The 144,179-nt window shown below is 39.7% G+C and overlaps 4 protein-coding genes across 8 annotated transcripts; all 4 read right to left on the bottom strand.

Moving 5' to 3' along the window:
- Positions 1-39,369: 39,369 nt before the first annotated feature.
- LOC146678268 (uncharacterized) lies at positions 39,370-40,230 on the bottom strand. Its single transcript, XM_085413200.1, has one exon. The coding sequence runs from the start codon at positions 40,228-40,230 to the stop codon at positions 39,370-39,372; it is 861 nt and encodes a 286-aa protein (XP_085269326.1).
- A 7,119-nt stretch (positions 40,231-47,349) lies between these two features.
- Positions 47,350-69,626, bottom strand: cyld (cylindromatosis (turban tumor syndrome)). Of its 3 annotated transcripts, XM_085426239.1 has the most exons (17): positions 69,274-69,626; positions 67,630-68,172; positions 65,469-65,780; positions 63,606-63,711; positions 62,844-62,945; positions 60,665-60,781; positions 57,067-57,455; positions 56,434-56,599; positions 56,193-56,334; positions 55,329-55,451; positions 55,001-55,092; positions 53,925-53,991; positions 51,253-51,385; positions 50,674-50,782; positions 50,327-50,445; positions 49,771-49,987; positions 47,350-49,336 (listed from the first exon to the last, which is right to left on the bottom strand). In XM_085426239.1, the coding sequence occupies exons 2-17, from the start codon at positions 68,119-68,121 to the stop codon at positions 49,152-49,154; spliced, it is 2,871 nt and encodes a 956-aa protein (XP_085282365.1). In that variant the 5' UTR covers positions 68,122-68,172; positions 69,274-69,626; the 3' UTR covers positions 47,350-49,151. The 3 variants fall into 3 exon arrangements, with proteins under 3 accessions (XP_085282365.1, XP_085282443.1, XP_085282522.1); XM_085426317.1 differs by lacking the exon at positions 60,665-60,781; XM_085426396.1 differs by lacking the exons at positions 60,665-60,781; positions 62,844-62,945.
- A 3,361-nt stretch (positions 69,627-72,987) lies between these two features.
- On the bottom strand, positions 72,988-79,311 carry nod2 (nucleotide-binding oligomerization domain containing 2). Of its 3 annotated transcripts, none has more exons than XM_085425952.1 (12): positions 78,910-79,311; positions 78,053-78,612; positions 77,703-77,756; positions 77,441-77,567; positions 75,412-77,185; positions 75,179-75,262; positions 75,012-75,095; positions 74,849-74,932; positions 74,691-74,774; positions 74,470-74,553; positions 74,273-74,356; positions 72,988-74,045 (listed from the first exon to the last, which is right to left on the bottom strand). In XM_085425952.1, exons 2-12 carry the CDS (start codon positions 78,536-78,538, stop codon positions 73,973-73,975), a joined length of 3,018 nt encoding a protein of 1,005 aa, XP_085282078.1. In that variant the 5' UTR covers positions 78,539-78,612; positions 78,910-79,311; the 3' UTR covers positions 72,988-73,972. The 3 variants fall into 3 exon arrangements, with proteins under 3 accessions (XP_085282078.1, XP_085282165.1, XP_085282248.1); XM_085426039.1 differs by having other exon boundaries at positions 78,914-79,311; XM_085426122.1 differs by lacking the exon at positions 77,703-77,756 and having other exon boundaries at positions 78,910-79,310.
- Positions 79,312-89,176: 9,865 nt separating this feature from the next.
- nkd1 (NKD inhibitor of WNT signaling pathway 1) lies at positions 89,177-122,421 on the bottom strand. Its single transcript, XM_085425835.1, has 10 exons — positions 122,170-122,421; positions 122,021-122,053; positions 121,652-121,791; positions 102,857-102,914; positions 98,347-98,450; positions 98,126-98,221; positions 96,349-96,496; positions 95,413-95,494; positions 94,835-94,962; positions 89,177-93,466 (listed from the first exon to the last, which is right to left on the bottom strand). The coding sequence occupies exons 1-10, from the start codon at positions 122,192-122,194 to the stop codon at positions 92,934-92,936; spliced, it is 1,347 nt and encodes a 448-aa protein (XP_085281961.1). The 5' UTR covers positions 122,195-122,421; the 3' UTR covers positions 89,177-92,933.
- Positions 122,422-144,179: the final 21,758 nt, after the last annotated feature.

Below are 144,179 nucleotides of genomic sequence, written 5' to 3'. Positions count from 1 at the left end.
ACAGTGGATGAGTTTGATGTTACTTGCCGTCTTTACTTGTTGGCGAGGAGTTATTCCCCCAAAGGAGTTAAAAGCCATACTGTTTCTCATAGCTCATTTCTGTGGATTTGTATTGTCTTTCTATTGTCTCAGTGTGGCTGCAGAGTTGTGACCCCAGAGGGAATTGTCTGTCAGCATAAAATAAAAGCAAGGCCTGCGACCGAGGACTCCATTTCTCCGGGCTAATTGTCACAGACAATGCACACTGCAGAAAAAAAGGGTATGAAGGATAAACCTGGCGGATGTTTAGATTTTCTTATCACAGTGATCTTCCACTGAGCAAAATCAGGCTACAGCTGAAGAGATGCTTATAAGCAGAAAGTCAAAAAAAAACTGTGAGGGAAATGCAGTTATTAAAAGGAGCTCTGTAAATATTTGAGAGGACTTTAATGTAGCGAATAGAAAAACACTCAACAGACAGAGCGCTGTTCTTAGGCGGGGATGTGAGACAGACCAAACAGGAAGTCCCTCAAAAATGTATGCTGGAGTTTTTAATCAGTCAAAGATGGCTTTCTCATCAAGGGTTGATTGCAACGGAACAGTTTTGGTTCATAATGTTTTTTCCTTTGAAAGATCACAGGCTCTGATATCATCAAAGAAAAATTCTAATAATGTAATTTGGCTGATAACATGATAGAGAAAACTGATCTCTTGATTGTTGTAATTGCAGTCCTCCACAACCACAGCGTTATCACTGCCATGTGATGAGCCTGATTCCCAAGTAAGCACCTATTACTTAATAATGCTGTCTAATGTACACCACAAAGTGCTGCTTTAAAAGACATTCAACGTCAGTAATTTACTAGGAGTTGTTCCGGGCCCTCCCATTTCTCACGTTGTACATTTGTTAGCCATTTTAAACCACCTTAACCTACACTGTAACTCTATCCCAGCAAGAACTTTTTCATTAGCATCTCCTTTTTTCTCCCTCTCTTCAAGGTCATCTGTAATGTGGAATCCATAAACTTCTCAATGAAGAAAGTTATTTGAATTCTTATTTTTTAATGGTGGGGCTTAAAAATTCCCATTTCAGACCTGTAGTTTTAAAATGAACCCCCAGTGTGTATGTCAGCAGATGAAATTTCTGAGGAAAATTGCTCTCATGCCATTCTCGTCTCCTCTCCTTTTCTCTGTCTCTTTCTGTCACACACTTACTCTATCCACACACATACTCCTTTTTTAATCAGGATTTACTTCAGATTTGGTAAATTTGGCTTTATGCTATTTTATATGTGCTTGTATCTCTGGCATCTTACAAAAAGCTATTTTTCATGAGCTCAAAAATCATTTTGACACAAAAAATTGTTTATTTAATTTTTTCATATGTGAATTGTTTTTTAATTGTGTTTCATTCAATACTTCAAACTGTATGTGAAACTTCTGTGGTAATTGCAGAGCATTAGTGTAATCACATTATATTTTTGTTTTACTATACTAAATGCAGTTACAATTATGTCATTACTTGGGTTACAATGATTCTTCATTATGTGCACCACAGCTAACAGGAAAGCCCCTTTTCCATTAATACCTGCTCGGATTGACTCAGCAGGGTTTGCCACAGTGTTCAGGGTTTTGCGTTAGGTCATAGTACCTGGCACCAAGTACGTTTTTAGTACCTGCTCTCTCAAGCAATCCAAGCAGGTACTAAAATGTGATGTCATCAGACTGCATCCCACCGATTGGCTGGTCAGTAGCGTCACTTGATGAGTCATGGAAGCGCCTCGTCAACGCCGTGAACGAGTGTGACGAAAAGCCAACAACTTTTGAGGAGTGGAGAATTGGAAATTAATGTTAGTTTTATTGTACTAAAGGACAAGAATGTGATTTTTTTTTAAAAACTGCAAATTGCACCTAGGTCAGAAACACCTGCATCATGTTGTTAACTTTGCAAACATCTTCATAAATAGGATCCTAACACAAGGCTAGCACAAGGCCTAACACAAGAAATGGAGGCAATTAGTATTGTTGCCTCCATTTCTACATGTTTCTACAGTAAACCCATTGTAGTGATCACTTTCAAGATCACTTTTCTTTGTGATATTGGTTTTGAGTCCAAATATGTATATGTATAAACATTTTACTCACAGACTGCTTCAAAGGGAGCTTTTGATAAAGGGCCACATATATGTGCACTTAATAATAGTACACTTGGAGATAACTTCCTGATCTCAAAATAAGTTTTGTCCTTTGAGTAGAACTGAAGTAATGATGGATTCCATTTGCTTCAGAAGTTGGATGTTGGAGTTGGGAGTCATAAAAATCCCAACTTGAGCACATTTCAGGAGTACAGTCAGAAAAGCAAAGGAAAACATGATTTGTTTCACTCCTTAGCAAGGTAGAGCCTTTCATCGATCACTAGCAATAAGCACAATGTACAGCATTTGATTGCACTTAAAAACACAGCTGCAGTACAGTCATGGATAGAGCCTGCTCAGTGCTCTGTATTAAATAGATAGATAGATGGATAGATGGATACTTTATTAATCCCACAAGGGATTGGTGTTACAGCAGCATGAGAAAGAATAAAAATAGTACATTCTACAATAAACAACAAAGTTGAAATAAAAGTGCCAGAGGCGCCTGCTAAGGGTCTTATACTATGAGATAGTACAGGAATTTATGTGTATACAATACACACAGTGATAAAAACAAAAGTAAAAATGAGGTACACTATAAATCTAATAAAAACTGCTGCATGAAGGTATAATACAAGAATATGTTTGGGATCTTATGCCTGACAGGTGTGTTCACCTGTCACAGTATAAAGAGTTATTACACACCTTGATAGAACACAATAGGAATGATTTCCTGAAGCGATCTTTATGGCAGCAAGGTTGAATCAGTCTGAGGGAGAAGAAGCTCTGCTGCCTCAGAAGTGTAGACTGGAGCTGGTGCGATGGTTATCCATGATGGAGAGCAGTTTGTTCAGTGACCTCCCGTTCCTCACTGACTCAAATGCCTCCAAATTCTGACCAATGATGTTTTCAACCTTGCTGATTAGTTTGTAGATCCTGTTGGCATCTCTGACACTAATGCTTCCCCCCACCAGCAGACGGCAACAAAACAGATGGCATTCGATACCACAGACTGGTAAAAAATCTCCAACATCTTGCTGCACAGTAAAGGATGTGAGCTTCTTTAGGAAGTAGAGTCTGCTCATCCTTTTCTTGTACACAACATCGCTGTCAATTAGGTAAATGCCCAAGTGCCTGTAGCTGTCCAATTGCACAATGGTAATAGTGCAATTGGACTTGAGGGGCATCGAAGTTAAATAAGTGTTTTACTGTTGCTCCATTTTCGGTGACAACATCCCACATGAAAATACATTTATACTTGCAAAGTTTGCGGTGTGTCCAGCGTTAGGAACTTTATTTTTATTAGTTTACAAGCCCCCTTTCTTTACTTAGAGCTCGTGATGCTATTATGTATCTTGTGTTACATTGGGAATTGGAATATTCAAGGTTGTATAATAAATCATAAGCATTATAGCCAAAGGTCCTCCAACTATACAACCATTTGTGCTATGTGTTCCAACTGACAGGCAGTATTTCGACTTACAGAAGCTAACACAGTCTATGAAGGTGGAGTATAAGCATAGTCTGAGGGACTTTGGGAAAAGACAGCACAAACTCAGAACATCCAAGAGACTGCAATTCAAGTTTCAATCTACTTTGAAGTTTCAATCATCCTTCACTGTTGTTTTCACGTGTTGGTCAATATGGTCAGATTGAAACCTTAAAATATATGGCTCTGCTTAAATTACACGTCTACCTTCATAGAGGTAAACATGTGTAAAGGTCTAGTTTCTGGATTATCTAGTTACTGACGCCTACAGATGGGAATCCAGCCCACTTTTTATATGCACTTATTTCAACTGCTCTTTGAGGCCTCTTAAAAATGTAACAAACAGGTTTGCTAGATTTTTTTTTTTTTTTACAAATTATTTCTTTAAAGTCATATAAGTCGAATAATATAAGAAAACTGCACTGTTTCTTTTTTTTTTTTTTTTTTTTTGAGCATAAACACAAATTTATTCACTTTCTCTCGTATGCTAGAAGTGCAACTTTGTTGGGACAACAAAGAGGCAGTTAGAAAAAAGCTCAGGACATATTATGAGAAGAATGTTTGACCTTATCATTTTTTTTTTTTTTTTTTTTTTTTTTTTTTTGGCCTGTCCCGTTTGGCTCTTTTGCCATCAGAATTGTTGTCTAAAGGCAAAGAAAGATGCCCAACGGATTTACTTTACCAAACTGACCATCCCAGCCTTGCCGTAATGGTCCATTTGATTCACCTTTTATTGTTTATTTTATTTTCACTTACTGAATACGGGACAGACTTGACTGGGGGAAAGAAGGGGAGAAAGAAAGAGGGAAAGAGAAACAGCTGAGAAGAGGGACGGGGGAAAACTGCACTGTTTCAAGGTGTCTTATGTCGCTCCTGGTAGTTACCTTGGTTAAAGAAAAGTGTGTGTGTGTGTGTGTGTGTGTGTGTGTGTGTGTGTGTGTGTGTGTGTGTGTGTGTGTGTGTGTGTGTGTGTGTGTGTGTGTGTGTGTGTGTCTCCCTCTATCGCTCTCTCATTGTCCCTTCCTGACAGTGACGGTAATGCGTGAGTAGGTGAGCCACCCTCGGGGCTCTGTACATCCATGTCTGACTCAATATAAATCAGCACTTGTCATCACAGACTCATATCACACACTCTGATCCCACATCCCCTCTACAGATTCCTCCTTGTTGTTCGATACCATCCAAGATGCCAGTGGCCAGAGTATTAAACCTGTCCAGTCTTACCGGCAGTGTCTCCCTCTCTGTGTCGCTGTGTTTTCTCCCTCCTAGACCTGAAGCTGCTCCCGCATGGTGAAGTTAAACAGATGTGACTGCATTAGATTCAGCCCGGACAGCAGCACACCTCTGCTGCCCTGAATGCATTCTATAATTATCCACCACACCTTGTATCAGGAAGTCAGCTCATGTCAAAAGTGCAAGTGAAAGCTGGGGTCACTGTCAGGAAAATAAGTCTGATAGTGACAAAGGGCCAAAGCAGCTGCACGGGAGTGAAATAAGATTTAGATAGTGATGCTGAAAACATGTAGTCTGATGGCAGCAGTGACTTCTTTGTTGCATTTTCAGATATTGAATGTTTACTATTTACTGTAAATGTACCTGAGGCAATATTTCTTGTTTGTGTTACCTGCTAGCACTGGATTAAACTTGCTATTTAATTGAAAGGTGATCTTCAAACATGAAACACTAACACTAACTAACAAGATACATGGTTATTTAGTAACATGATTACTAAATAACAACGCTCCAGCAAGCTAGCCTTCCATGAGCCTGCAATTGATTGCTTTGGATTAAATGTTAATGTTATCTTGCCAAAATCCTCATAATGACAATACTTACCAAAATAATTTTGGTTTACATAGCATGCTTCATGAAGGATAAAATTAATGCTGAGCTATTTAACTCAAAACAGCAAACATCATCTGTGTGAAGATACATTAAAAAAATTCCAGAAACACATTTTTCTCTGAAGAAGATATACAACTTTATGGAAATCCATCTGATGATTTTTGAAGCTGTTTGTTATGAAAATCAAAATGATACTGCAATATGTGGTAGTGATTAGAAACACGCTGGTGGAAAGCATTCCTGGGACAGTTGAAAAACCTAGGACATGCATTAATGGACTCTAAAGAATGAATTGATTTGAATACAGTTAATTTCACAATAAAGACCCAATGCATTCAGTAACTTATTGGTTGTTGTATGAGAGATGAGTGCTGCAAATATAAACATCATCAAAAATTAGAATTCATTTGATGCCTCCAACATTATTGATGGAGGAGGAGCAGCTGCCTTGGCCCGAATTCATCCAGCCACTCTGACTGTAGCCACTGATTGATTTTTAAGTTAGGAGGAGGCAATCAGTAAATACTACCCAATCAGAGGCCAAGAACATTGAAAAGATTAGACAATTTGAGGTAATCAATGAAAATATTCTCTGATTTGTAGGCGCTCAATGACCAGCATAAATCAGGCATCATAGCACGCAACTTAGTTTGCAATAAAACAAAGGCCAGCGACAGGCAAACTATAAGAGATGAGTTAAAGGTCTGGGGGAGGAAGTGCCGACTAGCGTGGTAATGAGACGGAATTACAGGCCACATATTCAGGCCTGCTTCTCTTGCAGAAGCTGTCAACAACTAATGGAGTGCAGCAAGTGCTGATATCCGTTATCCTGCTTCCTGTCCACATATTTACCCACTTATTTATCGCCACTGATGCAATGTCATCATTTTTAATGTTAGAGACGCTACACTCCCAACAAAAACAGAGTCCTCCTGAGAGGACCCAATATGAGTACTGACAGGACATCGCCCTCACTAAGTCAATATTATTTTACTTTTGAAAAGCAACTTAAACTCTGTAACTGCACCTTCATAAATAAAGAGTAATACCACATAAAACTGGATGACTTGAATTAAGTGTCACAGAACCAACAGGTCTTATAATGATTGTCATCTGCAGAACACATAAAAACATAAAGACACTGACTCCAATTTGATTTTATCCATAGGGTACTCTGGTTCTCATCTTCATAGTGCATGTTTAGGATAGGGGAGAGTCACACTGTCTTGGCAGGGAGTTGAAACCCACACGCTCCGCCTTAATGGACCAACTAGACAGATGATTCTGACAGCGACCTGCACAAGTGGTTTTGATTCTATCATCCACTATGCGGTTTATCAGAAGAATTACCTAAAGTGCCTCTTATTTTATCATCCACAATGTCAACAAGATGCCATTCTTTTAATTTATACTCACCCCAAAGAATCATACAATCATACATCACACAGCGGCCTCTGAAAAATCACTGTTAAGAGCCTAGGCCAGGTACAAAGTCATTAACCTACGCCATGGATTGAGAGCAAGGTCATTATAGAACACTCCTTTAACATTTGTCTGAGAGCTTCTTTTGTTACTTGACCACTCCTTTATAACACTATCTACACAGACAGAAGCATGCATCAATAAACTCATTTCCTCCTCCTCTGGGTAACTACAAAAGGTCTGGGGATGTTTTTTCAACTATGTAACTATATTCAAGAATAACCTGCAATTATACCAGAGTTTCCTTACCTGATGTGCATTATGTTTCTGCCACATCAAACCTATTTTCTCACTGTCTTCAGGAATTATTAACTGATTAAAAGCATGTGATTTGAGATACAGAAAATAGAATACTCTCCCTGGCGTAGAAGCACTTACTAGATAAAGGTAATCAGGTTTACCTTTACGTAATCAGATTTAGCAGCATTTTTCTGTAAGGTGTTACAGTACACTTGAGGTAAGACCAACACGTGATATCTTATGAGGATCTCTTTGTAGCCTTTTGGAGACCAGAAATTATTTATAGGCTCTAATGTAAGATGGAAATGTTAGCACTGGTCACTTACTAGATTTCTAGTCATAGAAGCAATCTAACACAGAATTACTTTGTAGACCAAAGACCATCATTAACCTATTATGCTTTGTAGAGTTACAAATCACAAGAGGAGATTCACTAGTTAAGTCTAGAACCAGTCCCACATATTTCCACTGAAAGAAGAGTAATCCATAAAATAGTGGGATTTGAAATCAGAACCAATGACGCAAGGGTGCTATAGACAGTGATGCACATAGCTGGTACGTAGGTACGCATGGGCGACAAAAATTAGGAATGCATAGTGACACTTGTGTTACCAAGCACCTTTGCGTACTTGACCATCTCATTTCACCTTACACGTGTGGTTTATCACCATCTAAATATCCAAAAAACAACAAGCATTAGGCAGCTACTTTGGTGTTTCGACACCAGCTAAGAAACGCCAACCGGAGCCAGAGCCGAAGAAAATACTTTTCGCGGAAAACTGGGTCCAAGATGTGCCATGGCTTTAAGCTAACAATGAGCACACTGAAACGTGGTGCAAGATTCATTCCCATTCACATCTAGCAGACAAATCAGGTGCATTTTTAAAGGCTCAAAGAATTTGAACCATCCTTTATTTGACAAACATGAAAAGAGCAGGGAGCACATGAATGTGGTGCAAGTCACTGCTAATAAACAAGATAGCCGAGAAGAAATTACGAGTCGCTCATGTAACAGATAGCAAGACAAGCAATATTCATATTCTGAGGATATTCCTTTATTGAAGTGGCTAGGAGTAAATGTTGGGATCATGTAGAGTATCGCTCACACCATCTTTGGGGAGTTACGAAACAAATTCCAGCCTGCTGAATTTTGGGGGCTATTTTTTGATTGATCTGAGGACATCACAAAAACCGAGCAGGAAATTGTTTGCATTTCTTGGACTGATTGAACAGACATAACAGACTGTTATGCAGGCATAACGGACGGACTTGTGAGACTTTTTCAGGACACAAGCTTGGATGACTGGACAACAAAGTTGGTCGCTGTGTGCACAGACGGGCTGCTGTCAACGTGGGTATGTACAACGGCATTGTGCCAAAACTCAGACAACTTGCTGCAGTTGGAGACTCCCTTGTGCACATTCTGTGCACGGCACACACACTGAAGAATTGCCTAAAATCAGCTGATCGCAACTTTACTAACTGTGAGACATTTAGCAGTTTTATCTGCAAAAAGGTGGAGCAAAAAAATGCTGCACTGAAGAAGCCGTGTGAAGAAAACCCGTTGTGAAACTGGTGAGTTTCATAATTTCAGGTGGTCTGCATGGAGGCAAAAAACACTGTTAAAAATATAAAGACTATCGCCAGCCATTAAAATGCAACTGGCTATGAGAGATAACAGTGACTTGTAGCATATGTGCACATAGCGTTTTCAATGCTTTCTTTCAAACATGGTTGACATTGGCACCATTTTAAAGACAACATCCATTAGGTTCTAGAAGGAAAATCTGATCAATGGGGAATGTAAGGATGAACTCATGGTGACCATTGGACAGTTTTCCCTTCTGCTTGATAGTGAAGGTCACTATAGGGCATACACTGTTTCTAATGCTGATGTTGACAGAGATAAGACAAACTTACTCAGGGGGTTAATCGAAGAGTTTGAAATTAGATATGACTCCCTCAAGTCATGTGATCATTTCTTAGTATTTGATCCTTCAACATGACCTCAGGAAATGCAAGTCCTCCACAGTTCTGGAAACACAACAGTTTGCAGGATTCTCAAGAAATATGAGGTCACTTTGCAACTTGACAAAGACACCACGGTAACAGAATGAATGCAATTAAAGCAGGCAGGAAAATGCCTGAGAGCCTCTTCTGTGTATGACTTGGTCCAGATAGTAAATACAAGTAACCCCAGTGCTTACTCCAACATCAACAAGGTGGTTAATCTGTCTCTTACACTGCCTTTAAGCATTGAAGCTTGTGAGAGCTCATCTCAACTTGATAAAAACCAAGTACAGATCTCGTCTGACACATGCTCATCTCTCTGCCGTGATGCACATTCATCTGTCAAAGCAGACGGCAGAGACATTTAACCCAAAGCCAGCTGTTGACATGTGGCTGGAAACAGCCAACCAAGTACAGGGTGCATCTGCAGCATCTTCATCATCTACCATGCAGGAATCTGAAGCAGAGGACAGTGAGGGAAACTGCACTTATTAAGACAACGCTATGTATTGGGTTAGTACCAAACATCTGGTACTCACCTGATATAGATCACAGCTATTGCGAAAAATAAAATCACTGACTATTTGTAGATGTATTTCACAGATTCTGTTGCACGAATAATGTTCCAGTTTCTGTTCCACAATTGTTTTTATCTAAAAACCTGCAAAAATGCGAGGTGGTTCTCAAAATGCACTAAAGCAGAACTGCCAAACACTGGCAGTGTTCTGTGAAAAAGAACTAAAATACTAATACTCTTAAGGATATTGTATAGTTATACTTTACCATATGAGTGTGTAGCACACATGTTTGAAAACCATTTCAGTTCTCCTCTGTGTATACAGTATAAATTAGAATGGCGACATTTAGCTCAGTTTAATTCTTTAAAGTAATTATAAGACATTAGTTTCCATGGTCAGCAAATATATTGTGCAAGAAAAAATTGGGGTTATATAGTGCAGATGGACAGAAGACACCACAACATGTGTTTTAATCATGTGTGCAAAGGCATATGTTGGTACAGTACTGACTCCCCTGACTTTGCTTACCCTTGGAAAGCTTTCTGTGCCCTATGATCCAACATCTGAAGAGCTGATAAAAACCCTTCAGTTGCCTCAAAGCAGCTGCGAGGCTTAACATTGTCAAAAAGGGGTTTTTATTTCCCTACCGTTTTGACCTCCTGTGTATATTTTATTGAGCTGTTCTCATCCCACAGCGGTGCACGAAAATGTATTTCAAAGCTCATTAACACAGGACAGGCATGCGTCGAACATGTAGCATCCCTTTTCAGAGACACTTGTGAAAGAGTGTGAGGACCATGGTGAGGGGCTCAGAAATCGTTGTTTTTGATATTCAGTGAGCTTTTCATCTTTTTTTTTCTGCTGCAACACCACATGAGAGGATTAGGAAAGTTAATGAATTATCCTCACAGGGGCAAGACAGTGTGTGTAAGCTGCACTATCCCACGTTTCATAACATGGAGCTGTTTGAATTTATTGAACTGAGGGCTGAATTTTCCCACACTGATCTGTCCCAATTCATTATACACAGTCACTTTTCTCTATAAGCAGGATGACAGTATGAAAAAGTATCTTTATAAATCAGAGACATTGTTAAACCTAACCAGGGTTGTCCGTAGTGCATTGCTCACAGTACTATTCTACAAGAAGCTAGGTATGTATCTACAACAATTTCTGTGATCAAATCAAGTGTGTGTCTGTGTGTGTGCTTACTGGATCCCTTTGGGCAGCTAATGCTGGAGATTATATGCTCCCAAACTTTTAAGTGAAAACAGTCCACAAAGCTGAAATATCTCTTTAAGATGTCGCCTTTTGCCATTGGCGTCTGTTTGCTCAACTCCCAGAGGCAGCCCAGTATCAAATGCACCAGCACAAATGATAATAACACAGCAAGACCTTTCTATTTTTCCAAATTAGGTTGAACCCCAGATCGGTGCCCTCGAGGCTCGCACAAACGCTCTAATTCTTCCCTGAAGAGTTTTCTCTTCAGTTTTCTATCATATAAAGCAAATATCAAAAATGTGATTTGAATCTTGGAAAAAATTAAAGTTGAAGGGTGCCAGAAGGTGGACCAGTGTAGTGCAGTGGGTGACAGCACACCCTCTCGCTTGAGCTCTCTTTTACAGGCATTGATTGAGTCTGTTTAGCTCACTGTCAGCTGGCTACTACAACGTCTTAGATACTGTGCCCAGAGTCACTGAACGACTGACCAAACTGCCCCAGGGGTTAATTGAAGTCTCTCAAGTGACGCAAGTGGTCTCACTTTAATGGCTCAGCCCATAAAATACTGAATCTCAGAACAATGAGACAAAAATATTTCCTCTCATGGGCTTTTTTTTTCTTATCGTTTCCCTTCTTGACAAGGGAACTCGGATGTGACTGTGCCTAAAAGCACTTAACTTCTGGAACATCTTGGACAGGGTTAGTCTACTAATAAATCTCTCTCTGATTCCTGCAACTTTGTTATTTATTATATTTATTGTAGGTTATATATTTAAGTAGATTCTGCTAAGCACCAACTGCTTGTAAGACCTGGTAGCACGTGTAAATCATAGCCCGTCTTGATCAAGACTCTTTTTATACATATAGCCAAGTGTTTGGCTATTTGAGTATGCACCTGGTTTGAGGTGGTTTTCACTGTTACTGTTTTTCATTAATGAATAACAGGTGCACTGCCATCACAGTGAGAGACTATGTAATTATTGACCTAATGGGGAGTTGCATTTCTTTCTTTCTTTTGTTCTCTTTCCAATTTGAGGATTTCTCGTTTGGTCATCTTCTTGTTTGTTTCATGTGTCTTTCCTCTATGCTTAACTATATTCGGTCCCTTCACTCCCCAGCCAGTCGCAGCAAACAGCTGCCCTTCACAGTGCCTGGTATTGCCAAAGGTCTCATCCTGTTAAAAGACTTCTTCCTTCCAACAGCGGGCAAGTGCATATTTATAAGGGATTGTTGGTCTTCGCTCTCTCTAATATTTCAAGGTCTTTTTCTCGCAAAATAAAGTGAATGTCACTGTTACCTGATACTATATAAGTAAAAATGATTTATGAATTAAACTGATGTACATGGAATAGAGTTGGTCAAGGCTTCTTCTGTTTTGGTTCTGAGTTACCATTTATGTTTTCAGAGTTGTCATATAGTCCTACTTACTCATTATTTCCCCACCGCTGATATCTGGTTACAAAAACCCCCCCAACAATAATTGGCATACAAAATTATCCATAGTGTTAACAAGCTAAAATAAGCTAGTTAAGTTACTTAAGTTAACTTGATTTTATATTTCTTTTGTGAAACTTTTAATGAGACACTGAAGACGTGTTCAACGCTCTAAATAAATAGCTGTCAATATTTGACTGTTGTGGAAGGAAGTCTCAGTTTCTCACACCTCTAACAATCATTAATGGCTGCAGATTACATTGGAAAACTGGTCAGTGATGCTTTAATGTAGGTGGAACACACACAATGCAATATAGCTCTTCAAGTAGTTCTAACCAAAGTTAATGACCATTTTACTCCTTTATTCATTGGCACAAATATGAAGCTAGTATGGATCTTCAGATGTAACTCTTAAAAGATATTATAAAAAACTACAATCAAGGTGCCCATGAGCAGGGCACTGATACTGCAGCAGTGGAACTCTCTTTAAAGATTACAACTACTGTGCAACTACAAGCTGCAAAAGGGCACAGAAATAATGCGATATGTTACAGGAATACAACATCAGCCCCATCAGTGTGACCAGTTAAGAACATGCCCAGAAAAAGTGGAAGGCAAATACTGTTCTATAATGATGCCTGCTTTGCATTGTCGACACATTTTACAGCTACTCCACATCTATCAGTCGAGTGATTCCTCTACTTTGAATCGGAGGTATCTCCAAATGAAATCTTTAAACATCTAAAATCTTTAAAAACTAATTTACCTAATGCATTACAATTCCTGATTAAAAGCTTTGTCTGCAGTTATATTGCAGTGATTTCCAGGTTCCATGATGCTCTCTGCAACTTCCTTCTGTCTGCATCTCTGTGTTTATGTGTCACTTTTTGGATGTTTACTCAACCTAAAATGGTGAGTCATTATATAAGAATGTATATGCAAGTGCGTGTGTGTGTGTGGGTGTTGAAGAAAACAAGATGGTGAGAGATGATGTTATTGGCCAACGTTCAAAATGCCGGCCTTGCATCTCTCTCATTTGTTGGAAGATAATCTTGCCATTGATTTGTAAAAATGCTTTAAAATAAAATGAGTGTGTCTCATCCCACTTAATCACGAAAGCATATTGATCAGGTTTCTAATGAAGGATCATTTAGATAGGGTGGAGAAGAATAGGCTGGCATATCATATTATGTCAAGGAGTAATAGGATGTCTTTATCTGAAGATTCCCGGATATCAGTAAAAGCAAGCCTTCCATATCATCATAATGGAAACCTGCATCACTTTCTCATCTTCTATTGTTCTCTGCTTAAAGGGATATTTCTAATATAATATAGTGTAACTACTGATATTTCCTATTTTCTCTAGAATGATGCGAGACAATAGCAAAGTGACCTTTTCAAATTCAGTATCAGTTAACTCTCACTTTAAATGTTGCATTACTAAGTAAAACTAGAAGTCTCTCATCATGAAGTAACAGCATGCACAAAGTGGCCACTTTATTTAGTACACTCTGCTAATACCAGGTTGGACTTTCTGTTGTCTTCAGAACCACATTAATTATTTGTGGCCAAGATTAAATAAGCTGCATGAAACATTTCTCGTGGATTTTGTTCAATTATGATATTAGACCATGTTGATATGATTCTGTGAAAGGTGGTCATCATCTGTCCCAAAGGTGGATGATGATCTGGTGACAGTGGAGGCCATATGAGAATAGTGAACTCATTGTCATGTTCAAGAAACCTGTTTGAAGTGATGTGGAGCTTTGTAGTATGCCTGCTGGAAGCAGCCATCAGAAGACAAATACACTGTGGCCACGAAGAGATGAATATGGTCATCTACAGCACTCAGGTAGGCTGAGGCATTTAAACCATGTTTAAGTGGTACTACGCTCCGTAGTACCACTTAAACATGTGTGCCAAAATATTCCCTATACACCACCACCAGCAGGAGCCTGAAATGCTGGGAAAACGCAGGATGGATTCATGCTTTCACCTTGTTTATGCCAGATTCTGACTCTACCATCTGGCAGCAACAGCGTAAATCAAGATGTACTATACGAGATCACAATGTTTCCAATCTTTTGTTGTCCAGTTTTGGTGAGCCTGTGCAAATTAATTCCTCAATTTCTTGTGGTCTTCTGCTGCCCATCTGCTTATGAGTTTCACATATTCTGTGGTCAGAGATGCTCTTCTGCATACCTTGGTAACATTGATTATCAAGTTGCTGTCGCTTTCCTGTAAGCTCAAAGCAGTGGCGTGTCCAGCGGGGGGGCACAGGCCACCCCCCCAACCAGACTGGCCACCCCAGGTGCCACCCCAAAGGCAAAACAATAAAATTCAATCAAATATCAAATGTCCGATTATGTTTTCACGGTGAAGCTCAGATATCCGAGTGTAAGTGAATGCAGCATCGGCTTCTGCGCTATGTGCATCATGTTAGCAAAGGTAGGAGAGCCAAGCACGGAAGACGGCACTGCAGGAAACAATTTTTCGGTGAAAGAAAATGAGGACAGAATAAATGTCCCGGTAAGTAATATTAAGTTTGTTGAGTTTAGTAAACTTCGGTGAAATTAGAATACCAAAGAAAAAATAACACTTAAAGAATTATTGCAGCCGTTGAATATATCAGACAGTAGGCTACTGAGGGCAGCTAACATAAGAGTTATGAGTTATAAGATATAATCTAAGTCGTAACATTGCTGTATGGAGCTGCAGATTTGGTTGCAGGTTAACATAGCTGGACTGGCCATCCGGCATACCGAGCATATGCCCGGTGACTTATTTTTTTATTTATTTTTTGTAATGGCATGAACAATGAGAGGTGGTGGATTGGCCAGATGCAGGTCGATGTGTAAAAATAACTCCGTTGTTTGGTGGTGGCTATGGCGGGGCTTCCACAGAGGCCAGCAGGTGGATGAGGGAAGGGGAGGCAGGAGGAGAGCCCCGAGGCGGCCACCAGTCCGAGTGTCAGGTGAACTGAACTTCAGGTAAGAAGTTATGACCTGCAGTCTATCTGGGTCAGATATAAACCAAGTTTAGGTGGAGTTTATTTTCATTGTGCTGACTTTTTACCCTCAGTTGCAATAACTCGTACTGCGTTCTAGCCAGCTTGACGGAGTTTATATACAGCTGGGTGGGTGCTATGATGTTACTGATAGTGAACTTTATTTTATTCATAAAGTTAGTTAGTAGAGTTGCCAACGGCTCCTTAAAAAAATGGGATGGTCCCTCATTCAGAGAAAATATTACACGTTTCGTATTGAGCTGAGAAGAGACGCAGTTTGTCCCGGACTTTCACTATAATGAAAAAAAGACACAAAGCTGGATTTATTCTGTCCTTACGCTGCACAGCTGGCTCTTCTTCTCTCATTCTCTCCCCCTGCCTCTCCTGTTGCTACTTCAATCATGAAACTGATCAATGATCAGCTTTTCTCTCTTGTTTATTTATCGCCCACTTTGCGCCAGAAAGAGGAAACCAGCAGATGTTGCGCTAAACAACAGCAGCACGTTTAAGCTTGATCAGCTGTTGTTAGAATTTATTTAATATTAATTTCTAGTATCAGCTGATGTTTGCTGGAGCCACAGCTGTAAAGCTGCTGGTCATGATATCGGTTTGGATGTGTGATGAGAGGGAAACATGAAGATGAAACCAGGAGATGTCCTTACTGAATCATCAGAGCTGAACAGATGATGGAGAAACAGGTTTTAGGTGACATGAATGAGTTGAAGGGAAGTTATGAACTGTTTCTGAGAGATAAATAACACCAGGATCCTTTTTCTACGTAGCTGACAGCTGGTAACTGTGCAGGGGTGGATCTAGGAAAGTGTTGCCAGGGGGCCAGGTAGGGCATTAACAGGGAAAGGTGGGGCACAAAGAAATACTTTTCTTTCTTATTCTCATTTAAAATATCTAGCTTTTATTAAATAATTATCTAAATCTTACAACCAAAGTTTTTATCTGACGTAAAATGTATAGAAATCATACATATACCAACAAGACATCACTGTCACAACAGCATTTGTTTTCATTCAAAGGCTTTATGGCTTTAATACCTGGTGGGCCGGTCTGTAGTCAAAATGCCCGATTTTCTGTCCCAGTCCAGCCCTGCAGGTTAATACTGGCAGTGTCACCATGCCAGCTGACTGTATTTCATCATCAGCCAGTGTTGTTCTTGATCAATATTACCAAAGTTTACCATAAGGCAGCATAGAAAGTATTTACTTGCTTTCAGGTTTTATTCAAATGTTAGTCTTTTCAGTTGTTTCCCCACTTTTTTCCTGTTTCAAAATCAAACACCAGTTTGTGAGAAGATTATCTTCTTTTTTTAACAGGCAGATAAAGTTTTACATTGGAACTGGCTAATTTGTCAATTGTTTGTTACAAATGTTTGTATTTTAATATTCAAAAATGTTTTTGCCCAAAACATATGTGCACTATATGTCAGTAAAAATACTATGCAAATATTGCTGTCCTTGAATGCTTAGTAAACATTGACAAAGCACTGATTGTATCTCTTGTACTTTATCAACGCAGTATCTAAAAACTTTGCACCGTAGTGGTTAAAATCTCATTCTAATAAGAGTTAAAAGTGCATTCGGTTATTAGGTTTACAGGATTATTGAATTATGGTTAACGGTTGGTAGAATTTTTTTACATCTGCCACCCTTCTCCAAATCTGTGCCCCTACCTGGCTCCACCAACAAAAATTTTCTAGACACGCCACTGGCTCAAAGCAGTCTGGTCATTCTCCTCTCACCTCTGGCATCAACAAGGCTTTTTCACCCAGAGAGCTGCAGCTAATTTTCTCTTTTTAGACCACACAGTATTGTAATTGGCCTTTTGAACAAATGAAAGGCAATATATGTATACAAATTCCCAGACTACTCATACTGCTTAGAAGTAAGTGGCGACTGGGCTAAATACCATTGGATATGGGTCCAGTGATCAAACCTAGCCTTCGATTTGCACAGGGCGTCTTTAGTTCCTGTGTGTGAAATTATATCTTTCTCAGAAATATTGAACAAAGACTAGACTGACTCTATTGGACTACCCTGTACACTGAAAATGTTTTTATGCTAATTTATGTTAAATGGGGTCTCAGCGCAATACAATTTAACTTTAAAGTCTCACGGACGCTTAGCTGAAATAATTAACTGGAATAATCTGAGTTTGGAGGGCAAGTAAGCACTGATATCTGTTATGTGCGCACTGCCACGCAGAACCTCACAACTCCCACCGGGGACTCCTTAAAGGGGATGCGCTTGTTCTGAAACAAAGTTTAGACAGTTGTTACATGATAAATCAACATCTGCTTGAGTGCCAGCATCAATGTAATGGGATTATCAATGTTATTCACCTGTCAGTGATTTTAAGTAGTGACTATCTGTGCTCCCAGAAGTAATTCTCATAGGTCTCTTGCAGCCACTCCTCCTACATCACCTGATATTTCCAGCCCCTCTTCTTACCTGATTCAATTCTCCTCATTAGCCAAAGCAGTGAATATGTTCTCAAACTCATTCTATTACTTTCTTTCCTCTTTTTATTTGTGTTTTTATATGTTTTTTGCACAAATAGAAAAATACTTAAAGGCATATCATGCAGTGATATTAACCTAAAGCTCCTTATATCTAATATATCAATAGTGAGGTGGTCAAGGAACATGGGCCAGTGCTAAACTTTGCCCGCTGCACGCTGGGAGGTGAACTTCCAACTTTGCAGCCAGATTTATCCACTGAGCTACTCAAAGCCATTAACAGTGATGTGCTTATGCCATGAAGTAGAGTTCTTGGCAACAGGGTGACCATTACAGAGTAAACTTAGTGAGTGCCTCTAACAAAAGAGGGTTATGGACTCTCCTTCTTTTCTGTTTGTTTCTGTGGGCCTCTCACGTGTCCTTGTATCCCCAGACTTAGCACTCTTATGCAAAGTTTAAATCTGTAATGCACTTCCCATAAAAGGCCGAAAGTGCCCAATCACACCTAATGGCGGTGTGTTAAAACACAGTGTACATAGCCTCCAGGGCTCCATATACTACCCAGAGTGCATTGACCACAGTGACTACATGCAGAAGGGCACTGTGTTGTGATCAAAGACACGGTGGGGCTAGTGGGGATGGAGGACGAGAATCGGCTCTCATTATGGCTGCGGAACATCCATTTGAGCATTTTTAATATGTGTATCCTATTAGGCAGTTTAAGTGCTTTTTGATAATTGTGCTTTGTACTTTTACAGCACTTCAGTCTATTCCCAGTTCAATTTCCTCTTTTATCGGACGTTTGAAATATTGATCTCTGACAGATAAAAGCAAACACCATAATCTCACTCGGGTGAGCTGGTGAGTGAGTGAGCGTGCGGTGCTAGGGGAATGCACCGGGGGCCGGTCGTCCTGCCAACCTCTGTCTGTTTTATTACCTTTATTCGTCAACAGAATTTGCTTACTGCTCTGGGATGTTTATGTAAAGCCCCTGCAATCTGATAGGTGGTTGATATGACCATCTCTCCTAGTGACCCCCCCAGTCCCCCACTCCACCCCCATTCTGTCTACCAGACCACCCGTCTCTTTCCCTTCCATCAACCCCCCCATGACATTTTGCAGAATGCAGCACAGGGGCTCCCGAGGTGCTTCTGATGATTGCCGCTGCTTAAACTGCTGTCAGCGCTGTCAGGATAACAGTGATTTATCTCCATAGCACTTTATGGAAGTTAGTGTTTTCTGTTAACCTGAGCACTGAAATGCTGCTTGGTGCTGGCTTGCAGTCACATTAACCTGAATCAATCACGTCTTGATTTTTCCATAAAAGAAAAACCCTCTGTAAATAACACTCGAGCTATTGGCGCACTGAATACACTAAGCTCAATAGCAGCCCTGCTGAGCTCTGGTTGATGCACAGATATCGTTACCTGTTTCCAATATCCTCGTGCCAACGCAGGGATTTGATGCTTTGACTTGCGTGTATAATTTCTTCAAAAGGGGCAACACTTAATACCGCTACTGTCAAGAGATGCACTAAACCAATGGTAAGAATGATGGAGAGAAAAAAAAGTTTCCTATAAAAATCCTGGGATGGTGAAACAATAATGCACATTGTGTATGAAGCAGTATGTTCTTTGGTCTGACTTAAAATCTGTTCGGTTTCAGATGGCAGGTCTGTCTTGAGATAATAGAAAGACTTGTTTTGATGTTTAAAGCATTGCTAATCTCCTAAAGCTTTAGGCTACTCATCCCACTGCATATTTGCAGGGTTGTCAGTTTGAGTGTGGATGCAAGAGGATGGTCCTCTGAGGAAATGAATATTTTTTTTCAGTTTTTCCTTTTTAGCTTTGCAGACACTATTTGAGATTTACTGCAAACATTTGACCACCAGCCTGGTGTATTGACTGCATTTGACAAGCGTAATCCTTTTCTTCTTTCCAGTCACTTCCATTCTGCAATCAATCAGAGCATCAATGCCCTGTAGACTGCTATGAAGTGCAGAGTGTTCGATCATGAGCCAGGCACCTTGTGGACTTTCGCTATAATATAGTGATTGATTCATCTTCAAAGATATCTTAAGTGGTTGGCTGGGCACGGTATATAATGCCTTTTGTTGACTGCAGCCCTTTCTTTTTACCCAGCTTGCAATCCTTTAAAACAGCAACACAAGCACACACATCAAAACTTAACCCGAGACAAATACACGGTATCACTTTTGATGTGATTCATTCCCGCTCACCCCTTGAATTTCTCTTGTGGGACAGAACTTTGATTTGAAAAATGCTAAAGTGTTGAGTAGTGTACAAAAAGAAGATGCTCTTTCAGTCTCTTCGGATCTTTACTCTGACTTTCCTGTTTGAAAATTGCAAATTTGAACCTGAATCACAAATAGAAAACGGTTTGGATTAATCTTGCAGTAACCCTGTACTTTAAAGGAAAGTTGCAGCAGACCTATACTTTGACCAAACACACAATAAGGCCAAATAATAGACTTTTAAGTTTCAGTAGAGGCCAGACCAGACCCATAGGTCTGCAATACCTTTATGTTCAGTCAGATGTTTGAATTAGAGTGTGTTCAGGTTTGATTGACCTATTTGGGCTGTGATACTCTTGATCATCTCTGTGAGCTGAAGTTTAATGCTACAGCCGTGTTACCAGAAACCAAAGAGCTGCTTGTGAGTGGAGCGAAAAGCAAGGATGGGTCGTGTGGTTTCTTGCCAAGTTACAAATCTGCCTTTTTATTATATCAACAGGATCAGCACCTTCAAAATCTTGTCCCAGAGAAAATGAAGATAGCATTTAACTCAGACAATGCACTTGTTCTCTTACCGACCAACATGTTCATGTTGGTCTGGAAGAGGTGTGTGTATGTGTGTGTGTGTGTGTGTGTGTGTGTGTGTGTGTTGGGGTGGTGGTGGTGGTGGGGGAATAGAAGGAGATGTGGGTGGGAGCATTGCAGAAGTAAGGAAGTGTAGTAATTACAGCAGAGGCAGTGTCAGTGACCTCTAGATTGCACTATCTTGTCTCCTTTGTGCCTGCCTTTGCAGCCCGCCTCATTGAGTGAAATTGTATCTTTTCACTTTGGCTCTCTTAAAAATGTGCATGGTATTGGGAGCCAGTGAGGCGTGATTTTTTTTTTTTTAATGCCTTTTCTCCACCTCCCCTGCACCCCTCCCTCCAGCCTCCCTCAGCTGCCCCTCTCCTCCATCCCCACTGTCTTACTGGGAGGTATTTCATGAACAGCTGGGTCCCGGGAGAGGAGAGGTTAGTCAAAGAGGCGCACTGTGTATAATTCAATGATTATCAGGTGTGTGTATGTGTGCGTGTGTTTATATATGTGCGTGTGTGTGGCCCTCCCCCTTCTATTGGCAGGTGTCAGGTGACAGGCAGGCCATGTCACTGGCTGTCAGCTGGCTTTCTATTGGAGCAGTCACACTGTTCACAACATTACCATAAGCTGATGAGCAAGGCTTGGGCCGTCTCACGCTCTAAGCTGCAGCTCTGATGTCACATAGGAGAACCGGACAATGTCAGTGCTAAAACACCTAAATCTTAACAGCCTTCTTTTGTTATGATTTTTTAACTCATTTTGGGTTTTGATTAGTCTTAACCAGCATTTCTACTGCATGAAAAGTAAATGAACTTGAATTTTTGTTGTATGAAAATCTAAAAATTGGTTTTTTGAAAAGCCTGATTGTGATGGTTCCAAGCTTAGCAATACTTTTATGTAGAGTTTCTTTAGCTGCAAACTCTTATCTGTGGCAATACAGTTATAGGAAACAAAAAACGCTTTTTACTGCTACATTATCTGTTTTATTTGTTTGTATTTTAACAGACCACAGTAAGAATTTGGTCAGGGCAACTGCACATAAATGATCTGATTAGCGTTGCTTAGTCGTAAGTTATCTCTAACAGATAGTTATCTCATTAACAATACATTTCTAAGATCTTAACATGCATTTCTCACTGTTATGTTATCATATTTTTAAAAAGATTCTTTATGTTTTTAAATGCTTCTGACAATCTCTGTTCCATATTTTAAAGCACCCTGATCTACTCATGTTGTTTTTAGAGGAAATTAATTTTATTTGATCATATTTACAGTGTGCATGTAAGTAATCTACACTAAAAAATAAAAAAACTGTTTTTTGGCTAGCACATATTAACCTCTAGAATCTGCTACCTGAATTATGATAATCTTCGACAAATACTAACCAAGACCTCCTATTACTAAATTCAAATAAACTATTTGATTGGTTTAGATGTGAATTCAAAGTTTGTCTCACATTTCTTTCACCTTTTTAGCATGGTAATTGCTATTCTCCTCCTCAGCGGGGACCTGTTTGAGATGGAAGGGACATGTGAACTTCGTTCGATTCCTAGCTGTTGTTCCCGGCTGTCCTGTCAACATGGCGGGCCATGGGGAGCACAGTAGAGCTGGCATCAACACTTGCAGGACTTTTTAAAATCCAGCTTCTTTGATTTGTTATCACAGGTTATGTTTGCGAGTTCTTAGCAGTGCACTAAAATAAAAGTAAATTTACAATCCTAAACGTGCAATATATTTGAACAGAAATTGGAATCCACATTCAACTGAGTTTTATTATGCATCGTGAATAGCGTTAGTAGCCTGATTGGCACACCAGCACCTGCAATGACAGTTTTTTAGACGTCACGCTTTTATAAAAAAAACCTAAACAGCGGTATTTTTTTGCTTACAAAAAAGTAGATTTTTGAAATAAACAGTAGCTTTATTTCTAAAAGACCATCAGACACTTTTGAAGCTAAAGAGCACATAAAAACGGAATTTGTTAAAGTTTTAAAGGGTCCACGGAAAGTGGCAGCCCTGATCTGATCAATAGCATTAGCTGGGACAAAATACATAAAAAGGGAATCAATGCTAATAAAGTGAGCTCAGCCTCACAAGAAAGCCTCTGCCATTTCCATTCACCTCCAGATTGGTTGTCTTCTTTGTCTACTTCTGTGTGAGACATGGCTGACTATATGTGACACACAGTCCAGGTCAGGGATTGCATCTATTTACACTAAGGCCATCAGTCCAGTCTTATGTAAAAACATGAATATCAGGACATCAACTGATATTATAGTAATGCATACATGTTTCCTCAAAATGGTATTCCAAGTGCATGCAGTTAGACTTTCAATGGTAAAAGTGATGCTGAGATATGAACTTATTTGCTGTTAGGCAGCTTCGTTTTTGATTGGCTACGGAATGATACTATTGAAAAATCCAAATATTGTTTTTTAAGACATTGGTTAAAAAAATATTGAGCAAGAAGCTGGTAGGGGATTGGCATTTAAAACTTTTTATTAGTAGTAGTAAATCTGTTTTTACAAACAAACTTTACTATGGCAGCAATCCATGTAATATGTTTTTTAAACTGACCTGGTCAGAATGAACAGGTTCTTTGTTGGTCCAAGCTCTGACCTTTCAACCACCTTTTATGAAAATTGTGAAGGTAGGTTTTGCATAATCTGACAGAGAGGCATTTGTTACCACAATCTGGTGGAAGTAATGATTATTAACCTTCAGTTTCTAGCAAAGCAAGTTGTAATTCAAAATTGGAAAGAAGCAGTAAAACTAAAAAGAAAAATTCATTTCCACACATGATGCTTAACATAACACAGCAAATACTAAGTTTTGTCAGATAAACTTGATAAGTTTAGTGTGTAATAAACATTTTTCCATACCCTGAATTAAGTTGAATTTCATCTATGTAACAAGAAATCATCAAATGTGATATCTCAGGGTACTTGACACAGGTAAGTCAAGGCCTTGCAATATTATAGAGACCCAATCATTCACTTTGAGCAAGAATTTGACAACAGTGCAAAAGGAAAAAAAAACTTCTCACCAGTTAGAATCTTTACCTAGTCTTGCACAGTGTTTAGAGAAAAGTCTATAAATAAATGCAATGTCCAGTAATGAATTATATTCCATCTGCTTGTAATGGGGTTTTAAATGTGAAACACCAGGACGCCACACTACATACCTTAGCTAACCTCCTCACTGTATGAGAGTCTCCCTCTCTTGAGTCTCAAGCACCTGTTAAACTGTGAGAACACTCGACTGCATGACTGCGTTCTCAAAAAGAATCATAGTCCGTCAGCAAAAGCACAAAGTCTTTATCTACAGAAAAATAATTTTATCAATAAATTCAACACAGACTTATAATATTAATGTGAAAATTCATGCCCTCCCTCCTATTAAAGAAAATGCTGTGTTTAATCATGTATAGGTGGGCTATTAACAGCAAATTTATGAAATCTAGTTTTTTTTTTTTAAATGTTAGTCATATGGTAGTCTGTTATGAAGAAATGTAGAACTAACCTATATACCTTTCCTTTGAAAAAATGCTTATCTTTTCAGTGTTCCCTGAAATATTAAAGGACTTATGTAATCTTCTGTATCTGCTTCACCCATGTATAATACAGGATCTGCACACAGAGGTCAAGTTACCCAAGGCTTGTTTGATTTAATCTTCATTCATGGAATTAATGTTCATAGAATTTGAATGAACTCTCTTTTTTTATCGCACTGAAACTTGTGACTTTGTTTAACTTGACATCGAAATCATGTTAAAAGCCACAAACATACAAACACGCCTTAGTGTGTGAACCTTGTTCGGTTTTGGTGAATTAAGATGATATTTTTAATCTAATTACTTGAATCCAGTGCATATGGTGTTTAAGGGAAATTCTAAAAATATATATTTTAATCAAATTATTGAACAATCTAAATATACTCTATCTTTCAAAGCAATTGTATGTGCATGAAAAAAAGAAAACATTTGGGGGGGGGGGTGTTGTGGACTAGTGTGATGTTTTACACATAAAAGGAGGTGGATTTACAAACTTTCTGCGTATCCAACATGCTTTTGACCAGAATAGGATATTTTCCAGCACAGTCTGGAAGCACAATTTCCAAAGAAAGAGAAAAGAGAACTGGTTAAACTTTTGTTGCTTAATGTGTGTGCACATGTGTGTAATTTAAACACACAAACACATTGGTTCTGGAGCACTCTCTGATCACTGTGATCTGGAGCACAGCGCCCCACAGTGGCTCAGTCTGGGACAGGTGTCCTCTCTCGCAGCTCCCAACTGTATGTGTGTCCGCTTCAAGGTGGACAGCACATTTACATAAAGGTGCAACCACTTTGCGCCTGTGATAATCAACACTGTTTATCGTTTGATCAGCTATGATTGATGCTCTGTTAATACAAATTTAAGTTAGCGTATTTTCCCTGCCAAGGGACCCATGAAGAGGTTCAATTACAGAGCAATCTCATTAATTCGAGAGCTTGTTACTGAGAGAGGACAGCAGGCTTTTTTAAATTCTGGAATGCAGATGTGTAAGGGACATAATTAGTAGATAAGAGTCCTAATTGGATCCTGCTGTGTGGCTGCAGAGGGTGTAGCCCTTGCAATGTTTTACAAGTTCCACGGTGTGGAAGTACACTTTTTTTTTTTTAATAACATGCTCACACACATGCGCCATCCGTCACATAAAGTGGGAAGGAGGCCCTTGTATTGTTAACAAATGATTATTGCTGAAGACAAACTTTGTCTATCAGTTGTGTAACATTAAAGGCACTTAAACAGATATAAGTACATGGATAAAATTTGTATTTGGAATTATAATTTGATATCGCTACACATAATTTATCCCAAATCCTTTGATATACCTGAGTTTGATAAAGTAGCAGTCCAGTACACTTTCAATTAAAAGAGCATTTTCCTTTTTTCTTTTGGGTTGACAAAAGCGCAGAGGGAAGGCATCAGACAGTTGTGTGCGCCTCCTTCTGAGCACAGTTGTAATGTTTTATGACAGAGGTTCTTTTTCTCAGCCTTGTCTCCCAGGCCGTGTAAAACGTCACTGATGTGGAGAGCTAAGCAAGTCCGCAGGGCCCCTTCAGAGGCATATCAAAACACCAACCACCCTCCAGTCCAGCACATAGAGGCCGACTTGATTACCCTTGTTAGCTGGCCGTGTTATTTAAGCATGCTTTTCTCCCAGTGGGAGGGGGACCTACAGAAGACTGTACTGATCAATGTGTGGGTCTCCCATGCACACATCCCCTCTGTGTTAGGAGCCCGATCTGTGCCGGGCAAGCACATAAGTGGCACAGCAGGACTGGGAGGCAGGACCAGGGTGGAGGAGGTGCCAGATGGGTGTGGGAAGGGGGAGGGTGGTGGTGCAACCCGGTACTGGCTGGCAGAGTTCCCCCAGCTGTGCCCATTTGAGGGGAAAAGCAGCCCAGAGGAAGCTCCATTAGTTCCTGGGCCAGCCCAGGGCCTGAGTGCCTGATAGGAGTGGCAGCAGAGCAGAAACGCGCTCTCCCTCTTCTCCAGCCTCAGTGACCCTCCACTCTCAATTACTTCTCTAAGAAAGGAGCCTACAGACAATGAACACATCCTCTGGAGCACTGATTTATGCTTCATTCACAGAAGTTTTTTTTCTTGTTCAGTGTGAAAATTGAGAAGAGGTGTCCAAGAGCTGTACCTTAGTCTGGCTTATTATGTGGCAAAGGCCTTCTCAGCATTTACTGCACCTTTCTTTTCTTTTCTTTTTTTTTTGAATAGTGTCAGGCTTGTACTTTTTCAGCGATAAAATACTTGGACCAATCAGTCAACGAAATCTCCACCATGCATCATGTCTACAAGACAAGGACAAGTCTGAGTGAAAGGCTCAGTTTTCTATAGCCCAACAACCGTTTAATGATCAGATCCAGTCTCTATAGAAATGTATTAACTGTGAAGCCACTTTATCATACTGTTTTGTCTGAAGATTTGACTTGCTGGAGTACAAAAGTGGTCTGGCACACTTTTATAGAAAAGGATTGTGTTAACATCAAAGTCAGACATGCTCTAAGGCACTCCTCCCCACCCCAAGTGATTCATTCACATCAGTGTTTCTTTAGCCAAAAAGAAGCAGAAATGTCTGTATTCTGAAAGATGACACATTCACTACTCATTTTCTCCCTTCTTGGAACAAGTGAGGACGAAAAACACCAGAAAGGACCAGTCAGGAGCCTAAACGTCAGCTGCTTAATGACCCATATCTCTGTTAATTTCAAACCGTTTATTTCTTACACCCTGGTTGCTATAGGCCGGCCACTTTCCTCATTAAAAAAGGACAAGGTCACAAATTTGTGTCAGCTCTGTGATTTCTGTGAAGTTAACAACTCTTATCTCCTGCTAATCTATTCACCCCGATAGACAGTGTTGCAGAATTTCTGCATGAGACACAAACAACTGAGAAACACATGTTCTTCACGGTAAATTCGAATTTTTGACTCGATCTCTTTTAGTCCGAAGCTGATTTATTTCTGTTGTTTTAGGAGGAACACGTTAAAAGTCTGCAAGCTACCAACGGAAACAGATTAATTGTTTCAGTGTTTTACACATGTTTGTTCATTATGTCCTCGTGATAAGCATCTCGGTTTTCAAGGGTCAGGTTTTTTAACCTCTGTTCTTTTGTTTCTTTAAAGGAAAAACGCTTTAGCCATCTCTCCTATTTTCTTGTTTTTATTTGTCTCCCTTTTTTTGTAGTTGATACCACCTAGTTTGGTTTTGTGTCTGTGTGTCTCCATGTTAACTCTGTTTGTGTGTGTTTGTTTATGTGTCTCGTAAGTCTTGGCCAAGTAATCTTGGCCTGGTTGCCTGCTGTGCTGCCTGTCTTTCTTGCTTCCATTGACATTCAGACTGAGCAGCTGTGCCTCTTCATGTTTTTCAATTAGACATCACTTCAAACCAGCCTGTTTGGAATTTAAAAGGCTCCCTTTCCTTGTTTAAACACCCTGGAAACACTGGACATGAAAAACAAATCCAATTGTAGGGACTTTTTTTCTGGAAAAAATATACATCTATATGAGGAATTTTTTGTGTGTGTTGCCTGTGATGGGCAAAACTTTGACCTTTAATTAAGAGTGAATATGATTACTGCTGTGAAGGTACTCTTTAGTGATGGGGGATAAGAAGTGCAGATTATCAGAGGAAGGTTTGACTCACCTCAACAGGTGTTCCCTCTAGGTGCTGGGGAAAAAAAGGCAAAGGCCACAGTAGTGGGACTAAATAACCCAAAAGGTTTGCATTTTTCCAATCACAACAGAGGTGTCATTTATGTCCCCGTCACGAAGCGTGACCTGGACCCAGACTGAGCCCTGAGGAGACACGCTATTGATCTGCACAGCCAAGAAAGCCAGCTGCCATTAAAGCCATGACAGTGGAACTGTACGGCATCGATCGGCAGCGCCGGGGCCCCACCATATTATTTATAGAGGAGAGCTCCATCCACTACTCTCTTATGTCTGATAATTGATGGCAAGTGGGGCCTTGCTTCCTACCCTGACCCCGACAAACTGAAAGTCAGATGGATTACATCTAACACAATTATGATTGATATTATCAGATTACGCCACGCACGGCAAGGCATGCTGGGTGAGCAGAACTGGGGCATGCACTGTTAGAGGATGTCTGGCTTTATTCCTCCTGTGGGAAAAATGGTGAGCCTGTGGTGAAGGTGCGTGTGTGAATGTAACTGAGTCAGCGCATGCAGAGGTCCCGGTGAGGCTAGCGATCCTAGAATATCCAGTACCGTCTTATCTAAGAATCAGATATAAAACACACATGTTGCAGCCTGTGTGTACTCGTGCATATTAGAGCTTCCACCTGGTTTGAGATGACAATTACAACTCTCCTACAGGTAGTGTGAAACTATCCTTGCAGTTGACTCAAGTTAATTAATACATTTTCCAAAGTTGAAGTTGCCACATTGCCTCATTGATTTATTTCCGCCACTTTCATAAGACTCCCCAAGCAGAATGATTGGATTGAGATCTTCACATTTTCTTCCACCTCAGTTCATTAACATTGTTTTATGGTTTTGTGGGTTTCCCTTTCTTTTTTCTTTTAAAGGATTTCCTTTGTCTTGGTAGATGTATTTAAATAATCAGCGTAGAATTTTCCTAAAAAATAATTTTTAAATGATTTCCCGTGAATAAATTCTACTGCGAAAACATTAGCGTGAAAAGGAGTCAGTGTTAAAAAATCAGTTTTGAAGCAGTTTTTGCTTGTAGATCCAAAATTTGACATTTGATTTTGTATGTTTTTATCTACAGTGTGAGAAAGCTTCTCCATGCTCACTCACTTGGTTATGAAACCGCTATTGTAGATGAGGCTGGCTGAAAGTGGTATATTCACAGAGCTACAGGAGCATGCAGCACAGACTCTTCCTGTCCCATCAATGACCAGCATACTGCTCTCAATCCATTTCTTTATGTAGTATTATTATGAGGTTTACTTGCATTTTTTCCCCCTCTAATCCAATTATTCTGAATGACTATAATGTGATTCAGACATTGTTTATTATTCAATTACAGGACATATCTCTCTCTCAAACATGCAACGCTTGCTTGTAAAGCCCCTCTTTATAACTAAGAAGTTTCTGCATTCTTTGGAGTTCATCGTGATGGGGAATTGAATTAACATGACAGAAGGAGTAGATCCTTATGAGACTTAAATTCTAACGACAAGTCTGTTAAAATTCATTTTCCACTCTGATTAGATTTAGTGTGATCATCACGACTTCACAGACATGTCCGTTCTTCATTCATATTTGAGGGAAGAAAAACATAAATCTCCCAAATTGGTTCCAGTCTCTTCTTGTTAAAATGATGGAGATTTATAGCTCGACTGTACAAGGTCTAAGCCGTTTGCCTCTCCCTGCCAACATCAGCTTCATAAATACACCAACAAAAATGTCTTGAATGGTCACAGCAATTGCCCCAGATTAAATTAAATGTACATCTTTCTCCTGTTAGATTTGTATGCCCAATTAGTAAGAAAAACTAAGATTCTGACTAGATACTGATGGTGGTTTTATGGCACAGTAGTGCACAGACTACATGTCTGCATAGTGCTTTAGAATGAGATACATAATGACTTCCAGTAGGTGCTGGTCTCCCATTTTATATATAGTACTACTTTAAGTAGCTGTGATAGATTTTAGGGTTGGAACTGGAGAGTGTTCGCATTTAAGGTATTCAAAAGTGAGCATCCTTTCCTGATGGGAAACTGTAGTACAGTAAATAAAATGTATATTTGAAAATCGTTATGTACATGTGACTTACAGTCTGTGATGTGTGCACAGCACAGTGAGCTGTAAGATCCCTGTAACAGTGAGATGAAGTGAAGGAGGGGACCAGGAACAGACTGGTTGGCTGACTCTCCTGTCTCTCTGGCCAAGTGCATTTTAACACCTGGAGTCCTGGCAAGGTCCTCTCCAAGCACTACACTAGGAGTTATTAAGAGCCCCCAAAAAAGGTGATTCAACTGATGTGGGTGGGGGGTATTGAGTGTCAACCAAACAAAAAAAACAAAAGAATTCCCATTCAAAAGATGGTGTAGCATTACACTCCTGCTAATCTTTATCAGCCCAATTTAATGGTTTGTGATATTTGATTTCATTTTTTACTTCAGCAAAGAGAGGAGGTACTATATGTATGGTGAACATATGGCACATATTAGATTACTCATATATTGTTTTGTTTCTGCAGTATCCTCTTTCTCATCCACTGGCTTCATGCAGCATATGTTCTCTGCCATTACTCATATCACAGAATCTATTGAAGTTTATCTGGTATCTGATACCAGCAGTATGTTATATGTTCATAAACGGCCGCTAAGCTCCAGGTAACTTTTTTTATCCCCCTCAAAAAATTAACTGTAAACTTGTGGCAAACATGGCTCCAAATGCATTTACCTGTTGTGAAAACCTGTTTTTTTTTAGCAACACTAGCCTCCAATTATTCAGGGTATTAATCATGCAAAACAGCAAATTGCATCACGTGAAGTTGTCATTTTGTTCTTAAAGATTTTTCCTTTTCTTATTGTTTACATTTTTTCGAAACTACCATAATTTCTGCACGCTTTTTTAATTAGCCCTAATTTCAAGGCACATCTGAGGCAGATAGTCATTCTGCAGGTATTTGCTCATAAACCAAAGTGAACCAAACTAGGTTTTGACCTGAAAATGAAATCTCACTGCAATCACAGTTTTACTAAACAGAAAAAATTAAACCTTCCAGATGGTTCTAGAAAAATGATTGAATCAAAAATTATAGCACAATAAAGTGTTTTTTGTTTGTTTTTTCAATTTCAAAGTGTCTGGTTTTGGATTATTCCTTAGGAACAGAAAATCTATGCCGAAGCCAAATTATGACACTCCAAAAGCAAGCAGTAACTGCAGAAAAATCATTGTAAGCATAGATCACGTCTATGGGTATAGTGATTTTTGCAGACAACACAGGTGCAAATTTAAATGTTTTGATAAATGATCACAGATAAATTCTTTTAAATACATTTTTGCAAACAATAAATATAAAAACAAAATAATAATGTTGCGAGATCAAGCCTATTTTCTTTCTGCTTGTACGGTGTGTCCTTCTAAATGAATCATCAATTGTCTCCTGTCTCTGTCATCATCTAAATTGTATTATAAAGTCAAAATGCAGCACAATACATCTTCAGCGCAGCTATTGTGGCAAGTAATTGAACATATCAGTTCACAGAAGCTAATAAGAGCTAGCTTTGTAATGTAGGAATTGTACATTGACAAACGGATTGCATTTACTTCTTTCTGCTGTGCTTATTATCAGTAAGTTGTAATATAAATATGCAAATCTGCTGCTTGAACTTTACAATCCTCAGTTGAGGCTATTCATCTCCTTTAAAGTGTTCATTTACATGTGGAGAGCCCCCATGCATCAAGCCGTGTCATTTTGAAAGCAAATATTAATCAATTTTGCATTGTGGATTGCCCCGGAGCGGTGTGTAATACATGCAGTGTCTCAGCTGGGATGGATGCACGCAAACGGCTCCCCATTCAAACTTCTGATAACTGTGAAGTGCAGGCAGCACCATTAAGTGCTATCACTAAGCTTTATCATATGAGGTGCACACATGCTCCACCATTCCCAACTCTGGACCTTTTTAAAATAGCTTTGTTTACAGATAAAACAACCTTGAATATAATGCTAATTTCCTTTATCCCATCTAGATACACCCAAACGCAGCTACTGTATTCAGGCTGTATTTCTTTGACAGACGTTTCCTTGCGTGCTTTGGACATGCAAGACAAAAATACCATATAAGTTGTCTAATGGATAATTATTTAAAAAAAAAATTAAAGCCAGATGGCTTGTTGTCTCGTTGGCTTACTGGTGATGGCACATGTGTTAACTGACACTGAATCTTCCATATTGTTCAGTTGATAATACCTAGTGAGCCACCTACGATAATCTTTCAGGCTGAAGTTTGTCTGAGTCATGCAAACTGCTGTATTTCAGCTGACGCGGTCTGTTAATGTTGATACCCTTCAGAACTTGTTAAGCTCATTCCACTGTTCAGCAGCATGACTATTCAGTTTCACAGGAAGCTACAGCAGTTTCACTTTAGTGTAATGGATTGGAATAATACTGTGATTTCCTGTACTCAGACTCATGGCCCATGTAATTTGGTTGTCGGCATCATGATGTTGTACTAATGAGCTCTCAGTGTTGTGTCATGTTTTCATATGGCACTCCTTATATTGTCTGCTGGTGATGGTGAGAGTCTTTGGCCTTGTTACAGAGCTTTATAAGCCATGATGGATTCATGTCATGTTTATCCATCTGCTCACATGCCCAGAGCTCCTCTCTTCACGGCTGCCTTAGCAGGAAAATATGAGTCTGTTTGGGGTCTTTCTGTTGTCTAAAAACTTGTAAAATGTGGTTATATTCAGTTAGTCATGTTTTCCAGGCAAATTATTTCAAATGTTTTTGGTGATTTGTTTTTTCTAGCAACAATATGAGAATGTGGTCTTGAATGAAATATATCAGCTATCGATAAGAGAGCCATGAAGTGTAGTAGATGCATTCCATAGTCCTCAAATATCAGTCACACTTTAGCTCATAACTAAAAACCTGAGAGTAGCATGTTATGATCCAATGGTTTTCCTTGAAAGTTCTAAAAACACTGTACAGTGATATGGGGAAGAAATAAAGCTTGCAAAGTAATCTACTGTACAGTAATGTATCTGTGCAAAATCTGTGAAAGTCATCACAGTTGCATGGCACCTTTGACCAGTGCAGTACAATCAGATTTTCTAGCTTTGTTGAGGAGCTTTGTTCTAGCATCACTGTCATCATACTGAGTAATACCACATTTGGCAAGGCCGCTGGCGTTTTGCAGGCCGTGTAACCAACCTTACCAGGCAATCTGACAGGCTGAAACAACAGTCCTGATAAAGCCAAGCTAGCAACTAAGTAAAAACTCAGCATACAGCAAATACAGCAGCCTGCCCCCATTTCCCTAAGGGCTGCCTCCTACTCAATAGCGTCAGACACGGCAGACAAACGATGATAAAGTGATCCTCTCATGACTTTGACAGGCCCGACAGACAGCGGCAGGTTTGGCTCACGCAATAACGCCAGTCAGCCAGACTCAAAGAAGAGCAATGAGACACGCGTTTCATCTGCAGCTGAGCAGTCAAAGCGAACACCTACCCTCACAGCCAGGTCCCTAATTATTGCAAACCACTTACTACTAAATAAAGAATATTGCTGCTGTCAGAACAGTCTCACAGTCTTTAATTTAGTTTTTAGAATTTCTAGATGACAAAAAATCTCTTTTGTCAGGAACAGGAGGGTTATTTTTAATACAGTATACAAACATATTAGTTTGTTGATTCTATTCACACTAAATCTTGGAAAAATATATTAATGTTATGAGAATGAATGTGTTTATTGGCCCAAGTGTGAGATGTGTAAACACAAAGCATGGTAAATAGTTTTAGTTTCCTATTGCTCTGAAACTATTTCTCTATGCGGTGACCTGTAATGACAGAAACAATGCAAGTAAACACAAAAACATTGTTTTTTGCTGTCATTTCCTAAGAATCAGAGGAAGTTTTCTGGTTTCTAAATCTAAATTTGTGGTCATAAGTGCGTGGTTATAAGCACAAGTCTTAAACCTGATGAAGGTAGTTAAACTGGCTGCAACAGAAGACTCTCATAATTGCACAGCAATGTCTTTGAACCTACCCACCATAATTCTGATATAACAAAAATGCATCTCAAACGTCTGTATCTGTAGCACAAACTTGTACTCCTCCACTGATCACTATACATGATTACACAACTTCCAGACTAGGTGCACGAGGGCACCTATCAGCCACATCTATGGTACCAATGACAGCGGCACAATGGCTTGATGACATTAAAACGCATCTAAAAGTGAACTACAAGTAAATGAATGAACAGTATTTTTTTTACTGTTTACATATACCAGTTTAGTCAAATGCCTTGCTTGATCTTCCAGGTAATTTAAAGCACCAGGAAGGACCATAATTGCTTTAAAGAAGCAACAAGGCCACAAGGAGAATGGTTGAGCCAAAGGTCAAGCATGTAATATCAAGGAGATCGCACAACTGTCTCCACTGCACAATAGCTTCCAGGAAAAGACACCATGTAGCCATTTCAGCATAAGACATTCATTTCTCTGTTAATTATAGTCATATTGCTGTATTGAAGTCCAGTGTTCTTTAACATATTCTTTGTTTTGAGTCCTTTTTGTCTCAGGTAATGGAATGTCAGCTCAGTGTGATTCCCGTGTGCTGCAGAGTGTTGATCAAAGTGACCTCTGCACCCCTCTGCTCCTGCAAATCAATACACGCAGTCAACAGGAGCTGACAGAAGCAGGCGCAACATATAATAAATGACAATTCACCAACACAATGGCAAGAGCATATCTGACAACTGCTGCTCATGGCAGTCATTTTCATGTGATGCCAAGCTGTTATGTTCAAAGTGGGATTCATTTGCCAGGACTGTCTCACACAGATGCTGATATTACAAGGCTGACTTGTAAGCACCTCATCCCCCAGTCATATGTTCCCGCTGAAGCTGTCCCAGCCAAGTGCTGACAGAGGCAGCGGTATTACAGTTGTATCTTTTTATTGTTGTTGTCTTTCAAAGGGAGCTTATATTGAAAGCAATTTTCCTCTTAAGGGAGCAAATTGTTCACAGAAAATTGTAACTGCCATTGCTTGGAGATGATTGGCTGCATCTTTTGGTGTTGGCAGCCAGGAATGGAAGGATTTCATATGCGGGATTGGAGAGGAAGAAAAAAAAAAGGAGCAGCGCATATTAAGATGTGTTGTGAAAAATGAGTGTGAATTTTCACACACTCCGGATGATGGAAAAGGCTGCTGTTTTTTTGTCAGGTGGAGGGGAAACAGAAATCTGTGTGTATTTTGTTCTTGTGCAAAGAGGTAGAGGCAATGTGTTGTGGTGATGGGAGGTGCAGTTATCATAAACTACTCTGTGAACCTATCAGAAAAACTGTCCATTTCCCTTCATGTTTTGTAGCTTTGTAGGGATCAAGAGGATTTGTTTTTGCTGGCAGTTTTCCCAACACCTGAACCAGAAGGAAAGGGACATCTGGGTTGTGTTGTGGACTAGGAAGCTAAAACGTATGTCAAATGACTGCTTCTAAAACAATGAGAGGGACCAGCAAGGCTCCCTGTTCCCAGACAAAATCTTTGTAAACTGCACATATTTAAATTATGACTGGCTTATAAACATACAGAGCATATGGTTTAGCCATCCTTTTTTTCATAAGCACATAAGAAATTGAAGAATATTTTGACAGTTCTGCCTGCATTGATCTTAAAGTCTTGCACGCTGCCTTTAGGAAATGCTCACATTTTAAAGCTTAGCTTTTAATCGAAATTTAAAATGTAAGCATATATATTCACAGATAAGGTTTCACATCATGAGGGTAGAGGTTCGCTAAGCTAAAAACAAACCATAGCAAAAAAGCTGCCCTATCCATGGTTAGGGTTGGGGAGGGACCTGCAAATCTGGCAAACCACAAATATTTTTTGGCAAGAGTACAAAATAGTAAAACACAAATATGGTTAAAAACAATGACAGGCTAAGACATTTCAGGGAAAATATCTCACATGCATTCAATGGAATAAACCACAAGATATCTGAATCATGGAGAAAGCTGATCTGTATTGCATTAAAAAGCCTATCCAGATCCATTCATTCAGTAGAACTGTTTAGAAATTATAATCAGACTAACGGTACAAAGTGTTGTTACAACAGCCACTAGGGCGGAGTTAGCTAGTCATCAGCGCCAGCTTCTGTAGATATCGCTAAAGTCCAACATATAGATTTCAAAATTCTTTTTCAATCTGATGACAACTTTCAAGATTTGGAATATTTTGAACTACCAACATTACAAATTGCACCTTTAATACTTCTCTACACACCTGTGTACAGGACTTAACTCGCAGTGCCAGCTCTCCTGCAGACTTGCTCCCCTTAACTTTTCCCCTTGCATGCCAAATTACGCCTTCTATGCCAAGGGGATTGATTGGGGAACAAAGCCAGACAGTAAATTCACTGCTAGAATTAGAGACTTCTCTTTGCTGTATGGTTAAATAAAATTTACTTTTATTGCAAATTCATTTATTTATTTTGGTACTTTGTCTTTAATATTCAATAATGTGTAGTTCTTCTGATTTCTACCATAGTAATAAAAAAAAAAAAGAGCTTTATATAGCTCCGCAGCTTGATACCAAGCATGAATTCTAAAATAGTTTTACTTTTGGTTACTGCCAGTGGTGATGACCATCAAATGAATGCGTCAGCTGTTGCTTGTTGTATGCTGTTAAAATGCAAAGGGATCACATGGCTGTCCTCGTGTTTTCATTTAACTGTGAAAACACAGAAAGGCCTTAATAATGATGTGGTTTTCAGCCTCCCTAAGACAAGATGTGAAGTACAAATCAAATATGCATGTTTAAAAAAAAAAAGCAAATGCCATTCTAAAAGACAGCTGTGTATTTTATTTCTGTTTTCAGTATGTGTTGCAACAATGATGAACCATTGCATCTGGCCGAAATTATTGGTTAACCATGTAACCAGCCCAATCTGACCTAAAAACTGATGAAACCATGTACAATGTTTAAACCACAGTAACTGATGCTTAAGATCTTCCAAGATAGACAAGAAAACAAAAATTCTTAGCAGTCATAAGAACATCATTCAGCTGAACTGAACATTCAAATTCTCAGACTATAAAAGTATGATCCATCTATTCTTTGACTATCCCATTCAAGTTTGAAAAAGGGCTGGAGCCTAGCTGTCATGGATTGGGGGGAGCACACCGTCACCAGTCTGTCAGAGGACTATTACAGAGGGACAGAAAACCATTCATGCTCATATTCACACCTTGGGTCAATTTAGAATCACTGATTAACCTAACATACAAGTCGCTGGCAGGAAGCCAGGGTACAGAGAGAGAAGCTTTACAGGCGCAGGAAGAACATACAAGCTCTACACAGAAAGGCCTCAGCTGGTCACTGGATTCAAACCCAGGACCTTGCTGTGAGGCAACAGAGGCGACATGTTAAGAGTTCATTTGCAACAAAAAAAGTGTGACTTCCTTTAAAGCCATACTTCAATCTATTGCTGTCTGTCTATTCTCCAGTAAACTGCCCCTCGACATACCACATCCTCCCTCCTCCACCATCACCAACAGGTCGTTGCAGCTGCTGCTAATTACCCACATACTGACATTTCTCTAACTATAGACATAATGAATTATGAAAGTGACAGAGCCAGACCAAACTCACTCAGCAAACATCATGCCACACCTTCCACCAAACCTGTTTGCTTTGGGCGAGCTTGCCTCATCCATTAGTTGTTATTGTTTTTTCTAAACATGACATTGATTCAATTTACCACCAATCAATTTCAAATTGTTCTGACATTTCAGATATGACCTTAAAGCCAGGCAGTCCAAGAACTATGAGTAGGATTAAACTTTTGTTAATGAGGTGATTTCTCTTCACACGGGGCCGTGTGACACGATAGAACAGGAGTGGTCAGTAAAAATTAGATCAATTATTGTGAACGAAACCGCTTTAACTTGATTACCTTTGCACTCGCTAATTTGTGTAATTAATAACCTCCCCTCAGCTGCAGAGAGCAGTTTATTAATAACAATCTATATCTGTGCTCCTTAATGAAATGGCAGGGGCCAGGCCATCCGTTCTGCAGGTAATGTCATAATCAATGGTGCCCAACGCACATGTTAATTACCGTAGTTATTAATTGTTACAGTTGGACTTGAATGCTACATGCTGTCAGCCCCTTTGTCCTGCTATGTATAGCAATCAGTGGATTGAAAATGGCAAATCTAATTAGCCATTCAGCAAGCAGGCTGGGAATCCAAATGAGACGGTATCAGCCCTGACAGCTGGCAGCCGAGGCGCCGTTCACACTGGGCCGTGAACAAAACCGGCATTATCCACTGCCCCGGGAACAACAGGAAAAGGCATGTATCGCAAACTAATAAATACATTCACAGCAGCAGCCTGCCATATCACACAATGGTCTAATGAAATGCTTGCTTGATGCCTTTGTTTGGGTACAAGGAGTGTTTATGCGTTTATCTGTACAGAGTGCACCTCGTCCATCCTGCAGGCACCAGAGAGTCATTTTTAAGGAGGAGAGGGATTCTGTACAAACTTCTGGAAACCATTTTATGTAACTGATAAAAAAAAATTTATTAAACCGATGATTCAAAATCCTTTATTAAGATGAAAAGAGTAAAAAAATAAAGTTGAAGTTTTACTTCAATATGAATTGCAGTCCTGTGTATTTATAATAAAGATCAGCATTTATATAAATAAAGATGATATTATAATAATATAACCCACGTCTAATCCATGAAGCTGCTCCATTCATAGTGAGGTTTTGTATGTTTCATAAACCCTGTCAAGAGCTCATAAGAAGTTTTCCTACAAAGACAATAATGTCTGGATGGTCTCCAGCCCCTTTGCAACCCTTGGATAAGCATGATGGATGGATGGATGGATGGATGGACCTTCAGATTATCATTTGTCTCTTTAAATAATTAGTGTGAATGCTTATCAGCATTCACAGTATTGTTCTTTCAATCTTTATTATTCCATTTTATATATTCCGTACGTTTTTCGGCATCTATCTCCTTCAACACAGTTCAACTTAGAAAACCCATTCAAACACCATTAGATTCCTCTTCTTTAGGACATTACTGCTTGTATTTTTCTCATTTTTAACATTTATATTTTTTAAATTATTCAACTTTATTCAACAAAAATTTTCAAAGGGAGGATCTTCAAATTCTCATTCACCTTACTCGTCTTTCAACTCTAACTACTTCCACATACATTCACATAGAGACACCATTAAAACTTTAAAACGAAGCCAAGACATTGAACTATTCAGCTTGTATTTATCTATTTATCGTTTTATTTTAATGAAGTTTACTTTAAGTGTTCAGATTTGTACTCATTTTTATTTGACTACATTAAAGTAATCAAATAAAGACAGTTTTGATAGAGCTCCTGATGTCAGATGGTAGGTTGGGCTTGCCAGAGGTCGTGCGTTTTCTCAAGTCTATTTTCTGTGAGACAAGTTCTAAAGGATCTTCTCGATGGCACAGCGGATGTTGGTCAGAAACACTTCATTTCCCTTCTTGTTGAAGTGAATTCCATCCTGTCCGAATAGGGTTTCGTCATAATATCTCAGGGAGGGATGTTCAATGATGAAGCCTCCAAAGGAATGAACTGCCTTTCTCATGATTGAGTTTACAGTTTTTTCGCCCATGTCCATCATGTACTTTGGATTTCTGTACCTCCACATTTGGCGTTCGTTGATGCAGGAATATAGGATTGTCATGGAGGGGATCCTTGCATGCAGTTCAGTCAAGTCTTTAGTCATTGCAGAGGAAAGTTCCTGGGCGGATACGAGTCCCAAGTCGTTCCCGCCTGCATGAATGACCAAAATATCAGGTGGACTCTTTCTGAACATCAACTCTGCATCAAAACAAAGAAGGACGCCATCCCAGCGCATCCCTGTTTTTCCAAACCAATGAACATTGGCATCAAGTCCAAAGTTTTCTCCAAACTCGTGGCGTGCTGCCCATTCTCCCCGCTTTATGTAACTTGAGCCGATGATCCATATGTTAGGTACCCTCTTCTGTGTCTTGCTCATTTCAGTGTGACTGCAGGGTCTCTCTTTAGAGAAACGCCGTTGCTTCTTTGCTGTGGAGAAGCTTCTTTTGTCATCAAGTCGATCCTCAACTTCAGATCGCTTTCTTTTTGATGCAAGTTTGTTGCTAGTTAAAGCAGATTGATCAACCAATGATAGTTTCATCACACTGGGTGGACTTTGCACTCCAGTGGAGAAACTGCTCCGTACTTGGCTTGTAGACACTGGCTGTTGGGTTGGATCATCTTTTAGGCTCAAAGCCTTCATCATTCTAATGATGGTCTTCATCGAAGATGAAGAGTATTTCTTTGATAACCCAAGCATGATATCACAGCAATGACTTCAGGGACTTTTAAAAACCTTTTGTCAAGACGTGTGAGAATTGCAACTATAAGCTCCGAACTGAAAAACAACAATGAAAAGAGTTGAGGTTACAACCTCTATTTAAGGGGTTTTGAAGGTCTGTCATGTGGAGTTCCTTTGATGTCATCTGCACCTCTATGATGTCACAGAGTAGACCCGCTTTTTGTATGCTATTTCCTTTATCACCATCAGAGATGGGCAGTAACGCGTTACAAGTAACGCGTTACTGTAATCCGATTACTTTTTTCAAGTAACGAGTAAAGTAAGGGATTACTATTGCAAAAATGGTAATTAGATTACCGTTACTTTCCCGTAGGAACGCTGCGTTACTACATTACTAAAACCGTGATTTTTTTAAGAGAATGTCTCATGACAGTGACGTAAGCAAGTGCGACGTTCGTGACAACAGCTGTGTGCAGATCAACAATGGATAATATATCGAGTGCAGGAGAGAGTATGAGCGTGCAGCGTTTAAAGCGTGGAAGTACTGACCTTACTTTGAGTTTGATTCCATAAAAAGTGACAAAAACATTCGTGTCCGTTGTGCGTGGGAAGAAAACTTCTTTTTACAGCAAAAAAACCCCCCTAAACTTCCAAGCAAGCACCAAGTGCGCAACGACGTAATGGGAAACTCACAGAGAAACTCGCGGATTCCTCCACTGACCGCCGCGGCACACCTGCACCAGGGTAAACCTCCGCCTGCCCCACTCCTGCTTTACAGGTGAAAATAGAGCAACAGGACCGCTAGTCTTTCATTTTATTTATTTTCTGCTGTGTTTTACTTTCATCTATTTGAAAGAGTGAGTGTAAACACAAAAATTTTTTTTTAAAAAAATTATGTGCTGGAATGTGCAGAAAATAGGTTTAAATATTAAACAAAATTCTTCCAGTCAGAGAATGTTGCATATAATTAAATTTTTGCTTGATGCATAAAGTTAAAAGATTAAAACTAATAAAACAAGTTTTAAAAAGGGACCTTTCCATTTGATTACATTTTGTATGATGGATTATGTAGAAAAAGTAGAATTGGGCTGAAAGATCTATCGCTTTATCACCTATTCAGGTTGTAAATCGTGTTTTTAAAAAGTAACTAAGTAATTAATTACTTTTAAAAATAAGTAATCAGTAAAGTAACTGGATTACTTTTTGGGGGAGGTAATCAGTAATTAGTTACTGATTACTTTTTTCAAGTAACTTGACCAACACTGATCACCATTCAACTTAGAAAAACCATTCAAGCACCATTAGATTCCTCTTCTTTTGGAGATGTGTGCTTGTATTTTTCTCATTTTTGGCTGTTATGTTTTTTTTAAATTATTCAACTGTATTCAACAAAAATTTTCCATGTAATTTAAAGGGAGGATCTTCAAATTCTCATTCAACTTACTCCTCTTTCAACTCTAACTACTTCCACATATGTTGACCTAGAGACACCATTCAAAAACTTTAAAACGAAGTCAAGACATTGAACTTTTCAGCTTGTATTTATCTTTTCAATATCTTTTATACTTTTTCTTCAGTTCCAGTTTAAGTTTCATCCTTTTTTTTTCAGCCGTTTCAGAGTTTATAATGGGTGTGTATGGGACGGAATGTTGCCGCTAGAGTGAGACAGCTCAACTGCTAGAGTGAGAGGAGGGGGTGAATTTATCTTAAAATATTTTCTTAAAACTGCTGCTGTGTCCGCAGCGTTTGCTCTACAGGTCTGATTTTACCCTCAAAACGTAGCCATCGCTGTCCTCTTTCATCTAATGTGTTTATTATTATAATAGGTGTTATGGTTCTTTCATAAATGTCACCAATGCACAGCCTCCTCCTTCCAACTCTTCCATAGACTCTAATGTTAAAATGGCTCAGAAAGTTCGTTTGAAAATCAGAAGTACAGGCTGTCTTTCCACTGTCACCACGCCAATATAATAAAGTCCACAGGCATGAAAACTGAGAATTCGATAGACTAGACATTGCTGCCACGCACGGTGAAAGAATTTTGTCAATACGACTTGTACTTTTCATTTGGGAACAATTTGTTTCGGCCTGACTTTTCTGTTCATTTTAAGCAGCAAAAGTGAGGTGCATGTCTGTGTGCGTGTATATGGAGCCATTGGGTGCAGTCACTATAGCAACCAGGCTCACACCTGCCTGCTTAACGAGCTCTCTCTCACTCTGCCAAGATTCATCTTAAACACTTCTCTTTCAACTGCTGCTGTGTCCACAGTGTTTGCTCTACAGCCATCATTTTACCCTCAAAACGTCGCCATCGTTGTTCTCTTTCCAACACCGTCTCTTTAAAAGCTCAGGGATGTAAACTTTTTAAACTGTGTGGATCCAAGTGGAGGGATCACATTTTAGTCATTCAGTGATTCAAAGAGTATGAACTTTTAATATTCATTCAGATGTTTTCTGACTAAATTTTCTTTTCTCATTACTTAGGTTTTTCTAATTTACATTTAAAACATTTTCAGCTATTTTCCAACTTCTTCTGTGTGAACATCAGCTTTCAAAAGTTCTGCACTTTGGTTTTCAGGTGAAAATTTCTGTATCTTTCATCTTATTCAAAATGTATAACTTAAAATTCAGCAATTAATTCATTTCAGTGCATACATTCAGATTCAAGCATTCACACTGCAGTTTCTTCAGAAAATGCACTTTCTAGTTTTACCTAATTGTTGCTATGGTTGTGAGAGGAAAGGGTTAATAAGAGTACAAAAGGAAGCAGGATGTGGTTTACTGACACAAACCATAATGTGGATTGTGACATAAAAAAAACCTTAATATTCCCATTTTTACACAAAGTGGATGACAACACGTAGTTCACAATGAAGCAGTATGCCTTGTGTGTGTCTGGTGTCAGTCTCCATATGCACTGCGCTTGGATAATTAAGGGTTAATTCATATGAAATCATGGCCAGTAACTAAATGCTATCACGTGGGTCAAGGTTAACATTAAGAACAGCAAACAGTAGGCAGAGCTGATAGCAAAAAGGTCACAGGTTTCAATTTCCACAATGTGCAACCTGCAGAGACGATGGGGAAAGAGCATGCACGCGTGTGCTCTCTGAAAACCGTGCATCTTCAACTTTGCATGAGTCAAAAACAGTGTTTTTAGCATTTTAATAGACTAATCCCATTTTAAAGTTTGTCTTTTTTATTGATAAGAATATCACAAAAAATTGAGCATTATTAAGGATTGTTTGTTTTCTCCAAAAATAAAGGTTACTGCAAAATGCTCCACTGCCATCACCAGGTGTTATTACTGTGACTGTTGTCCAGTACTTAGTGTCTCATTTTTTCATACTGGCACTTGACATGTTGTCATGTATTATATTATATTAGCATTACAAGTAAATCTACTAGTGAAATGAATTCATTTCACTCTTTTGCAAGCAGGCGTACACATATAGTGTGCACGCATTCATTGTTTGCACATACACACACACACACACACACACATATCCATATTTAAAGCAGGCAGCAGCTTGTGTCTCCATCAAGAGAGCACCTGTAAATAATGCAGTGTTAAAGGTGGCAGCCAGGAGCGAATTACAGGGTGAACAGGTGGAAGGATCCCCACCCCCACAACCTCCACCTACACACCCTTCTATGCACCAACTCCACCAAACACAAAGCCATGCCAAGTCTCACTCTCAGCTTCACCAGCCGTATTCTTAACACCACACGTGCTTCGCTATAGTGTGGTGGGCCCAGGGGGGCCGCCGGCCTTTCCTCTCGCCATACTCAAAGCAGTGATGGGCAATAAAAACACTTCACATCTTAAGTGAAAGATACGACTTTAAATATTTTACACACATTCTGCATATGCAATTTATCCACACCTGGCTCTTAGGACCAACAACATCTGGTAGCTGTTGCTTTAGAGGCAATTAATTCTTCATCCAAGCGACCAGGTCCTTTCTGAAAATGAGAGAGAACAACTTACGTGTTACTTAGATGAGAATAAATGTTAAGATTACAATACAGAACACAACAGCAGTTTAGAAGAAGCAATGATACATGTTTTACTGGAAAGACATCAAAAGGTGAAATGGAGTATTTGGCTATAAGTGTAGTTTTATCTTTTTACAAAAGACAACTATCGTGGCCAATGTGCTGTATGTAAGAATGTCGTTGCTGATTCAAAAAGTGATTAATGAAAATGTTAATTCCACATTTCTTTATACCACAAGTGGCATTTTAAAGAAATGGTGGTGTTTTTTTAAAGAATGTTGTTTGATGAAACATGGAAGGCTGCAATCGATGCTTTAAAAAAAAAAAAAAAAGACAGAAATGCTAATTTTGTGTCCTGACAACAATCAAGCCAGAGGGACTTGTATCTCTCAGCTGATGAATTGACTTGATAGATCTACTAAATGTCTGAGTGTAATTTTAGAGAGGCACGTGTCCACGGAAAAGAAAAAACAATCTGGGTAATGGTGAAAAATAATTGTCTTTGGACGCCTGAAGAAAAGTTTGGGGGGAAAAAAAACTAAAGAAAAGATTTTAAGATAACTTAAAGTGACTGAGTAACTGCTGAGTTAATACTTCTGGCAATAAACATTTAGGTTGATTACACTACTTTGACTTCATCAGAAACTGACCTTTGAAGACACTAAATAAAACCGGTTACCGTGATGGAGTTAAAACAACACTGAAGTGGTATATTGAGTTAGGACTGATTGGCTTAAAACCATTCATGCTCCACTCTTTTTCATCTTTAGTGCCGGAAATCACTGCTTTCCTGTTGTCTGAATGGCCGCAAACATTTACCTTCCTTCTGCACTGATAGGATTCTTTTGTTTATAGCTGTTTTTTCCCATGGGAATGAAAGTAGATTCGAACTTCAATGCTAAGTGAGAACTCTTCTGCATTTCTGTGCACCATATAACAACAGGGGACACCAGATTACCTTATGAGATGGTGTTTAAGATGCCCATGCTGCCACCAAGGCCTGTGTCCATGGCGTGGATGTGAGAACCACAGCAATGAAATCTTGGCAAGGTTATAAAAGAACAAAACAGTCCTCTGTCAGTGAGAAAGAACAGGCTAGTGAGACATTTCTAATCCAGCACCAAAATAAGAGTTTCTGTTTTGAGAGAATTTTAAAGTTTAAGGTCAAGTGAGTAAAGAATGACTTGTGGTTTATGGAAATTGTTGAAACTCTCCACAGGATGGGGCAAGTCCTAATTTAGCTCTTTCCTAACCCTTCTATTTGTTTGGGTTTGACTGCTGTTTTTCGGTGAATCAAAAGTTTAAGACCAAAGCAGGTGAGGTTAAACTACTGTAATCCTGTTTGCTGTTAGTTTGTGTGGAGGGTGGGGTTAAGGTGTTAGATGGACACTGGTTCTACTGACTGTTTATCATAAACACAGCCTAGCCCAGAGAGGTCCATCTGCTTTGATTTTATTTAGTGATTCCCCCCAGGGGCCCTGAGCTGGAGAGAGAATAACAATACTTGAGCCCATCTGTTCCCGTAGAACCAGCCCCGGCTAAATTACCACACGCTACGAGCGGCTGGCATATGCTGTGGCATAAAGCTACAAGAGGGCATTGTGCGCCAGCTGTTCTGTTGACAAATACTTATCTGGCACTTCTGAAGTCAGCTTGCTAAGCTGGTTTCAAGTTTGACTAAAAACTAAACAGGGTAAGGTGTGGAACAGGCCTCCCGTCCGGGGTGGAGATGCATGTATAATGCATGCTGCTTTATCCAGGCATATCATTTTGTCAGAGGTCGTCTGGGGAATTGGGTCACCGATGTAGACTTAAGCTGAGCATATTAGGGCAGCTAGAAGACTGCAACCAACCGAGTGTTCAAAACAGACTATAACTAATCTTTCACATTCTCCCGTAACAATAACAGGCAGGCTGTAATCATACTGTTGTTAAATGTTTATATGTCAGTGGATGATGGTAGTAATCCTGTCAGTAAAGAAACTGATCTTTCTATGCGGGGTTAATACACACTTTAAACAGTCATGAATACACCAAGGGATCTGTGGGGATTCATACCTATATGCCTTTAAAATAAATAAATGCAAAAATAAAAATTAATTAAAAGTAATAACACTGAACAAGAAAATAGATACTGACATTCATGTTTGTTAATGGCAGATGAGATGCAAGCTACAGGTACTAAAATCAGTCTTTGTGCATTTGCACTACACTAGCCTGACATAAGTGAGTTTTCATCTGATTCAGAAAGTAGTATCACATCTGTGCCATGGAATGATAGCTGTCAGTTTAAACCTAGCACCATGATTTCCTACCCAGCCCAAAAAAGCCTGGGCATGATAAAGTCTATAATGAAGCCAGCTAGCTGCATCTGAGTTGCTTTATATACACTTTAATTTAAATTAAAAAAAATGTTTAGCATGAAAATTAATTTTAAAAATATCTATTTCTTCCCAAATTATTAGGCAAACATAAAATAAAAAGTATATATCATGCTATAACTTGCCATGTGCTTCAGCATCACTGCTGCAAATGAAGACCAAAAAACGCATTAGCCTCATTTATTCTTGTTAATGTAGTTTGACACATTTAAAAAAATAAATAAATAAAGATCTACTTATTCATGTGCCAAGTTAAAAACCCTTAGTGACTACATGGCTGAAATACCAACCGGAAAACTTGCAAATTCGCTCCAACACCACACAGCATCTGCAGAAAAATTCCTACACTGGCACAAAATACACAAGACTTGACATTTCACCCTTCAAAATGGGCTTTATTTTTAACATTTACAGGAACATCACTGACATAAATTTTCCACCTGTTACATATGTCTACACTGTACAGATGAAAGAGGAAAAAAAAAATAATCTCAATCCTAATCTCTGCTCTGAGACTTCTCTCATAGAGAACAAGGCTCCAATCAGTGATAAGCTCCAGCAGTGCAGAAAAAGTTTGCACAGGTGTCAGAATACCTGCAACAGTGGAAACGACCACAGACCAAAATGGAAGTTGTCAGGTGGGAGGTACTTTAAAATTTGTCCTTATATGGTCACCTAATAATCACAACCTAATCCATGATTATTAAGGTGTGATTAAGTGTGTGTGTGTGTGTGTGTGTGTGTGTGTGTGTGTGTGTGTGTGTGTGTGTGTGTGTGTGTGTGTGTGTGTATATATATATATATATATATATATACACACATATATACACACACACACTAAAAAAAACAATCACTTTGTATTTAGATTGGTAAGCTTTTGGTTTTTGGGAATACAATGGAATCAAGGATCATCTTTTTATTTATTTTTTTCTTTACATACATTGATGCGTCAAGGTTACCAGCCTTGTGCCTCTTCATTTCCCATCATCTGTTAACTGTTCCATGTGTCACTATGAACATTCAGTAGTAGCTGCTGTTGACAAAAACTTACTTCATATAGAGTAAGAGGACAAGGAGTACCCAAAACGTACACTTTCATGAACCCTGTTTCTTTTTCTTAGAAAGGGAGAATAGTTTGTAATATGTTTAAAGTACAATAAATAATAATATTTTGATCACAACTGTTTTGTTATCTTGTGCCTGGATGGAAATATTGCAAGTTATACTTTCATTAAAGGCAGCGAGAGTCAATACCTGCTTCACCTAAATCATAGGATATCCAATGCGCCACGATGGGCAGAGAAAAGGTTTTGTAAACATAAAACATAATTTAGTTTTACTCATCAACACAATGAGTGACAGACTTAAAAACACTGCATGTGAAATTCTTCACATCACACACACTTACCTTAAAGAAAACAGTCAGACTTTTCCAGTATTTCACCTCATTGACCCTATGAATGCATGGAGTGCTCCACCAATCAGCTTTACAACAGCAGCCATTGTACAAGCCCCCCTCCATGAATGTATCTGGCATCTACACTGCATTAGCAATGCAGACCATTCTTTACAACGAGAGCAGAGGAGCAAATTTGTATTCTGTAACACAAAACCGATGTCTCCCGACCGACAAATTAGCACTCACTGTGACTTCAAATGGGGAGGAAAATAAAATAAAAAAACAAAACCTAAATGTTTCCTGATAGGTTCGCTTGGGGATGATGTAAAAGGTGCAGCATTAGTTATGCAAGTATGCAGTAAAACGTGAGACTTTTACAATGGCTACATCTGTTTCTGCAAAACATACTGTAAAGACACTTACACAGTTTGATGGGAAATTATGCAAACCTGTTCACAAAGAGCAAAGAGTCTGGTTTTGATGCAGCTGCACAGTAGGTTGACATCTATACTGTTGATGTTACTACCAAGACTATGCTACTTAGGTATTTTACACAGAAGCGTACAGGTTGGATGAGGATTTGCACACTGCATTACTTCCTTAATGTGCGTTATGGAAAGCGCCCAACATTTTCAGTGATTAAGAATAGCAAGACTCCTCTTTTCTTAAGGTAAATGAGGTGAGCAAGGTCTTCCCACTAGTTCATTGTGTTTTTGTTGCACATGTTTTGTCAGTCACTACAACGCAACATGCCCTCCCGCCCATTATCTCTTTCCTCCCTCAACAGGGAGTGATTCCTCATAATGCCTACATTTGCTTCATCATCCACTACCAATGCTCAGCTGTGAGACACAGGGAAGCTACATAGGACTACATGAAGAACACAACACTTCAACTAATGCACAGTGCAAATAGGCTTCTCCCCCTTTCTTCCATCTCTCCAGCCTCCAGAACCAAACAGGCATTGAGGAGAGTAAGAGGGGAAAGGATTAATTCTGGACAGTGCCCCTACTGGCAGGCAGCTGTTCTTCTTTTAGTTTAATTTTTGGTCTTCCTGGAACTTTTCTGCCTTGGGGAGGTGGAGTGACTAAGGAGCAGGAGGGTAGGGGTCTTGGGAGAGGGTTCTACTTGTACAGGCTCATCGTCGGGCTCTGGTACATGCACATATAAGCATCACACAGGAGGCGTCGGGCCTGGCCCTGGATGCTTTTGGGATCAAGGGTGTGCAGCTCCTCTGGGGTCATTTTCAGGTAGGCTTCCACTTCCGGACAGGGAGAAACTTGCGGGATGTTGAAACCATTCTGCCCTCCTGAAAAATCGCAAGCGAGGTCATTAGAGACAGCAGAATGGACACAACAAAGCTAGGTCATGACTAAAATACCTCTTCAATTTTAATTAAATGCAATCACTATTAGTTGATTTTTTACAACGACGTCCTTTAAAAAAAAAAAGGTGAAACTATAAAGCTGTTATCAAGTTACCAGTGAACAGTAGCACAATCTCATAAGAAAGCAACAAAAATGCTACATAGCAGCTTATGCACTAGAGGGTAATTAAATATTTCTTGGCATCTTAACAAACAATTGTTTGCTTATTTGTATAAATAGTTTTTAACTTATTGTGGGTCGTAGTTTTGACATTAAACAAAGAAGATGTTTTGTTTTTTTTTGTTGTTTTTTTTTTAAATGGTAGTAACTTCAGTCAAAATTTACAAAAACGACATCAACAGGCCATCACACGCACCATCACGGTCGGCCATGCTGTCGAAGAAGAGCCAGGCTGAATCTGCGCTGCCATACTTGACGAAGGCCACGTAGTGACTGGTTTCGATGCACAGCACGGCGAACAGCTCCATCCTCTGGCGGGGAAAACTGCCCTGACGGCCTGTACTTTCTTGTAGCTCCTTGGGAATGGACAGTTTGCCGTGTCGATGGGCTTTTCTCCTCGGATGGAGGTGAACCTAAATCAGTACAAGCACATATGTCCCGCGTCATACACCATTTGTTACACTGGCCTTTTAGTGACAAACAAAAGATGTTAAACATGTTATTAGAAATATTCCACAGTTATTTAAGAAATATATAAAGGAGATTAGAGGAAACAAAAGTCTTCCAGGAATCCTACTGCCATACAAATTATTTGAAAAAAAAAAAAAATAAATACAAAGAGTTTGTTAAACTTAACACTGAACCACTAGGATTTCTTTGGATTTGGCGCCACCAAATGGCTGATTCTGGCATAGACTTTAAAACTTGTTTCTGGTTGAAGTAATGCTGCAACAACGCCTTGAGTTATTTACCTGTGTATTGCACTTTTCACAGAACTGTTTAATCTTGCCAGCAGTGATGTCCCCGTCCTCATAACAGTCTCGGCACTCGTAGAGAGCCAGGCCTCCGCAGATACGACATTCCCTTGGAGCTGGATAAGAAAACACAAACCTTTGGTATAGTGTGTTGGCAGTGATAAAGTTAAATTCTTCAAAAAATTGAAAGCAGACTGGAAAGCAAGAAAAATTGGTTCCTTTATCTCAGCTGAGCTGAAGTGACAACTGAGTGGAAATTCAATACCAAATGCCACATACAGCTTTGAATCACCACTGACCAGCACATTACAGACCTAGACTGGACATAAATATTAGCTACTCACTGTCTTCAAGAAGATCTGTGATGTCCAGTTCCAAGGAGGGGAAAATTTTGTTGAACATTTTGAAGTCTTTGCCAAAGCGGGGCATTTGGATAATTAGGCAGGAAGGAGCCTAACAGAGAAAGAGAACCCATAGGTGGTCGTCTATAAATGTCCAAGTCATAAAATAGGAACTGAGACTATCGTGCTACAGACGAATAAGAGGAAGTCTTTCCAACAACAGGAAAGAAAAAGAGGATATTAAATACATAATATACGGTATAAACTGTGTAATCGTTAATATCTGGAAATATATGTCTTATTTTAAAGGAAAGGTGCAACTTCTATAGCACATGCTGGAGTAAAACTGAAAAACGTTTCTGGTCAAGTAGATTAAACACTCCAAAAACATTTATAAATAAGTACATGCCAATGTAATATTTCAGTTACAACCTCTTAATTCAAACTCTTTTTTTTCTTTGAATGTTTAAAAAAAAAAAAAAAAATTAATTAGTATATAAAATGTTTTTAGACTTGCAAAAAAAAGTTTTCAAACAGTCAATGCACTATAATATCAAACTTTTGAAAATAATTCAAATAAACCTCTGCAAACTTTAGGTCGCTGTTGATGAAAGACCATTCCAGGAGCTGCTGGATGGTGGGAACTCCGACCTTGTCCTTCTTATCCATGAAGATCTGGTAAAAATAACAGTCTTGGACCTTTTGACCTGCTGACCTAGAAAACAACAGCAAAGTCTTTGTTCAATGATCTTCCTTCCTCAAGGGAAAAACTAATTGTGTACAGGTCTTGGAAGCTCTTCATGAACTGTGCGCTTTTTCCTAAAAAATGATACAGCAAAGAGCAATTTTTACTTATACAAGCTGAAAAATACCAGTACCAATATTTGTAACAATTTATAAAAGAAGTAAAAATAGTCTCAGAATTTGTGAAATATGAGCGGGAGGTGAAAGATCAACATAAACAGAAAATTTTAACATGTTTTTAAAATCAGGCTGTTTGACATTTAACAGCTCAAAATTTAACATTTGTTTCACTATATCTGCATGTCTCTGACAGACTGTAAAATCAGATTAAAGATTGTCAGTAGCATTCATTCCAAGTTCGGCAACTTGTAATGACACAGCTTAACAATTCATGTACAGCAAAACAACAGTCATAAATGATGACATCCAACTCTTTAAGTCATATAGTCTGCTCATCGGAATTTCAAAGATTTGTAAATAAAACCGCAACATTAGCTTTCAGTCTGTCAAACAAAATTCCCACAGTCCAACCACTTTGCCCATGTTGTAACCCATAAAGGTTCCAGTGTCAAGAACTGTGGTATAAATTTACATATTACAGATTTAGACACATGGTTTAGTGCTGTTGTGACTATATTTCCACTGTCTGGTAATGCACTGATAATCAGGGGGAAGTTCTTTATGGCACATCATAACCCTAACCTTTAATATTATTTTTGTGTGAAAAGTACTGAATTTTTTTTATTACCATCCCTAACTAATTCTTTACGAAAAGCAAAGTAATAACATGTTTTAGCAATTAAAGACTGTTTAGATGGAGGGATGGTGCTTTCTGGATGTTTTTTGTTTAAGAAATGTCATTTAAATGACTTTGAGCATAGCATGGTTGTGGGTGCCAGACAGCCTGGTCATAGTATTTCAGAAACTATGGCTCTATTGGGATTTACCCACACAACAACGTCTAGAATTTACAGAGAATTCTTTGGAAAAAAAAAAGAAAATATTCAGTGAAAATCAGTTCTCTGGATAACAATACCTCACTGCCAGGTCTCTCTTGGAAATGAGATTTTTAATCTCAATGAGATTTTTTACCTGGTTAAATAAAGGACTAATAACTTATGTCAGAGGTCAGATGAAACTGCTTCAAGTAGGGATGCACCGATACCGATACTGGTATCGGGGCCGATACTGTAAAATGTGTGTGTACTCATACTCGTAAAAGTTAACCGATACCATGAACCGATACTAACTTATTTCATTAATCAGAGGGTGGCTTGTCATTTTTGTTGTAGTTTTTTTAGATTGGCCACTAGGGGGACATCCCGCGCTAAACAGGCACAGGGTTAGACGAGTCAGACTGGCAGCACCAGATAAAAAAAGAGAAACTGGAGGCTGCTGTAGCTAGGCTAAACAAAATGTCAGTGTGGACCAGAACAGCCAACTTTAACTCAGGTTTTGGAAAAGCGATGAAAAATGTCAAGAGAAAATCCACGGGCAGTTAAAATAACAGAGGCTCATTTTATCGCTCTGGATGACCAGCCAATGCCAGTCGTGGAAAACATAGGATTCTTCTCAGCATACTCAAGCTGCGATATGAAATTCCCAGCCGCCCACACATCAGGGAGATAATGGTGCCAAAACTTTCTAAAGAGGTAAAGACAAGCAGTGTGTGCGCGATGTCAGTCCTTGGTTTAACGGCAAAGTGGACTGATGATCCAGATGGGGAGTTCGTTCGTCAATGCCAAATACTTTCGTTATTTTGTTTGTTTGTTTACAATATGGAAACTCTGCAACAATTGAAAAGTTTATTTTATTCTCAAACCTAATTTGTATTTATTTTATTCCAAACAGAAGTGTTTATTTATTATTCCGAAAGCTCGAGACAGTGCCGGTTTGAAAAAATTGGTATTGTTGCATCCCTAGCTTCAAGCTAATAGCAAGGACCCAGTAACTCAAATAACCACTTGTTTAAACCAGTGTATGCAGAAGAGCGTACCTTGGTAGCCTAGAGTTCTAGACAACACTAGAGGTAACACTTTTGTCACGAAGAATGGGAAACCAATGCTGCTATCCACAAAGGTTCATCAAAACTGGGTAATAGAATATTACTGATAAGTTTTGTTTTTTTTAAGTTTACAAGATTCACATGGATGTCTAGCTGACAAAAAATGCATGAAGATTGTTGATATCATGTCAAAACAAGTCAACATCTTGGAAGAATTTTTCAAAATGTATATAGTATATTAACCAAGTACTATCAAGGTGTATCTAATGAAGTGGCCAGTGAGCATACATTCTCTCCATGGCTTAATCAGTTTTCTTCTTGGTGTTTGAGACAGTCACTTTTGGAGTAGTAAAATATTTTAATTTTACAAAACCTATCAGTTTGGGTATTTTCTGTTGGTATTTGTTTTTTTTTAATCTTGAAAAAAAAAAGTAAATTACATAAACCTGTATTTCCTTGGAATTTACAGATTTTCACATTTAGTTGTAAGTTACTTGGCCTTTACCTTAGCTTGAGCAACGGATCCACCCTCAGTATGTGATGGAAAAGGATATTGAGGAACTCCTCAGGATCTGCAATGCAAAATTAACTGAAATGAGTTTTGAGGCAATATTTCTGCACAAATGCCACCATAAACTGTTCAAACTATGAGTGTACGTATATATAGTATATTAATGATTTGGTATGTAAGTGTCTTCTTTTTTTATAGCATTTATTTTGAAATTTGTCACATAAAATCTACATCCTTAGCCAGACACAAAAGCAATACTAGTAGAATGGACACTCTTTCGAGGATGCCAATGTTCACATTTTGGACAGAGAGGACCGATGGTTTGAAAGAGGAGTGAAAGAAGCCATCTATGTCCACTGTGAGCGACCATCTTTGAACAGAGGCGGTGGTTTACGACACCAACTCTCTGCCATCTATAATCCAGTTTTGAGTTCTCTCCCCAGACGCCTTAACGCCCACTCACATCCTGGGCCATCTGACCTCAGGAATTTGCATGATAAGGTGGGGCCAGGTTTCACAATGAGCTCACCCAAAACCCTGGCTGATTGGGACCCACACCCATTTTTACACCTTGGCTCAGGCGATTAGAGGATCGTCAGGGGGGTCCTTTTGTCCCTCTGTGGGGGGGATACTCCCACTAGGTTTAAATCTGGGACTCCCCACCATTTGACCTTAGAACTGAAGAAGCTTCTCGGATGAGATTTGAAACGCCTTCAAACAATTTAAAGAAGTCCAGACACTTTTCTTTACAAGCTCCTTTGACTACTAGTAGAATACTAATAATTGAGACAACTTCCAATATCAATTTCCAAACCCATGATAATGAGCACAAGGTAAGTCAAAGGAGCTTGCAAAGAAAAGCGTCTGGACTTCTTTAAGTTGCTTGAAGACGTTTCACCTCTCATCCGAGAAGCTTCTTCAGAACTGAAGAAGCTTCTCGGATGAGAGGTGAAACGTCTTCAAGTCCAGACGCTTTTCTTTGCAAGCTCCTTTGACTACGATGACCTGGATGACTGAGAACCTTCACAGACATGAGCACAAGGTAAAAAAAAAAAAAAAAAGTCTCATACCTTTTTCTTCAGATGTAAATCCAGAAGCAGCTTCTACTTTCTCCAAGATCCTTCTTAGCTTCATAACTTTAGTGGCACAAACATATCCATGTCTAGAAAACAAAGTGGTCTAAATACTCCAATACAGTTTAGCAAATACAACTACAGTTTAGCTTTTCAGAAGCAGTTTGCTTCACATCTAAATTCAGGTTTTGATGGATGGAATAAAAACGTCTTCTTTTATTTAAATGTATGAGCTCTAATTTAAAATTGTTCAGCACTGTTCCAACACAGACTTACAATACTGCAAGAGTTAAATACATGGATCTGAGTATCTTTTAAGACTTACATGCGAAGAGGGTTGACTATCTCTGTACGCAGCAGCTCTTGAGTCTCTCTGTAATATTCTACATCAGTCTTTGATCGTGGCCTCAGCAGAACCGTGTCCAGTACAGAACTGAAGGAAAACAAACTGCAAAGGACCACCAAAGGAATTAAAATGAATGTTGCCTGTTAGCTAATTGCCATACAATGGTTGTCTTTGTTTACTAAAAAAAACAGACCCAAAAGTATCACAGTTGGAAATATAACTAGCTTGATGGCTGTTTATCCGCAAACAAGAAGATATTTTCTGATAGTAAGATGTTCAGATGTTTCATTTAAATTTTAATCTAAACCTGGAACAAAAAGAAAAATAAAACAAAAAAACTGAAAAAATAATTCACTAAAAGCTACTGGTCAAATATCCATTTTCAACATTTGTATTAAATCATGGATACCTAGTTGTAAAACTTCATATGATGCACATAACACAATTTGTTCACTTACATTAGTGTCCATTTTGTTAATTAAGCATCACATGTGAATCTTGGACCTTCCTTACTGTCTACAGCCCTCAGACTGAATTTAATAACCACAACAATAGTTCAAGCACTATTACAGGAATTTCTACTATTCTGGATTGACTGCTTCACCTAAAATGACTGTTGACAGAAACTGCTATATAACTATCTCCCAGTCAGCTCACAGCTGGAGCTCATCCTGGTCAAAGCTTTAAAATAAAATAAAAAATCTATTAAGTTACTGCTTTAAGGCAAAGGCTGGTGAGGCTCTGTGCAGTCAATCGATAATTAAAGTGCACATAGGGCAATAAAACAAATTTCATATACTGTAGATAAAAAAGTATTTACCCTTACACCTAAAGAGTACTGACCAGAAGAGGGTTGAATCCAGGTAGCAGGAGTTGTAGTGACCCTGAATGCCTTTCTTCTTTCCCACCATGACATCCAGGCCATCATTTTCTGTGCGTGGAGGTGTGTTCTCATGTACCACCTCACTCAGGTAACCCCCAAATGCTGCAGAAAATACACATAGTACAAGTGTAAGCACAAATTTTGTGAGACCATTAGTTAAACTAATCATTTTAATTATTGATATACCTCCAAATGACTCACCAATGGAGTTGCAGCGCTCTATGGGATTGGAGGAATGGTGAAGAGACGGGAAACGGGAATCGGGCCGGCAGCACTTCAGCTTCACAAACAGGGCTTTTTTGGGGGGACAGGTGAAATAACGTGTGCCTTTGAATGTGCCATCAGTGCAACCAGGGCACTCTTCTTCCTGGAATTACAAGGTCATGTGATTAAATTGTTGCAAGGTCCTACAAACATGTACTCTAAAAAAGTAACATTTTCTTTAACTCCAAACGTCTGGGAACCAAGGACTGCCTGATCGTGTACTTCTTGACAATAATGTGGCTGTTCAGTATCTGATATACTGAATTTCATATACCTAGTCTATATAGAAGTCAGTTAGTATGTGTTAACCATATGCATACTGTCTGTCTACCAATATATTATTTACCAAGGCAGTGTTTGTTCAAATTGTTTGCAATGATAGCACAATATATTTACACTATGCGCAAAATGGCAATAATATGAGTTGAGCTCAGGTTCACGACAGACAGGAAATGCAATAATAATGGGGGAAGGGTAGGACAAAAACATCAACATATACTGCATAATACTGGCAAGACAAGCAGTATCTCTAATTCCTGTCCCTAATTTTACATCTTTGTGTCGTCTCACCAGCTCCAGACCAGCCAGAGGCTCCAGTAGGCCAGGAGGCAGACCCACCCAACGGATGACACCACACAGAGGAGGGTTCTCTTTCACCTCTACCAGAGACCCCACCTCCAAACCTGGTTGTCCTCGAGGTGGTGTTGAAGGCCGTGGCGAGGGAGGAGCAGCAGAAGAAGGGGACTCTGATTGCTCTCCCATCACTGACTGAACAGAGAGTGACAGGGGTCCATGGCTCATGCTGTCAATAGGCCCAGGCTTACGATTGAGACTGAAGGGCAGCGAGTGAAATTTGTTGTCGCTGGACAATGAGCCAGAGGGTGGGGCCCTGGATGGTGGAGAGGACTGGTTGAAGTCAGGGGGTGTGTCAGTAAGTGACTTGGCGGGGTCCTCCCCAACTGCATGAGAGAAAACAAAACCCAAAAGTTAATATGTTTTTTAAAAATATATTCTGTAGGCTGTGTGTAGGGCAGAGACTGTAGAGCGGTCTTTAGGGAGGAAAACTATAAATGCTTGTTTTATTCCATTTTTACCACATGCAGCAGATCAGCAGATGGTTTCAGATGGTGATGAATTACTACATGGTAAACACCATTTTTACAGCATCTTTGGGCATTTTCACACAAGTGACGCCAAAGCTATCACACATCAGTGATACATCAGTAGCACGTGGAAACAGTAGAGATCAACCATTAAGAGTCTTTTCATGACCGAACTGATTTTTACTGTTATTTACTGATCAAACTCTAAGAAATTTGTAGTAAAAATGCAGTAAATGGCATCTTTTTCTGAAAATGTAGGTTCAGGGAACTTTGAGACACATGAGTGCCAAAGTAGTGCCATCTATTCATTTATTTTGCTGACAATCTGTAAAAAGAAAATAATAGAAGTAATTCTCAAATATTGGACCCATTGATCAAGCTGAAGAAAACATGAAAATGAACAACAAAAGCTTAAATGGACCAGATATTTGTTATTTAAATGAGAAGAAAATACCAAAATAAGAGGCATCTGTGAAAGGGTATACTGTTGAGTAGATACTGGCAAGCAGAAATAATTATCTGTGTCTTTTAGACAATTGTAAAAAAACAATTGTCCATTGCTGAGCAATATTCTATATGGTGTGAAAATGCCCTCAGCTGTGGTATGAGGTTAAGTAATTGGATCTCATTCAATCAATTTACTGGCAGAATCAAGTTACAGATTTTCCATATGTCACAGTGAGTCAGCTTTATTTGATAATATTGAAAAAAAAAATCAAGTTGTGAACAAATATTTCATGAAATGAAGTACACAAGGAAATACTGTACCATTAATTCAAACCATGTGTTTGTGAAATGGGACTTTTCAGATGAATTCCCTATGTTCAGGACAGTTCAGTCACTATGTAATATCTGATGCAAGCTGGAGATTCTGGTAAAGCCACCGCAATTTACATCTGCATTTCCACTGCTGTAAATATAATGTTTCATGCAAATCCTTGAACAGTGAATGACTTGAATGACTGAAAAGCTGAAAAGTGGAACTTTACACACCATCTTTTTACAGAAGTGGGAAGTTACTGAATTTATTCCCCACTACCCTTTACAATGTTCAATATACACAGCCCTGTTAGAGGACTTTGACATTTGTTTTCTTGAAATTCAATATGGAAAACTGAGTAATATAAAGAGCATAACATAATAGAAGGCCACTTAGGTTTTAGCCATTTTAGTTATAAAAATTTAGTTCAGTATTTATTATCTATGGATTTTATTGCTTTTGCCACCTAGGGTGCCCGCTGCACAACAACCTCAAACAATCTCTAATAACGTGACTTCATAAACCAATCTCACAGTTTCATTGCCCCTCTCTGAATGTTTTTAACAAATTGTTATCCTCTAAATTGTAACATTTGTTTCTCTGTAATAAACAGACACCATTGCACTGTGGTAACATAGCTTATCCAGAGAGAATAAACAACAAATACATGTTTATTCATTGTGCCTCTCTGAATTTTAAATGTACCAGTGATTAAAAAAAAAGTGCGATATAACCAGTGCTGACTGAATTGTCATGACAGAATGCAACTTCAAGCTTGTCCATCTCCAAATGAACTCTTCCTGTACTGAAAGAACCACAGAAATGTGTAACCTTGTCTGCTGACTTTGATACAAATGAGAGCACCAGTGCATAAAAGGCCCAAAATATGCAGGAGGAAGATGAAAATGATTACACATTCACAGGATGAGTAAGCAGTTGTGAAAATGGCACATCAGCTATTTGTGACTGTCCTAATTTCAAACAGCATGTGAAATTACCTGAACTAAATGCATTACTGAAATAACACAGAAGGTTTTCAAATATTATTTTGCCATGACACGGCAACATCACAAACAGCTATAGACAGCAAATTCTGCTTATGATTAGTCCAAATTTGCCATGATATTTAGGCACATTATCACCTTTTCCTGCATGTCTTTTAATCTTATTTATATTTTCTTTTACTTTGTGATTCTGTCACTGGATCCAAGGACAATAAATATTCTTAAAAAATTTATTCACAACTGCTAGTGATGATTGGTGATGAAACGAGCAGTGGAAGAAGAACAAAAACAATCAACTTGTTTTCCTACACCATGAGAAACACATAAACAAGACAACAATCTGACAAAAATTAGCCAAGTCTGACTCCACAAACCTAATCTTTTACTAATGCTTTTGCTGGCAAATGTGCTGAACCACCATCAGTAGCAAAAAACAAAAATATCAGAAAGGTAAGGAGTCATTTGCAGCACAAAGCATCAATAAAAGCCTTTAGAAACACCAAATAGCTCATGCAGGTAGAATACCACAAAGAAACACTGAAATTGTGAACCGGGACAAGACTACTGGAAAAGTCCTTACAGCAAGCTACTGCAGCAAACTACTTGATAGTATTGCTCTGTATAAATAGTGTTTACTTAAATCTGGTTGCAATTACTTTTTGTTACCAGAACCTTGGGAAGGGGGGGAAACCTCACAGTTATCCTTCTTTTGCAAAATCAATCACATAACATTTTTTTTGCCCCAAAATTTATGACTCGGAACTCAAAGACACTTGAACAAATCCACTCTGGAACTGTTTTCCTTTCGTTTACATTTTTAGTTTTTCTTGGATAGCTGCAGATAACCAGGACAGAGCGGGGAAATTACATGCAGCACAGGCTCTGGCCAGCAATACATTGGAGCAAATTGTGGCAACTGTTGTTTTGATTAGGCACCGTATGAATAAAATGCAATTGAATTAAATCAATAAATCAAATGAGTATCCAGTGCTCAAGGCTTACGGTACCTCGAGGTATTCATTTAGCAGCTTTGAAACGTCGTTCATCAAATTCTACAACATTCTCTTTATATTACCCGTACTTCACGGCATACATTTGATGGACCCGTTTATTTATGGCAACTCACAGTACCAGAGTGTGAATGTCTTTTACTATAGAGGGAATGTGGGAATGGAAACCCTTATTTTGCAACTGTAAATGTATTAAAGCTCTGCAGTACCTCAGATTAATATGTAGTTTGTAAACAGTAGCTTGCCTTTAAGATGGTGACATCTCATGAGTACTTTTTTTTCCCCTTTTACCTTCATCAATGTACCATGTGCTTTTGGATTTGGGCTGGGCTGGGGGATCAAGAGAGCTGCCATTTAAAGTATAGTAAAACTCAGACTTGCTTCTACTGCCACACTGATGACCTAATCCTGTAAATACAGCAAGTACATGAAAAGAGAAAGTACAGAGAGATAAGCATAATGTGCACGTGTGCACACTGTACCAGTGTATGTGCTTTAACTTCTCTCACCATGTTTCAACACTGAACAAAGGAAACAGGCATCTACAACTCTAAGGAAAAGATCAATCATGAACGGCAACAAAAAGTTGAAGAGCAGGGTGAGAGGCACTGCATTCACATCAAGTCAACTTAAGCAATCTGTATTATTTTCTTTTATGTGGGACTTCCCGACAAAACAAAGGTATCATCCCTGATTTTACTCATCTAAAAATATTATAAGCTTCAACAATAATTATCTGCAACAAATAAAAGACAGCCATAACTGGCTTATATAGTGTATGAAAAGTGGAAATGTGTAGGATATTTTTGGCTTTACAACCTGGCAAATTTGATGGAATGCCCCTTTAAAGTAAACCCACTGTGATATTCCCATAGAATAAAAGTAAAACCTCATCCATTGGCTTGTGAACTCCTGTTTAAGATGAGCATTGTTAGGATTTTGGGGTTTTGAAACCAGATGTCATGAGCAATGACATCTGGTCTATCTAAGATCTTTTCTGACATATTTACACTATGGATGTTCCTCAAAAGACTTTGTGTCTAGAAGACTAAAATCCTTCAACATTTAAGACTGAGACTTTCTTTGCATCAAAATACTGTAGAGCAGCTCTGGTAAACACACCTGTCATCTGTTTACTTTCTTCCTTACTCATTTAAAGCTTTCATTTACAGACAGAGCAAGTCCTACAAAGACAGCGTGTTAATGATCAAAAAGCTGTTAAGACCACAGTCACCAAGAACAGCATTTATAACACACTAAACCATAATGGATTGAAATCTTGAAACGCCTTCAAGGTCCTAATGCTCAAGAGGGCATATCTACAAGGCTGTATGGCTTTCTAAATGTGATCTAAATGATTCAGAACAAAGTGCCATGGTCAGATGAAACCAAAATTGAGCCCTTTTTGATTGGAGGAATAGTAAGACCCACAGAACAACATCCCCACAGTCAAGCGCAGGGTTAGAAACATTATATTTTGGGACTGTTTTGACAGAACAGTGAGTACAGGACAACTTCACAGTATTGAGGGGCCATGTTTTGTAAAATCTAGGACGAGAATCTCCTTCCCAAAAAAAGAACACTGAAGATGGGTTGTTGATGGATCTTCTAGAATGACAATCACCAAATTATACTGTATTCTAAAGAAGAAGCACATTAAAGTCATTGAGTTTTCTAGTCAGTTTCCAGGCCTTAGTCCCAATAGAAAAACTGTGGAGGAAGCTGAAGCTTTGAGTTGCCAAGCAGCACCCTAGAAACCTAAGGTATTTAGAGAGTTTCTGTAAAGAGGAGTGAGCCAAAATCCCTCCTAAGATGTATACAAACCTAGTGGCCAACTACACTAAACAACTTACTGCTGTCCTTGCCAGGAATGGTTTCTCTATCAAGTATGGTCATGTTTGCTTGGCAATTAAATACTAAAATGAAACCCCCAAACAATTTGAAACCGTTCAATTCTTTGTAAGTAAGGAAACTTAAAAACTCAGCATGGGATGAAATAATTATTTCCACCACTGTTTCCCTAATTTCCCTAATTTACTACAGTTAAGCTCAGGGTTTCAACTACTTTAAACATTAATTTTAAGGCAGCATTTTCAATTCTTATGAGCGCTATTGACCACTAATATGGTCATCTCAGGCAAAAAGTGCTGGCTATGAGCAAGTCACTCCCACCTGTTGTTCAAAACTTCTCTTTGGAAAAGACAGCCAGTCAAAAGAACGACAGATTAAAGGGAGGAGAAGCTAAAAGCATTTTTTCAGTGGATGAACAGAAGAGTTGCATGATGACTCAGATAAGATTTTAAAAAAGGATTATTTCACATTTACATTTTAGACCAGACAGCTACTCTAAGAGAGTCCAAGAATAAAAATACAAAGCTGGAAATAACCATAAGTCCTCTTTAAGATTTATCAGCACATCAAGCTGTGGTTATGTATGTAGGTAGCTGTGCATCATAACTTAGTGCACTACCTTTGCTCTTTGGTTTGCTTTGGCTAGAGGACGACTTGTCACTGGCCGGGCCTCTGGGGGCAAAACTGTGCTTTTGGAGCCTTTGGTCCTGCATGGAATATTCTGTGAATTCCAAAAATACATCCATATTAGAGGAAATTCACATTAATGACCAGTGCAATTTGTTAACTGCATAAACAGTTAACTAGAGCATCTAACTGCTGCTTAAGGCATTCTAATTAGCTGCAAGTTATCTTGCCCCTCACTTGTCCCGCAAGCTGTAAGTAACATTTTCACTGTCAAGTATCAAAACAAGAGGAATTGGGAACCAATAAATAACACGTTTGGTTTAGGGAGACAATTTAAAGTAGTTCTACTTTGAGATAACACATATCTCCATGGTCAGATACTGCTAAATGAATGGTTTTAAAGAAAGGTGGCAAATTTGCAAATTCTTCAATGTCAATTAGTCTTGAATAGTCACCTGACTATTCAAACTTGAATACAACTTTGAACAGTCAGACAGCAGCACAGATAAGCAAATCAATATTCCACTGTGGGGAACAAAGAGCCAGAGTATCTCACTTGACTTTCAAAAACAAGTGAGCCATCAACACAAAAGGCTCTCTGTTCCCGCTGCAAGCAAAACACAAACTCAGAATGCTAGGAAGCAGCTTAGTGCTGGTCCAAGTGAGGCACAGCTGAATGTTATCAGGAAAAGAAATGCTAATGCTAGACAGTACAAACACAGTAAAAACCAGGAACAAATACTACATAACTCACCTGGCATTACGTCACAGATGGGGACAAGTCGAGTGTGTTCCAAACTGGCAAAATTACACAGCAGCTTTCCATCAAACACACCATCCCAGTCCCCGATAGGATTGTCCTGAAAGAGTTGGAGACATGACAACCTTGTAACCCTCTTAGATGCTCCTCAGCACTGGAACACTGATTAAAGTGGTGCCACACGTGGTACTTCTCCTCGTATTTTTTTGATGTTCAGCAAGGTCTGCTATATCCCACTCTATCTAAAGATTTTGTTTAAACTCGATCCTCTGTGTTATGATAAACCATAAACCATGCTCATCTCATCTTTTTCCACATTAACCATATCTTCCACCTTAGGTCCTCCTCCACCTGAAAGCTCCACTGTCTCTGCAAGTACAACCACGGTATTCTTCTTCTTCTCTAGTTTGGAATCCAGTAATATGCTTCAGAGGGATAGCCTAAGATAAGCTTGAAGCCAGTGCCACTAGCTAGAGAAGGCAGGGCGAGGCTGGACGCAGAGTGAGGCAGAGCAGTGGGCTCTCCTCAGCTGCCTGCTGGCCCTTTGCCATGCTGTTGGGTCATACAGCACTAAGTCTTTACCTCACTCCCCGCGTGACTGTCTTGCCTTTGTGTGGGAGGCTCAGATGCACCGAGTGGGCTGCTGCTGCTGCAGCTGCTGGTGGTGCTGATAACGATCAGCAGTCAAATGCCTTAGTTATGTATTTCAATCTCTCTATCACTACAATACCACTCCCGCCTGACAACAGTAGTCATAGATACCAGCTACTACAATCCAAGGCAACAAGACGCGTTCCTACGCAGTAACTGTCAGAGAAAAGAAAATAATAAACACAGGCAAGTTGTACAGCAAACATGAGTTAACTGTGATAATTACATGGAATTGCATGCAAATTCCACATGAAATTGTTTATGGATAAAAATGATGACAAATGGTAGAACATTTAAAACATTTAAAAAACATAAAGCATGAAAACTGCAGCAGAGTAGGACATTTTTTTCCTTTTCTTTTTTTATATTTTCACACCAAGTCCTAAAGTAAGAATTCCATCATGAGAGAGGATGTCTAAACTGGTAATTTTATCTGAGCCAGCAGTTTAAATCACTCAGTTTTACAGACTTCTTACTGACAGAGACTTTACCCATAGTCTGTATCAAAATAGCAATACTGACACATTTCTTTATAATAGTTGACTGAATGTGTAAAAAAAAAAAACAAAAAAACAATGAGACACTTGAAACTGCACTGATTTTTCTTAAGACAAATTTGGAGGTATTTTAATTGGCTATTATTCAGTGGTTTACTGCAACATCCACTTGAGACTGAATTGAAATGTGTTTGACATAGCTGGCAGACGTAGTGCAACCACAGATAATAGATGGTCTGAATGTCAGCAAACATGAATGAACTGTATTCAAAGGAAATACACTATATTTTGAAATCATCATTTTCTTTCTTCTTCTAAAGCTCAAAGACAAAATATATATATATATTTGTTTTTTTACTAAAATTGCTCAGTCTGTAGAAAAGGTTGTACAATAGCACATACGCATACTATACAACACATATTATTAGGCACTAAGGCATCTCAACTTACTATTACCTGACTGATAACAGTGGGCTTCCAGATTTAGCGTTATTATTTACTTCTTAAAAGAAAAAGAGAATGTTTTTCTGTATGATCTTAGAATATTATGTTGAATGTTTAGCATTTTCCCCAGACTGGAAGGTGAACAAACTGATCCTTTATTCTAACCAGCAGTTCAGAGCACTAAAAAATTTTATTGCTTGTTTCTGCATCTGTCCAGGTGTACATTTATGAATAGATTAACCCATTTAAAGGGAACCATTCTTACCATGTCAACTCCTACATAGTACCCCAAGCTCTCATTGCCGGGTAGCAGGTCACAAAAAATGATGGTGCCTCTCTCTGGTCCCTCCCTGGTCTGCACCAGGACCCTTGAGTTGATCTCCAGTGGAGGAAAGTCTTGATCCTCTTCCACCAGACCGATATTGTCTACCTCCAGCTCACCCAAAGGTTCGTCATCATCATCCTCCCACAGTTCAAGCTTGTCCAAGGCTACAAACACACCACATTCATCCTCACAGCGGAAAAGCTGGCGACCCTGGTAGGTACCTTCCGTGAAGCCTTGACCCCGACCTTCCTCCTGGGATGGGAAAATAGAGGAAAGACAATGAGTCAAATTTAGAGAGCAAGTCAAAACAGGAGCAACAGAGATGAGCAACTTATTCTTCTAATTAGGAGGCCAGTTTGCAAAACGGCTTTCTCAGCGTTCTTGAATAAAGGTGAGTAAACATCCTAGAGCTGTGAGAGCATCTGATCGATTACTGCAGCAGGAATATGACTTGACTTACTGTGATGATAAATGCAAACATTTCTAGTACAGACACTGGATGATATAAGATATTGTGCATCTTTATCCACAGGCAGGTTCTTTGGATAGAAAAACTGCTGAATCACCATTACTGCTGGCAAAGCGAACATACTGAACTCTATGTAGTTAGGAGTATAAATCAGAAGTTTATCATAAGCTTATATGCTAACTGAGGCAGCTATACTGAGGCGCAGTTTGAATGCTTTAGCTCCATCAGCCCACTCAAGAAGACAGCAGCTGGACTTTGAAGAATACAAACAACATTGTGCTGCAATAAACAAGCCTTTGTACTGTATTTAATTATTGTACTGCATGTACAGTCCAGAATGAATAGCCTAGTTCAAAAACTCAGATTTTGTGATGAGATTAAAAGGAACAGAATTAAAATGTTGACCTTATCTTCTTACAATCGAACCAGTTTAAACACTGCATCTCTGTTTTAGCCTTGTGTAAACGGTAAACAGTTATAGCCACTTCCTTTAGAAGTTTAAGTACTAGCTAATAACTTCACATCTGTTAAATAAAACCTGAAATATCTGAAAATAAAACAAGCAATATACATTATTTAATCCCACATTTTTACTCAAAGCCATTAGATGCATGATTCACAAGATTGAAGCTTTACAGTTTGTTTTTTCAGTGTTATATTTACACAAACTGTCATTATCACACTGCTTTTTAAACCAAGTGAATTGAAACAGAAGTTGTCAATGTGTGGCATCATCGCTGTAAAAGCAATACAAATGTGAATATTTTGCTTTTCATTCAGCTTCTGCAGCACTGCTGTGTACCCTCAACAGTCATCAATACAGTTTAAAAAGTCTACAAAAAAGCTTTTTTATTGTTAGCTATGCTATTTTTGTTATACATTATTTCCAAAAATAGCAACAGTTCAAGAATTCAACAGTGCTTTTGTGTAAGGAGAAGATCTGGGGATCTTTTTCCCTCCCAGTACCATATAAATGACACTGACATACTTAGACTGACAACCTACATTCTTATCTATACTCAGTTTGTAACACAACTAAAAAAAAATTCTTGAGCACTTTCACTAATCAGTGCCATGAGATGTAAGCGGAAATAGTGGTACTTCTGTAACTTATTAAGTAAGTTATTTGAAGAATAAGTGTTTCATTTGCTGGAATCATTTGCAACAGTTTCCAGTTAGCCATCATGTCAAAAAAAAAGTTGCATGAGTCAAGCAAAAATCACCTGGTTTCAAACAGCACTCAAGAAACAGTTCCTGTTTTTTGTTATTCCTATTTAGTTTTCAGTTGTTTACACAGACATAGACATAATAACTGGTTTTCAAGATTTTTTTAAGGTCATGCTAAAAAGTAATACATTGGTTTTAGTGATTATTTTACTTTTGCAAGCATTTGTCTCATATTAATTAGATACATGAATGAAGCTGAAATAAAACCTTTTTTAAGCCTGAAATGTTCTCATTTAAATTGTTACTTTTTTTTTTTTACATTTAAACAATTTTGTCAGTCCTTTAAATTTTATTTAAACTATAGTGGTCATCTCATTTTTCATGAACAGATCAAAAATCAAATTAAGAATCTACATGGATACCATGTTTTTGCAAAAATGAGAATAAAACTGAAAGAGATCTCACCAGAAGTTCCACTCCAAACCAGATTCCAGAAAGAGCTCTATCAGGAAGCAGTGAGCCTTTGAAGCGGACCACACCAGGCAGAGGTTCATCCCCTGAGCGCAGCTGGACACGCACCTTGGAACCACAGTCAATATCACGGACACGCTCTAGCCGTGACTTGTTACAGAGTAGCGCATACCGTTCCTCACAGTTAGTAATGGGGAAGAGCAATTCAGCCAACTTCTCATCCAGCTCCAAGACGTCCCGCTCATCCAGGCTCAAAACCACGTTGGTTTGGTCCAGAATACGGAGACTTTTCTTCCCCTTGCATGGGGGCAGCGTTCTTCCTAGGCTGTTGCGCTCCTGACAGGCCTGGCCAAGACTGCCACGGGGAATCCTCAGGGTCTTCTGGGGAGGCTTCTCCACTGTACACTCCTTTACAACCATGTAGAAACGCCAGTCCTCCCTGAAGCCCCCACTGGGCTTCTCCTGGCTCCACAGGGCAGAGCTCATGTCTGCATGCTAGGCAGAAGCTCCAATGTCAAGGCAACCTTGACCTGTGGTCTAAGAAGAAACGAGAAAAATTAGGAAAACCCCCCCCACAAAACCCCCGCCCAGAACACTTAAGGTTTGACCTAATAAGTGAAAGTGATGAGCTTACATTTCTGCAATGTAAATTAATGTGGTTAGACAGCTGCGGTTATGTGCTTTAATACCACAATAAGTTAAACATTAATATAATTCATAACATTAACAATATTTCTAATCTAGAAATTTTCCAAAGCACAAATCAGAACTCAACTAACAAGAACAACTGCTCATTCTGTCTAAAAGTACAATTGAGCAAAAAACAAACAAACAAAAAACACACATTGGAACAGTTTCATTAATTAGATGCAAAAAGATGTGTGATGAGCCATACTGAAATTAACCACGGCAAAACTCTGGTAAAACGGTCTTAACTGCACTGAGAGTTCAGAAAATCTGTGATCCAGTTCGCTTGTTTTGGTTTCTTCTGAGAGATTGTTGTGCTCTCATCTACATTCAGTAGACCAGTGATTTCTATTTAAAAATCAGCACTTTGTGTAAAATTACTACTTATTTCAAATTTCTAAAAATAGAGAGTGAGCAAACAGTTGACTTATTCTGACACTCTGGGTAAGACAGATACTAGTCGGGTGGATTTCCCCTGATCACACCTCAGATATGATTTTTCAACCACCCGACAGAGTCAAGAGCACACAATACTTCTACATCCGTCAATTGTTTCAAGCATGACAGCAGCTACTGAACTGCGACATTTACTCCGTCAATACGCTGTTGTTTTTAAGAGCCTGAGTAACGTTAGACCATTTTTACAAGATTTTGTAAGGCTAACGCCATACATGGCTAAAACCCAACACAGATTGAAAATGAAAGTAATTTCAAACTGACACGCGCTGACCTGCTGTGACATTGAGTTAACGGGGTCTTTCAGATGACACCTACAAAGCGATACTATGACTTGCTTTAATCATCATTTTCCTTTGACAACATCAGCAGCGTGTCGCCGGGCAGAAGCTGTCAGTCAAAGGCCCTTTAAGAGAGGGAAGTGGCTAGCGTACAGTGAGCTAAAATGCACCAGACAGTCATTTACGTCCAGTGCCAACAACACGGACACCTTACCTTTGATATGCGTGAATTCGGTTAGTGGCTACAAATGGCTGTCATTTCGAAGTCCATTCCAGTTAGACAAATGCTTCTGAAAACAGGTTAGACTGCTCCCGTAATAACCTCTGATTAGCTAAATGGACAGCTAATGCTACTATCCTAACCAGCTAAGTATCACGCTAAAGTTAGCCTAGCGAGCCGGTCAACAACAAGAAGGCTGGCAGAAGACTGCCACCTTCCTAAGTGTACTAAAAACATTTAAATACACCTATTCTCCACGAGAAATGTGTGAAATAATACAGTGTTTCGCTACATCTATGAGATATATTATTTACAGGAGACGACCACACTAAACTTAATGTATGACGTCCTCGTGTTCGCTGACAGACATTGGTTAGTCGTTTCTTTCTAAAACGCTGATTCGCTGTTTGTTTTGTCAATAACCAAGTCCCACTTTCTGGGGTTTTCCCACGGACGGCAGAAAGTGTAGTTAGGTTGGAGTGTGGCTTCCAAGGCAGATGATGCTCATCAGCTGCAGGCAGTTCAGAAATATTTATTTAAATAGAAGCAATTTTACACTATAATTATGAAATTAAAAAATTGGTATAAAATTAAATATGGCCTAAGAGTAAGAAGATTGGCATTATTAATATTATCATGTACTTAAGTATAAAATTGCTGGAGATCTGTCTGTGAAGGTTCTCAGTCTCAAGTGTTGGAGATCATTTGTAATTTTCTCAGTATAACCAAACAGGTTTGTTATATGTTCCAAGTTTTAAAGTGTCAAAGACAATACAGCCTCTCCATTGTGGTCCTGTGAGATTTCTTCTTCTTCTTTGGGCTGCTCCCTTTAGGGGTTCTCACAGTGGATCATCTGGCTCCATCTTACCTTATCCCTTGCATCTTGCTCTGTCACACCAACTCTTTGCATGTCCTCCTTCTATGAATCTTCTCCTTAGTCTTCTTTTTTTTTTTATTCCTGCTTGACAGCTCCATCTTTGACATTTTTTGTTCATGTTCATTATCTAAACTGGTCAACCCTGTGCTGTCCCTCTGATCTACTAATTTCTAATCTTGTCCATTCTGTTCTCCCCCAATGAAAATCTTAACATCTTCAGCTCTGCCCTATGCCTTTTTGTCATTGCCACCATCTGCAAACCATACATAATAGCAGGTCTCACTATCACTTCGTAAATCATCCCTTTCATTCTTGCTACTATTGTTCACACCAACTCTCACCTCGACCCACTCCCGCCTGCATACGCTTTTTTCTCCATTTCTCTTGTGCACTGTGCATTTCTTTGAATGGTGGACCCCAGATATTTAAACTCATCTACCTTCACTATCTCTGCTCCTAGCATCTTCATATTTAGAAGTTGTCTAATTCGTCTCTCTCTCATTCACACACAAATTCTGTCTTACTTCTACTGACTTTCATTTCTCTTCCCTTCACCTACACCTCTCTTCACCTCTCCAGGTTCTTCCACCTGCTCTGTACTTGCATTACAGATCAGTACAGATCAGACTCCTCCATGAACTCTTCTGTCAACTTACAACCATTTGGTCAACCTGTGTTGTTTTTAAATGTGCTTATGAATAAATTGATTGATTGATTGATTGATTGATTGATTGATTGATTGATTGATTGATTGATTGATTGATTGATTGATTGATTGATTGATTCCCACCCCAACCTGAAACACATCTGTCTCTCCTACCGCACACCTCATTAGTGTCTTACTGTCTTCATACATACTTCTTGGCCACTGCCGACTTTCTCATACAGTACCACAGTTCCCTCTTGGCACCATCAAGTTTGTTCAGTATGTGACCTAAATCTATATTTCTATAAAACAAAGGGGGAATGATGTGCTGCTGCAATTTCAAGTGTTTGCACTACTGTCTGGGGCCTGTTCATGAAACAGTAACCAAAATAAGATACAACTCTTAGATCATACCATTAAAAATATTTTGCTTGTCATGTCATCTTAGGGTGAAAAGCATGTCTCAGATCAGTAGTTTGAGCTCCAGTTATGGCTTTTTTTGTATTCATTGCTTTTTGGACTGACTACTTGTTACTATATTTCTAAAATATAGAATTACTCAGTTTCAACTATTACTATTCACAGTATTGTGACCATTCATTTTTTTTTAAAGAAAATGACTAACCTACACAGCATGACTACTTTTGTTTTACAATTAGTACAAGGTGAACTCTCTGAAGCAGCTTTCTTGTAGTTTTTTAAGCAGTCTTTTGGAATAACTCTCCAGGCTTCTTGAAGGACATTCAAAGCTCTTCTTTGGATATTGGCTGCCTTTTGTGTCAAGCTGATCCCTCAATGCTTCAGTAGGGCTCTGGGAAGGCCAATCCATGACTGATGGTGTGTTATTCTATCTAGGTCTGCTTTTACTGCATTGCCAATGTGCTTGAGATCATTGTCGTGTGATCATTGTAGTGCATTATTTTAAATCTGACAGTATTTTTCTGTTTTCTTTATATAATCATTTTTGACAAAATGCCCAACATCACTGGTTCAAATGCAGCTGTCTCTGAAACACAGCTTTCGCAAAGGTTTACAGATGGCTGTAGAGATTCACTGTTATACCTCTTTCCCTCCGTATCTCTTTTCATGCATATATACTGTTGCTGATTTGAAATTAAAAAAATACATTTGGTTTGATCAGTCCATAAGACCTGTTTTACACATTTTTAGTCCAGGTTTTTATATTCTGGCATAACTCAGTTCTTTCTCTCTGTTTCCCTTCTTTGACTGAGACCATATAACAAGTCAACCACCCTACTATGCCAGTAGAGGTTGAATTAGCTCCAGAATTTAAATATCTTGGGGTCATTATAGACCCAACATTATCCTTCAAGAGTCATATAAATAAAGTGTCCCAGGTACTTAAATTTAATGATCGAAATTTTAATCATATACGTAATAATTTAAATATGAATGTTGCAAAAACTTACTTTTACTCAATGATCATCTCTCATATGGACTATTGTTTGACGTCCTGGTCACTTGCTTGTCCAACAACACTTAAAACTATTGAAAACATTTATAAAAGAAGTTTAAAACTACTTGACAAAAAACCAACTTCCCACCACCACTGTCATGTGTTAAAAAAACATAAATTACTGAACTTCAATAACTTAGTGAAACTTAAAAGAGTGTGTTTAATATATAAAGTCTTACACTCCCTTGCTCCACCACCACTAAAGCAGTTCATTAGGCATAAAGAAAGCTCAGACAGGACCACTCGAGCTTCAATCCAAGGAGACTTGTTTATACCCCACAGGCGGACAGCATTTGGGCAGAACGTCCTCTCTGTTAAGGGAGGCCATCTGTGGAACAGTCTTTCTCAACCCATTAGAGAATGCTCGACATTCAATTTGTTTAAGGCAAAGGTTAAAAACTGGTTATGGACAAATCAAGTGTGTGATCATGTATGAGTTGTATAGTTTTAATGTTTTATTTGGGAACAGAATGGTGTGTATGTGTAAGTTTGGTGATGGAGTTTTTATTATGAATGTATGATGAATTTTTATGAATTATTATGTCTATTTTTTATGTTTAAGGACAACAGATGGAAATTAGCCTTTGGCTGTAATCTGGCATGTTTACATTCATGTAAAAAAAATTTTTTACATTTATGTTCATTAACATGCACTGTCCTAAATAAAATAAATAAATAAATAAATGTTCTCACCTTATGTGAATCTGATTCAAGTACTTTAGCTGCATTTATTCAATCAGGATTAACAGAATGGGAATTATCTTTTTATAGGATGTTTTTTTAATTACATATCTGCTTAATGAGCATTATATTAAAAGACAGAAAATAGAAACCAGTTTACACACATGACAAAAACAGGTAACATAGACAGCATAAATATAGTATATAGTGTAAAACAGAATACACCCAATTTCCACCAAACATTCCACAGAGTTGTAAACTCATTCCTACAACAAACAACCAGAAAAAAAACATCCAACAAAATGTGCTCTATAAACTTTTCTGCTGTGATAAGTTTTAATAAACAAAAATTGAAACTTGTCATGTCAGTAATTTCTCCTTTTAACTTGCACAACAAGGACTGTAAGAATACTCTTTGTAAATGTCCCAGACAGTTTTCTGTATCAGTACAGTAAAAACATACATCTGATCTGATACAGAAAATTGTTTTTCTTTTTTCCCCACTCCAAAACAGCATATTTGCCTCTGCCCTTCTATGCAAACTTCAAATGTAACATTTTTTGTAACCTTAAGACAATGTAACTGGACATGTGTAGCTGTTTCTGACTGAAGGATATGAAGGTGTTACAACTCTTCCATAACGGTAACCACAGACTATACAGTCTTACATTCTGTAGTAAAATTTCACACCTCTTTCCACTAACAACTACAAAATAAAATAAAGAAACAAAAAATAAAAATAACACTTCTGCTGTTACTATGAGTAGTAGAAGTTGTGTTGGTGATGTAAAAGGTAGTATTTGTTATGGTATAAAGCAATGCCACACCACTTCCACCTATAAAAACCCAATAAAGAGGTGTATGTATTTTGCAACCTTGAAAAAACACTGATCCAAATTTTTTTAAACCCTATTACACATATTTTAAATCTCAAATAAAAATAGAAACTATTCCTGTAATAAATAAAATAAATTTTCTTGCAAAGTAAAGTCCTTTGCCACTGTAATACAAATCAGAAGATCAGTCTTGATTCCAGTTGCTTCATTTCTTCTACATCCTCCAAACTGAGATCATTGTTTCTAAACCTATAATGCAAAAAGAAGAGACAGTAGTAGTAAATAAATGAACAGGAGACATGGGAACAAAAACAAAGAAAAAGAATATTCTAGCTTACACCAAACTGATGCATTTTTTTCTTGGCACTGAAACTGACAAACAACTTGTCTGGATGCAAACAGTCCAAAAGTGGATGCTCTAAAGAATATAGGGAACTTTGTATTCATGAGTGTCAGGCTTGCTGAGCATTACATACCATACCGATGTCACATATGTATTGTGTTTAAGGGCTTGAATCAGACATTCAACCCCTGTTCTGGTTATGCAGTTTTCTGTCAACCTTTAACAGGAAATAAGAGGGTGGAGCATTTTAAGCACTGCTGTGCAAGCAGTGGTTACCATCAAACCAGACTGCTATTGGTAATCTGCATACAACTTGTGTCTAACACTTACCAAAGTTCCTGCAGTGATGTGCTCTTCCTGATGAGATTAGCGAGGGCACATGCTCCTGCACTCCCTACACCATTGCCTACCAGGCTGTAAGCAAAATGTGCAGGGATGCGTTTTCAAAAACAACTGATAAAGCATCCTAACATATCATGTAAATAGCACATTCATGGTTTTCATAATGTGAAAGTTAAGCAAACATGTTCCAGAATTATTGCAAATCTTACCTTAGCCACACCAGAGAGTTGCTTTTCTCAAGACTACTAGCAAGGGCCTCAGTTCCTGCATCACCTATCCTATTGCCCCATAACCTGGAAATGCAAAGAAATACTGTAAATGAAAATTCATCAACAATGAAACATGACATTTTATGGGAAACACTTACCCTAAGTACGCCAAGGTTTGATTGACTTTCAGTCCCTCTGCCAGCTGCTTTGCTCCTTCTGCTGTTATGTTATTGTTGCCTAGCCTTGAAGAGAAGAAGGTTATTTGTTAATCTTTTGGTCATTGGGCCAACAGTAGAGTCACATTTGATGACAAACGCTGACCTTAAAGAAATGAAGACCTGCTTGGTCTTCAATAAATAAGAAAAATCCTGCATGCAAGCATCAGTTAATTTGTTGTTGAAGAGCCTGGAAAGAAACAAAAAGATTTTGAAAGTTGGCTGATAAAATTTAATTTAACTGGCAGTATTAATCATCTTGATAATACATACGCAATTTTCTGAAAGCTGTCACACTGGATGACTTTAGCAATCAGTTTGCGGATGCCCTCATCTGTAATGTTGTTATTTCTGAGGCTAAGGAAGGAACAATAGGCATTTCAGAATAAAAACTGCTCCTCTCTTAGAGTGAAAGCAGTTAGAGAGTTTGTTCACTCTAATGAATTGGCGTTCAATCTATTAACCAAGGAAATTTAACAAAAGAGAAATGTGTAATTTCCACTTACTAAAGGGAATTGCAAATGTGCATGCAGGGGAGAAGCTGTTCCACTCCAACATCACCCACAGAGTTGTTGTCCAGCTGGAGGCCTACAGGATTTCTTAAGTGCTGGAGCACATAAGCAAGCGCAGTGCACTCTACAGGTCCGATATTACAGTATGTCAATTTCAGATGGTCCACCTCCAACTTGCTCATAGCATCTTTAGCTATCTGACTCTCCTGCATCTCATAGAGGCATTTTATAAGCCACACAAAGTCGGGCATTGCATGCATGCTCTTCTTTTCCCCTTGTACAGGTTGGGGAATGGACCTAAAGTGTTTCTGAATGCCTTTGGAAAGGCATTTTGCCACCTGTCTGGCCTTTTTTTCCACCGCAGCGCTGGGGCAGCAGTGGAGCCACAGATTTTGATGGCGCTGGGACAATAGTCCAGACACAAACATGGCTGTGATTTGCAGATTTGGTGTCTCTGCTGCTTTACTTTCCTTCTCTGAAGCTTGCTGTTGTTGATCACTGGAAGGCAAGCAGGCTCCAAAGCAGACACGGGTCAGACCTGTCTCCCTCATGTTCTCTAGCTCAAAGAGCTTTGGGATAACTGAACGGTTAGTGTTACTTGACAAAACAATGAAGAGAGCAGCAAAGAAACATTGCAATGTCACATGACTGAATTCATAGCACTTGGAGTGGGTAGAGGACATATCTTTGCTTTTTATGAGAAAAACCATGCAGATATCCTTTTCAGTTACACCACATGCTTCAAGGTCTGTACCTGAAAAAATATAACAGGTGGATCTTATCCCCTCAAATGCAAGCTGTCCAAGAAGAAGGACTGTTTTTAGGTGCTCCTGTAGCCAGCCTAAACCCATCGTGCTCTTCAGAGGACTTTGGTGCTGGAGAAAGTGCTGTAAGATCATCAGGTAAACATCTGTAATTGTTTTGGGGCTGCCTTCTCCACAGCCCAGCAGCTCCTTGTGGCACTGTGAAACTATCCAGCAGAGAACTGGACTGTGACAGAGTCCAAGTAAAGCTGTGTTCGCCTGCATTGACTCTAAAACCTTAGCGGCTACAGTGGGGTCCCTGTGATGTTTCCGTACAAAACAGTCAATCCCAGCTGGGGAAAACCCTTTCAGGACAACCTCTTTGCGTAGGTGCTTCTTTAACAATGGGCTCACTGCTTCTGAACGGCTAGTGACCACTTTCTGCACCCCCTTCATGAGGGAACCCTGGATTAAGTTGAACAATAATACATGAACAGGTGCACGCTGGGTGGGGCAGCAAACTCTGTGTTCATCTGTAAAGCTCTGCTTGAGCTCATCCAGGCCATCAAAAGTGAACAGGATTTGATGCGGGTGGTCCAAGATGAACTGGAAAATTTCTTCTTGATTCCGGTCTGGCCAGCAGCAGTGCTGAAACAACAACTCCTGGACTGACAGTTCATTGTGCTCTGAATTCAACCTACGACAGCTGAATGGAAATAGAAGGAGAAAGTCTTGAAGGGCTAACCCTCGAGCCCAAAGCAAGTGCAGCCTCTGGAGAAGGGTGCTTTTTCCACTGCCTGCCTCCCCAGATACTAGCACTGTGTCGGCCTCCTCATTCACTATACCCGCCAAACCAACGATGTCTTCCAATCCCAAAGGTCCATGGGCATTAACTTCAGCTAGTTCCAGCTCGCCGTCAGTGTAAATGTCATCAAGAGACATATGGCTAGTTCCCCCATAAGTGCTGAGAAAGCAGGCCTGAGCAGACACAGAGCTGCTCAGCTTCTTCTGGTACTTTAAAAACTCTGTGAAAGAAAAATTTGTGAAGAACAGATGGAATGAGTGAACAAGTCATCATTTCATACATCCTGTATCTCTTTGGTAAAATGTGGAACATGCATAATCTTGTAATATAATCTGCCAATTTTGTGTTTCAAAGTATAACCAGAAACCTTCTGTATTTCGGACATTATTCCCATGAGGGTGATCAAGGATAGCTTTACTCATAAAAACAATACATATTGCTGCGATTTTAAACATTGCTTTTTACAGTAACAGACCTTTGGGAGGAGTCAGTTCCCTCTGGTTAAGTGGCAATCCAGGTTCTTGTTTTTGGTGAATGTACTGCAGGAGAACCGATGCTGCTAAATCACCTCTGGATCTAACATGGTCAAGCAGACGCCTTGCCTGATTGATCACATGGACATGGATGAAAATAATAAAAAGTTTATTTTTGACAGTTATTTGGATTGTTGCAGAGTTATATAAAAGACCAACTTACATATTCATAATCTAATAATGCAACAGCAGAAAGAGCTTTACCTTGCTTAGCTTAGCACAAAGACAGGCAGCAAGTGGTAAAAACCTTGCCTGGATCTATACAAAGGCAGCAAGATATGTTTACCAGTTTTCTTTATATTATTTTATATTACTTGTATAATTACTCAGGAATATCAGAATAGTATTAGATCTATTTAAAGTATAGTATTGACTGATAAAGTAACATAAAAAGTAACAAAAATACTCCAGCACTTCTGTCTGTATGACATCTAAGTATCAGGAATTCAGAAATAATGACAAGCTTCATTCCAAGACAGTTTAAAGGTAAAGAACAATTGCATGAAGTTGTCAAACCACATTTTAACAATGTGACATTCAGGTGCTTACAGTACCTGTTGGGTGGGAGTATATATAGGTAACCGCACTTCATCACAATCAGCTGAAGAAAAGTGACCCGAATCCAGCAGAGCTTCTAGAACACCATCAACACAGCCCTGAAGCTTGTGGACAAGGCTCGGTCGTTGAGCCAGAAGAGTTTGATTAGAAGTGCTCTGACGTTCATCGTTTTCTTCTAGATTTGAGCAGGATTCGGAGAAAGAGAGCCCCACTGCCTGTGCTTCAGGCAAAACCAGTTTGAGAGCATGTAGAAAGAACCCACATGTGTCCACACCCTTTGTATAGACCAGATCAAGCAGCTGTCTTGCATTGGTATACAGTGTTCTTCCTGGTACCTGTATGTTCTGGTAGTCCTCCCATATGAGCGCCCCCTGGGCAAGCAGTATATCCAGAACCCTCTCCAGATGCTCAGCTGACCCACTGCTGCACAGTGCATGCAGTATCTTCGTCCTTTGTTTAAGCACTAGTTCCTCGGCAAGCATTCTTTCTCCATATCAGTGCCCATGCTCAGGGACATTCAGTTTGTGGTTACTTCTGCTTCTTGTGGTGTGAAAACCTGTCACAGCAAATGGCCAAATGTCAACATGTTACTATGGGCCACCTAGAGCTTCCTTCTTTCTTTTCTAACTCTGTTTTAAATGCCATACAGCAGTACATGTCATTTTGTGCGTCTTTCTCTTAAGCCATAACAAAAAGTTAAACCAGAATGAAAAGAATATATGGCTACCATTACATACACATCAAATGTGTTGCTGGTCCCTTTAAAACATGTACAAGTACGGAATAGCCGACTAAGCGACCTCAATTGTAGACGTAAGTATCACAAAATAAAACCACAAAAAAGAACACTTACTTACTTGGCTTTCTTTCCTCCCTCTGTCATACGAACAGAGCCGCTGTAGAGTTATAGGGTCCTACCTCTTCCCTATTCTGCAGCTGAAAGTGAAACTTGCCCTGATTCCAAGTCCCTCCCATAATATGGTAGCTAAATACAGGCGGAGATGTGGCATAGACGCAATGGTCAACTTCCCTGGTGCTTTCCAAACAGAGCAAACAATGGTGACTTGATACTTAAGGTTGGTTAAATATAGCTTGCCACACTCAAGCGCTTACATTTCACTGAGACTTCCACATCCTCTTGTCTCGTTTGCAAGATACTGCATTCTTCAGACCGCAAAGAGGAACTGCAGTTTTTTAAAAAGCAGAAGGTTGAATAGAAAGGGTAATTTGGGGTGGGATTTTTTTTCTCTCTTCTTTTAAAGAAAGTGGCGGAAACTTTTATGGGTCTTAGGTATTTCCAATCCCCATCGCAGTTTGGTGTTGCAACCACTTGATGGAACTATTGCATAAGAAAACAACATGGTGTCGGCACAGATTTTCCACTTTTAACAGTTTCTTTTTGTATCACTAAAGCTGTCTTCTTCGAATCAATTCAATCAGAGCTCAAACTGTGTCTGTGGGCACAAGATACTGCGGTTCAATTAGAAATCAAGCAGAAAATCCCAGCAGATTCATAAAGAGGTTGTAGGAAATCATCTTGCTACGGTATCAGTTTTACAATGTTAGAACAGAAACTGAGAACCTGCAGTGTAGGCTGCATGCTGTGCATCTGATCTAAACTTCAAAAAAACCCAACCCTAAAACCGCACATAATGCTCCTTACTCCCTCTGCATTCTTTGAAGCTGAGATAAAATAGGTGCGAGAGTGACTTTTCGGGCAGTCATATATTTATCATTTTCATTATTACAGCTCCCTCCTGAGTAACATGATTAGCTTATTGTGTGTGTTCGCTGTGCCCTGTTCGAGAAAATCCTCAAACACTCAAGGGCAGGAGTAATCAAAGACAAACTGGAGTAAAACTTTCAAACGGGAGTTTCTCTTCTTCTTTTGCTTGTTCTTCTTGTCTGAAAACAGGCAACTCCACCAAGGGGAGTGTAATGCAGAGTGCTCTCTGTCAGGCATCTTACTTGAAGCTTTAAGGTGGAGTTCTGTTATCCAAATCACAGCAGGGGGGTCGAGAGAAGTTTCAACACATAAGAAAAAGGGTAAAATAATGTCGAAAATAAAAAAATAAAATACACACACGGTCCCAAAAGACATAGCTGTATATTTCTGTGCTCTGTTTAGAGACAGTTCCAAACACTTTTTTTATTGCAGGAAAAATATGTAACTCCACTTCATTTGTTTGGACTATATAATATTCTTCATTATTAGTATTATTTTTATATTATTAGGAGCTGTTTTGTTGTTCAATCACTTTAAAGACAACTATATATATATAAAAAAAATTCTTTATCCTTCAAGTAGAGGTCCTCTGCCAGAGGCCTGGGAGCTTGATGGTCCTGCACAGTATCTTAGCTGTTCCTGGGACTGCGCTCTTCTGGACAGAGATGTTGCTCTTGGGATGTGCTGGAGCTTGGTGGTCACGCCACCAAATGCTGGGATTACCACTAAGACTACCGTTGCCTTCATCCTCCACATCTTCTCGAGCTCTTCTCTTAGCCTTTGGTACTTTTTCAGCTTCACATGTTCTTTCTACCTGATGTCTCTGTCATTCAGTATAGCTACTTCTATCCCTATGGCTGTCTTCCTCTGTATGTGTATGCGTGTTTGTGTATGTTATTTATTTATTTATTTTTCATGACAAGCTTGAAATCGCAAATGACATCAAATTACGCTTGAACCACAGGATCTAATCCCTATCTTGGACTTTATTGGACATGAGTGTTAAGTCTTGACCCACCCAGCACTAAATAACCTCACCCACTAAATCAGCTTTAAACTGCATGTCTATGAGTAAGAGTGCAGCTCGGGGCTGGATCCTTCTCACTCCTGTAACAGAGATGGAATACTTTGGCTGCAGCCATTTTATCACTGTGCATTCTTTCTGTGCAGATATCAAAAGCACATGTTGTGAGCTCAGTGTTAAGCCAGGTGCACTGATGGGCTGTTTGTGTACTGATTGCTTTACCAGAGATTCAGAACTCCCAGAAGCAAGCCGGCATGTTTCATTTTAGTGTAATCTTACAGTTACACAAAGTTTGCTTGTTTTTAAAACATATGTAGTGAACTTTGAAACTACTATATTGCAAAAAAAATAACATAACATAACATAACATGATATGACAAAATCAAACAGTCAAATAATCAGAAGCTGTAATTGATCACTGTCAGGGAAATTCGGTACAATGACACCACAAACATGAGCACACCGATTTGCATTATTGTTAAAATGCATTGACTTAAAATCAGTCAGCTAACAGTTTATGTTTTTGTATGAGATAGTGCTTCCTTAGCAGGTTACTGAAATTATAGTGGCACTTTGTCAAAAAGACTTTGGAAAACAGTCATATCTTTTTTATAATTAAAAGTTTAATATTTGTTTCAGAGATCAGTTCCCATAACTCCTAGACATAATTCTCTAGGAAACATAAATAAGATGGAATATTAGAGATGTTTTAATCAAAATACAGAGAACTTCAAACCAGTGATGCAAAAAAAAGCATTCTTCCCAGTGTGCTTGTTTACACAAGCAGTAAAACTTTTATTTTAACAGGTTGCAAACTAAAAACAACAAGGCAGCCATGTTATCTGTGGTATTGCAGGTTAAAAAGCTGAGTGTGTGGTATATTGACATGCTGTAATATTGCTTTCCACTGAGAGAATGGCTGAGTGAATTACCTCATTCAATTTCTAAAGTTAAAGTTGGAGGACAACTAGTGCAGCATGCATAAATATAAGCCATAAAATGCCTTTTATATTGGAAGGATTTATGTATAATTAGAAATAGCCTCTTCAAGCCAGAAAGACAAGTATTCAGCAGAGGAAGTGGATGGCGTCGCTTTCGGAGCTGACGGGTTAAGAGGAGCATGTGTCCATGATGATGTGTGTATGGGTGTGTGTGTCAATCAGGATTTAATTGACAGGAAGATTAAAGCTCACATCTGAGAGCTCCCTTTTTGCAGGAGCAGCCAAGTTGAAGGAGTCTGGTCTCCGGCATCTGCCCGAGGTTTAGGGTGCTGTGCTCAAGGTTAGCGCAAGCACCCTGCTGAGTGTGCGCTGTCTGAGATGGGTCCTACTTGTTGGACATTCATTATCAAACTCTGTTTGCGCCTTTCATCTGCAGCTCTTTGCAGCACTCAACGTAAACTACAGAGGCACCTTGCAGCTTGACACCTCTCCATTCAGTCTGTACCTTAAACAGCATGCTGCCACATCAAAGAGCTGCGGCTGCCTTTGATGTTGCAAAAAGAAAGAGCTCCAATGATCTACTAAAAACCAATGCAACTTTCTGGAGCCTTGTTTTATTCATTTGCTATCTCGAGAAGTCTGGAGTCAGCCTCTGGAAGTCCAGACAGATTTGGACTTTGAAAAAGTTGGACAGTGCAATTTGCAGAATGGCGTGAAAAGGAACAGTCTGCTGCCTTTTGTGTTGTTGTTGTGGCAGGGTTTATATCTTATGGTGAGCTATTTAATTCATAAGTTAAAGCGGATTAAGACTGAGTTTAGATATAAATGTATGTAAAATGGCAAAACAACTTTGCTCTCTGTGTTATTACATCAGTTCATGCAATAAAACTGCAAAGATCAGGCCACATATCAATATCACGGATCCTCTTAAACCTCTCATGCAGACTGCTGTAGATGCAAAACAATCTATTTTAACTTTTTAAAATGGACTCACCGTATAGCCTCACAATCTCTTTTGCTTGGCAAAGGTAAAATAAAGGATGCATAGAACATTGTTCTTTACTTCTGCCATTCATTTGACCAAGTTCTTCAAAAACATAGGGATCAGAATATACAAGACAAAATTAAACTGTGATCCTGTGTTTGTTGTTGTTTTTTTTATACCCAATACTAAATAACATAATAATAACTTAATAAACAGATTGTGTTTGCTTAAAATGTTCACATTGTTCTGGAGTTATGATATATAAGAAATACTGGACTAGTGGAAAAATAACTTTCAGTCCTATGCACGAGCCACCACAGCACCAGAGCTAAACAAAGTCATTGCCATCTTAGTAATTACAGGATGAATTAAATCCTTCTAATTATGATTTCATCAGCTATAACAAAGGAATTGTCCAAAATGAAAAGTGGCATTTAATGAAAATGAGTTCTGGGTCAGTCACACTGAACTTTAACACTTTGTCAGCGTCTTTCCTAATTGAATGAACTTGACAATAATTGAAGTGTTTTATTTTTGCCCTTCTTTAGACACATAAAAGACTGCCATGGCAATTAGCTTTAATTCTCTATTTTCCCCTTTTCTTTTCATGCTCTTGAGGAGGCTGGGACCGGCATATTCCGATCATTTGCATTATCCAAAGCAAATCTGCTTTGAAGTTCTGAGATTCTGTAAGAAAAAAGAACCACTTATCCCACATGAAAAAATGTTCAAAGCTCATAAATTCACTGGAACAGATGTACATTATCATTGGATTTGCCTTTCCCCCTCTCTTTATTGGTAATAGACTACCTCATGTCCTTCTCATCCTTTAGCGTTTAGCATCTTCCCTTTACAGAAGCTAGCACCCTGCTGTGCCAATCCACACTTCAAAGCTTTTTGCCTATCTGCTGGAAACAAAGCACAGAGGACATCTTATGGCAGCCTCTCATTTCCCCATATTTAAGTCAATATCATTGCGTCTTGCCAGTGGTATCACAGAGATGGGGTATTTCTAAAAGACCATTCCTTCTAACCCATGTCTCCTAACAACTCAAATATAACACAGTACACATTCACAGCAGCTGTTTATCCTATTATAGTCCCAGCTAATGTGGATTTTTTCCATGACAGTCACCAGACTCTTCATAGCCTTAAATATGGAATAACCACACACATGGTTATTATCTCAGTAATGGCTTTAAACTAAACATAAAAAAATAATCAAGGTTTAGAAAAATCACTGTGTCACTATTAGGAAGTAAACTCTGCTGTGCTGAGCTCCTCACCTTTAATTACACTAAGCAACTGTCACTTTCAATAATATCCTCTTAGCCAACAGCACACTTAAATACCTTTATGATGTGCAGTGCTGAGAGAGTGCAGCTCTTTATTTTCTTCTGTAAGCTGCTTTTCTTGGTAATTGTTCACTGTAATTGCTGTTAGCAGAGGTTAGGTATGGAGGCCTATCTGCTCCCACCACTCCCCCTGTCAGTGGCAGACACCCTCAGACATTGGTGCGTTGGTGGTTCTTGGTGTCCGGGGATGAGCGTTCAGGTACGCACCGGAGACCAAGGAAGACCAACAGAGGGACAACCGTGCCACTCTCCCGGAAAGAGCTGAGGAGAGCCCCAGATGAGGGGTCACTCAGCAGCCGCGGAGCAGAAGCCGGTGAGCTCCGCCGGCAGCCAGCTGTGCCAGAGTGACCGAGCCCCAGGCCCAGAGGCCGAGGGCACCCCACCCCCCGAAGGGACCTGAACGAGCCCCAGGCTCCAGGCCTCGACAAGCAGCAACCAGGAGTGAGCCTGTGCTCTGAGGGCCTCTGGATGTCTGGAGCCTGGATCTCCTCCATACCTGCTTCATGCCCTGGAGGACGGGGCTGTGGCTCCCCACACCCTCTAGCAGATCATTACATGAAGGAACCTTTTGAATACAAGCACGCTCATGCTCACAGGTATACACACGAGTGCTCACAGACACAAACTACACCCTTTTTGGCTCCTACCTCAAAGCACACTGCGCTGTCGATCTTACGTGCTGCACAATAATATTCAACATTTAGTATTTACTGTTATATTCACATAGATTATCGCGATGATGTTGTTCATTATATTGCTCTCTTTTTTTGCTTGTATTCTCTTTTTTCTTTCTCAACAGGTGATCCAGGTGATTGATATATGTATTTTTTGTTTGTTTGTTTGTTTTTGTTTGTTTTTGTTTTTTGCCCTTTATCACCGTTCCTCTTCCCCGCTGTTTTTCTTTCCCTACCTCTCTTTCTTTCTCCCTTTTCTTTCCCCCAGTCATGTCTGTCCCGTGTGTAGCAAGTGAAAATAAAATAAAATAAATAATAAAAACAAAGGTCAATCAAATGGACCAATACGGCAAGGGATGGTCCATTTGGTAAAGTAAATCCATTGGGCATCTTTCTTGGCCTTTAGACGATAATTCTGATGGCAAAAGAACCAAACGGGACAGGCCAAAAAAAAAAAGAAAAAAGAAGTAGAGTTTATGTATAACTGACTCTGTGCCACATGCTCAGACTTTCTATCTATGGTGTAAGCCAGAAGTTGACCTTCCATCCATCAGTACCTCTAGATCATTTGCACGTATTTATATTGACTATTTTTATTAACTAGACTTTAAACTCATATCGGCACTCGAGTTTGCACAGCATATAGCATTCAAGGATAGAGAAGACCTGATTGCAACTCTAGCAATTAATAAAATGCTACTACTATTGCTATAAACAATAATAGTAATAACAACTGAATTATAACATTATGGTTTAACAGCACACAAAAACACTTTTCAGGTGGATGAAAATGTAATGAATCTGGTTGGTAGACCTTCCTATTTATTGTAATTTATCTTAATTTGCCCAACAGTTTTTAAAGAACCACATAAGCTCAGCAGTAACTCATCATCATCCTCAAAAAGGACAATTAAAGTCTATTACAACTTGCCAATTAGTAGTAATGGAAATCAATACTGATATCTCCTGACACCTTGAATAATTCTTGCTATGTCTGCTTGCAGACAATAACAAGTTGCTAGTTGTTTAAAAAAAAAACTGTTGGAAAACTAGACATCTGGATTGCGTCTCACAATGGAAAAAATCTTATATTTCCAATTGTCATATGACACAAAGCCCATATCAGCTAAGCTAAGAATAATGATATAATGATATCTGTTTCAAGTTTGGCTTTTTTGGAAGTCACATGATAGTAGTCCCCAGCCCATGTGAGTGAATCCAAAGCCTTTTTTTAACTGCAGGGCAATTATTGGGCTCAACAGAAGAGGCGAGAGTTTCATAAAAAGCACAGTGGGCAGCATTGTAAAATGAAAAAAAAAAAAAAAAAACAATGTCCGTCTGTACTAACGAGCTTATAAGGAAAGAAAGAAAGAAAAAGAAAAAGAACTGCAAAAGAACAAAGGTGGCAAATGTAAGACCACATATTTATTTTGCTTGGCTGGATGATAAATCAGTAGAAGAAGAACAATGAGAGCGTAATAAAAAGGGGAAGTCATTGCATGTGGAAAACCATATCTAGATCTGCTTGTTGACTATAACTCCAAGAGCTGAGAAATGGTACAACTTCAAGTTATAGGCTTATAAGGCTTATACACAGAGATCATTTCAGTTAAAGTTCTTTATGAAATGACAAAAAAATCGTGGATGTTCAGATCTGTAGAGGTTAACAAAGTTGAAATGAACAGTCAGTAGTAGATCACCTTTCTTAAGACCTCCAAATTTGGAACTTGCAAAGCATGTTCTACATCCTTAACACTTTTACCTGCCACACTTATGAAGTGTCCTGAACCAAAGAGATTGAGCAGCAGAGACAGGCTTACAGATGGGAAGAAGGCACTGTCTCCAGTGCCGTCATTTCAAAAGGCGTGAATGCATTATCCAACCGTTACTCTGCACTGGAGGAGAAAGTCTCCATGAACACCAAGGCTATTACCAACATATGTGAAGAGTTGAAAGGAGTGGAGATCAAAGTCAGTAAAAAAAAAAAAAGAAGAAGAAGAAAATGTCAGAAAAAAAGAAGAAGCAGCCTCATGCCAGGCTACAGAGAAAAGATGATGCAGTAGGATACAGTAAGAAATGACACTTTCAGCTATATGGCATCTGAGACTCGCAATGTAGATGTATGGACTGTAAGTTTTTGAACACTTCTTCTTCTTCTTTTGAGAAAAGAATTTCAGGGTTCATGTAACAAAACATCCATCTATGAACCCGGTCTGAAATTCACATGTCTAGAATAAATTGCAGTTGGTGGTTTGCGAATTTTAATAAAGGGCCTGAAAGCTCCAGTCAAAAATGGTCAGCTGGTGTTTCTTTTACTGATTGCTCTGCTCTCTTGGTTTTCATTAGTTATGGACAATGCAGCTTTACACAGGGCAATTATGGCATTTATTAGCTTTGCCAGGATCTTACAAAAGATTTCTGTTTATGATGAGCGATGCTCTCCGTGATGCTCACTTGCGTAATCTTTAAATCACTTCAGAATTTTTTATCTGTATACAATGTGATTAAAAGCTTGTGGCTAACAAACTACAGCTCTGCAGGAACTATTATGCTCTTTATTATACTTCAGAATTGCTTTCAGAGGATGACCGCTTTGAGTTCGAGAGCGTTTCTTTAGTTTGTATGCACCTAATGATACACCTCAGGCCAGGACTATACTTTCCTTTCCATCTTTGAAATTTAAAAATCACTAGGATAAGTACAAGTAAGCCTGTCTTATCCCAGGTGGTGACTAAAAGTGCATCTGATATAAATGGATGACCATGTGGAGATTTCTCAAAATCTTAACACTTGGAAGGTTAAAACTTTTCGTGTGATCTGTTGATGGCTACAAACATGTGAGTTCAAACAAATACTGTTATGTATATCTTCCTATGTATGTTTTTCCTCCTTAACCTTATGCAGGAAACATGTTAAACATTAGCCGAAAATTAGCTTCATAATACTAAATATATGTGTTTCCATCGAAAAACAAAAAGTATTTCTGTGGTATGTTTTATGTAGTTAAAGCTAGACATAGCTCATGCTTTCCATTTAAGTGATCACGCTGTAACAACTGTAACCACTTACTACTTACCTCTTATTGGATGTCTGATGCTTTTAATAGCCAATCTTTAAAGCAGTAGTAACAGTAACCTGGTAAGCTGTTTTAGGATAGAAACCATTTGTAATGATGATACATACAAGTTCTGCGGGTTACACTGGCTCGCTCACACAAATAGCCATGTTCGTGAGAGGAAGCCATATCACATTGCCAAGAGGCAGACTCTCTGCAGTTGCCACGACCAGAGATAAGCTGCTAAGCTTCAGATGAAAGTGCATGTACATGTCGAGAGTGTGGCATGGTGAGCAGCTGTCTGTGGTCAGCCTGATTTGGGAGCCCTCTGTGACACCACCAGTTAAGATACAGTGGAGTGGAGGATTTACTGTATACATTTCACCCACACCCTTTTTCATCAGTCCAGTTTAATTCTTGGAAAATAAAAAAAAGTCAATCCACCAAAAAGAAGAGCAAATTACACGAGATATTTAATTAATTAGAAGCAGTCTATTGAGACAATATGGAACTGAGCACTTTAAGATGTGATGGGGCCTGATTATTCGAGACTTTGAATGTGAGCAGAGGGATTTAAAATTCAATTCTGAATTCAACAGGGCTGTATGGTGGTGTGGTTGTGCTAACCACCACACCACAGAAGACCCTGAGCTCAGCTCTGGCTGTGGCCTTTTTGCGTGGAGTTTCAGGTTATCCCTGTGTTTGTGTGGGTTCTCACTATAAGCAAGGAAACTGTAGAACCTAAAATTAGAGTAACATTAAATCATTCGACTATTTTGTTTTTGTACATGCTCATTATGGCGCCTTGGTAATATATACATTTTACCTTTTCTGAACATGGATGAAGGGCTGGTGATTATATTGTGCTTTTTCATTCTGATTGACCATTCAACACACTATTAGTCCAACCCTCATTCACCCAATTACACGCACACACTCTCATACAAGCTCTTTTTTTAAATCTAGCATCCACACTACTTCAGACACACTTTGATGGATATACTCAGGGTTTAGTATTCTGACAATAGATATTTTGACATGCAGTTACCTTGAGGTCCAGTAATTTCCCCTAGGAGGTACAGTCATGTAGATTGTATCTATAGGGATATTGATACAGTCTACAGTTCTTACAGTCTACAGAAATTGTGCATCACTATGGAGGAGGAAGAGTAGTAGCAATCTATATACACTGAAAAAAGAACAAAAAAACCCATGATAACATATCTATACATCCCAACTGGTTTCTTATATTTCAATGCACAAAGTGTACATAAGACAAAGTGTAAAGTTTTTATGAGTGCTTAATGACTACTTAATGAAGACATTGCTATAGTTTCAAAAGAATCTGACATGTAGTCAAAAAAGAGGAAATTGACACAGCTTTCCATATTGATCTCTGATATTGTATGTCCTGTGCATAATTTTTAAAACATTAAACAGAAAATATTCTTAAGTAACTCCAGAAGTCATGCAGTTTAATAGGAACAGGTTCATACTTTAATAAAAGGGTATTTTCCCTTGGCACAGATCTGCTATCAAATAAATAAAGCAATTAATCAAATACAATCTAATATAAACTAAATGTCATGGAAATAGAAAAAAAACATTAGATGACCATGGAAGATGCGAAAAGACAGCTAGAGCTAAACAGGTTTACAGCAAACAGCAAGTGAAAGTGTATATCTCTGTGGGTGAACAGACAGATTTCCTTCCAGATAAGTGGGACGGTCACTGTGGATACTATGGGACAGCAGGAAAATGAAAAACCTTGACAGTTATTTAACTATAAAAAACCCTATCTTTATATATGATGCTGGTTTAACCTTTCTGCAGTCCAATATATACATCAGGTTAAAAACAGTGATGATACATAAATCTTATAAAGCAAATTACTGGTGCATTAGATACTACTGTGACTCAGAATACTGACAGTTCAACAGGACCAAAGTAGGTGCATCAAAAGCAGTTTGTGTGACACAGATTAAAATGTTATGTTTGAAAAGCGGCATTCATACATTGAAATTCATGTTACACTCATGCCCACATAACAATCTGCCAAAAAGAGTAATAAAAAATACATTTTGTTAGATTTTGAGGGACAGCTGAGGACTTGGCTGCTAAGAAACGAAACAACAACAAAAAATCTGAGTTTTCTTCCTCACAAAATATAACTCCGTTACCTTGGTGTGATAAAAGAAACAATAGGGATAGCAACAGTGCTGGTTAGAGAGGGAGGTTGTAAGAACACAAGTTTTCTTAGAGGTTGAGGTACGCTCCCTCAAAGAAAGTCTGCTCGACAAACCAGAAACGCAACTGCTTTCCCAACCCTTAACAAATGCTGTTGAGGCACACGCTATCAAGAACATTTGAGGTTTTTAGTGAAGGTTAGTCTATGAATGTGAAGCAGGGCATTAAAAAAATTCAAATGAAGAGAGAGCTCTGTGTGTTCAGTCAAACACTTTCAGGGTTAAAAGAAATTTTAAAAATTCCAACCTGGCTTTTGGTCTGAGTCACTCAAATTTCTTCAGAAGCTCTCGTCCACCATGACAAATGAGACCACCCTACAGTCGTCTGCTCACTGTCCATTACCACAGGAGAACCATTTTCACACTCGTATTTGGAAACTAGTATCTACAAACCTACAGCGCTGAGAGGGCTCCAGTAGAAATGACTTTTTATCTAGGAAAAACAGTAAGAGGTGAGAAAGCTAAGGCATGGAGCACAGCTGTGACCCCAGCCTGAAAATGAGGCCGTCATTGCCACCAGGTCCCACGAGATGGCCCGTCTGACCGGTGCTTCTGCTGAAAACAGGCTACAGCTGTGAGACAACACCACAGGGCTAAGGGCAAGACTGGCATACGCTGCATTCCTGTGTATTACAATCACACACACACACCCTTACGACAAACTAAGACAATCAAAAACAATCCTTTCAATGTACTTCAAGTGGATGCATTGTGGACAATTATGAGCCCTGGGGCCTGATTTGCAAAAGCCATATGGTGAAAACGCCCTTCCTCTGAATGTAGATTTCCATTGCACAAGGCACTTAAACACAGAAAACTACAGCTGCACAGGGGCAAGTTCTTTTCAGTGTGACACTGAAAAGTGCTTGCCTAGAATTAAGGAAATCAGCACTCTCATACCAGCAGCTAGTAGGTTACTGCTTCTGTCAGAGCTGAGATGGCACAGGTATGGTGATGCTAGTCCCCTCGAGCATCAGGGGACAATATGAATAGACAGTCCCGGTGCTGGCAGGACAGCAGCAGTGAGCGGTAAATTATGGCTGCAGTGGAGACTGCAGGGCCCCATGTCATCCAGCACCAGAGGAATGAGACAGCTGAAAGAGCACCACAAACAGAGCCTTGTTGGCTGAGCGCTGAGGCCACATGGCGGCACGGTGAAAGACCTGCTGACAGCTGAGGGACAGGAAGATGCCATGGAAACGGAGGGAGAAGCCGTGTGACCCTGGGCAAGGATGACAAAGCTGCTACCAATTGGGGAAAGAACTAGACTTGGAAACAGAAAACCAGAGTGCGCAAAACTGTGGACAAATTCTGGGAGTGTGAATATGTGTCTCTGCTAATAGCCGAAACACAACACTTCGGAAATATTGCATGCATGCTCAGCAAAGCATTTTTGCTGCATAAATAATAAACTGTAAATAAGTCTTGTTAAAGGCCACACTGCACTGTGATGAATGAACACACCCACCTTGTGCTGGTAACAAGGTTTCAATTTATGCAAACATGCCACTAAAGCTATGTGATTTATCTCTAACATTTTAAATATTTAAATAAAGAAAGAGCTTCTTGGAGCGCATCAAGATCTTTACACCAGATATATTCTAAAAGCTAACTGCTGTCTGAAAAAAAATCACAGGACATAACATAAAATAACATAACATTTTAAAAACACTGGCAACTGAGTTTTGCTTGTGTCATGAGTTGGAGCTTCTGAACAGCACTGTTGAGGGTTGGGATTTTAGTCACTTGCCATAATTACACGTTACATTTGGGTGAGAGTTGAAAGTCAGTGTGAAGGAGTGTGTGACACTGGATCACTAACAGAGTTTGATAGAAAAAATGAGGCTGCTAGTGGTCTTAATAAAAATGCAGTTGTGAAGGAAAACACAGAGCTTCAGATAGTGAATACAAAGATATCACATTATCAATAAAGCTTATAAAATTGACAACAATATTTACTTTATGTACAGCAAATGTTAGTTAATAAATGTAAGGAGCTATTCAACATTTCAGTACTGCAGATTGTGACAAAAATGTTTAAGTACATTGAAAATAACCTCTGAATACTTAGTCAAAGTCACCTTTACAACAACAATTAGGATAAAATTAGAGGTAGCAGCGGATTTAGGATCGCTCTTCTTTTTCACTTTAGAACATTTCAACATTTTCCTTCCCATTTTTGCTGACGGGGCGTTGTATGCTTAAATCAGAATCTTCATAATCATCTCTACAGCCTACATTAAATACTCACACACAAACGAGTGCACTTCAAGTGGTTTTCAGCAGACAGCGGTGTTGTGACACTCAGACACGCACACGCAGACCCTTGTTTACCCATGCATTCACACAAAATTTCGCTCTCTCACACACACACTGCACCCTGCTCTGCAATCACTTAAATTCCTTCATATGTTTTCATCTTAATGTCACTCTTCCTCTTGTCCCTCTTTTCCTTGAAAACCTTTTGGCTTAGTGGTCTGGAAGGATTGTGGTGCTGGTTTGGAGTTGTACAGTTCATCCAGTAGAGGATCAGAGAACCAGGGCGAGAGGAACAAGTGAGCAGCTCCTCTTTGCTTCCTCTCAACCCCCCACCTTCAAGCTCCTTAGTCTTATATTACTGTACTGTGGCCTCCTGCTGCATACCCAACCTTCTCTATGTTTGGCAACCTCTTTAATAATACTGATTAACAACATGTCAGTATGTGCACCCGTCCCATGATCCTCCTCTCCACCTCAATGTCTATCAGCATGCCACTACATGGGTAACTGCCCAGAGTTTTAGGAGGGAGCAGCCTGCACTCTGTGTCTGCTGACCGGGATGGGTTTTGTGGCCTTACAGGAGTGCTGAGCTGTTCCAGGCAGGATGGAAATTCAGGACTGGTAAAAATGGTGGTAGTGGTGATGGTGTTCGTGGTGATGGTGATGCTCATGCCGCTGCACAACTTGCGCCAGACCCCCCTCATAGAGCAGCACGCTAGGTAGGTCTCTCACCTGCTCCTTCTCCACCACTGGCCCAGGTGCTGGTAGAGGGCCTAAGGCTCTGTAGCCCTGGCTCTCTTTGGATCGTTGCTTGTGTTTGCGGTACGGAGCTGTAGACTGATGAGGAGGAGTCTGACTGGGTAGAGCTGGAGGAGGGGGAATACCTCGGCTCCTCATCACTCTGCCATTGATCTGCGCAGGAGGTGTACGGCTGTGTGTCTTTGGAGAACGGAGGGCATGTTTCCCTGAGTCTTGGCCTCGCAGCCGGGCAGAGTGGAGGTTGTCTGGAGCAACGGTGTCCACAACAGTCTGTAAGCGGCGGTGATGGGGATGGGAGTGACCATTTTCTGGTTCATGGGAGCGAGAACGAGTCTGGTTAGATGACCTGGCCTGAGGCTCTGCTTTAGTCATCTCTGCAGCAGGGGCTGTGAAGGAGAGACAAAAATGTTTATTTTAAACAACTGCAAACAACTACAAACTATGATGGGGTCACAGAACTGACATTCAAAGTGAAGTGGGCCCTTTAAATTCAGTAATAAAATCAGAGAAAATGGAGCAACTCAATGACCGAGTGGTTAGAAAGTGTCATGGATCGCTGTGTGGTAGGCAGGAGGAGGACCCAAAATGCAAAACTCACAGACATGGGGATGAACTCAAAAATTACAGCTTTAATGCTGGAGAGGCAGAACATAGGAAATACGAAACTAAACTGGGAAAACTAAATACAAAGCTCGCCAAGAACCACAGGGAGGAACACACAACATGAGGGAGAACGCGACACAGAACTGAGGGAGACGCAGACATAAATACACAGAGGGTTAACGAGGGAAGTGGGAGCACACGGGGAACACAGGTGACACTGATAATAATCACGGGACATGGCAGGAGTGAACACAACACTGACGGTAGAGGTGAAACAGGAAGTACAGAGGTTCAGACAGGAGGAGAGAGAGCACGGGGAGAACACCAACATAACGGGCAGGGGAGACACGGAATAAACACGAAAGGGGACGAGGGCTCATGAATACACAGAGGGGCACACAGGGGGTGAGAGTCACAAAGGGAAAGCACTCAGGGAACAACACAACAGGGCAACTCAGGAAACAGAGCCTAAACAGGGAACAAAATACAAACATACAAGAAAACTAAGAACACTGGGCCAACATGGCCCAGGACCATGACAGAAAGCATATTGTGTGGCAAAGAATGGTATAACCTCCCAGTCTGTGGCATCTCATTCCCCTGCTCTCTTTACCCAAATTTCCCATCTATTCCAACTCTGCTATCTTAACAATAGCAAATGGCAAAAGAAGAATTTGATAAAAGTAAAGTGAACCACAGTGTAAAAAATGCTGTGTGACCAGCTTTCTAATAAATTTTGTCTTAAGGTTTGACGGTAGGATTCTGGCAGCCACGTGTCAGGTTCTTTCTCCGTGCAGATAACCCTGAAACAACTTGACAGAGAGCAGATCTCTGTTAGCACTTTCCTGACAGAGCTAACATTAAAATAATCACGTCATCACTAACCATCAGATCAAGGCTGTTGCTCATTACACCTAATACTTCACTTAACAACAGCCCACTCTGTTGATGGGCTCTAGCCTTGAACACTTGATGTATTGTGCTTGCCTGAGCCCACATGTTTGTACTGGCGAGGAGCGCAGTGGGCTGCTAGTTCCATCTAATGGCTCCAAGCAGGTGCCGCAGTAATGAGGGCCCCTGGATGCAGCTTCAAAGGGCCACCGTCTGCATTTCTCCCTCCCCTCCCCTTCCACTGGCCCCTGTCCACTCACCGGCTCCGAAGCGGGACGTGTAGTTTTCGATGCCTGCCAGGTCCAAGTAGTGGTTCCTGCGTTCCAGGTTCTCATCCACACAGTGGCGCTGGCAGCCAGGCTGGGTGTGGTGGTCACTGTGGTGGCGCCTGTGGACACAAGCGGCACCGCTCATTAGGTAGCAGTTTGGGCCACTGAGGTTCACTATGGTAATGTTTGGAGAAAGTAAAACAAGTGTTCCTTATGATCAGCCTGTGGCACGGTAATTGTTAGAGAAGTGAGATTGTGATAGGAAAATCACTGGTTTGAATGTCAACTGGGAGTACTTGAACAGCACAGAGAGTGAAGTGTCTCTGCTGTTTATTCTTCCTCATTGCAATGCACTGGGCACAGCTAATTAGAGAGTAAAGGAATATTACAGAAGCCATGTAAGAAGTCCTCCTAAAACAAACTTTGCCCCTAGACGTGTTTTGTAGGAATGTTTCTACTTTTAGATTGAAAAATCAGTGGCACAAGCCTTAACATGCTGCTTATTCATATACAACTGTATACACTACAACCAGCAGACACTGAGACACGTACAAGAGAGATGGGTTTACCTTAGGAGTGCTCGAGACTTCTTCTCTGCACTCTTGGGGTCTTCAATGCACTTGTCATTTTTCTCTCTTGGGTGGGGTAAGTCTGAGTATGTGTGAAAGACAGGAGGCTATTATCAAAGAGAGCAACACAGAGCTGCCACACACACACGCACCCAAGCACGAACGACAACAGTCACACAAGCCTCAGAAGAAAGCAACCTTTGTTTTGGGGTTTTACTTTGAAGATCTATAGAAAAGGAAAAACAACAGTGCTTCATTTATTCTATTTTCAACTCCCAGTCTTTTATAAGGCGTGGAATAAAAAAAAAAACATGCAGACTTCAGAAATAGTTTATTAAGGACGTGAGATCTGATGCGGTTTGAAATTAGCATGAAGTCAACCAGCAATCTTTTCAAAGCATGCTCTGCCTCAATCTCTTGACAGATATTTATAGCCGAAACAATAGGACGCAAACACACAGGAATATATACTTTTTGAGATATTTCTCCCTGACGACTTGTTTACCAAGTCGTCAGTGAGAAAAGTTAAGTTGAACGCAGCTATATTTTCCCAGCAGCTCTGAGAAGGGGGGACGAAGAGAGGGGGAGCAGGGGGGAAAAAAGAGAACTTTGGAGAAAAGAAAAATGGCTGTGGTTATCAAAAGGACTCAGCACATCTCTTAAGGTTTCTTTCAGAGTATTTGAAGGCGCTGAGGGAGGGGGCTCTCTCTTGGCTCTGTCACCCCCCCCATCATTAAAAATGAACCCCATTGAGTGGGAGAGATGGAGCGACGCCGAAACTGCAAGGAACAAAGCGCTGACAGGCCTGAAGAAGCCGCCTTTCTGCATGACAACAAACACATGTCTGGATGAGCTGACAGCATGCAACACAAGGGGGACCCCGAAATGCCCTCTCTTCTCCGCTGCTCCCACCCACTGCGTTAATGCGAGCTTTACCTGCGGCACCCTGCGTGCAGCTCCTCCACCGCTGGCTGGAGTCAGGAGCCACAGAGAGCTTGACACGTAATGTCTTGCTGCTGCCAGGAGAATGGTTGACTGAAGCGTCGACAACCTCGTAGATGGTGTGCAGCAGGCTGGTGATATCCTGCAGGAAACAGAAGATGAGAATTTGTTAAATTGGAGAGCGTTTTTTTAATCTTTCATTAATTAAATGTTCAATTTTGCAGATTCTTAGTCACACTGGTACAAATACAGATTTTCAAGAGAAATGGAACATGGGAGAGTATTCTTATGCCGACACTCTGAATCCAAGAATCTTAAGCTTTAAGCATTTAGACCATGCATAATAAATATCATGCTAGCGAAGAATTTACAGAAGTGTCTTAGACAACAGTGAACAGAGAAACTGACATCAGTTACTTCTGCTTTCCAAGTGAAGCGATCAAGTTGGGTATAAAGACAAGTTATAAATTCATAAAAACAAATGTCTTGTCAGTGGCACGGAAGCCTGTCAGGCCTGATATGAGTTGTATTAAGCTGTGAGCGCTGCACTTTCTATATTTGTTAAATTTGTTGAAGATACACATCTACAGTAGCGGCAACATCTAGGCATAGTAACACATACAAACAAGGATCAGATAAATACTATGCTGAAAAGGGGAAAAGCTAAAACTGTTTATACAAACAAATAACTTTTGTTGTCAATACTCTAAAATGAAAAATGTTCACATAGCAGTAAGCTGAGTGACCACACATTGTAACATAGTGCTAGCTCTTGTGGCTCGTTAATCGGTATATTTTGCACTGAACTAATGACTCCCGCTTAAGTATCGGGAACTATGATGGATTCTTTCCTGGGTACAGAAGTAAAATGTCCAGACTCGTATCATGTGCTGCATCTCAGATGTCTTTAGGAAGTAAGAGGGTTTCACTATAACTGCTAAGAATCAAGACCGAACCACACAAGTCTGCAAAAGCATGATTTTTACTCACTATACCACTATGACTCATAAAAAGGACTATTATAAATTCTACAGGGATCAGTTCCACATACTGGTTTCAGACACAGACAAAATGTAAAAAATTTCAATTAAAATAAAATAAAAGCTTCCCGTGTTATTTTTGGGTTTCCTTTTCTTTTTATTTGTGTGAATGGATTACCAAAAAAGAGAGAGAGAGAGCTGGAGAAGAAAGCTTTTCTTTCCCCCCTCCAAGCCGCTGTCTCATGAGCCGTGGAGCCACAGGCAATGCCAAAAAAGCTGCACAGCCAACCACACAGAGGACAGCTCCAGTCTCTTTGCGCTGTTTCAAGTTGTTCTCAAAAAACACGGGCCTTTCTCGATGTTCTCTCAGATCTGTACCAGGCAGACGCAAGCCACAAGGTGCCTCACAGGAGCGGAAACACATACCTTTGCTGGATTCAGTTCTTACAAGTAAGACTGGGTTACAGGCTTTTTCTATCCATGCTTCCCTTTCGGGTGTGGCGATACCAAAAAGAAGTGAACAGGGAAGTTATTGATTTTTATTCCAACCTAAGGTGGGACATGATTCAGGATAAGCAAACTGCCGGCCAGGCTTTTTCTGTGCAAATCTCTTTAATGTGTGAAACATGCAGGAGAATAAACAAATACAGATTTCACGTTTCAAGGATTTCAATTTAAATTTAGTGCATGTTTTTGGCAGTTATTTGGATGTATTCACTGTCTTATTATCACGTCTTCTTTTATTTATTCATTAGGCAATTAAAGGCTTTTCCACTGAAGCAGGTGATTACCTCTCGCGTAACTTTGCCGCTGTTGTCAAAGTCGTAGAGGGTGAAGGTCCACTCCTGCCTGTTATCCTCCTCCACAGACACAGCGCACTCCAACTCCTGAAACAGCCCAGCATTGAATCAGTACCATACAGTGTGTGAGTGTGTATTTGTGTGTCCTGCTATTGCCCTAGTTTCATCCAGAGGGGGAAGTAATAAATGTCCTGTTTTGTGTTGACACTCACTTCAAACTGGAGCTGTTTCTGTGGCCCTGCGGGAGATTGGCTGTCCCTCTCCTGCATCTTCTCCTCCACACAGCAGCTGTCTGTCTTCTCCGGGGGTAAAGCCACTGCAATGGCACACACACAGACACACACAAAGATAAAAGAGAGAGCCTGAGGATGGCAGCATTGGGTCCAGCCACAACCTGAGGATATGTCGTTGCAATCAAGTGCGCCTTGTAAGCTCTGACTTCCGAGTTTGGCAGCCACAATTAAGACATGTCATCCATTCCAGCGCTCCTGGATGTAAAAACACAGCCAAACTCTTAACCGTTTTTGCCTTACACTTTTTATCATTAAATTGTATTTCTATTTATTTGATCCCAGTTATATATTTTGCAAGCAGAACAGCACTTTGATGAGCTTAGGAACAACTTGCAAATTAGGTTGGATTTTCTGTTTGGTTGGGGGGGTTTTTTTTCCACTGGGCTGCTGAGGTGTACTGAAGTTGTAGGTTTTATTTACACTGTTTTTGATCATGCTCAAAGGCTGCAGAAAATCAAAGCACAGTTTGGTTCTCACAGTTCAAAAATGCTTTTTGGAACATTTCATGTTAGCAATCAGAGCAAACTGATCCATGACAGTGTGGGGTCAAGTCCCTACAGCGATAAAAAAAAACAAGGAAGTGATTCTTGTTTTTTAAAAGACATTTAAAGGAGCCTCTACCAGAAACTGAAAAAACACTTTTGTATTTTTCTGCATGAAGTTAGGCAAAGAGTTCATTACTTCATCATTCCATTGAGCAGAAGTACTACAGAATCAAAACAATAAAATCAAGGATGGGAGATGAAACGTTGAAACTGTGACAGCCCTAATTCTCTGGTGGCAAAAGCTCTTCCATCATCCACACACATAGTAATAGTTTTAAGCCGTTAGCTACAATATATTGCATATCATCTCAGTGGGTTCACCCTGAGAGGGGATGTTAAACATGAAATTGAATGGCATAACATGCCTAAAACATGATAGAATATGGCAACCAGCATTTGAATATAAATGGTGGAAGTGACAGAGCTGAAGGTCTCCAAGAGGCCCCCGAGCCCAGCTCAGTGCTGCAGAGCTCACCATTTTATTGGAAAGATATATACCGTACATCACCATCCAGGCTCACGGTTAGACAGTCTGTGGAAAATGTGTCGCATACATTTTACCAATTAATATGACATCGTTATTCACCTCTTTACTGAACACAGAGTCACCTGGACAGGGTTCAAAGTAACAGTGTTGTGCTAATACAAACCACGAGACCTAAGCGTTCTTTCAACCCCAAATCAGTGAGCATAGGTGAGGCTATGTCCCGCTGTTTGATCAGAGGTGCTCAAAGTGAACACTGTGTGTGAAAGCAAATCTACCACTGATGTGAATGCATCTGCACTGGCTCCATGACTCTGCCTTTTGATGAATCAGTTGGCACAAATGTCTGTATAGAGTGCTTCAGGGATGATGTGTTTTTGTAGGCCAACCAGGAAGAAAGCATCGCCATGGTTACCTGGGGAAAAAAATCCATTGAGATTTTTCAAAGATTTTTGGTTTACTGGAGAAAATTTGTTTATGATTTTAAACATATTCTCCTCAAGTTAATTCAGCTGTGACAGTTGTGACATTATATGCAATTACCAAAAGTCACAATGCAATATTAGCTTATGAACAAACAACATGACAACTTCAGCACCACCACCACCACTAATCTCTAATCTCATTTGGTGTGATGATGCTAAATGTCTCCAACAACGTGTTTAGTTTAGTTTAACCTTGTATTAGCAAGCACCTTTTCTGGGATACATAAAAGCTCTGAAATTCACCGGTGGAGTATTTAAATGATCAAAGAGTTGTGTTAACCACTCTTTGTATGTTTTGGTATCTAAAGAAACATAAATTCATAAACCTTGACTTTGAAATGAGTGAAGTGGAAGTGCCTTTAAACATGAGGTCAAAGTTGAGGAAGGAGTTGTTGTTGTTTTTTTACTCTATTACAAGGTTCAACTGTCGCTGTTCAGTTCAAAGTCTAACTTTCAGTGTTGCGTGTTAGCCCAGATCTAATGCAACCAAAATTGTCTTCTATGCTTTGAAATCAAGCATTTGTTTAGAACACAATGCCACAGACACAAACAGTATGTAACTGAGAATCAGGAGGTGTACCAGTCAGGACCTTTACAACTCTATGAATTACCCAGACACATCATTACCTTATTCTCACAGATGTATTCAGCCGTAGCCCCTAGTACGTTTCACCTCTGGTCATTTAGGTTTCCCCTTCCACCATCCCCATCACCCAATCACAGCCACAAAGTCTGTATCCACCCATAAAGCCACACCCCTCACCCCCACCCTCCCCAAACCCCTCCCACCACACTTTGAAGTTCCATTCTCAAACCTTCTGGAAGAGGATCAGACCGGCTGTAAAACAGAATCACTAATTAATTAAGCCAAGTCAAATCTGAAACACTGTTTGTTTGCTCGCCAACAGAGCAGACACAACAGCCCAATTTCTTTCCTCCTGATCCAAAGCAGATCAAAGCAGACCTGTCTCATCCCTGGGTAGGGGAAAATGCCAGAAATGAAAGGCATCATCCCAGGGAGCTTTTACCAACTTTTTGGAGAGAAGCAGCATTTGGGGTCCTGCTGTTTGATCATCTGAGGTGCTCAAAGGGAACATTGTGTGCGAAGGCAAATCTGTTCCGAAGCAGGCTCAATATGGTGGTGAGATGCTTATCTCACGGCTAATGAAATGCCGGGAGGAGTAACAGTAATCTGTTATCACCCTCCTCCCCCCCTCTGACCCCCTCCCAATCACAGACATAAGCCCACTCTTTATGAGTGAAGCTGCCGCTACGGGATTGGCTGCACATCAGATCTGAGGGGCAAGATGGGGGCAGTCGAGTCTGGCACCATCCATGCCAAGGCCGTTCCAGTGACTGCACTACACTTTGCATGCATACGCGTTATGCAAACACACACACACACACACACACACGGAGAGAGCATCACAGGCAGGTTGGGAAAGCTGCCACACACTATGAGCAATCACACTCAGTCGGCTTAGCTAAAATACTTTATTACACATAGCAGCCCCCCACTCCCTCCCCTATATGTACAGGCAGAACCAGCATGATTTTGGGAAGGCCTGGATGGGATGCTTCTTGTATTGAAAGGTAACTTTTCCTCCAGCAGTTTTGTGACCAGCTGTAATCGCTGTGTATCCAACACGTGAGCCAGATGTGAAAGGATGTGATGATGGAAAGGACTGTTTCTCTTTTTCAACAAAAGGTTAAAGAGTATATTAAAAAAGTTTGCAACGGTAGGTTTTCTTGAATCCTAGCAGTACAGATGTAAATAATCCTTAAGCTAATTTCATCACTGAGCTTTTTTTCCTCTTCTCAATTTTTGCTGCATGTTTTCTTTAACTTACTTCCTTAAGACAAAAGAAGCCCTTTCTCTTTGTTGTTCGTGCTGTCATTTCTTCTCTCTCTCTTCCCATTTTATCTGTACTCATCTTTGTGAAATCTATAGATACTGGATCTGATCAAACTAAATGGAGTTAATGCTATAAAACTTCCACAGCTACTCGTATTAGGGTAGTCCATTTTTAGTAGTAGTCCATTTTTATGTTTACAAAAGGTCAATTTATTCAAGACTGAAAACAGACAACATGAACATATCAAATGCCTATAGAAATATTTTAACAATTCAAGCTATAATCAGCTTTGCCCAACCTGAGATCTAAGCAAGATCTGTAACTACTCTGTTTCTCAAACAAAAACAACATTTTTTAGAGGTCAGTACTATGTAGATATTGACACATAAACTATGAAATCTTTTATTAAGCTGTCTTGAACTGTGGCTATTAATCAAAGTGAATGAAGAGAGCAGCATACTCTAATTAGCAACATCTGTCTTGAAGGGAGGACAGGCTTGGCCCATACACAGTTTAGCCCAGTTGCTAAAAATCATTTCAAACTCCATTTATCAGTCACATTATCTCTTGTCTCTCTGCTATTATCCACTGAAGTGAAACTGAAGTAAAACGGAATTTTCTGACATGCCTCCAGATTCTGGCTTGGTCTCATTCGACCCTACATTTTTGCCTGCACCTCACGTCCAATCGTGTCTTTAAATGGGAGGGAGAGACTTTCTCCTCCCAGAGCTCTTAATCCAGGATCACATCACATCAGGGAAAAAACATGGGGGAATGGAGGCACTTTGCAGTGCACCGCTGGGGAGGGGCGGATGAGAGATGGAGGAGGTGAAAAGGCAGGAGGGAAAGTAAAAGGGACTTCATCAGCACATTGCTGGGGCTTAGAGAATGGGTGTGGAGCAGAGGAGGAAGGGATGAAGCACTGGATCAAAGAGCCACACAAATACCTGAAGTTCAATTCCAAATAGTGTTTTTGGGATAGGGTTTTTTTTCCATTCAACTGAAACAGTACTCCAACTAATTTCACCACAGAGAGGAAAAAGATTGGGAGAGACCTACCTTCTAAACGATAGTGTTCATTGCCAATCCCCTCAGCACATGCTTCATCCATGGAGTCCTGAGCAGAGAAAGAAAAAGATGCATATATCATTGTTTTAAGTCACATAAAGCAAAAGTCGTCATATTTTTGTCACATAAAAACAAACATCTTTAACGATGCAAATCCACACCACTGCTTTTCAACGCAGAGTGACATGGCCGAATCGAAATTACAGCTTTTATATATCTATATATGAACAAAGTTTGACAAGTGCGCGCTGAGCTTAAACAGCAGCGGAAAGTTTAAGAGGTTGGTAATTGCAGGACTGAAACAAACTAAGCAAAAGACTGGCAGTCAGATTTGAGACTATGAAAGAAATTTTTAAATTACTACCACTGACCCGTCAGCGGGTTCTGAGAAAGACTGTTGGCTATTTCAGTGTCAGACTCTCACTACAGCAGCAGGCTTGGGGATTTCTTTTTATCCTGGGACATTTTCACCTGGGACCCCTCTTCTGGAAGCTCAGACTGTTAGTGCATACCACAGAGGCTGGAGGGATATGTGATCCTTAGAGTTTACTATGAAAAAGTCTGGCTCAGGTATCCATGTGGCAACACATTCGTTCAGCTGAAAATCATTACTCACAGGCTGACAAATGCATATAAATGCATGAATGTTTTTCGTTGCACATAAACCCCTGCAAAAGAAAAGCTTGTTAAAACTGCACAAAATGTGTTAAAAAGCAGACTTGTCACTGGCGATGATTAACCCAGACAACTGTTAACGAACTTTATAAAACAACGTGCATGTTTATTGTGCCTTCTGTGATCATAAATGTGAGAAAGACAGGTGTGTTACAGTGTGAGAGCAGATTTCTGAGTACTCCAGTGTGGTAAAGGGTCAAATTGGCTGATCCTACTCTCCTCAGTCTACTACTGGCTAGGTTACAACACCGTGGGTGGCCCGAGGAAGAGAATACAACTAACCACAGGACAAGGGCTGATAGACTAATACCCCAAAGCAGAGACCTGGGAAAAATCTGTTTGTTATTGGTATGAGTAGGTCAACACAGATTCCAACTTGGCTTCATGACCCTGCTCTACAGAAGATGTCTGCAAATCTGGGCAACTCACACCTGGCTGATTCACAGGAGAATCGGCCAGAGGAAAATTATACGAATTTGATTTTGAGGTTACTTATCCCTGGGATTTCCAGTAAATGTTCTAGTAAGCTGCAGTTATCTTAAATAAAGTATCATTATAGGTCTGATAATACTAGTGTTTACTAGTGGAAGTTTTAATTTCTTATACAAAGTCTCTTGTTTTAAAGAAAATTATTCAGCCTGAGTTCGGTTAATCACTACTTGCCCCAGTCACAGAGACTCCCTTCCACAGTACACATATCTCACTACTAAAGTGCTAAAATAATACAGAATAACACTGCATGATTACTAGATAAAGTATTGACTTCTCTTTTTATATCAGTATACATAATTCCACCTCATTTTTAAACTCAGATAGTGAAAAAGCCACAAAGGAGTGAGACTGTTGATGTGTGCGAACCTATGGTTTACAGACACTGTCACAGTCACTTAACCCCAGAAAAACAAAATCAATCCACAACAAACATTCCTTTAATTCCTTACGCACCAAAAAACAGACCCTCACGCACGCACACAAACAGCATCTTGAATGTGTTTCAGTTTTTTGATGAATGATCCAGAATTATTGAGGGGTTAGCCAAGAACATGAGAAAAAGGGGGAAGAGGAATGTACTAATTGGTTGTTGTCTGTGGTGATGGATGGGAGCTATATTATTAGCATGCTGGGGTTACTCTCTGGGATTTGCTCTGGTCAGTGTTAAGAAGAAAATATCTCAGGATTTTTTTCTTTTTTTTTGTAATTTCACATGCACACACCCACACACAAGCAGATCCAAACACATTCGCCTTCTTCTCTGATCAAAACTCTCTAACCACAAATAGATGTGAAAATACCAAAAGACCAAACAGAAATAATTCTAAAACTGGAACAGAACAACCTTATTTCTCCTCTAAAGTGCATTTCCCTTTTCCATGTAGCATGTCAATGATTATTTTTGACAGTCTAATTAAAAACTTCATGTTGTAAAGCTGTCAAGTATAAAGATATAAAGGTTAAATCTGACTTACAAAAGTACTTTACCTTGAAGCATAACTTCTGTCTTTGGCAATGATGGATCAAATCACCAAAATGCCACTTAGTTCTAAAAATAAACATTGTTTGCTTCAAGGTTTCCCACCACTCAATTGGTCACAAGAACAATAAAGCAATTTTTTTGTTTAGCAACAGAAAAGGGAAGATTTTTACTGCAAAACTAAGATTCTTGGATTATCTGTGCGTTTTATGTGACCTATTTATATAATATGCAGTCAAAGTTTCCAAATAACGAGGTCAGCATATATACAAGTAATTCTCACAAGCCAAATCCTCACTAGACTCTGCTCTTCAGTCTTTATAAGGTCATCTCAAACATGCTGCTATGGATGTAACAACCAAAGCCCCACCCACCTGCTGTTTAAACCTTCTGTTTGCAACAGGCGGCCAATTAGAAGAAAGTTGGCTTCATGAGAGGGTTGCCTTAAAAGGGAGAGAGTGAGCTGAGGGAATTCACAAACGGCCAATATGAGATAGCCAAGATTATTCTGAATAATTGAAGAAAAAAAGGTGGAGCTGGAAATAAGAATTACAGGTCCCTGTTTAACGTCCTCAACACAACTGTTATGTCATTCCAAATAAAAGATGATTGTTTCTAGTTATCTTTTCTTTTCAGCTACACAAATGTCCTTTTTTGTTATTTTATCACCCAATTCTAGATGCAATACGAGTCAAAAACTCCACCAAAAAACACCTGAAATAGAAACAACAAATACTCATTTGCACATAATGAATACATAAAAAAATGCAATTAAAATCACATACTAGCAGCTATAGTTGATCTTAAATATAAAAGTCACATTTTTCAAAACCACAAAAATAAAAGTTTGAACTCATTCGTGCTGGTTGGATTTGAAATGAAAAAGCTCAACATGGATTTGCCCTAAACTGCGATGCTGGTCATCCTCTTGAAATGTATTTCTGAACTAATGAGTGGAGACGAGGCTCGACTGATGCAACATTTACAAACACGTAATGAGTCTGAATGCTCAGGGCTATCAAACGAGAAGACCATGTCTCATTAAATTCACACACAGTGCGTGTCTGCAATAATCTTGAAAATGCATGTAAAACAGTAACCACAACAGAGCCATCAATCTTATTTGGAAAAGAAATGAGGCAGTAATGGGCATCTATGGGACTCTTGTAAATTCAGAGGGCAGAGGTCACTGTGACAGAGCACTTCAAAGAGAAGATGCCCTTTCACCCCTCTCATCTACAGTAGCACAACCTCAGCTTAGACAAAATTTAAACCTCCATAATGACATAAAATCCACACTGACGCACTGTTGATCTGACTCTGTTATACAATAGGTGTTACAGCATTAGGTGTTTGCACTCCTGTTTCTCATTGAGGCAGTTTTATGAAAACTCAATCATGGAGTTACTTTCCAGTAGTGTCTCTGTGGGATTCAGCCCAAACTGCAGCCTCCAGGGCACAAACAAACATTTTTTTCTCGACTTGGGACCAGCTAAAACAATTTCCTGACATGATGTTAAATGTTCTGTGGAAACCAGAGCATAAAGCATTTCGCTTTCAATAGCAGCCCGTTCTTTCAGAGCTTCTTCGAGCGTTTTAGTGTAAGCGTACACGTGTGAATCCTGTGTGCTTTAAAGTTGTTCAATCCCCTTCACCAGAAAGTGATTTATTACTGGACTGTAACACAGAACACAGTGTGCCAGTCCCATTACAACATCCCATCTACATTGCTCACTGGTCTGAAGGCCTGTTTAGTTTGGCCATTGGAACTGTTTTGGAAACCTCATCAACGGTACACTTTATAAATATGGATTTGGAAGTGCCAAAGACGGATGAAATGTTTAATAATATTTATTGTGCTAACATCATATACAGTGTTACAACTTTAAATGTCTTTTATTTGTCTTATTTATTAACAAAACTGTCAGCTGTTAGATGTTATAAAAAACAATGCCAAATTAACATCATCTGTTTCATTGATTGGGGTTACATTAGTATAAAGCAAACTAAAAATAAAATATTATCTGGTGCTAAAACTGTGTTGAAAAGATTTCAACCTTCCAAAACCCATTAGTCAGAAAATGTGTCTTTAGATAGTCTAGACATAGATGGCGGGTTTACATACCTCTTTGTCCATGTTTAACTCTTTATTAAAGATGTTTTATAATTTACTACTTATTTTGTGATTTTGGCTGTTAAATTACAAAATAAGAGAGTGCTCATAAAACGGGCGGGTCAATGGTAAAAGCAGGTTAACGTCACACTATTTTATTTAAATTGGCAATATGTGTAAGATAGCAAAGTCCAAATCCAAAGGTAGCAAGCTACAAAAAAACGATGACTGATACAAATTTCCAATATTTATTTGTTAACTAAAGGGAAAATGATGAGGTCACTGTTTATTAACGTCGTAGCAATGTACTTCAACTACCTTACAAATTGTATGTATTTGTATAGTGCTTTACTAGTCCCTAAGGACCCCAAAAGCGCTTTACACAACCAGTCATCCACCCATTCACACACTGGTGATGGCAAGCTACATTGTAGCCACAGCCACCCTGGGCTGTACTGACAGAGGCGAAGCTGCCGGACAGTGGCGCCACCGGGGCCTCTGACCACCGTCCTTGTGCCCAAGGACACACGACAGAGACTGTCCAAGCCGGGGCTCGAACCGGCAACCTTCCGATTACAAGGCGAACTCCCAACTCTTGAGCCACGATCGCCCCCATTGTTGTAAACAAAGCTGCCTGGGTAGCCTTCGCAGGAGGCAACACACATGAAACCACTAGCTCCCTGTGAGTTCACTAGGCAGTTCCCACACAGATGCAATCAGACATCTTTGTACAATGGAGCTGTCAGGCTGAAGACTGTTTAAAGTTTTTATAGCAGTGTGCATGAGACAGAATCAAAGCTAATATGGATATATTTGTCATAGCCCAACCTGATACGAAGCCAATTTAATTCTAAATAATTTGTTGTAGCACATTCTGAAGGAAATTAAATTAAAATGCCACAGTCCTATTAACACATTTTACAAATTATTTTCATCTTGCTTCGGGTAGACAACCTCACGGTACTAAAACGTTGGCCTTGTTGGCAGTTAAAATAATATTTTCTGAGATTAATGTCAGTGCGGGGTGAGACACATGGATTGTGTTTTGGCTAGATCCAAATGTGGCAAAGACCTGACAATGGGTAGGAAGGGGCACACAGTTTACTTTAGTAACACCCGGAGTGCTAAAGGCGGATTTGGAAAGGAATCGGTGTTACGAACAGACCAGGATGTCAGAGTGAAACGAGAGACAGCACTGATGGAACCAATGGAGACAAACGAAGGCTGACGACCAGAGAGTATCCGAGCTCCTGACGTGAAAGGAACGAAGAAAGCAGGTGAGGGATCTTCCTTTTGAAGCCATCCCCATGGTCACCAGACTACTACCTGAAAATTGTAAAAAAATAAATGACTCAAAGGATCCCTTATTTGAATCCTGAAATAATCAGATAAGTCCCTGATGCAGTTCGTGATGTCTGGACAGACCTTTTATCCAGCCTAACCCAGATAAAAGGTCTTAAAATACCTAGTGGAGGCTCTGTACCAGCCTATCATATCCACCATGCAAAATCATCTGGAAGTCTGACTGGCAACAGTTTTATTTTTCAGCATTACACTAATCCCAAACATATATCAAGGCAGTAAAGGCATATCCAGGTATGCTTTTACTGCACTGGCAGTAAAAGCATACCTGGATAGGTCTGTGAAGGTTCTCAGTCATCCAGGTCATTGTAGTCAAAGGAGCTTGCAAAGAAAAGCGTCTGGACTTTAAATCAGGTTTAAATCTGGGACTCTCCGCCATTTGACCTTAGAACTGAAGAAGCTTCTCGGATGAGAGGTGAAACGTCTTCAAGCAACTTAAAAAAGTCAAGACGCTTTTCTTTGCAAGCTCCTTTGACCATACCTGGATAGAGAAACACACAGTGGAACACTATCACTCATGGATTGGCCTCCCCAGAGCCTGAGCCTCAACATTATTGATGAAGTGCACGATCATCTTGACAGAAAATGAAGCAAAAGGCAGCCACATCCAAAGAAGAGCTTTGAATGTCTTTCAAGAAGCCTGTAAACATATTCCAGAAGACAACTTAAAGAATTTAGAAGAAAGCTTGTCTAAGGGAGTTCAAAATAATAACAACTGTGGTCATATCAAATATTGACATTCTAGCTTGTTACAATCATCCAAACTCTGTTTTTGCCTCATATACTGTTTTTCCAGTAACTGAGTGGGTTTGGTCTTGCCTCCCTGGATAGAGCAAGGAGACAGCAAAAGTGAAAAAGTGAGCACATGTCAGCACAGAACCAACTTGCAGAGGTAAGTTAGAAAGTTGCCTCTAGTGTCATTCTTACACAGGCACTGCAGACATGGACCCCACTGGGCCACTTTTTCTTCAAGTCTGTGTTTGAAGGAAAAGGGTACATTAAAGTGCAAGTAATATGTACTTGTATGTGATTGTGGGGAAAGTCCCACAAGGCTTCTTGGTCTCTATGCTGTCTGCCTTCATGACCCACCACACAGGCTGACAATTTATGCAACTGACGACAGCTCTCCCTGATCGCGCGCCAGGGCTCAGTGGAGTCAGGCCTCGAGAGCAATGGCAGCACTACTGGCACTCCATCAAAACCCAGGAAAAATCTCATTAGAACTGCGGCCCTCCCTCCGTTGCAAGAAAACACCTTCAGAGCTGCACAGTTCTGAGCAGCGGTGCGGACTTGAAGCGGCGAGCAATGCACACAGACAGCCATTTAGCCAAACAGGCAAGACAGGCAGAAAGTGGAAATAGCAGCGATGCTTCTCCAAGTATGGCTGCTTCCCTGAGTCTTTCAAACACGGGAGGGCTGAGGGCACTGACACTTACATAAAAGCCACCAGGCACTGGAGGGGGTGAAGAAGAGTACTGCAGAAAGTGAGAAGTGATTACTCTCACTTGTAAAAGATTCGCAACCACAACATGTTCAATATTTGCATTTATATATGTTAATTCACAGGCCATATCACAGAATACAAACATATGACTTGCGCATCCTCATACCAGGTATGTGAAGACACACTGAAGTTGTCACCATATATTTATACATATTTCCATAAATCTAGTCCACTTGGCAACCGGAATGATTTTGACTGATTCCGAGTAACCTGGACTGAAGCCATTAGGAAAGTTCATGAATTACTAATGGAGAAAACAGCTGTATAGCATGGGGATTTTTCCGAAGCTCCAAAGCACACACACACAGCCCCAGTGCTGAAAACCAAGAGTAAAACAACCACAAAAAATCTTATTAGTTTTAGAACTGCAAATTAGCTTATAGGTGTAGTGTTACCTCAAGAGAGGACCCCCTCCCCTCCCCCCCTCACCATCCTAAAAAGTAAAGTGAGGCAATTTCAAAGGACTGAGCTACACACCTCTTGGAATCTGGAGCAGTACCTATCCTATGTATGCTAAGCGTCACGGTGGTGCCGCTGAAGGAAAAAAATGGACCACCAATAATCATCAAAAAACAGTTTAGACCTGGATTCAAGCTTCTTTTTCAGCTCTTTATGCTGGAGTGCTCCTCACCTTCCAGCAACATTAAACAGCCTCATTCAAAACACTACATAGCAGTAAAACATGACGCTCTGAGATGGAGCCAAGATAGAGGGTGTTGATGTGAGGTAGTGAAGCAATGCACTGCCTCTGAGTGAGGCTTCAAAGGGGATCAGTTTTCACACATGAAATAAAGATCTCAGATAATCATATAGCATAGCAAAGCTGACGTGAGACGGTCCCATTTATGGAGGGTAGGAAGATGGGGCCAATTTTTAAACCACCTACAGCCTGAGAGCCATGGCAAATTAATGTCTCTGCATTTCTCTCCAGCCAAACATGATAAATCTGTTTTTTTGTTTTTACAAAGAGACTACCAGGCTTATCGTGATATGATGAAGTAGTTTACTGAAATCACTCCAGTAGAACAGATGCTTAGGCTGTCTAAAATTTCAGAGCACTGCAGCACTCTGAACAAATGCGTAAGACACATTTCATAAGTAGTCTGCAATGCCAAAAGGAAGTCATATCTGCTCTGTTTTACAATGCAATTTTATGCCTTTGATAAGAAACTCAATGCCTTTCCAAGGGGTCACAGTAAGAAAATCTTTTGATGCTGAGCCTTTCACATGCACCCTTTCACAAAATAACTGCTATCTGGTGGATGCTTTTAATCTGAAGCACCTTACGGTACATCTGGCGTATGCTAGACGTACTGTATAGTAAACATACTACACAGCTGACCAACACTGTTACCGGTTTAATGAGAAACAAAAACACAACAGAAGGCTTATAATCAGATTACACAATGTGAAAAAGTGTTTCCTCTCCTTCATCTCAACCACTTTGTCTGCGTTGATTTTTCACCCCCTCTACAGAAAGAGCAACACTTAAGTTGAGTGGATAACAAACCTAAAGAATAATTGAGCAATTGCAACTCCTTAAACTTTGTCGACTAAACAGGGCTAAATGTGTAATTTGACGTCTCAGAGGGAGCTTCAAAGACATACACACTCTCTGCAGACTCGGCGGCCCCATGCCTGACACCCCCTCAGTCACGGCACACCCACCTCTCTTCCTGCACCCCAGGAAGGAAATTATAGCCACAGAGTTTGGATCCATCACCAGGCAGGTTGGAGGAAGCAGCTCTATGATTAAAGTGTGCATGGTCAGCAATACACAAAGCTGGAAGGGTTTGAGGAGGCTGCACATGCCGGAGGGCTTACCGTGTTAACTCCAGTTCACAACACAGGTCATGGAGAGATTCTCCACACACAAACATACACACACACACACCAGGGTAAAAAAAATCCTTGCATATGGTGTGGCTCAGCAGACCTTGCCCTGTGTGTTGTACGTTAAATTAAACGACACGTGTCCGTGTGGTGAAAGTGCAAATTTTGCACACGTGTTGGCTTTCTCTTCAAATTCATTTGTTGTTATTGCTTTTTTGTTTTTGTTTTTTTACACCACCATCAAGGGCAGCGATTGGATGCCTTTCCTTTGTGGAGCGATAGTGCACAGCCACCAGTCATTTCTCCACGTCAGATTAACATTGCAAACACTGCTGGTCACATTACCTCACCCACATCAAAGGCTGCCTCCTGAAAGGCTCAGTGGAATATTAGCAGAGATTTACAGCCCTCATCTCTATGCTTCAGGAACATGCTGATCCAAAGTAATCTCCCTCCCCCTCTCGCTTTTTTTGTGTTCTATGTGTGAAGTTGGCCAACACTTTAATGACCCATTTACAAAACTTTTACACCTGCAAAGATAAGCTTTTACAACTCAGCCAGCCCCTCGGGCAGTAAACCCTGCGTGTTACTTGAGGTAACAACCTTGATTAGCTTTTGAAAAATATGTAACCACTGCGATTAACATGTATCACAGTGTTTATCAAAGCCACATCTTGCCAGACAGGAGGAGAGGGGGGAAGCATGGTGTCAAGATCAAGAGTCTAACGCCATGATCGCCCCTACAGCAATTTAGACAACTCATCACCTTTGTTTCGTTTCCTACAACGGGAGAAATATTGGGCTTCATCTAGGAAACTTTTCTTACTTTGTTCAAACCCTACTTGAGATATTGTAGAGTATTAAAAAATAACAGAGCCAGCTCTGCCAGGATTAGATATACTTTGCCAAAGCTGTAAACAAAACTATTAGCACGCATGCTTTACAGCAGTTACCACTCCAACATGTTAACCGTAGTCATTCTGCGTCTTCTTTTACTGAGATGTCTACAGTTGAACTTCTAGTTAACAGAGTTCATAGAGAACAGTCACAGACAGACATAAAGATTACATGTGAACAGAAAGCAAGGTTTTTATTTAAACTTTTTCTTTGGGAGTCAAGAGAGTTAAATGGGATATGAGCAAGAGGTTAATCCTTATAACATGTTCTCAACCAGCCAGTGAACTGCATTTTGGGAATGTCAATTCTCAAGTGAAAGCTACAGTTTGGAAGAGAATGGAGACGGCCTGTCGCTTGGCCTTGATTTACAGGTGGTTCCCGACTGCCAAAAGTAACAAATCACAACATTATGGCCCTCTGAATTCAGAGCCAAGCCCAGTTCCAAAGAATAGGGAAAAGAGAATAGGAGCAGATTAAAAGAGAAGAGAGGGTGTCTTACACAAAATGACACACCTCATCTCCAAAAGCGTATGTGGTTAGATATCTCATGAAATTTGTTCCATTTTGAACCTTTCTTGGCAAAAAGGGCAGAGCAGTTCTTCTGGGGTTATCGAGTGCATGCATGCACTATGGTTGGGTAATTTGCCAAATATATTGGCACAACTACTTCCAAGGTGTAAAGAAGAGGTCAAAACTTCAGCAGCATTTGTATAAAGAACAATTTCATTGCTAGGCTGAAGCAGCTTCTGAGTATATGGGCATTGGCATAGGTCATCATCTGGTGGAGGTTTTTCTTGTTTTGTTTTATTTTGTTTTATTTACTGATCTGACTTAAGAGCTGCACTAGAGCTAAGAGTTGTAAACTGACAGAGATTCTCATCATGTAAGACTGGCAAATCTAGTGATGTAAAGATCTGTATGATCCAGGTTAAGTACGGTGGAGGAAAGCACCAATGTGAAGGTGTTTCTGTGTCCATCACATTTGTAACTAACACGTTATTTCAGAGACCATTCTAGGTTAGCTAGTTTACTTTTAGTAGCTCTCCAGGAGAACCAGGCTGTGCATTTTAACAGAATATGGTATTTGCCAAATGTGTCAGTCATTACTGCAAAATAGGATGGATTATATATTTAAGACAAATGCTTGGAAACACTCTTGCTTCCGTGTCTGAGTGCAAGACTCAATGTGTTACATTGTGTCTAGAGGGTTTTAGTAATTAGTCAAAGCTCTCTTTGAGGAGAGACAGTCCTTCAGTCGTCTGGGTGGCTTCAGACGCCAGTCTCAAGTACTGCAAAGTGTGGGAGGAAAAGGGTTTTAGTCAAGAAGTCTACCTCGAGGGCAGCAAGACAGTGACAGGCACTTCAGCCTTTTACCAAAGACAAATGAGAAGATCCACCCCAGTAACTTCACATGCCAGTGGCTACAGTTTAAAGTTTTTGCTCCAAAATAGCATAAAATGCATGATGATGATGTTTCCACGATGTTTTAAAATCTTACATTTTCTGAACAAAATCATAATTTGTATGTAAGTTTGTAATGTTTTAAGAAAGGACTCTTTTTGAGCAATTTTTCATTATTGGATATACTACATGTCAGATTAAAAGCTGGCACACACCAAATATTTCATCTACTAAGCTAGTTTTGTAAGGTCTCTTTTAGGTCTGCCTTCTGGGCTCATTCCAGCCACCATACACAAGAAAACAACCTGTAGATTAAATGCCATAAAATCAGATCTTTGTAATCAAGTTCCCCCAAATGACAGTTGCTGGTGCATTTATTCAAAGCCAAATACTAAACCTTGTCACTGTAATAAACAGTGGGACTCCGCGTGGTAGGTGGCAGTTATGAAAACCTCTAACATGTGCATGCTGACCAGATGGGACTGACCTCAACACCAAGGTGGCCAAATTCTTCCTTTCTGCCTGTGCACACTCATGCCCATGCACTCACACACACATGAACGCGCAGCATGTTTGGAGCAGCCATCTTGCCAGCCACAAGCCACCACCTCAAAACATCGCTCACATCTGACCTTTTAACTGTGGACTTATAATCTCTGTAATTACAGAGAGTGTTTCAACTTAGCAAGTAAACATAGCAGCAGAAATAGACACTTCAACTACTATATACAAGCGCGCTGGTGCCAGAGGCACGTTTCTATTCATAGCTGACTGGAATTAGTGGCTTGTGTCACTGCTCACCATAATGAACTTGCAGTGGAGTAGTTACACAATTGCAAACTGCTTCCACATTTTACTAACATTGTTCATATTAAAGCATAGATAAAATTAAAAATAAAATTCCTAATGGTTTAATAGACCAGCTGCATTGTGTCAGAATCGTAATTGCCATAAATAGCATACAGGAAGCATTAACATCCTTTATGAACAATGACAATGAGAAGATCAGAGTAATATACACAAATGTAGGTTTCAATTTAGACAGAAGGGGATTTAATTTAATGTTGTTTGAATTGGGTTCCAAATATAAAGTTGTCTAAAATGAAGAGGAAATATTTGATGGTAAAAAACAGGACACTTTAACACTCTAAATACACGCCTATGGTAATAAGACTTGCACATCATCTCTCATAAACCCACAGCCAAACCTATATTTACATTTCAGACCATGTTGTAAGTCTAAAGAGCTTGAAAATTAGACTGCAGTCCCTAAAGACGTACAAATCCTACATTTAAGAATTTTTTTACATGTGAGTGGGACATTTCTGTTGCTATGAAAAAGTTAAGCGAAGAAGTTGTGAGTTTGAAAGACAGGGTAAATGGCTCTTTGGGGAGCAGAGGGCTGATCTTCTCCATTCAGTGCCTACAGGGTGAGGTCCTCCTTGGATTGTGGCACCTGTGGAGAATAAACACACCGGGGGTGGACAGCTTTCCTTTCAGCAGGGTTGATCTTCTGTTTAACTTTCCTTCCACTAAAAACATCCCCTAACAGACAATCCAGACCTCCTCCATCCCTGGCGCCACAGGAAAAGTTGAGGAGCCCTGGAACCTCTGTCAGTAAGAGGCACAATGCTCTCCCACCTCTGTTTACCTAAACCCACTTCCTCCATTCCCTCCACCTCAGGTGGCCTTAGAGCCCTGGTCACCAAAGAGCACAAACACAAGGAGGATAAATACACCAGCAGGGTTCAAGGAAGCTGTGAACTCCATCAGTGGCATTTCCCTAGGTCCAGTTTGTAAGACAAAGATGCGGAAGAGAATCACACTGAGACTATTAGCTGTGATAAATAGATTCACATAACAGGATAAACACATGGATAGTGCGTGTATGTATATCAGTGAGTGCTTCTGCGTTTCATGGTCCACAAGTGTGCATGTTCACTACACACTCATGAGAGCTTGATCGCAGTTTTATGCAGATGTTAATCTTGTCTTATATGAGAGTCAGTTTGAGTGCTCAGTCAAATTATTCAGCACTTACTGCATGGGCCACAGCGCAACCCGCAGGGGAACCCGATAAACAAACAACAGAGAATTATTCAGGGTTTAAACACTTAAACACCCACTTCAGCTGAGCCTTTTAAGTGGGTGATTAAATTGAGCACTGAGCTCCCACAGAAACCCCAGGACCACCGCAGGGTCCCCAGTCACCTAGAGTTTTCTCCCAGACCCATGCACACAACGCCGCCTATCCCGGAAGTATGAAAGTCTAGTTTTGCATTCGCTTTACGCAAGAAAAACATGGAAAAATAACTACAACATATCAGACCACAGCTTTCTCTTCCTCTCAATTTTCAAAATTTTGCAATTGGCTCCGAGAAACTTCTAGCTATCTACATGTTTTACATTTTATTACTCTTATTTATAACTTCATGTTTCTTGTCAAAAATGTAAAAAGCAAAACATTTATAAGTTTAGCATGTCCCATGCAGAAACACATCAAAAAAGATAATGACGTCAGTTAAAGAAACTCTGTAATTAGAGTCGCACCATCCATACTGTTTACTACTTATCAGCCATTTCAATCCACAGGGAGACTAAAGAGGAGAACATCCTCTATCCATTCTTTCGAGTCGTGAAATAAATGCCACCCTCAAGTGCGGAACAAAACTCTCCAGCCAGAAAGACACTTTGATCAACAGCTATCCGTTGCTCCGTACTGAGCATATATTTGGGAAAACAAAGCACAATCTCAGCTGCTAATCCCCTGAGATTCAGAGCACATTCCCGTGGAAGCCTTTGATCTGTGAAGTGCATCCGGACAGCTGACTCCAGACACACTGCACACTTACATGCACACGCTTGAACAGATATGCACATACATGAGCATTTCACTCTGGCTAATGACATGTTAATAATTTTATGTCTACTGAGACCTACAGTGACAGTTCCTTCACAAAGAATATGTTAAAGACTTCTACGTCTTAATAAATTCCGTTGTAGGTATAATATGGTGAAATATATGGAAATTGATTCATTAGATTTAATAAAAAAGAAACACAAGTAACCCTGATCAAGTGTCTAAATGCTACTAGAGCTCAATCTTACACAAAACCTCAACATTCTTTGACATAAAGAAGACACCATTCACAACAGCTGAGAGTTATCCACTCTGCTTTGTCACACAGGAGAAACTCTTCCAGCTTTCAGGAATCTTTTTGACATATGATGCCTGATGTGACATTAAAGCCACGTCCACTTCCTTGAACCTCCCAGTCCCCCAGCTACGCTGATGTCAGCCCAAGACTTCTACAGCATCTTCTCATGGGAAAATAAGAAGAAAATCGCCAAGCCCCTCCATGGCCAGGTGGTACCCCTCCTCCCAAAGGCCAGTGCTTTTCTTCTCTTTAGAGTGTGGCTCCAAACTTTTCTCCCAGCCTCTTCAAAGAGCAACAACAGGCCCTTGGTCCCTTGGGAGCACAGAGGGGGTAGAGCCCAATGGGAGAGGGGCATACGTCACACAGCACGCACAAGAGGGCAGCGGTGGGAAAAGAAAACGCACAGGGAGAAAACAGAAAGAAGGAGAGAAAGAGGAAGAGGAGTCTGCATTTGAAAGGTGCTTTCAGCTTCTAGACAAGGGCCCTTGCTTTGTGAAAACGACAAGGAAAGAAAAAGCACAACAGCAGAAGCGAAAAACGAAAAATGAAGGGGGCGCAAAACCTGCCATGTCTTTTATCAGACTTGGAGGCTGAGGGAATGCGTTTAAAAGCTTTAGGCCTATTTCCAAAAAAACCTTTCTACTTTCAAAAAAACAAAACAAAAACAAATCAAAGACCTAGCAACCAACTGTGAGACAGGAGGAGTTGGGGCCAGAAGTTCCACTGTGATTCACTTCTGAGTTGCATTTGTCGACTGATGTACCTTTGCTTTTTTTCTGCGCTCCTCACAAACTGATGAAAGTTCAGCTGAAGAAAAAAAACTAATCCAGGCTTTGGAGAGTGGTAGCTTGGCAAGACTGGACATGGAGGGGGTTTTTTCTATACAGAGGGTAGGGCTTTAGGGTGGAGTGGCCATCAGTGTCACTAAAAACACCCCCCAGCGTGGCCCACTTCAAATGCAGCCTCGTTTCATCAGCCGCAACTGACACAAGGCCACAGGGTGAGCGCAACAAACAGATGGAGGATAGGAAGGGAGAAAGGAGGAGAAGGGAGAAGCAAAAGAGGGGGAAGGGGATTTCAGAATTGAAAGGGAAAACTTATGAAGAAGGCAAGTGACAAGTGGCACTCAGTTCCAAATGAGGTAAGCTCAGAAAGTAGTCACCAGAAACTTGAACTTCCAAGTCCAAAAGTCGTGAAAATCTTCAATCCCTATCAATGTCTCTGTCAGCAAAGAATTTTACAGGCTGCACATAACATATCAGATTTATTGGTACGTGCAGACACCATGCTGTGCACTCGGGCTAAAGTGTGCCAAGGCTCACATGACCTGGATCTCGTGTGTTGAGGACCAACGGGTCCACCTGCCCACACCACTCACTCACTGTCTGCCAAGCTCCCGCAACCTTACATCTGACAACACAAATCATGAATGGGTGTAGAGCCTGCGTGGAATCATCATTAAGTCTTCAAGTGCTTTCAAGTACAAGCCTTAGTGTGTCCGTGTGTGCTCGAACACAATTTCAATCTAAAACCATTAAATGAAGAAAAACTGCCAATGTGAGGCACTCTACTGAACAATGACCACTTTAAAATCTGCAGTGTTCTGATGGGGAATATGGTTTGAAAAAAAATGGTTCAAAAGAATTCCAAGCGTGGACTCCCCACTGTTGACACCCGACTCACATTCTGCCGGACCCTGTTTCAGCATGGAGAGGGGGCTTAAAGAATAATGGGTATAAATAACTATCTCACCAGGTATTCTACGCAATATGGACAACTTTTAAAGCAAAGAGAGTAGACTTGTATTTTCGCACAAAAGATTAGCTCCCATTTTTGTTTTATTGTATTTTAAGCTTAAAGCACCGCAGGGCCAGCCTCTTAAACTTCTTCTCACACATCATTAAGTCTTTCAATTTAGTTAAAATGATATGGTAAGCATTCTCTTTAATAGAGGCAAACCTACTTCATTTTAACAACGACTCATGATCACTAAGATAATGCATTATTTATGGAGTCAATGAAACAGGTTTGGAATGACCTCCACTCATGGAATTATTCCGTAAATCCACTGGAAAGGTTGAGACTTGGTATGGTTTGTGTAACTCTTCTTAACAATACTGGGAAGAAAAGCAACACACGGTGCTTATGCCACACAACCCAAACATAAAACGTATGACTATGCAGTTATATAAGACTGTAGGGAAATTACGGAAAGCTATTTCACATCACGACACAGCTTGTAAACCACGTTGCTTCTGATTAATGATTAGGTTAATGTGAATGTTTATTCAAAGGCGACATTCGACCGCTCCCTTATTCACAAGGGGTTTCCGCATGCGGGTAGCTTGGCATATTTTTACGCCAAATGCCCTTCCTGACGCAACTCCCGCGGGATTTGTGTTTCTTCCCGGGATCAAACTGAGTATCTTTTGCTTATTAGGCAAATGTGTAACTCAGTACACTACAGAGCATGAGGGATTGCAAAGTCTTGTCTTTATAAAAATGTAAACTATGCTTCATGCCCTGGCACAGAATGGGGAAAAAAACATAAATGCTTTAAACTTTAATAATCATTACAGATTTAGAATCCACTTTATAATCACAAAACAAAAGAGAAAAGTGCTCAAATAAATATTGATGTGGAAACAACTTTTCTTCTTTTATTCATTTTCCTTCTGAGTTATAAAATAAGCTATTAGACACCGAGACTTGAATTATTTATACAAGCTGAACTCTAAATTGTTCAAAAACATCCAACCCTTTTGGCGGGGGCCTCATCCATCCTGAGCCAAAACTTCACACATGACTGTTGCTGGGAAAAGCAGCATGTGAATATGTCGAGGAAAAAAGTAACGAATGTTTGTTTTTGCAGTAACAATTTATGGTAATTGCATGATAATAATGTGGTTTTAAATGCTTAAATTGCCCGAAGCATATGAACCCCGCTGAACATATAAACAGCTAAATAAATGGAATGGATTTTTGCAGCAGCAGCAGCTACATGCTCTGAAAAAGAAACATGGGATTCAGATTGTTTTTCCTCCATAAAACCCCTCTTCAAAATACATCCCAGTGCCTGCTGTGAGTGTGATCCTGTTACCATATGATAAAGTTTGCTGCAGCTCTGGGCACATGTCAGGATGAACAATTTTTCATGTAGATGCCAAGCTCCCTACACTTTATTCTACAGCTCCGCTTACCAAATCTACCAAAGAACTCTTGCACCAGCAGACAAAACAACAGCGGATTTTATCTTTGGCTTTGGTGGGAATCAGCAGACCTTTTTGTTGCCTTACACTTTCTCGGGTTGTATGCCAATGACTTCTCATACTAGTGGTTCATTAAGGAATTATAATCTGCATGTGTATTTCTGTCTCACTTGTGTTATTTACAGTTCAAAAGCATGGGCATAACATGGTTTCAGCTTGCTGCATGAAAATGATGCCACGGAGCTGCATGTCGCTGATGATAGGATTCTAGTCTTTAAGAACACTGAACACTAAAGGATCTGTCGAGTATTTTAAAAAGGAAAATCATGCCATGCAATAACACAACAGAATATTACAGTAGGTGTGATATATCCTGGATTGTGGGATGCATTTAATAAATTGATGTATTTCTTCTCAAACTGTCTGGATTGTGAGTGGAGGGACTGATTTTCCTTTTCTTTTCTTTTTTTCTTTTGGGGGGGGGTGTTGTTGTTGTTTTTTAAATTCTTGATGGGCTCCAATTCCTCAAACATGCTGCCTTTGAGGAAGGCATGGCAAACCAAAGAGGCTTAACGCTCCTCTGAAGCAATTCCAAAGGATTTCCCCGCTTGACAACAGCACCGTGTTTACGGCAATGCCAAAATACAAAACAAGCATGACCTCCAACATTTCTCTCTCCAGCCCTTACGATCCACACTTGTCACCGGACTGTCACACTGAGCTGCTTTCAAGGCTTGATCTATTGTTACCTGAAAAATAATCCCTCAATCAAGTGCATACGGCTGCGCATTTGTGAGCTCAACGGTCTTATTTTGCTCACAGGGAAAACAAAAGTAAGATTGCGATTGGTTTACTTTAATTACCTTTTATCCCGTCATGAGCGACATTTAACTCACCGTGAACAGCCACTGTTAAAAGTTTATCCACCAAAGAGTCAAAAAAGACTGACAACACTTGAGGTTAAATGTAGCTTCGCGTGCTATCGTAGAAGTGGCATTAAAAAAATATGAAATAAAATGTTTTTTTAAAAACTGCTTAAGGTGTGAAACATGTACGAGGAGACACGCAATACTTGAGTTACAAGACAAACTTTACAAATAAAAGAAGTCGTGGAGCAAAACTTCATTGTGAATATCCGAGTGTACGTATACAGTCACACTCACCCGTGCAGTTAACCCGCAGTTATTCTTGTGGTGACAGTCCTGTTGCTCGAGGCGCGAGCTCGTGCAGTAGTATTTCTGCTTCACGAGCCAGTCATCGATTCCCTTCCTCGCCAAACAGGCATTCACTACAAAACTGTCGCCTGAAACACAAAAGCAGCAGTATTAGCAGTGAGTACAAACCGTTTTCTTCCTCTCTCTCTCTAGTGTGTTCACACTACAAGCGCGTTAACCTTCAAAGACTCTCGGGGTCTTCGTGCTGCAATAAACTGAGGCTGATACGGACTCTGGAAACTGCTCCGCTGTTCACAAACTGACCGAAATGCTCAGAAAATGTTTGAGTGCATCATGTAGGGGAATAAGTGCGCTTACCTTCTGGACTCTCCCGCGGTTTACAAATAGCAGCTTTTGAGAAGGAGATAGAAAAAGAAAGACAAGAGACAATCAATGTGTAACTCGAAAGTATCGCAACACCCAGCAACTACAGCTGTGATTTTTCTCTCGGGAATAAGACGTCTTACCATGTTTCGAGTGCAGTTTACCCATTTCTATGCATCGAGTTGGAGTTGAAAACCATCAGATGAATATAATCCAAAGAAGGAATAACAAAAAAATAGAGACGCGCTATCCAGACAGAGGAGCGTCCGTGGAGACCGAGAGCAGACTGCGCTCAGAACAGGACCATAAAACCAAGGAGCCAAACGAGCCTTTGATCCAGAGCGCCGCCACTGACGACACGCGCGATAGACAATAGGCTGTGCGACTTCCTTACACCGATTTCAGATTAAAGCACAAGCGACTGGCGATAGCTCAAGTAAAAATGGACCGAGAGAAGGGCATGTCATTCTGACTTTGAAAATAGCAAATATTTACAATGCGGCACACTCTTAGAGTCTTAAAGACGTAGAGCCAGAAACCAAACCTAATCTGGTTACAGGTGCACCACGGGTTAAAAAACACACACACACACACACACACACACACACACACACACACACACACACACACACACACACACACACACACATACAACAGAACCCCTCAGTGACCCATGTTCGTGCTTTACAATGCTTTTATTATGAAAATTACATCTCAGGTTTTCCGGAGCGTCGTGACATTTTCTGTCTGCTTTTACGCTCCCGTTCGGCTCTGGCTTTCAAGCGCGCGCGAGGTGACGCCAAAACATTCATTTCTCTGTTTCATTTTTGCCAGTTGGGGTCTGGTGGCATCCTAAATGATCCCAAACCAGCGACCTCAGCTGTTATTTCAAATCCAAGCGTGTATGAAACGTCTGTTTGTTGTGGGTTTTTTGTTTGTTTGCTTGCTTGCTTTTATATTAAAATGAAATACAAATAAGCAAAACATAAAATAGATTCACTGGCAAGCTGTGAAACATTTCCCTCGGCTTGGGGTTTGGGTTGCTTACTCGGGCAGAATAATTTCTCTGCGTCTCACATCGCAAAGTATGTAAAATCTTTTCTTTTTTTTTCATTATTTTGATTGAATTACCTTTGACGAAGCGTGCAATCATTAAATACACATTCTCTTTGTATTCTCTTTTGATCTCTGACTACTTTTTCACTTTTTATCAACATTATCCTCTCAGATGGGCTTCCCAGGGGTAAAAGTCATTTCATACGGGGCTCCGTGGTCAGTGCCCGCCTGTCTTTTTGGGGTCTCTAATATGAAAATAAGGGTCTTAGTGGACTGAGGCAGCAGATGAAAGCGGGCTAAGATTCTTTTGATGTCTTCAGATATAAGACAGAAGCCACTGTGCCATTTCATGCCAGGCTGCCAGTAGCTCAGTGTGAACGTAATATAACGCACAGTGGGCATCATCTTTTGAGAAAACACTGCAAAGTCGATACTCTAATCATCACCAGTGAAAGACTGAGCTTGAACAGGAATTGAATATTAGATTTATTTATTTATTTTTTGGCACCAATTTTAGCAGCATTACAATTAGTGCTCAATCACAGTGTTCTTTTGGTCTGAAACACATCAAATCCAACCTGATCCATTATGTGAAGTGGAATTTTTTTAGAGTGTTTGGTTCAAGAAATAGATAAAAGAAATCTTTTCCTATCACTTGTACAACATTTTCTTCCTCAGATTCTTGTATGATTTAATCTCAAAGAACTCACACTGTACAAAAAACTAATTAAAGTATTAAGTTCTCAATTCAGTCAAACCATTATGTCCTTTTTGATTTGAATTAATCCGATCAGTCATGTGTCCTTTATTTGGTGTAGCTAGGTTTTATGAACAAATGTTTCACCTGACACTTCATATCACATTTAAACACATATTATAAATAACAGGAGGATTTGAATCATAAGTTTTCTGAGGACTGTCACCTGAACGCAGGTCGTGAGAATTGCATAAAAGGTAATGTTTCATGTGCGTTTTCAATCAAACAGCAAAATGCTGGCATGGTTTTCCTAGAGCTGGATGTCTAAATTTAGTCTTCTTTTGTCGTTTCTGTGTCATGGAAATTTTTTCCTCTCCCTTTAAATCTTAAAACAGAAGTCTTTGTTCAATTTTAGGACAATTTTAATATTTGATGTCCTTGGATGCAAATCCATGTTGTTACAGTGCTGCTAATCACTCCTATACTATCACTGGGTCCTGCTGTCAAGAAGTCAACACTGTGTTTTTATGTTTACATATTGCCTTTACCTGTGTGCCTCCAGCATACAGGCTGCCAGTAGAGCTGGGCGATATATCGAGTTTTTAAAACATATCGATATATTTTTATACGAGATATAAGATGTGACAATATCCTTTATATCGATATAGTCTATGTTACGTTATAATTATAGTTGTGGAGCCGCAAGTTTGCCTCTCTTTCGTCCACTTTTGTCTCTACACAACGTTACTCCGCCTCGCCTTCACTGAAGACAACTCCCCCTCCTACCCCATCGCTTCACGTGCAGGCAGCGACAAGCCGGACACGGCAAATCTCCGTTAACGAGTTACTGCGCATCTCCCCATGCGTGGGGCTGGACGGCGTCAACGTGCTAACGAGCTAAACATGCTAACGAGCTAACCGCGCTAACGAGCTAACAGCGCTAACCCTAAAATCCTTTCATTCTCTCAAAAGTTGATAGCGCGCCTTATGTATGAATTCTGGTTGTGCTTGATGGCCGCGAACCGATTTTATGTAGTACACGGCGCTCAGCAATCTGTCAAAAATGTTTGAGTACGACTTTGGTAAGCTAAGGAGCTGCACCGCTTGATAGATTGTCGGCGCATTACGGCTACCGAGGAGCTTCGCGGAGTGATATGTACTGTGCATCAACGTAATATTACCGTATTGTGTGTGTATAAGGACCATAAATGGCACCTGTAAGAGACGTGGTTATGAAGCGGATTTCAAACTCCAGGCTATCAGTCACACAGTAAAACTTGGGAACAGAGCAGCTGTGAAATCTGTCTGTCTTTGTTATTACGCTCAGCGTCTTTTAGTTTACATTTTGACTGCACAATTGTGAGCTCTTTGTTTAGCACAAAAACAACCTTGTTTTCTTTTATTTATGGAGCATTATTATTTAATGAATGCTCATAATTTAATTTTGAGTAATTTTTCATGTACATCTGTGCTGTATGTTAATAAAAGTGCCTGTGTGACATCTGGGACACAGCTTTGACTTAGAACTCTCTTTTTGTTCTTACTTTATGGCTTAAAAAAAATATATCGAGATATATATCTTATATCGCCATCCAGCTAAAAAATATCGAGATATGAATTTTGGGTCATATCGCCCAGCCCTAGCTGCCAGTATGTGAAGCACACATGCTGGCAGCCTACAGACTGTTGTTTATTTGTTTAAATTAGAAGCCAAGCTGATTTTCATTTTTGTGCATATTTTATGTGATCTTTATCCCACTGTATTCACCTGAGGACTATTCCCATTTAAAAAGCACAGTTGTTGATAGCGTTACATTTTTGAGAAAGGGCCTCAAAAAACTTGCTTGTAAAATGCAAAATGTAATGAAGCTTTCAAATGCTCAGCATTGCCGATTTACAGTTTTAGAAAGCCACCTGCGATTCCATCTGTCATAAATTTCACAAAAGTTTTGATACTTTTGTGGCAATCTCCACTCCCACTGAAACATACAGACGTGATCAGACTAGATGTTTTGTATGGTTTAAATATACCGGAGACGAATATCAGCCACATATTCTACATTCACAGGTTTAACTTTCACTGAAGTCTAACCAGCATGGGAGTTTAAGAAGTTATAACTTGTGTAGTTAAGCAGGTAATAACCACCTCTGCCTGGAGGAGAGTTGTTAATATCAAAACTCTAATCCTGCCTCAGACCCGATTTTTAAGGAAGGACACATCTTTCAGGATGTGGCTGTACAGTAGACACATGTCCTTAGGCTGGTCCACATGCACAATGTTTTCCACATCATGACTCCATCGTCACGTGTTGTACTAAGAGGAATCAGACTCCCCTTTGAACTAGTCTGCCACAGACACAGATGAACGTGTTATTATAGCAACTCGTCTGAATTCGGTGGAAAAGAAGGCCTGTCCCTCTGACACACTTCCTGTCCTTTGAAGAGGCCAACGGAGAGATGGCTTTGCAGGCCCTATTTCCTAGCTTTCCCTTTGATGCCTGTGAGAGAGGAGGAGGTGGAGGGGGGGTTTAGAGCCATCTCCTGAACGTGAACCCCCAAACCTCCAATCAATCCCCATTATCAGGGGTACAGTTTATTTTTTGCCTGACACACAATCAAATCAGAGAATAAATGGAGTAAATATTTCGCTTCTATTGAGGCATTTGTCAAATGGAGTTGAAATCAGTCCCTTGATTATTGCTCTGTTTTTCCATTATAGCAAAAAAATGCTTCATAAGAACAAAGCTAAATTCTCTAGACACCTGTCTGATTGATGTAAGTATTTATTTGCCTAGGGGAGCACCTACCTTGGTGGTCAGCTCTGGCTCATTCCATCATAAAACTGGGCATTCTCCAAGGAAACAAGCATAATGGGGGGTATTGAGGCAGCTAAATTCAGGGGCATCTAATGGTTTGTCTGTGTTTATGTCCTTGTAACAATGTTAGGGGCCTGATGCCTGGAGAGAGCGCTGGAGGGAATGCTGCCTGGTGGTGAAGAGGGGGATGTGAAGCATATAGAGGGAGAGAAGAGCAGCTGCTGGCCGCTTAAAGCTCAAACATGTGACTGTTGCCTTTATCTTGAGGAACAAAAGGGCGTGGATGTTGTAAAGGGCAGAAGACAATCGAGACTGAAGTACAGTGTTGATTCCTGCAGTGGTGGTGACTCAGCCCATTGTAGTGGCTCAGCATGCGATGTGTCAGGCAAAGGGTCTGCAGGGGGGGAACGACAGCCTGGCATGTGTTCGCCTTTCTGCATGGTGGAAGTAATGGAAATAACCTGGATTCTGAATATTTCTAGACTCTTTGGTGTCAGTTGGTCTTTGAGGCAAGTAGAGTAAAAGTGTGTTAAATCACATGAAGCTACACACTGCAACACTGTGCAACAAGTTTCTTTAAGAGCTTGGAAATAAGCACTGAAAAGAAAAATAAAAGATAACAAATTCCCTGCATTTGAAATTATGAAGACCCCCCCAAAAAACACATTTACTATTAAAACCACGGGTTGTGTACATGTTAATGGGAACATTTGTAGTTTATATATAGATTATCCAAAATATTGGAAGACTTAAAGCAACACTCCTAGTCTTGGTTTGGTCCTAACTAGTTTTGTTACAGCAGCATAAAATGTACAAAATGCAAAAAATAAGTATTGGGTAGTCCATCCATCCATCCATTCGCTTCCGCTTATCCTTTTCAGGGTCACGCGGGGCGCTGGAGCCTATCCCAGCTGTCATAGGGCGAGAGGCGGGGTACACCCTGGACAGGTTGCCAGTCTGTCGCAGGGCTAACACACAGGGACAGACAACCATTTGCACTCACATTCATACCTAGTGACAATTTGGATTAATCAATTAACCTATCCCCACAAGCTGCATGTCTTTGGACGGTGGGAGGAAGCCGGAGTACCCGGAGGGAACCCACGCAAACACGGGGAGAACATGCAAACTCCACACAGAAAGACCCCGGCCTGATGGTGGAATTGAACTCAGGACCTTCTTGCTGTGCGGCAACAGTGCTAACCACCGTGCCACCGTGCTGCCTAGTATTGGGTAGTGAAACAATAAATTTGAAAAAGTGCATGTTGCAGACAGCACATTCTAATACTAAGACTGCTGATCCTGTACTTAACATTATTGGTTTGTAGTGTAAAGTAGGGGAATCCTTATCATCCTGCTTAAAAATTCCTTTTTATCTTAACAGCAGCACATAAAACACCTCTAACGGGGCCTGAAGCTCGCTGACATTTCTTTTTAGTAAAATGTGTCTACATAAAGCGAGCAATGAAGAGAGCAAGTGGCGTGCAAAGCAACACACAGAAACAGACCTTTTTTTTAGGAGCACCGCTGAATGACTACTAATTCTTCTGATGTCAAAAAGTCTCCAAATTTAGGCCAATATAATCAATACTTTCTGCTTCTGTACTTCTCTTTACTATCTGTACTAGACACTGGCTGCTTTTTTGAAGCGGTGGGGGTGTAGCCCCATCCAGAACGAGGACACAATTAGTGTATTCAGCCGAAAACAGTGGGGTTCCCCCTTTGATGTGGGGATCAAATGAAGGAGCTGTGTGTTTTTGTCCAAAATGACAGGCTTGCCAGGTTTACTAATGGGTAGCTAATAGAAAGAGAGGTTTATGATGCTCATTAATTACACAGTCTGTCATGTGTTGGAAAGCTAGAATAGAGGAGACGGGGAAAAGAGAAAGAGAGTCGGGTGCAACAGAGGAAGCAAAAGGAAGAGAGTGGGGGTAGTAGTCGTGGAAAGCAGGCTGGGTGTACCCTGAAAGGGGGAAAATATAAATGAATGGAGTGAAAGAGCAAGGGTACGGAGAAGATCTCCTAAAAGATCCATACAAAACCTGTCTTGATGGAAAGCAAGGAGAAGATGAAGAAGAAGAAAAAGAAAGGAACAGGAGGAGATAAAATAATCCGTTCCTAAAGATAAGAGCAGCCACCAAGACAGGAGCTTCAAAGAGCAGGAGACACTCTCATGGGAGCGTGCCATAAACCTTTTCCTCATCTTCAGAGGAAAATTCAGTCCCTGATCCAAACACGCCCAAGCTCTCAGCACCCACCACTCTGCAGGTGTCCAAGGCCCGGCGACTCCTGGGGTGGCGCGCACACTTCCAAGCAACTCTGCCTTTGAACTCCTTGGACTCATGTCGAGTGGTGATGGTGATCTGCACATAAGGTGCAAATGTGAATAGTTAATGAAGAGAGAAGAAAAAAAATCAGAGCCTGTCACTTCCACCACAGGAGAGGCTAGTGATCTCTGCTATCAGCTTCAACCAGCACAACTCCTATGAACCCTCTGGAGACACAGTTTGTCATCTCAAGCTGATCCACTAACAAAAGCCTTGCCAACAGTAACCTATCCGTAGAGACATAAGCCCCTTTTCCATTAATACCTCCTCAGATCAACTCGCCACGGATCGCCACGGATCGCCACTACTCGACTAAGAACAACTGGTTTTACATTACAATCCTGTACCACTTAACCTGTGTGGTTGTCGTCATAGCAATGCGTTTGAGCGTCCGACGATGTAATTAATATGTGACACAAGCGCTAAAAAAGATGGACGTCGAGGCAAGAATATACCTGCTGCCCGTCTGTGGCTTTTCAGCAGACCCTCGTTGCCAGATTTTAATTTTCGTGAATGAGACGCTGTCATGACTCATCGAATGACGAGCAGGATACGCATTGATCCAAGAAGGTAGTAATGGAAAAGGGGCTAAAGTGGAGGTGTGACTTGTGGGACGTTGCTAGCAGTTGTCACGGTAAGTTTAGGTTAAATGAGGCTGTCCTTATGACTGAGCCCAGCCATTGAACTGTGAGAAACCAAGCAGCTCTTGTCCACGTAGGGCTGGGCACCAGTGGGGCCACTCAGTCAGACAAGGTTTATTTAGCTAAGCTCGAAGTCTCCCACACATAGAGGCTTGTGGTGCTATGGAATTCATTATCCTGGGCTGTTAACAGGCCATTGGTGTTTTGAAAAGTTTCAGCAGCCTTTGAAATTGCTCTCTCTGCTTGGGTTCAATCATGGAAGCCACGATCAAATTGCACTGACTGTTATATCATCTTCAAAGCATTCAACTCAAGAACTGAGGTCCACACAGGTAAACAGTTGTAGGATAATACCCAAATATTTAGCAGCACTTTCTCCCATGGTTTGGCACAGTGAAGCTCTTTCTGCAGAAAGACTTCCTGTCCACAGGCTTGTAACCTTTCACACTGAGATCCCCTATCCAACCACTGCAACTCAGTGTTCTAAATTCTGCAAATACGAACTGAGTCACTGTAATACAAGTGTTGAAAACACACAGTCTGACAAACAAAATACTGACTCCTGCTGAGAGAAGCAGTAACGGCACCAGAAGTCATTAAATTTGCACATTAGTACCGTGTTGTGAAACACAGGAGCAAACACAGGTCCTTTTAATAAATTAAGGTAATCCACACAGCTGTAGGAACCATCAAAGTCAATCAATTCGACCATTTTGTCGTTCACCTGTGTATTCCATTGTAAACAATTTAAAAAGTATTAGAATTGCTGCATGGAGTTAGATTTAATGGATGCCTATATTTTCCTAACTATATGCAGTCACACGTCATATCAGTCTCCAACCACTGAGTTGTAATTTGGATTGTTGTGCTGTGCAAACTAAACTCAAACAGTTAAACACTGTTTATCGTTGTGCAGTACATGATTGCTCTGTATTAAAAGTTTAGATGGCCTTACAGTCCAGGGTCATCTTGTCATGGTTGTCACATAGTTTTCTGCCAAACACTTACCTTGACTAATAGCCACTTTTGCACTAGAAAGCATATGTTGCACATGTACAAATACACACAAGTTAATAACTCAGGTGCTCTATTGTAGTGTATTGTATTGCAGTATTATTGTACGTATAATTGTATTTATGTCTGTTATACATGTACCTTTGGGACTGATACAAATGTTATTGTAATCAAACTGATATTTCTCATGCTATTCATTTATGAAGCTCTATTGTTTAAACTTCTGAACTACCTCTCTTCTATTCTCATTTCAATCTTGTTAAATGCGCATGATTAATTGAATCCTTAGATATTCATGCACAAACTAAGCTTGGTAGAAATGGTTTCAGGCACTGTCTCCCTTTAAAAACTGGGGGTTGTTTTGTTTTGTTTTATCATTTTTGCATCTCTTCTGTTGCTTCTACCTGATGATTTTCTTTTCAGTGTTTAAAATCTCTCTTGTAAGGGAGAGTTTAATCTCAATAAAAACTATTTTTTGAATAATTTAAAAGAGATTATCCTATATGCTTTACTTTTTCAACATTTTTTTCTGCTATACAAGATAATGCTTGTGAGCTAAAAGTTCAGATTTCAGGCTGTTAAATATTCTCTTTCATACGGTCTTTGGTTTATTTGTTGGCATTTATATTAGATAGATATTCTTAATATGGACATCTCAGGCACACAGCTCCAGCTGTGAGTGTAGACAGTGTTTAAAACTGTTGTTTCAAACCTTTGTTTTTCAAGAGGCAGCTGGATTAAAGTAGAATTGAATGGATCTAAAACAGCTTGTTTTGGATAGTGGATGGATGGACCTGTGGGATATATATAAATAAAGACTATTTAGAACAAGGTGTCATGTAAACTTCTCAGTAGTGTCCAGGAATGAGCACATGGGGATAAAAATGAGAGTAAAGCCCTCTTTTAATCAATTATTTTCTTTGCAGATGTAGATTTACTACTGAGGAAAAGTTAGAGAAGTTAGAGACTTTTATAATATGTTCCCGACAAAGACAAAACATGATGGCAACATCTTAATTAACAATCTAAAAATACTAAAAAACTTGTGCATGGCTGTGGCTCAGGAGATAAAGTGGATCCTGAAGATCCTGAACCCAACAAATCCCCCAATGCATCAGTGCTAGTTGAATGATAAAGTGCTCTGAGGGGTCAGTAAAACCATAAGTGCTATGTAAATACAGGTCCAATGAACATTTAATTATTCACATTCACTAAATGATCAATTTATTAAGCTGGAGGATAATACAATAACATGAAATGCTCTATGGAAGAACTATCAGGAGGATTTTGCAGCAAAGTATTTTTTAATGTCCTTACTTAAAAACAATCTCATAAAGCACATCATTTAACCAGACAAAAGCTGCAGAGTGCTGTCAGCAGAAACGGGCATGCCTCATCAGCTTTGTAAGCAAGTACTTAAAATTATTTTTCCACAGCAATAAAACATTTCTCAACTGGCTCACAGCTAACACCACAGAAATCTGCCTGTTGATTCTTAGCAAGAAAGCAATTAGGAAATGTTAGAAGAAAAACAATAAAAGCAACACTAATTCCTCACTGGTTGGTTTCTATCTCCATAAAATGTTTCAACCACTGTACAATACAGTGAACAAATAAATAATAAAGATTACTGATTCTTTTTATAGTCCTATTTCAGTCACAAGCCAAACCTATTTAAATTGTAAGTCTTAGCCTCTAAACTAGAATACTGTATGGTTACAATGTGGAGACAGAACAAAGTTAGACATTTAGTTTTTAAGTCTAAGCAGAGTTCTTTTTTCAAAACAACATTCATAGTTTTGATCAATAATGTATTGAGGAAAAAAAATGCAGGGTCCCAGCTTTTTCACAAAATATTGTCTTAATAGATATGCAATTACACTGGATATTTATATATGCATGGGTATATCACCGGATTTGATACATGACTATAAGTACACTCATGAAACATGAGTAACAATATTAAGAATGTATAGCCACACTACTGGCTATGTGAAATAGAACAGCAGGGCTTGAAATTAAGCACCATTGGAAAAAGCCCCCAGTGACAAAGCTAAAAACTGTTTGTCAGTCAAACCACTATAGTCATGACTGATATTTCCAGTAATATATAATTTGGCAGCATAGCAATGGGACACCTCACTACCCTTCATACCCTGCTGGGAGAGCAGCATCAAGGCAGAACAAGTATACATCAGTGACAACAGATATGATATTGATTAAGACAGCATGAAGGGCTTAGCTGCGGTGGAGATGGGTCACAAAGTATCTTAGAGCTGTACAGGCAGGCTTACATAGCATGCACAACAGAGGATACTCAACTAGATGTGTACAAGGCTGTGTGCTGAGCCATTATGCTGAGCTTCACTCTGTGCCCTGCCTAAACTAACTCTATGTTTGATTAAACTTATCATTCAGGCAACATACTGTCACTTCTCCAATTACTATCCAAATGAGGCTCATTGCCGTTATGCTGGCATGCAGCGGCTTTGATTGGCTTCTCTGATGGGATTTTTTTTTGTCTGGGACAAAAATCTAATGTTGCTACCAGCTTATGTTGCCAGTGGTTCCAACTCTTTTTTTTTTTTTACATTTTTCAGTTGGTATTATCTGTACTTTGGTTATTGTCTTATTTATGTCAGCACTCTAACATTGGTAAGATTAGATCGCTTAGTTTAACACCAAACTCACCTATGTTTGTTAAACATCTGTACAGCTTAATCTGGAAATACTGACACTGATATACTGATAAGCACTGATATTGTGTATCTTGGAGAAAAAGGTAGAAGTTATGTCACTGGAGGTCAGAAAAAAACATTCAGCTGTGTTTTAATTTTTTCTCTTTGGCAGAAGTCTACTTGTTTCCAAAATGTCTTTTAGTTTGGCTTGAGCCAGAGTTTTCACCACAAGGAGAAATCACCGAAGTTGGTTAGCTTCTGTGTCACTCTATTGTCAAGACACGCCTATGTACCAGCTTGAGCATTTTATGTTGTATACAGACTGTGTCCTTTACAGAGAAGAAGAAACTGCAGCTCCCTCTAGCAGCTGATAAACTGCTCTTAAATTAACCAGACTTCCTAACTCGCCCGCTATTTGTCCCCTGTTGGTGTATGCATTACTACTGCTCACTTTGTAGTACGCAAAAATTTTCTATACGCAGTCAGTAAAGCTGGCTACAGAAATAGTCCTCTTACCTACAGAGTGATGATCAAGGTCAGCTGTTAGGCTACAAAAAAACACCCATCAAAGATGTCAAATGCAGCTGGTGCAGTAAATGACCATCCACAAGCTCCTTTCATCGTGAGAGGAGGTTATACCTTTAGGGTTATGTTGAAGAGTAAAGCCAAAGTCAAACTGAAAGTGTGAAAATTAAATTCACATTTACATTTTCAGATGTAATAATAAAAAAAATTCAAACAGTCTTTGAGTCATTAAAGAAACTAAAGCTTTTACCACCTCTGCTAAGAAACTAAACTGGCCACACAGGTAATGATAAAGTATTTCAGTACGTACATGTGACTCATAAAGTATTGCAAAAGATGTGGAATGCTGCTCAGTACACTGGTGCTTGTTTGGCTGTGAAAGCGTTCTGGATTGAGGAGAGGGGGCAATCACTCAATGATGCGTTACGTGAGATGCTTTCCAAACAGTGAGTGAACTGACCCCTGAAGCCAGGTCACTCCATGATGCCCCAGTGTCCAGCCAGGCTCCACCCTCTCCTGTGAGAAGGGGCAGTTGGGGACTCACAATGCCGCAATTCTTCTCTGTAATGAAGTCTTTTTCCCATGAGAGAGAAAGGCTGGCCCATTGGATGTCTGGCAGTCAAACAACTGACTCCAAAGTTGGGGGTGGGGTTGAAGGTAAATGAAGAGGGGGTGAAGGGTCCAAAGAGGCTTGTCATGTCATTCTGCTGGAGGCTGTCCTATTTAGTTGGGTACCAGGAGGAAATTCAGAGAGGAGCAGGGACTGGAATTGGTACATTGTTTATTGGCTTAAGATAAAAATAAACAAAATCATGATGCTTTACAGTTGGTACAAACGTTATTTTACATCCAGCGATCCAAATACTTTGTGGGTCAGTGAATTTGAGAGAAAGAGAGAGAGGAAGAGAGAGAGAGCATGACCCCATCCCCCAGGCTAAATATAAGTGAAGTATCTGCCAGCTCTCCATGATCAAATACTGAGTTTTAATGCATCTGAATTCACAATATAGTTGATAAAAGTTTTTGTTTTCTGACTTTGCCATTATGCCATTATGGCTTATAGATTCCATCTTCAGTTGAACTGCTGAAATGCAGGTAAAACCTCGTTTAATTTCTACAACTACATTATTAATGAGTCTTTGTTTTGGAGGATGAAGCAGGGTCAGGTTTGTCTCCCTTTGCATGTTGGGAAACATCTGGAAAGCGTATGGGTCACAGTACAGTCTCTGACTGTGAGACTCTCAATGTCAGTGACCTTCACCATCACCTGTTAAAAATTTGTGTGCCAAGTACCTTATAATGCTCTATTTCAGTGACTCTTATTAGTATGGAAGTTTCAAACGTTCACTGGCTTACAGACTAAAGAAGCACCAAATCCTTTCAGTGATCCTTTTTTAACACATAAGGAAACATGCAAGTGATTTAACACATGCTAACATCTCAGAGAGTTTTTAGGCTATTTTTTTAGTAATATTATTCATGCAATTTTTTTTTGTCTGACATAGGGATATGTATACAATTGCTGTAACTTAACAGGAATTTGAATATGCAAAATCTCTTGGCAAGGAAAAAATATTTCTGGCAGCAGAAGCTTTTTTGTTTCTGTTTTAATGCACATGTAGTATAAACTCTATGACCAGTTATGCTTTATCAGGTTTTGGTTGTGCAACTAAACAGTAGACATGCTGAGCAAAAGAGAGTTTTGGAAAATGCAAACTCTCTCTTAAAATCACTGGCTATCATCTGAAGACAATTTAGCTTTTTAAAATTTCTTCTATGTTTATAAACAATGGCTAGAACATGGAGAAGGAAATCTCTGTAAGCCCGGATATCCATTATCCACCATCCAAATAATCTGGCTAGACCAGATGTCCTCTGCTGCCATAGGTTACATCACCACACTAGCCAATGACTTTCCACACTGGTGTTACCTAAATCTTTGAGTATTAAAAAATACAAACAGAAAAAGTTAAGCTTTAAAAAATATCATTGCTTTTGTGTATAAAGTCGAAGAAACACATAAAAGCTTAACACACAAGCGTAATAATTAATAATTAGCTGTTGCAACCGCGTCTTGGTATTTTTCTCTTGGTCTGTTCCAGCACAGCAGAATCAAAGAGGAGCTTCTTTGGTTTCTCTGTTGTTTCTACTGTATCTGACTTTGAGGCATGATTATTGCTAGTAGACCTCTGACCTTAAAATGGTATTGCAGCTTAATCCAAGATTACGCATGTTTTCTCAGTACAAAGTACAAATCTCCCTCCATCTATCAAAGTTAAATGCTTTGAAAATCGGAGAAACAGCCCAAGGATAAATCTGTGAGGATAAAAAAGCAACAAATATGAAAAGGCCATTTCTGACCTCAGGACAACCCCAGATACAGCCAGTCACATTATTTGCTCTCACGCAAATTCAGATGGAATGGGAAAACAAACAATGTCCTATTCATATTCTGTTCTTTCTTGTTTAACTACTGCTCACACAGATCTTTCCCCCTTCATCAGAACATCTACATGTCCACATCTACATCCCCATAATATTGCCTCTAATATTATCTTCTAAGACCTGGCAGCACCTTAATTTAAAGCATTTTGTCATTGGAAGATCGCACACAGAGCCACACCTTGACGTGGCAGACCTCATCACTGGTTTGTTTGCTCAATGTCTCCGGTTGTTCCTCTTGGTTTCAACACAGTTTGAAGTCTTTTCCACTGCAAAGTTTGCAAGGCTGTAATTGGGAGCAGATGAGGAGGCCCCTGCGTGCCTCCAGAGTGATGTCAGCCATGGTGTAGAGAAAAGGACTGAGCGATGAGGAGGGGGTTAAGGGGATGGGTTTGGGGCAGATACATGTATTAAGTAAAGGTGGGCAATTCTTTGCAGATCTGCAGGTGGGCCAACTGGCATCAGCACCACTACGAAACACAGTCAAGGCATTCACACAGATACCAAATGTGTATAAACCTTTTTTTTTTTAAATCCTTAATTAAAAGCATCTTTGGGGTAGTGTTAATGAGATAGATTCTTCTTTCCATGATGGAAATTATGGTCTCTTTATGGTATTGGAAACTAAGCAAAATGCTTCTTTGCAACACAAGACATATTAATATGCTGCACAATGTTTTCACCATCTATTATCTAATCAAAGAGACTCGTGAAGCTTTTTTTTTCCCCATTTTAAGCTTTAGTGTAACTGCTTTTTGTAGTGCCCTGCTTGTTGAGATTCTGTGATCTAAAATGTAAATTGGTTGAGCACTTTGCTCTTATCCTAGTACACACAAACTGTGCCCACCTAGTGCTGCCCTGACCCATTTCGCTGCATGCAGGACATTTGCATGAAAGGAATGAAACTCGATGCCAAAATAAACATCAATTAAAGCTGTCAAACGCCACCAAAAGCAGCTGCAGCTTTGAACAGCTCGACCAGCAGGCTTCAAAAGAAAGCCATCTTTAAAGGGCTGCCTTGCATGTACCAAAGGCCAGGCTGGAATTAGCACGGCCTAGGTTAAAACAGAAATTACCTCTGCTAATGAACTGAGACGAAAGATGATTTCAGTAAATCCTCTGATAAAGTAACAGATATCGCTTCTGTCATTTATCATTCAAGTGCACGTGTATGCAATGTATACATGTGAGTAGTAAAGAAAACATAAGAAAAAATATAGGTTTGTGTTTTCTAATACAGACAAATATGTATTGCTAATATAACTTGAAAACATGAGCACTTTTTAAGCAGACACATTTCAGTTCTGTTTGCTCTTTGCAGCTGTAGATTTCAAATAAAGCACCGCAGCTATTGTAAAGATAAAGGTTGTATAAACAAAGCTGACAGGTTCTCGGGAAGAGGGGAAGGCAAACAAATATTTGTTCCCTTCTTTGCAGAGAGCACAGGAAGAACTGTGGTAATTTGTCAATACAGCCTTTTGTTTGATTTTAATCTATTATGGCTCCTCTACTCTTGTCCATTTACTCATACAGAGCTCCCATTGCGTTACTGCCACGGTTCATTATTGCTTCAATATCATATTTTTTTTTCTAGACAGACTAAAAAAAGGTTTTGTTCAAGATCTGGCTTCTCTTGGGCTCACACACACTGTAGCAAGTAATCGCTGCATTTGCTCTTTAGGATGAGTACAGTGGGATTTAGACGAATAATAACCTCACTTATACAATATGTAATTAATTAATTACAGGTATTAAAAAGATGAGAAAGTAAAGAGAACCCAATCAACCATTAATTGGGATTATTATGTTAGTTCCAGTAATATTGCAAACATTTCCCATTTCTCAAGTAACTGAGAGGTATACTACAAAACCAGGCTTTCTTTGTGTTAGCTATTGACAAAACCTAAAACCTCAGAAGGAAATAATGGGTATCACAACAGTAGTTATCAACTTTGTCTGTTAAGCCAAGCTTTCGGCTTCTCCCTCTGTTTGCTCATGTAAAAAGGGGCATTTCATGTGTCAAATAACTCTTTTTGTGAAGCTGCCATGGCTGCAGATTAGAACTCTAAAACTTTAAAGTGGATACATTTTAAACATTAAAGGTTAGCATCCCACAGCCTAATAAGGGAAACATGAAAACTGCTTAAGTAGACCAAAGTGCAGTACATTTTTTTGATTGATCAGATATTATTGGAGTGTGTTCTGTGCTCTAGTTGCTGCACTTCAGCAGACAGACTTAGCAGCAGATCAGAAAACATTTATATGTTTTCTGTACCACCAAAGGAATGCATGCAAATTCCAGTGCAAATCCACAGTTTGCGCTGCTTTAACACCACAGCTGGGCTTCATTTATATTGTTACTAAGGCAGGCCTTAACATCTTGCACATATAAAACATATTTGCCCTTCAGAAAAATCTATACTGCACTTAAGAAAAAGAATCAGCGGCACTTACAGGTGACTAAAAACAAACAAACTCTGAACATAACCAGCTCCTGACCCTCAGCACTAGTGCTCAGCACTAGTTACCATGGGGATTTAGCCAGTTAAAACAATAACCTGATTTTAAGCTCAACAGAGCTCGCTAAGTTATTTAATGTGAATCGCACTTTGTAGTACATCCCTGAGACCACACTTAATACTATGTTGTTTTACTGTAAAGACATCATTTAATACTCGTTTGATATAATGCTGAACGTCTATCGCGTATAAAAATTTGCGCCTGTTAGCCAGCAAGTTAGCACTTGCATTGCCATTGACACTTGGGAAGAGATGAAAAATAATTACTATTTTAAAGGTAAAGGCACTGAATAGGCTCATTGTTTAAAATGGCAGATAGAAGAAGGATGGGTACAGTCAGTGAACTCAAGTTTGTAAATAAATTACTTTTCTTTTAGCCATCTTACTTTTCCTCTGTTTCCGTTACATGACCAAACCTGCCACCACATGTACGCAGGTATTTTAGTAAACGTTTAATATTGTCTATCCATTTTGGCCCTTCGTCAAAACCAAAATGTTTTTTTGTCACTGAAAACTGAGCTTTTGAAAAACTCCTGCCAGCATGAAGAGTTTCAAAACCTCTGCGCCTTCATTACTATGTGGACAAGGAAACCTCTACGATTTTATCTACCAAAGTCAAGGAGTGCAACTTTATCAGACTGTGCTGTGTTATTGTTTGTGAGCTTTTGATTAGCCAATAATTCTTCAGAATTGGGGTGATGTCGCCGCCTGCTGCTTTGCATTTTCATGTGAACAAAGATATTTTTCAAAATGAGCTCATAAAAAATCTCTGTTTAAAAAAATACTTGTGTATGTGTGGACATAGTTCAAGATGGTGACAATAAAGGGTGAAAAGTGTAGAGCTTTCAAGGTTTAAAACTTTGATTTACATGTTTTAGTATGAAAGCTGTCAAAATAATAAGCATGAAAAGGAAGCAATTTGAAATACAGGGAATTATTATGATAAGATCCTAAAACTAAAACTAAACTATTTAATACTTAACGGAACAGAGCCAAGCAAAATATATTGTGCCTTGTTATGGTATGTATGGTATGTTTTTTACCATGTTAGCATGATAATACTTATTGGGATTAGAATGTAATTAATTTTGCAGATATTTGGTCACATTTTGTTAAAATAATGTTGTTGTTTTTTAAATGACCTAATGGTGGCAATAGATGATAAACACCACTAAAGATACTGCTGTTAATTTTGTGGGACACAAACATCTGCATCAAATTTTCCAAACATTTAAGAGTTGTTGGAAAGAGTTATTGAAAACTACCACGAGTGTCAACCAAAGCAGCAGTCAGGGAATTGAGTGTTTGTACAAAATGTTATGATAATTCAGTCAGTAATAAAAAAAAGGGAGAACTATCCAAACAAGCAGTGTTTCCATCTTTAAAGCCACACTGGTATAATGACCAAAAAGGGAAAAAAATAAACAAAAGATAAATATAAAAATCCCTTTTAGACAGGCTCAGTGCATTGTTTGTGCTCATCTGTCTTTGGACTGGCTTTTTACACAGTTTAACCGTGCTGTTACGATTTTTGTTTATTAAAGTCTCCTCGAAATGAAAGCAGAGCGTGTTCCTTCTGCTGTAAATTCTCCCTGATGTAGACAATAAAACATTTTTTGGTCTAAAAAGTTTACGCTATCACATTTTGGAGGTGGTATTAAGCACATTCATATTCCTAAGGACCTAAACAAACGTAGACCTCTTTGTTGTATTTCATACGAAAAGCAAAGCAATGAAGGCCCCGGGACATTTTCTCCACTGAAAGGGTAAACACATTTTCACCTTGCTACACACAGAGTAAAGCACCAGCCAAATTACCAAATTAACACAGAGCCATTTGAACGTCGGAAGAGAAGAAATAAAAGCTTCGCCCGCTTTGATCTGACGTCTGCAGGAGGAATCTTCTAGGCAAAATGTTAATCTACCCTCTACATTGCAGATTACCCCCGCCCTCCTTCAAAATGTGACTTTTCTCAGATGGTCAAGGTAATTTTGACCCACTTAGGCTGCTTTGATCCGAAACCCCTTTTAACAGATCCTCCATGCAAGAGTTCAAACTGATTTTGTCACTGCGACCACAGCCCCTTTGCTGAGATGCTCAGTCGAAGCTAAAGCTCTTCGAAGCTGCCAGAGTTGCTGACAGCCAGCAGAGTTGAAAGCACTTTCTAATGCTGACGTTCAGTGCAAGTGACTTGCTGCTAATGGGTTGCACTCCCATTTTTTTCCAGTGTGTGTACGTGGAAGGGGATGTCTGTCTGATACTTAAGAACAGCAGTTTTTTATTTCTTTTCAAGAAAATTATGCAGTTTGCAAATTACCTTGTTTGTGCCTGTATTTCAGATTTTTCTTTCCTTTTTTTCTGAGACAGACTGACACCCTGCTTTATGTGGCTCTCCTTTTAAAGTCTCTCCTACTATGATTCTGGTTGCTCTGTTCTTAGACAGTGAATCGGTTCGGCTTCACAGCGGTACCCCACAGTAGCTGAGAGGTGACAGCAGCAAAGCACTGTCACAGCGGCATCACACACAGAAAAAAAAGAAATGTGATTAAAGAATCAGATAACGAGACAGAAACACAAGAGAGTGTTGAGAGACATGTTCACGGACTCTTCAGAAGCGATCTCAGAGCCTCTTTACTTGGAGACCTGTTCGCTGTCAGCACTACTCTTTTCTCCAACTTTTTTCAGGAATGTGTGAGCAGCATTCTGTCTGAGTTTACTTTGCTCAGTAACCAAAAAGCAAAAGCTTTACACTTCAGCTTCACACTGCAGTTGACTTGTATTTTCATTCCTTACTCTTGATGGATTGGTCACTTTTTCCCACTTAGCAGATATCACTGAAGTGCCTGGTTCAGCTCATGAACCCATAATGCTGGGAGTGTGGAAATATGTCTAGCAGTAAAGTGGTACTTTGGCACTAGACTTTGTAGGATGGCATAAACATAATCAAATGCTTTACGCACCAGCGACCTGTGCAAGGCTCTAAAATATGGAATGATTGCCATGGTTTCGCATTGCTGTCTGTGTATAACACCCCAAAAGTCTTCAACATGGTTTCAAGGCCAGGTGTGATCAATACTTTATGATCAAACTGTCAGTTTGGCAGCAGGTAACACAACAGGCAACAACAGCAAAACACAGTGTGGGTAGAGTTAAAAGGCAGTTTAGCTTGTCAGGCTTATGATGGTCAGTAACAGGCAGGCAAGAAAAGCGGTTGGCAAAAAGCTGTATTGACTGGTTGACATTTCCCACATGTAGTTAGAGCAGGCAGCCTGCAAAGTTCTTTATGTTAGCTGACCTCTATGCAGGACCACCTCCTATCAACATTTTAGAGTCTCCTACAAAACAACAGTGCCTTCATGGGCTCACTTCACTTCAGTATCTTTGAAAAACACATTTTAAGTACAGAAAACAGTATAAGAATGTTGTTGTGGGGCTGGGTAAAAGGGGCAGGGTAAGCTAACTGGTGGCTCAAGTGTGAGGTTTCAGAAAGTTTCAGTCCAAATACATTGCAAATGAAAGGAGATGTTATTGTGTGTTTCTTTTTCCGCAAAATAAAATCTGTAATGCATATTTCTATCACCTGATCATGGAGTAGAATAAACAGTTAATTTATTCTACTCCATGATCAGGTGAGGTTAATTTTCCAGTTTGGTATAATGAAATTACTGGGCTACTCAAGCATTTAGTGGTTGAATAGTAACAAGGTCTAATATTTTTTTTACCTAAAATAATTTTGCATCGTTTCATTGGAGCAAAAGCTTCAGGTCCCATGCTGTTTGCTTCAGTTTGTCAAAATACACTATTTTTCTATACAGAGCTAAGAAAATGTTGAGATTTTGTCTGCAGAACTAATGAATTCGTTTTATGCACAAATTGAAAAAAATGCATTACAAAAACTACTTAAGGGTATCGACCTGTTTACTCAAGTTCCACCTGTGTAAATATATTTTAAGGACAAGATCCTAATTAGCATTTATCTTTAAACTGATCCTACTAATTACATGAAAAGTCTTTATACCATTAGGACAGTAGTTAATTTTGACCTTTACCATAATGTAAAAGTTTGTATAATGATCGATTATCAAAGGGGACCCTCATAAAAATATACCAAAAACAATGGAAAAGTGTAAAGCTGTTTCCTCAGTCTATAAATATACCTCAGAACAATGAGATGTTTGGTGGGGAGGCGAAGTCACTGAGGTGTGCAGCAGTGTAGAATTTCTCATATAGTTATTCATCTCCAAAGGTTTATCACTCACTACTGAATGTCTTGCATGCAGTGGTAACACCTAAAACTAGGGTGAGGAAACTGGAACTGGAAAAATAAATAAAAAAACTTGAACTGAAAATTACTCTCGCTGCCTTTGATGTTATATGTTTGAATAGAAGACATCCTTTACAGTTACAGCTGTGCACCTCACAATGTCAATCCAAGATAGCGTTTAGTGGGAAGAAATTAGAAATGTGCATATCTGCTGTATAGGACTGAGGAGACTGCAATGTACATAAACCAGGGTAACACATATCTCTATAAAAGAGTGCAGGCGTTTGCAGTAGAACAGACACATACTATACCATACAAAAAATATCACAGGTACAACATATTTTGCTTGGCTCAGTTCCATTAACTATTGAGAAAAAAAGTGACTATTAAGGAGAAAATGTGTGGGTAGAAAACTGGCATGGAAAATTGCACATGCACAAAAGAGCGTGTTTAATATATATATTTTTTTAAATCTATCTATATGCCACTATCTGGTAGGTTTTATTTTTGCCAGATGTCCTTTGCATGATTAAAAAACAAAAAAACCCTTGTACTAGCCCTTTGACCAGTGTGGCAACTTGTGATGTGATTAAATGACCAATTAGGGCGGGCTCAAAAACAAGTCAGTTTCCATAGACTCACGTGTTGAGATGCTCAGTTTTACAAAGATAAGTCAGATTTTTTTCAGCCAGGAGACTTTGGATTTTATCCTGTTTGGACCATTGTGTTTTGCATTTTGTTTTACTTTTTATTCACTCTGATACCCATCTCACTTTTTACCTTTGTTTTCGCTTTGCCCTTGCTTGGAATTGGGTTCTGAAAGCTGTGTCCCATCACCAGTGTGTCATGAAAGGTCACGCCGCTCAGAGACAGTAGCAGCTTTGATGAAATAGCATTATTTCATGGGAATGAGAATGGTCTGACTGATAAGATAAACTTGCAGCAACTACTGAGAAATGTGTATGAGCTAGAGGCATTGTTTGTTTGTGTTTTGATTCAAACCCTGCATATTGGCTTGTCTATTTCACAGTATATTGTTTTTCAAGTTGACTAAAAGAATTGACTTCACTTCAAAAGATTTGGTTAATGAAGCCATTTATCATAATTTAAATAATCCACACAAAGTAACAAAGTCACACTGCATATTTATTTGTTTCCACTTTCCTCAGCACT

Source organism: Rhamphochromis longiceps, linkage group LG1 (assembly GCF_057381845.1).
Source record: "Rhamphochromis longiceps isolate RC_006_pf linkage group LG1, R_longiceps_female_GT1.1, whole genome shotgun sequence".
NCBI classification, from domain to species: Eukaryota; Metazoa; Chordata; class Actinopteri; order Cichliformes; family Cichlidae; genus Rhamphochromis; species Rhamphochromis longiceps.
The sequence above is the reverse complement of the archived record's forward strand: the minus strand, read 5'-3'. Positions and strand labels throughout refer to the sequence as shown.

What these genes read in the sequence shown, in the direction of transcription:
- nkd1 (XM_085425835.1), bottom strand. Translation starts at nt 122,194, where the DNA reads ATGGGTAAACTGCACTCGAAACATG. An exon ending in TGAACACTATCGTTTAGAAG is followed by an intron (nt 98,451 to 102,856) that starts GTAGGTCTCTCC and finishes GTGCCATTGCAG; the next exon opens with TGGCTTTACCCCCGGAGAAG. An exon ending in CACGTCCCGCTTCGGAGCCG is followed by an intron (nt 93,467 to 94,834) that starts GTGAGTGGACAG and finishes TCTCCTTCACAG; the next exon opens with CCCCTGCTGCAGAGATGACT.
- LOC146678268 (XM_085413200.1), bottom strand. Translation starts at nt 40,230, where the DNA reads ATGAAGACCATCATTAGAATGATGAAGGCTTTGAGCCTAAAAGATGAT.
- cyld (XM_085426239.1), bottom strand. Translation starts at nt 68,121, where the DNA reads ATGAGCTCTGCCCTGTGGAGCCAGGAGAAGCCCAGTGGGGGCTTCAGG. An exon ending in CTCTGGCTGGTCTGGAGCTG is followed by an intron (nt 56,600 to 57,066) that starts GTGAGACGACAC and finishes TTGTAATTCCAG; the next exon opens with GAAGAAGAGTGCCCTGGTTG. An exon ending in GTGAAAAGTGCAATACACAG is followed by an intron (nt 49,988 to 50,326) that starts GTAAATAACTCA and finishes GTACTGATTTAG; the next exon opens with GTTCACCTCCATCCGAGGAG.
- nod2 (XM_085425952.1), bottom strand. Translation starts at nt 78,538, where the DNA reads ATGCTTGCCGAGGAACTAGTGCTTAAACAAAGGACGAAGATACTGCAT. An exon ending in TATATACTCCCACCCAACAG is followed by an intron (nt 77,757 to 78,052) that starts GTACTGTAAGCA and finishes GCCTTTGTATAG; the next exon opens with ATCCAGGCAAGGTTTTTACC. An exon ending in TTTGTGCTAAGCTAAGCAAG is followed by an intron (nt 77,568 to 77,702) that starts GTAAAGCTCTTT and finishes GTGATCAATCAG; the next exon opens with GCAAGGCGTCTGCTTGACCA.